A 144,179-nucleotide genomic window follows, 5' to 3' on the forward strand; every position below is an offset into this window, starting at 1 on the left:
TCATGTCACCCAACACCTGTATGTCATGTGACCACTGGCATTGAGGCAACACTGGTGTCGAACAGGTGAATAGTAGTTTACTGAGAAGTAACATCTCCTCATGTCTGTCAGTGTCTGTGAGGAGCAACTCTTACAATGTTCTCCCTTTCTCCTCTGTGTCGTGTGTGTTTTTTTTTTTTTAACAGTTAACTTTATGAACAAAATGACAACATCACTTGTAGACACGCAGCCATGTTATATATGACCTACAGATAACAAGCCATGTTATATATCATCTACAGACAGGCAGTCATTTTATATATCTCCTAGAAATAGTCAGTTATGTTATACATCATCTAGAGACAGGTGGCCATATTATACATCATCTAGAGTCAGGCAGATATGATATACATCACCTAGAGAGAGACAGGCAGCCATGTTATACATCAGCTAAAAACAGGGAGCCATGTTATATTTCACCTGGAGAGAGGCAGCCATGTTATACATAATCTAGCGACAGGCAGCCGTGTTATACATCATCTAGGAGACAGGCAGCCATGTTGTACATCGTCTAGAGAGACAGGCAGCCATGTTATACAAGTTAAGTTATACTTCACACGGTGAAGTAGTTGGTGGAATAATGGTTATCGCAACATTAGTTCTCTTCAGTTAGCTCATATTGCACGCTGATATGTATGTCATGTAACCCTGTTGATAACTGAATGCTAGGGGGTCATTTGACATATGGGGGTCACATGACTGACGTCACGTTTAGTCCTATTCAGTTAGCCCATGGATGCACTACAAAGTAATGATCAATGGTATATACCAATCTACTGTGCAGACAGCGGTCAACTGCAGTTATATAAGAAAGGTATGTAAGCAGAATTTTTAATAAATGTATATTCGAAAATTGTATATGGATTCCCTATTTTATAAAGATTAAAAACTGGAACACCTATTTAAAGAACTAACCACTGTACAAACCTGCAGTGTTCTCCACCTTTATTCTCACTTTGCTTTTAGATATTGCCTGCCAGTCTGTAAGAGGGGTGATAGTCCTGTTATAACACACTGTCTTGGCATGATAATCCTCTCACTATACAGTATTTTAATAATCCCTAGTCCGTAGCCTACTGGCTTTAGAAATTTATGATGCCATTACAGGTCTGTCCGTCAGGGGCTTTTAATAAGGAAAATAATATATAAAGGGGAAAAATAACACAAGAATGTGCATTTAGGGTACTGTCTCTTTAAAAACATTTTACAAATATTCACACTCTCTGCAACACAGCTCATTATTTTTCCCTCTATACTTTTATAAGTGTCGTAATCCGGAGGAACTCTGCACCCACATCAGTGCTGCACCCTTGTTCCTGAGGCCTGATCTCCAACGTATAGTGACTCAACCTCTGCTGGTCACCATTTCTGCTCCCTTCCGTCCCCATGTCAAATCCAGTAAAGGTCCGTACTCTCTTTAAGCAAAAGCATGACAAACCCCAGAAACGCTGTGAACCAAATTCTTGTTTCTATTTTAGGCCACAAGAAACTCCCCGTTTCTGAACATCAAGGTAAGAAAGGCCGACAAAATTGTATCTGGTCACAAACCTGACCGGAAAAGGGGCAGGGCTTGTGCACATTTGCACAAATATATGCAAATCTGGCTGTTTTCCTTTCCAGGTCAAGGGTGAGCCTTAAGCATCCTGTGATGTAGGTTTTAAAAAGGGTTGGCCACTTTCTAATAAAAATTTGAAAACACCCTGTGTCCATTTTCAAATGCTCCCGTCACTTACCCCTGCGTTTCATTTGCGGAGCTCCTGCTCCCCATGGAACGGATTAGTATACAGTGGGCTGCGCAATTATCCCATCCATAGCTTTCAAGATGGCAGCAGTGATTTGGCTATGTGACCATCTAGGCGTCTGTTTGCTCTTCTGCGCCAGCAGATAAAATTCTGACTGCCTGCAGTTGTCACTAGGGGGAGCTGACTGCACGCAGATGTATACAGGTTTTATTGACTTTAATATGAGCTGTGTAAATCTCTATACAGCAAGCTCTCCCTAATGGCATCTGCAGGCAGTAAGAATTTTATAGCAAAATATGTGATTCTGAGCTTTATAACAGAAAACCGGAGCGCTGGTGGTGGGCCTTCTTGCCTCCCAGGTCCCTGTGCTTATCACAGGATGCAAACATGGAATGTGTACATGCTTAGTGCAGGGCCTAAGGGCCAGGGGCAAGATACAGGAATTTTCTCTTTGTTATTCCTTAAATCCCATGTGTCAAGAACTAGCCAGTGTATCCGTTTTTTCTGCAGTATTCATTTATGCCTAATGCACATGACCATTGTGTGGCGGCCGGGTCCCGTCTGTGATCCGTGGAAAAATAGGACAAGTCCTATCTTTCCACGGATCAGAGAGAGTAGGGTCCGTTTTCAAGGACCCGATTCACCCGCTAAAGTGAATGGGTCCTTGAAAACTAACAGGTGCCACTCGAATGCCGTGAAAAACGGCCCGAGTGGCACTAGGTTTTGTGCAACTGGCATACAATGCAGCGTATGGTAAGGCCTCATGCCCACTTTAGGTATTTTCTTCAGGGTGCAATCCCATTTTTTTTTTAACTGAAAGCACCAGGACGCATTCCTTTCAATGGGGCCATGCACACTTCCGTTGTTCTAACGGAACCGTGTGGTAGTTCCGTCAAAAATAGGACCGGTTCTACCCCTGTCCGTTTTTGACAGAACAGTCTCTGCCTTTTCATTCATTTCGTCCGTGAAACAACGGACTGCACACGAAAGCCATCCGTGTGCGGTCCGTGTTTCACGGATCCGTCATTAGCGGCCGTACGACGGCCAATGGAAGTGTGAATGAGACCTTAGACAGACATCTCTGTGCAGTTGATTGATCAGACATTTTCAGGGACAATTCTCACTCATGGTTTGGGGCAATCTGCTAGTGTTTGTATGTGTTCTTACAGAATATGCTGTACACGGGGTAAGCATAGCTGGAGTCATTGGCGTCACACTCAGCTCCTTCTTCATTGGGGTAATATTGACGGCTGGACTGTGGTGTATCCATAGCAAGACAGGTGACTACCTTTTCTATACATACATATCCTTCCTGTCTGTGGAAATGTCATATAACTTCTATGTCTCTTCTCCACAGCCCACATCATTCAAGTGACACAAACCTCATGAGAACTTCAAGATTCCTTTGATAGTCATTGATAAGACAATAATGTCTCCGGTCTGACAATATCATGAAAATTGAATTTCTTTAATGAAACTGTATGCACCTGCCCTTATAGCTATAGAATAAAGCGTTATACATTAAAGTGTGTCTAGTGTTAATCTCCAACGTACGCACGGATTCAGGGATAGTCTGAAATCCACCTACTGGCTGCTCAGAGGTTCAGACCACCTCTCTGTCCACCCCCTTACTTTACACTGCAGCAGTGTTAATATTGGTTGCTCTGTCCAAGCACTGATTTCTTTTACAGCAAGGACAAAATGATTATAATCTTCAAACAGCTAAACTACCATTAAGAAAAAGGTAGAAAGTGTGCAAATGTACAGACAACGCCTCCATTATGACAAAGTGCCTCCTTTATAGTAGTTGTCTCACGCTGCCAATCCGTCCATATGCCCCATTAGGGCATATGGACATAACGGGGGTGTCCCCCTTTCAAGACCCCCCTTTATGAGCCAGCCCATCTATACGAGCGTCTTTTGCTCTGGTGGACTCGAACAATCCTTGTATTACAAGTATGGCCGTGCAGCTGAATAACCTCCATATTACACTACATTTCCCTTGCAGCGGCGGTACATAGGAAATACCTTGCTGGCCGCCACATCTTCTGGCAAAATCAGATCGCCACGCTGGTTGCATCGTGAAAGTGATGGTCTCTGATAAGACAACCCCTTTAACAGTGCCATCAAAGTGACCCTAGACACAGCACCAGAAATGACCCCAATAAGCAATGTCAGAAAGCGGCCCACCCCATGAACAATGTGCTACAAAAATCAGTGCCAGCTGACTGTCCCCCATAAACAATACTACAAACTGTGTCCCTCCTAAAAAGTGACCTTTCATGAACTGTGCCAACATGCTTCCCTTTAAAGGGTAACTAAACTTTCAGAAAACTTGTGTCATAGTGACACGTCAGAAGTTTTGATCGGTGGGGGTCCGAGCACTGAGACACCCACTGATAACTAAAACGAAGTGGCAGAAGCACTCGGGTGAGCGCTGAGCCGCTTGGTTTATGATTGGCTTTTCTCGGAAAGCCGGTGTAACGGTGTACGGACTCAATAGAAAGTCTACGAGTTCGTACACCGTTACATCGGCTTTCCCAGAAATGAGGATCAGAAACCAAAGCGGCTCAGCGCTCACCCGAGTGCTTCTACCGCTTTGTTTTAGCGATCAATGGGTGTCTCAGTGCTCGGACCCCCACCGATCAAAACTTCTGACATGTCAGAAGTTTTCTGAAAGTTTAGTTACCCTTGAAACAGCCATAGAATAAAATGCAGCAGCCACTAGGGGGAGCTCACTGCATAAATATTTATATAGATCCCATTGAAGTGAGTAGAAACTAATATATATATATATATATATATATATCGAATTCCTACTAGTGGCACCTGCCAGAAACCGTTTGCTACAGACTCACCTACTCTACTGGGAGTTTGGGAGATCTTCCTCATTTCAAGACCCTGCTCGACAACCCAAGATAATAGGCAAATATTGAGTTCAGAAAGGATTTCCACCTAAAACTGGAGATGAATAGTTAAAACTAGAGAACTTCAAGTCTCCATTCCACAGAGTGAAACCTCCTACAGTCCATACATCTTATCAAGCGATAACTGGATCTTCTTGTGTAGTCATTCATTATGTGCAATAAGGGTATAAGGTTGTGAGATTACACACTTCTCCTGGGTAGGTATAGAAGGACACAGAGAGTTTATAAGTATCAATATGAATGTATTTATTGAATAAAGTGAAGCTGTGGCCCCGGGAGCCACTACAATATCCCCATCGAGACTGGTTCCCCCAGTAACACGGTTCATATTAACCAGGGTAAAAGTGCAGAAGGGGTGCGGTGTGCGGCACCTTTATAACACGACAGGCAGAAGTAGACACAGCTGCAGAGTGGTCACTCCATCAGAGAACTCCGAACACCCATTCAATAATAAAAACCAAAACAAAGAACGTGCAAAGTGGATCTACTGTCAACAATCTGCAGGGCATCGCTCCAATCCTACAACACTTTGTCTGCAGAACATCACTTCTAACTAGCAAACCATTACATGCCTGAAGAGTATCACCCTGATACCACAATCACTTGTGCTGGGAAAGCATCACCCCTTTTTACAAAACTCTTCATACGCCTGAAGATCACTCCCGTTCCCCGATGCGGTGTACAGCAAGGAATCATGCTAAATTCCTATTAGCCCGCAGATCTTAAGATCATAACACCAACCCACTATTCCCATGTACCTTGAGTTCATTATGCCAAATCTAACTATCCCTCATATGGCTACAGAGCATCACTCCAATCCCACAATGCATTATGTTCCTTTAGAGTATCACTACAATTCCACTATTGCCACGTATACATAGGCACACCACGTCAAGTCTCACAATCCCTCATATGGTGGCAGTGCATCACTCCATTTTCACTATGCCTCATGTTCCTGCAGAGCATCACTCTAGTCCCACAATGCCTCATGTTCCTGCAGAGCATCACTCTAGTCCCACAATGCCTCATGTTCCTGCAGAGTGTCTATCTAATCCAACAATGCCTCACGTCCCTGGAGATCATCACATTAATCCTAAAAAAAAATATCGCTCTTGCAGCACATTACCACACTCATACAAGTCAGATGCCCGCACAATTCTAGATCACCGATCGTGAATCCCACATTGCTTTGCTTTCTCCAAACGGCCAACCTTTCGTGTCTCCCTGCTGCCCGCTTCTTATGTATTTGGCACTCAATAAAATGAGACAAACATTTAGTACTATTTACACACTATACACATATAAACAACAGGCGTGCAAGACGCTCCTTGCACGGAATATAGTGCACTGATCACAATAACGTCATGTAAAGGTCCGTCCGCTGGAGCGTCTGACACTGTACAAAGTTCCTTGCAGCCGGTGAACAAGACAGGAGACAGAATGCCCATCAAATATTCTATAAAAACAGTGTGAACGAAGCAAAGTGGTGAGCTGTGGTGTGGAAACTTATTGCACTTGAAGTCAACAATATAAATATGTACTGTATAGACTTTTATACATTTTCAATACTCTACAAGGATCAAGGCCTCAGGCAACAGTAGTCGTGTAATTCAGACATCAAGCTTCCGTCATGTAACCGCAAGTTCCAGTGACTTCTATGGCCTCCAGTCATGTGGAGTCCTACAACGCCCGGAACGTCACAAGTTGCCCAGGCTATTTTAAATCCCAAAAATGAACACATATGAACATCAAAATTCACATATAATGCACTTAAAATGTTTTTTTTTTTTACTTATCTTGTACTGATCCGGAGTTATATTCTGTATTATAGTCCAGAGCCGTATTCACAATTCTGCTGGTTGTCATTGGAAACAGTCAGCAAAATTGTTGTCAGACCATTACCCCCTCTCTCAACTGAGCTCTTATAATGCAGTGGGACAGATCGTTTTTCTTACATCAGTTTACTGTATAGTTCCAGATGTAAAGAAAAATTCCCAGAATAAAAACCACTAAAACAAGCACTGAACAAGCAAGGATTGCTGGAAAATGTGAACTCTGCAAAATTGTGAATGCAGCTCTGGGCTGGAATAAAGTTCAAAAATGAGTGCAAGCTAAATAAAGAAATGAATCTGTAGTTTGTCAACTTTTTATGTAGATTGTATCCGTATAAAAACGGTGAACGGTTATCTCATACTGGTCTCCTCCACAGCTCTATTCCCATTCTGCAGTCTCCTGGGCTGACATCTCCAAGTATTTCCTGCTGGCTCAGCCTTTGCGCTTATTATTGCACTGTAGGAAGTGTCGTTTTTATACTAAGCACTGTACAATAATCTGAAAAATGCAGCAGTGCACGGAATCCTAGAAGCTTGGCTTAGCCGTTAAAGGTTGCCTGTCAACGAGGTTGTTGACGGTTTCCAATAGCAACCAGCAAAAATGTGAATATAGCTGTGGAGTATATAATACAGGCTGTAACTCAGGATCAGCACAAAATAAGTAATGCAATGTATTTATAAAGTTATTCAACTTTAAATAAAGACAAAAAAAAGACCCCAAAAAATTTAAGTCCATTACTTTCCAAACATTTAAAAGGGACCTCTCTACATTTTATACAATACATCAGACATCTGTAACTACTGACATTAAACGTAAGGCTAATATAAATTGTGTCATCTTATAGGATGATAAAAAAACAAGCTCTAGATCATTCATGTGATCGCCTTGTTCACACTGAAGCATTTACAATAAACAAAATAGTAATATATAAGTATGTACACATTAACACAGGTTGTTGTTTAGTGTCGGAGTTTTAGTAATACTGTAGGTAGGAGGACATAGAACGGTTTGGTTAGACAGAAGCCGATGGAGAAAGGGCCGTAAGGCTTACTTGGCAGAGTTCAGCAAACTCTTATAGGCACCTGATTCATGTCAGCTGCCATTTTGTCTAAGTCTATATTTACTCAATATATAGAAGGGCTAAAATTCCACCAAAAACAATAAAAAAAAATGTAAGGGGTCATCAAGGTTAAGACGACCCTTGGTCAAATTCCCTTTTAATTAACCATGAACACATTGCCATGAAAACAAGTTTACAGCTTACAACCCAGAGGTCAGATGAGAGGTGGTTCCCATAAAAGACCCCCTTTGATTAACTATAGAGAGGGACACATTACTGTCCCCTTTAGTTGGAACTAAAGTAATTCTCCATTTTTTGAAAACTTCTATTTCCTAGCATTCCGGGGAAAACGAAACTATGTTATATGCCTAGTGCATGGCATGGCCTGAGGGGCGGAGCATGACACAAGAGTTCTCCCTGAGCAATGCACCGCCTCCTGAACTTGGCATAGCACAATGTATAATTTTAAGATTCAAGAATCCCCCAAACCCACTGTTTCTTTGGTGTAGGCACACCATTGATCTGAATGGCATTTACTTACTTGCCACAGTACGCCTAATCATAGAGGAACTTTACCGCTAAAATACCCATAAAGGAAATATTACTTAATGGGGACCTCTTGTTCAGAGGGTCTAAGAAATTTAGCAAAACTGGGGCTTCCAAAGTGACCAATCAGGATACGTTTGAAATGCATTTGACCTTTGGCAATTCCTCTTTGAACTGCTCCCATGAGGTCTTTATATAGAAAGAAGAACAGGCCATTAGGATGCAGTCTACAGAGAATTGGTTGGACTCTTGATGACCAATCTTCTATCCGTTCATGTCCTCCCTGCTAACACCACTTAATGGGGTTGTCCAAGATTAGAAAAAAAGTCAGATTGTCCGTGGGCTGTGCCTGGTACTGCAGTTCAGTACAATTTACTTGAATGTTAGTGACCTGCAATACCAGGCACAGGCCAAACTGGGGCTGTTTTGGACAACCCCGTGAAACCTGATCTTGGGAGCCATGGCTGAAGACGTAACCATGTTTCCTACAATATGTAGGCAGTGCACAGGATGAGCTGCAGGCATTGATCTCAATGTACACTGCTGGTCCTCAATTGTGGTCCCCTACATCAGCTTGAGGTGAGAAATCGCACAAGGGGACATTGGTAACACTTCAAGTTCCCGGTCTTATGGACCCAAGTTGTTAAGAACTTGTAAAGGACTCCGTGCCAGGCCGCTGTTGCTATGGCACCAAATACAAACCACTTGGGTTCCCCTAAAAAGGGATTCTGACGTACCATTCGAGGCCCAGTATGGTATGTAATACTAAATTCATTAGTCTAACGGAAGTGTTCCCATAATTTATATAGAGGTATATTCTACCTTCTTTGTATTACTGGTCTGGAAGAACTGTGCCTTGTAGTGGCAGCCATTCCGTGGACTTCAAACCGTGACAATGCAACTAACCACGCTGAAACGGATGCGGACAGAGGCACGAAGCCCACAGTGGATGCAGCCATTCTTGAGCTAAACCCATTCACATATGCATCAATTGATAACCTATTAAAGGGGTTCTGTTAAATGGGCACTCTTTGGGCTTATACATTGTACCTGGCTATGTGGACCACACTGGTTACACAGTCTAGGTCCATGGATGAGATATGCGTACCTATTATTCTACCCAGGACAAAATTAGTGCCCTCTTACAGTAGAGATGCGATCCCTTGGGAGAACCCTAGAACTAGTGATGTACCACCGGGTGCCATGACACATACAAGCAGAACACCTATACAGCCCACATAATGGCTGGCCACTGTCATTAGGGGATGCTTTTAAGACATGACATGTTTTCTTGTGACCTCTATGGTGAGTAGGTTTATAGGAACCTGCAAAATACTGTATAAAAGGTGTCAGGAATACTGATCCAGTCCTAGAAATGACATTTACAAAAGACATTAAATGTGTTTCGGACTATTTTTCCAAAGAGTATGGGGCTCTTATTGCCCGTTATTAATTTAGTGCAAGTAAGGGATTAAATGTGGGACTGTAAATTGCCCCATTTTCCCATGACTACATAGTGATGATGGGGTAAAGCCTGGAGATGTAGCTTCGTCCTTCAGATTGGTACTATAACCTACGATTGATCTCTACCGGAGTAGATTATGAGAACTGCTTCATTTTACCCCACGAGTCATACGAGAATCTTGTTCCATGCTCCCACCGATTGACCACAGGCCTGCATCATGAGGTTTATACTCGCCCCCATGTGATAACAGCAAAGATCCTTTTTTGGGTTAAGTAAAAGCAGTTCAAGCACCCATTACGTACCATAGGATTGTTAATTCTACAGGAGAAAACTGAAGCTGTTCAGCAGTTCAGTTACAAAAGGTACCAAGAAATATTCAGTGCTCGTCTGCTTCAGCCCCCCATCCCCCTGTGCTATTCCTCCTCTGCTGGATCAGGTGGGGTATCAGATGTTGCTCCATTGGTTTCCACTCCCTCTTCACTGTCAGAGCTGGCAGAACTTCTGAGAGACCGCAGGAAGCAGGCCTTGTGCGGGGAGTGAGGGTATAGGGCGTCCTGCAATGCTCCAAGGGGCCGGGAGAGAAGCTCCTCATCTGAAGATGGGAGGGAGTCTTCATCTTCTTGCCCTGAGCGGGAGGAGAGGTCCAGTCCATCAAAGGAGATGGGATCAGAGAAAGGTTTATGACCTCGAATAATGAGGATCTTGGGACATGAAAAAGAGAAAACAGGGTTATATTAGAAAACCAGACCCTTTGGCTTCCTTCACACACACTTTTATTTGCGGTGTTTTTTTTATGGCTTGTAAAAAGCACCATGAATTTTTCTGCAAGCACTCTTTTATTTGGGTGGCGTATTTTTTAGTCAGTGGAAAAATGGCTGAAAAAAATGCCATGCCTAGAGGTTGCTGCGTTTAAAAAAAAAAATGTGATGGACTCAAGAAATGTGGCATTTTTTCCTAAAAGCGAGTGTGAAGACAGCCTTACTAGGTGTTTTTACAAAGTTAGGCCCCATGTACACGGCTGTAAAAATCGCCCGTAATTATGGTCCGTAATTACGAGCCAATTCATTTCTATGGCCGACGGACACCTTCCCGTATGTCTACGGGAGGGTGTTCGTGCCGTAGAAACTTGCCCAAAAAAATACGTCATCTCCTATTTTTTCATTTTACGGACCGGACCGGATTACTTTATAATCGGAGCACGGCTCGTAAAAATGGCCGGCTGTCTGAGCCCGTAATTACGGGCACGGTCGTGTGCATGAAGCCTTAGGGGTTCATTGATAGAAGACAAAACATTGCGCCAATCTTCATTATAATTTAAAATGTTCCATCTATATATAATGATGACTAACTGTAAGTACGGTGCTTTTCTTATCATGTACGGATTTTAAGTTACATGATGTTTTCTTCTCTAGTCACATCCAAAGTTGCATAACATTTTCTGTTTGTTAAAACCTAACCGGGCCGGATTAAAGGGGTTGTCCACTACTGGACAACTGATGACCTATCCACCGGATAGATCATCAGTACATGATCTGTGGGGGTCCGACACCCAGACCCCACACCGTTAAGCCACTCTGGCTGCCTCCGAGCACTGGACATACATGCCGGAAGCAGTTGGCTCCGGCCACTGAATAGCGGTCCAGCTGCAGTACTGGAGCTCTGCTCCTATACAAGTGAATAGGAGCAGAGCTGCAGTTCGGCAGCACGGCCGCTATGCTATGTACGGAGTCAAAGGCTTCCAGCTCCGTACCTCGCATAATAGGCCATAACATCCGGTGCCCAGAAGCAGCCGGAGCGGCTCAACGGTGCGGGGTCCGGGTGTTGGACACGCAACGATGATACACTAATGACCTATCTAGTGGATAGGTCATCAGTTGTTCAGTAGTGGACAACCCCTTTAAGGTTTACATAGCTGATAAGGTTGGAAAAAAACCCACAATGGTCCATTAAAGTGGAATTTCCATCTTAGACATTTATGGCATATTCACAGGATATGCCATAAATGCCTGATAGATGCGGTTCCCAGCACCTATATTGAGAACGGGGGTCACTTAACCCCAGTTTCACCTGGTGCAAAGGCTGCTGGATGCAGATTTCAGGTGGGGACTAGTGGAGAGAGCCACACACATGTGCAACCCTCTATCTGATAGTGCCCGTCTGGAATATGCGGCCAGTGCCGGCTGCACCAGATCAAATGGTGGTCGAGTGACCCCCATTCCCAATATAGGTGCGGGTCCCAGAGCTGGGACCCATATCTATCAGACATTTATGTCATATCCTAAAGATATGCCATAAATGTTTTTGATGGGAATACCCCTTTAAGTCCAACCTATAATCCTACAGGCTTAATCCAAAGGAAGGCAAAAAACCCATATAAGGTGGATGGCAATAGCTTCATATTAGGGGGAAAAAAATCCTTCACAACTCCAAAAATGGTAACCTGAATAAACCCCTGGATCAACGACCCAGCTCCAGAAAATTTGGTGGGGTCCCACATCTTACTATTGGAACCCAGACCACCTGCCACATATAAGAGGTGGCCGCACATGCACGTCTCCATCTCTCTCTTCCAGGCTGGATAAGATTGCTGAACAGCCATTTGGGGATTTCTGGAAGGTAGGGGTCCCAAAGGTGAGAAGTATATACACTTGTGCAGCTGATACACTTTGATGCGCTGCTTTGTGTCACACTGCAGCGCATTGTTCATACATCAGACAAGTGTAAACACTACATCTCCAATGATGCAACACACAAGCTCTGTAGGAAGAGATATTACGTCAGAACTTCTTTCTTTATATAAAAGTATAATTTTATAGATATTTAATTACAACACTGTTTTAAATGTAATTTCAGTAAAATTATACTTTTTATGGAGAAAGAAGTGCTCAACAGGGTCTTCTTTCCCCGCTGATTCCGCCAAGCCCGTTCCCTTGGCTGTGGTTTCGCTAGATAGTAGGTAGGGACAGTGGGAATCTCGTTCATCCATTCATGCGCGTCACTAATTAGATGACGAGGCATTTGGCTACCTTAAGAGAGTCATAGTTACTCCCGCCGTTTACCCCTTAAGGAAACCACACCCCTTTTCCCAAAAGTGGCGAAGGAGACGTAAAAAGGTCAAAAAGTCCCTCCATAACGTTCATCTGTAGAACCATTCATAAAAACAAACAAGGATTTACCTCCTGCCTTAGTTCTTCGATTTGATCCTTCAGCTCCCGGATGTACTGAGAAGAATCGGAATCATTCAGTTTCCCTTTTATTACCCCCTCTTCTTTCTATAGGTGTAGGTGGGAGAAATAAAGCAAAACTCAATCCTAGGAACATGACAGATCATATAGAGGTTAGTGGAAAGGCAGAGATCTCAAGAGTTCATACGCGTATCTTACCTGTATCTCCAGTTCTGCTACCCGCTGACGCATTTCAGCAACAGCTGCCATACTGTCTGCTTCTCTCAGTCGCACTGCCATTACCTCTTCTTTATTCTGGTAACATGGAAGGGAATTTAGTATTGGCAGGACAGAAAAACTATAGTTGTAGCAGAGCTGAGTTACAATGTGGTTTTACACATAAGGTTGCTTATCTACAGTACCTTTAGTGCCAATACAGCTTTGAGCTGATCAGCTGTCGTGTCTGGCAGACTGGTTGCTAAGGATATACTGCCTAACAACTACAGCCTTTTACACTCCTCAACATTGAAATTTCAACACCAAGAAGGACGAGCCGTAAGGTTATGCACATCGAGGAAGGAGCAGGTGTCGCTAAGATCTGCAAATGATACAATTTTCAAGCACCTCGCTCCAATCTGTGGTATGTTGGAGGGGCATAAAAGACAGATTGAAAGCAAAGTTTTTTTTAGCCACACGAAACCTCAAAAATCGGATCAAGTGGTGCGGGATGATTGTGCGATGCCACCTGTTGGTCGACGTGCCCGTTATCTTCACTTGTCGCAAACTGAGAGGGACAGAATCCTTGAACTGAGAGACCTTGGTTTATCACTCCGGCAGATGGCTACGCGCCTAGGCCGAGATGTCAGCACTGTTCAACGTTGCGTGTCCCAGAGGTTGGGAGAACAACGACGAACGGGAATGACAGCAGAACGTGCGTGGAGGCAAATTTCTGCACGGACGGATCATCTGATTGGAAGAATGGCGCGTAGTGATCCATTCTGCACTGCAAGTGAAATTGTACATCCGATCTTAAGCCTAGGGAGGCAACCAGTGTCTACACAAACCATCAGAAGACGTTTGAACGACAAATGGGCTACAAGCCAGACGTCCAGCTACAGGTGTTCCATTGGCCACATGCCACCGCTCTCAAAGGCGATCATGGTGCACAGCAAGTCGAGTCCCGCTTTTGTTTCGGACGCAATGACAGCCGGAGATTGGTCTAGAGACCACGTGGGTAACGCCATGAAGAGGCCTTCACACGGTAACATCACACCGGATCAACACCCGGGATTATGGTGTGAGGTGGCATAATGTACGGTAGCCGGACCCCTCTAGTCTTCAGTTCAGGTACACTAACAGCTCAGCGTTACATTTATTTGGTTGCGGAACCAGTGTTATGGCCATTTCTACAAAGTGTCCCAGAAACCGTTTTTCAGCAGGACAACACCAGGCCGCATGTTACCTGTGCTACGGTGAGCAGCCTGCGTGGCCTAAACATGCTACCATGGCCTGCAGCGTCTCTGGACTTGTCTCCCATCGAGCACATCTGGGACGTCATTGGTCGGCAGTTGCAAAGGGAGCTGCCAGCAGCCAATCTTGATGACTTGCGTGCCCAAGTGCATTCAGCGTGGCATAACATTCCTGAGACAACCACTAATAACCTCATTGATAGCATGCCAAAGCGTGGGAGGGAGTGTATTTCTGCATGTGGCGCTCATACTATATACTGAATAAATCAAGATGTTTGGAATATTTTGTTTCCATTTTTATCATTTGCATATTATTAACATGTCTATCAAGTCTGTGATTTGCACAATTCCAAAACGTTTCCTTCTTGGCGTTGCAATCTCAATGTTGAGGAGTGTATAATGGATTAGCAGGCAGCAAGTCCTTAGGAACCAGTCTGTCTCACATAACTCCGAGCACCAGGCAGGAGAGAGATTTGTGCTGTTGCTGCCCAGACTGAATACAATTGTAGCAAACTCTCAGCTACGAGCAGAACGAAGTCAGACTAGATGTCTGCGTCTAAACGTAACATAATATTACCACTCCGGCACTGGCAGCACAAGGATGTTGAAATGGTGACAACCACAAAGTATAGTAAACCGTTGCATAACTTGTCATTACACAATGATTACGTTTTATTTACATAAGACCGGAAAAATATATTTATCTGCTTGCTGTTATTGAATGGAAACATTGCTGTCTACACGCAGAGGTCAAAAAGCCTGTCGTGATAATGTACTGCCACATAGGTCTATGGTTCATTATATATATATATATATACGCACATACACACACATATACACATACACACAAGGTCAAGACAGGTTTTGAGACACTGAATGTAAACAAGAACGTTTTCATACATGGACATCAAGCAGAGATATTGATAAGAGCAAGAAATTAAGAGAGTATATTAAGATCCCTTTAATGTGGCATCTGATAGTCCAAAATATACAGGAATACTTTTCACTGGCCTGCAAAACGTCAAGAAAAATCATTATTTACTTTTCTATGTCCATCTAAAAATCCAGAATCTGGCGTCCATTGAATATCTTAGATGCCGGACTAAAGGAATTTGACAGTAATAAGGGCAGTATATGAACACGGTGCTTATACACAAGTGTCGCTCATGAGAAGTCATTGTCACAGATTCTTGACACTCACCTTACATTCAGACACTGCATGTCTCCGCTTATCCTCACTCATCTGCGTCTGCAGGGCCTTGTTCTGTGTGGCTTCATTCTGAACTCTGCCTCTCAGCTCCTTGCACTCCTTCTCCAGACGAGAGAGCTGTTTCTCATGCAAGACTTCCTGGAAGGAACAGAAGAGCCTCAATGTACTGGATTCCCCCAGAATACACCAGCACATTTCGGTTGTACAGACTATTCAAAGTTACTTTTATATATACAGATGTGTCCGTCCACCCTTAACTTTTCAGTAATTGCATCAAGTTAGACTCTGTTCACATCTGTGTTTGAGGCTCCTTTAATGACGTGTCGCAGATTCCGTCGTCGTCGCTGGACACAATAGCATGCTGCGCGATTACCACGACATAAACCAGACAGAACCCATTAAGGTCAATGGGTTCCATTGGGTGGCGTTGGTTTTCGTCATGTGACAGAACCGGCGTCTCCGTTTGTTTGTAGTTCTGTGACGGAGCAGAACAGAAAACCAGAACACAGAGCCTTATATAATTTGGCACGATACCAATTTAATACAAATCGTATGCCACGCAGTAAAAAAAATATATATACGTTCCCGTATACGTTTTTTTTTTTAACATGGGAGTCCATGGGCGACAGAGAAATCTGTCACAGCCACCCAGTAAAAAAAATGTCCGTCGGAGTTATAGTTTTTTTTACATGTTTGTTTAACATGTCGCACCCCACACCTCGGAATATGTTTTATAGGGGATAGATAGGGGTTAGAGAGAAGTGAAGGCAAAATACATCCATAATAAAAAACAACTTAATTCTGCCACTAACGTGTGTAAATAATATTTGTATAATCATCACATTCTGGAGTTCGAACCGGACAATTCTGGGCATCAAGTAGAAGGGCATATCTTGTACTCCAAGAAGGAAGCTATGTGGTTGGGTTAAACTAGTGGATGTTAAAAGGGCTATAGTTATCACCTATCCACAGGATAGGCTATAAATGCCTGATCGGTGGGGCTATGACCGCTGGGACCTCCACCGATCCCTAGACCCCAAGCACCCTATGTGAATGGAGTGGTATGTGAATGCTCGGCCACCACTCCATTCACTTTCTAGCGGAGTGCCATCTCCAGCAGCCACATAGAAAGTAAATGGAGCGGTAGCCGAGCATATGCAGTACTGCTCCATCCACATAGGGCACTCCCGTTATAAGGATCGAAGAGGCCCCAGCGGTTGGACCCCCGCCGATCAGACATTTATCACTTATCCCGTGGATAAGTGATAAATGATGAGTATGGGAAAACCCCTTTAAGAGCTCTTGTTGCTATACTGTTTCTAGAAGCAGAGTTTGGTGGGCCTCATACTGTGCCTGGCATCCAGCTGAAAAGGACATTTGGGAGGAGAACTGTGAGCTACTGTATGTCATCCGTACTCAGACAATCAGCATGGCTGAGAACATTCCTTGCAATGCCGACTGACAGACAACCGTTTACAATGCTCCTCTTCAGTTGGATGCCAGGCGCTGGTTCTGGGAACTGTATATTGGCAGCCCTTCGCACTCGCTAGTTGAACCTTTTTTGAGCATCTTATAGATGCCTTTGCCTCTGTTGGCTTCAGTCACATGACAGAGGCACTTTAGCAATAATGCACGCACACATACATATGCAGTAAGCATGCCATGTGTGCAAACTGCCAGTGTGAGATCGCCCTAAGAGCAGAAAGGAGAACCAGCCTGATGAATGATAGGTGAAGCTTTTCTTTGCCGACCCTGGTTTATTCAATAACGTCTGACGCCTGACCTATCCAACTAGGGGTATAGAACACACCACTCGATATGCAACACAGAAGACAATCACAGATGGAAAGTACACCTGACTTTCCAGTATAAGAACCCTCTGTCGAAGTTCACGTGTTTCGCTTTGAGCCATGACTTCTCGTAACCGACACGACATGACCTCGTCCTGTAGGTCCCCAGTGGCACTCTTACGAGGAGAGTCTTTCCAAATACCTCCACCCCGGGAAGACAAGCACTGCATAATGAAAGATAGGATGAATCATTACTACACATAAAGAGACTGTATGAATAACAGGCAAGTGAATGGACAATGAAGACGTGGTCTTACCTGCCAGCGGTCACTCAGCTCCGTCACTTGTTTCTGTCCTTCACGCATTACCTGCAGAGCATGAGCTTCTCTCTTCCTCAGACACTGCAGTTCTTCCTGGAGAAGGGCAACGTTGCTTTCATCGGGGAGAGAACTGTTTCTCTAAGAAGGAGAACAGGAAACATGTCCATTGTGTGGTCACGGTCACTGTATCTGTAACTGGTCCAAATTCTTCTACCTACTCCAAACTGAGTGAATATTCCACCAAAAAAACTGAAATTCTTCCCATCACCGATTAAGAATGAAAATACAAACCCTAACCCATCATCTTTTTTATTTCATAAAAGGGTTTCCCACTAAAGACTTTTATATCATACCATTAGGGCCTCCTAGAAGTCGGACCTCCACTGATAATAAAACTAGTGGTGCCGGTGGAGAAGGGGAGGCCACTCGATTGTCTCTCTACCTCCCATTCACTCTAATGGGGAGTAACTGTGCATATGCGGCCACCTCTACTCCAGAAACACAGGGGCGGGTACATCGAATCTCAGGATTGTGGGGATCAGTTCTAGTAAAAACCCCTTTGAGTTCTTAAAAGCGTTGTACGGATCAACAAAAAAGGTGCCAAGCAGAGGAAATGGCTTCAAATAATAAAAGCATTACTTACCTGTAAAATCCACATTCGGTCTGTTTACTGTACTGCAGCGATGACGTCACTTGTGATGACATCACTGGCCTCAGTTGTGGCTGCAACTGTTACGTGTCAACATGACGTCATTGCTGAAGCAAAGTAAACAGAGACCGACGGGGAGCATTGGAGACTTAACGCTTCTTTTATTATTTTGTGGCATTTCCCCCTCTTGGCCGTTTCTACTTTATTTTTCTGTATCCCGGACAACCCCTGGAATTTTATACATTTCACTTTGTAGGCTGTGGAGTGGACTAGGAGCTTCACATCAAACAGAGCTCCAGTACCTAGTATGATAGATTAAGAAAATGACGTGAAGATAATAGGCACACATTAAGACCATCCTCAATTTCTATCTCCCTAGGGTGCAGCATGGCGACATCTCTGACCAGAGGCTGCAATCTTTGAATGGCCCAAGGCCTATTTACTCTGCAATGACAGATTTTCAATAGATTAATGGTCATCATGGGCATTTTCCCCTCACAGTTAGGCCTGATTCACACGAGCGCTGCGCATCTCGGACATGAAAGACAGCAGTTCTTCACGTCCGAGGTGCATCATTGCTCGGCGCTGCAGGACGCGATGTCAGCGCATCACCCATAGTTGAGAGTCTATGGAGGGATGCGTGATGTGTGAAAAGATAGGACATGTCCTAATCTCCCACAGACCCTTCACACGGAACGTTGAAACAACGGCTGCGTGAACGGCCACATTGAATAACAGAGGTCCATGGGATGACCGCTGTTTCAACGCCTGTCCCACGGACGTTTAACACGTTCGTGTGAATCAGGCCTTAACAAGAGCACGACCACCTGGATTTCTATGCTCTTTTTGGCAGAGCTGTATGCCAGTCACCATATCAGAATTGACATTCAGCTCACCATTGAGATCATGGCAACGTCCACACTCTTATCACATCTTCCTCTGTGCCTTATGTAAACGTTAAAGTGAGAGAAAATGTTAAATACTTGTTTTCAGGTTGGGGCAAATACCTTTCAATCGCTGTGGACCTCAACAAGCAGCTTGGCACTTCATTATATCCTATAAGTGGCCTCAACCACTTTTCTACACGCCTGTAGGTCTAAGATGTTTAAAAGGGTTTTCTTCGATTAAAAAAAAAAGCTTCTGATTTTTTCCCCAGAAACAGCGCCACTCTTGTTCATAGGCTGTGTCTGGTAGTGTAGTTGATTCCCATTGAAGTGAATAGCCCATGGACAAGAGCAGCACAGTTTCTGCAGAAATAAAAAAAGACCCTATTTTTAATCCTGAACAATCCCTTCAATTGACTTCATCTCTTTGTCTCCGGCCTTACCTGTTCTGACCGGTCCACCCGACAACGAACACTCACCTTTTCTAGCTCAACTACTTTTTCTTGCATTTCCTTCAAGGCTCCCAACGTCTCAGCTTCTCTAAGCCGTGAGTGTTCTAGTTCGCACTCCAGGTGACTGACTAGCTCGTCTGTAACATGTGGATCATTCTGCAAGGAAAGAAAAGAAGATTTACTAATCCTTTAACCCCTTGCCGTCACAGCCATGTTTCGGTTTTCATTTTCGCTTTTTCCCCCACTTTCCAAAAGCCATAGCATAGAACGTACTGGAAAACTGGGAAAAAATACATTGTGGGGTGGAATGGGAAAAAAACAGTGATTCCTCCATTGTTTTTGGGGTTTCATATTTACGCCATTTACTGTGCAATAAAAATGACGTTAACGTTAGTCTGCGGGTCAATGTAATTACGGCCATACCAAAATTTATATTGTTTTTATGTTTTACTACTTTTACAAGGAAAAACCTAAGTGTTAAAAAAATGTTTTGATTCGCCATAACTTTGTGTTGGTGTGGGGGGCTTGTTTACTGCAGGGCGAGCTGTAGTTTTTTTGGTACCATTTTGGAGTTCCCCATGCAGGTTAAATAATTTTACATTGTAATAGTTCTGACTTTTACGGATGCGGCCAAATTCTCTTTATTATTTACATTACTTAAGGGGGAAAATAGGAAAAGTTTTTTTTTTTCTTGTTTTTTTTTTTTTAACAGCCGCATTCAGATATTTGGTCAGTCATGTAATACAAGCACAGGCCGGGTGCACCAGACCAAAAGCCACTCCTACTCAGCGACTCCCCGCTTCCGGCTTGTAGAGGGGTTCTGATTCGAAAAATTAAAATTATGAGCAGCCATTTATATACTCCTTTATTTACACCTTTTTTAACCTTTACCTTTAACCCCTTAACGACCAGGCCTATTTTGGGCTTAACCTCTATATGCACCACGACATTATAGCACGTGATGATTGGTGTCAGGTGTCAGCGGTGTATTAGGGTATGTTCACATGGCCAAATTTCAGACGTATACGAGGCGTATGTTGCCTCGTTTTACGTCTGGAAATACGTCTCAAATACGTCGGCAAACATCTGCCCATTAATTTGAATGGGTTTGCCGACGTACTGTGCCGACGACCTGTCATTTACGCGTCGTCGTTTGACAGCTGTCAAACGACGACGCGTAAAAATACAGCCTCGTCAAAAGAAGTGCAGGACACTTCTTTGGACGTTTTTGGACCTGTTTTCTCATAGACTCCAATGAAAACAGCTCCAAAAACGGACGTAAAAAACGCCGCGAAAAATGCGAGTTGGTAAAAAAAACGTCTGAAAAGCAGGGTCTGTTTTCCCTTGAAAACAGCTCTGGATTTTCAGACGTTTTTGTTGACTACGTGTGAACATACCCTTACAGCAGACACCTGGGACTATTGGCCAGGAACAGTGATCTCGCTGTTCCGGGCAGTTTAACACATTAGATGCTGTGATCAATCAAGATCGTAGCATCTAAGACGTTAGAAAGAGGGGGCGCCCCCCTCTGACAGCTTATCGCCCCCACCCCCGCGACCAGTTCAGGGATGCCGATGGTTGTCATGGCAGCCCAGGGGCCTAATGAAGGCCCCTCAGGACTGCCTTTCTTCATCTCATGTTAAACACTGCCTCTGGAAGGGCTTAACAGGAGCCTGTAAAAATGACAATATACTGCAATACATTAGTCGCTGGTTCAAGTCCCATAGAGGGACTAATGAAATGTGTAAAAAAACAAAATAAAAAAAATAAAAAAAGTACAAAAATAAGTTTTAGGTAGTGTAAAAAAAAAAAAAAAAGCCATTTTCCCATTTTTCCTCTAAAGTAATGTAAATAAAATAAAAAAAAAATTGGTATTGCCGCATCTGTAAATGTCCGATCTATTGCAATATACCAATATTTAACCCGCATGGGAACGCCGTAAAAAACGAAAATGCCAGAATTGCTGTTTTTTGGTCACTTCATATTCCACAAAAAATGTAATAAAAAGTGATCAAAAAATCTCATGTAGCCCAAAATGGTACCAATATAAACTACATCTCGCCCCGCAAAAAATAAGCCATCATACCACTCAATCGACTGAAAAATAACAAAAAGTTATGGCTCTCAGAATGTGGCGACAAAACTCAAATTTTATTTGTAACAATTAGTTTCTTCCTTGTAAAAGTAGTAAAAAAAAAACAACTATAAATGGTATCGCTGTAATCGTATTGACCCACAGAATAAAAGTTAACATGCCACTTTTACCATATGGTGAAATCCGTAAAAACGAAACCCCTCAATAGATTGAAGAATCGCTTTTTTCTCCCTATACCACCCCAAAATGTTTCACCCACAGTTTCCCAATACATTATATGGTAAATAAATTGTTGCGTGAAAAACAAGCCCTCATATTTCTATATCGACTGAAAAATAAAAAAAAGTTATGGCTTTTGGAATGTGGGGAGGAAAAAATTAAAACGAAAATCCCAAAAAATGGCTGCACCCTGGGAGGGTTAATGACCAAGCATTCTTTTTTCTTTTTATCATCTTTGCATTCCAAGAGTTAGAACTTTTTTATTTTTCCGTCGACATATGGGCTCGCTTTTTGTGGGACGAGTTGTATTTTTTAATGGCACCATTTTTCGGTGCATATATTATATTGATTAACTCTAATTTACTTTTTTGGGGGAGGGAATTGAAAAAACAAACAGCTATTCCAGCATTGTTTTAAATCGTACGCCGTTCACTAGGCGGCATAAATACCATGTTACCTTTATTCGATGGGTAGGTACGATTATGACGATACCACATATGTTTAGGTTTTTTAAGTTTTACTACGTTTGAACAATAAGGAACCTTTTAAACAAAAATAATAAACTTTTGCATAACCGCATTCCAAGAGCCGTAACTTGAATGAGGGCTTGTTTTTTTTGCGGGACAAGGTGAAATTTTCATTGGTACTATTTTGGGGTACATGGGACTTAATGATTAACTTATTATATTTTGGGGGGGGGGTGGAGAAATTTTTTTCCGATTTCGCCGTAGTTTTTTGCGTTTTAGTACGGCGTTCACCATTTGGTTGAATTAATGTTATTCTTCGTGTTGTTACGATCGTGGCGATACCATATATGTGTATTTTTAAAGGTTTTTTACACTTAAATTAAATAAAACCACTTTTTATGGGAAAAAAAATGGTTTTATTTTATCTTTACGGTTTACCTTTTTTTTTTTTTATAAACTTTATTTAACTGTTTTTTATTTTATTTTTTATTTCACCATGCGACCTTCTGATCGCAGATATAATGCTCTGCTATACTTCATATACCAAAGCATTATTGCCTGTCAGTGTAAAACTGAGCATATAGCTGGGGCAGGCCTGGGGGTCTTTGTTAGGCCCCCGGCTGCCATGGCAACCCGTCGGCGGCCAGCGATCGTACTCATTGGTGACAGGGGAAGCTTCGTCCATCTTTCAAAACATTTAAATGGCACGGTCGCTATTGACCGCGGCATTTAAGGGGTAAAACGGCTGAGCTTTAAGGTTTCTTCAATCTTAGCCATTGCAGCGGGAGCCCAGCTATCAGTCACAGCGAGGCAGCCGTGGTGATCGTACAGGCACAACCTCAGTGCCCACATGATCACCATGCACTGGGAATACACCCTGTGCATACACAATGTATTCATAGGGCCCCAATGACTCGACAGATGCCAAGAGAGTATATGTTGGGGATATATGCATCAGCATACCAATTTTTAACTGTATTGAATAGCATTGATTACACTATTCAATACAGAGGCATTCCACAAAAAAAAAATATTCTTGGCGGTATACAGTATATATTTTTTAATGGGAGCCTATAGGCAATGTATGCCTATACAGTGGCATACATCGGAACTTTTCGGAGGAATATTTTGGGACTATTTGCAATGTGAACAGAGCCTTAGATGGGACATGTTAACCTGTGAGTGACCAGATGTTCCATCACATTGTAGAACCCGTCCTACCTGTTTATCTTGCAGCTGCCGTATAAGATTTTGGGCGCTCTGTAGATTCTCGGCTGCAGTATAGTATTGCTGTTTTACTACAGCCAGCTCTCTTTTTATGGCGTAATTTTCTTCAGCTTCTTGAGCCCGTGTCACTTGTCCCTAAATGTGAAGGACCAAGGAAAAAAAAAAATAATTTCTAAGATCTCGCTCGTGCCTTCCAGCTAACAAAGGTCAGAGTGGTCTCCCCTACTGAGCTGTCAAGTTCTCCTTGCTTGGGTGGTAGAGACTAGAAATTGGTACTGGCGGATAAGCAACACAGTTGTGAGTTTTATTCCATGATAGAGGTAATTAGGAGCCGACTCCATCCATGTATAGATTTAAATAAAGGAATGAAAATGCACTTTAAAGAGAACCTCCGCTCTCCTGACATGTTTGTTTTAGTAAACACTTTATTCATAATGAAACAACAATTTTGGAGCATCTCTTCTTAGAAGTCTGTGGTGTACGGTTCCTCTTGGAAATGTATGAATAAACTGACAACATTCCCCTTGTCAACATAGCGTGTCCCTACAAAGTCCAACACCGATCGGAAACAGTGCCAGAATGTGTAGGAACACACCCTATTGACAAGGGGAATGGTAACACCCAGTTGTCAATTAATTCATACATTTCCAGGAGGAATAACAGAGGAACAACACAATTTAGAGTTCTAAGAAAAGAGTGGAAAGGTCCACGAAAAATATAAGACTTGTGACTGTGGTCCTGAATTAGTTTCTCAAAAGGAGGATTGGGATGGCATACATTTGAGAGACCTCTGAACCAACCCAAAATGAAAAGTGAGTAAAATGGACATCTTCCTTTCTTAATTTTCCTAACATTCTCCTCATTTTGGACCTCCGACCCACCCCCCCCCCCCCACTACCTCCTCTCATTTTCAATGTGACAGGAAAAAGCAGACAAATAAGGCAAGAAGATAGGTAATCATACCTGGATGAGCCTGTCCGCTAACGCAGCACTTTCCTATGAAGTAGTCCGCAGAGACGAGGGGACAAGACGAGATAAAGAGACAGAGAGCGAGAGAAACAAAAAAGACAGAGCAGGAAGGGGGGAGAGAGAAAGAAAAAGGTAACCACCACCGCACTACAAGAGGCAGGACAGAATGACAGATTTGGTTGAAACCAATTTTTAAATTACATAACTCTATAGCAAGAAATGACCCAAAGAGAATGAAAAATGGCTGCCCTACAAGGTACCGTGGGTATATACGGTGTCCACTACTTCATGTATTACCCCTATAACGGACAGGGTTTACGGGTTTAGTTTTGTAGCAGGCGATCAGCCGGTCAGTTTGGTTACTCAATCCATTTTGGTTATACAGCAAGGCAGCCATCTTTAAAACTCCGGCATAGGAAAGCGGGGAATGGAATAAGATGGCCATACTATAGATGGGAAGGCAGGACATGATAAATCGAGTAGACAAGTTAAGCCTTACCTTTTCTAGAGTTTCGATTCGTTGCTTTAGAAGTCGGTTTTCTGTTCGTAATCGCTGTGAAATGTGAAATATAAAGTCAGAATAGTTGTGTACTTACATTACACACACATTGTCCCATATTTTCATTCGTATAAACTTGAAGTAAACTTATTGTATTTTCCTTTTATAAACGTAAAGGAATTATTCACTTTTTACTATCCTTTTTGTTGGAAAGGTGCCTCAAGACTCGTATACAGGATATCCCATTGCTGGGAGCCCCGGTAATCAATGTGTGGAAGAATTTGGCGGCAAGAGTTTAATTCCCCTGCAGCGCCACCACAGGGTAAATGAGGTATAACGCAGTGCCCATTGTAATCAATGGGCTGTTTGAATAATGCGTCCTCCAGAGCAAATAACGCAATTCGTATTCGCTTCATCTAATTGATAAAGATTCTGAACGGCAGACTCTCTCAAATAGGGTGTTTAAAAATGGAGTTTCTGAACCAGACAATCCATTTAGGGGTTGGGATGGGAGGATAAAATGGATGTCTCTAGGAAAATACAGAATATAGTAAAAAAAAAAAATATTATATGACACACACTAGGATCAAGGAAGAAGCAAATACCATGTTAATTGTATTTTTTATGTTGATCTTAATGGGAATGTATTGCCTATATTTTTTTTCTTATTCAAAACCAGATAGTGAAACATAATATATTTTTCTAATCTGTTTTTATTTTCGGATTGTAGATTTTTTTAAAATTCTATTTTCTGCACATGATTATGGAAGCAGCCATCTTGCCTGAGGCGTTAACAGCATAGCATTCAGAGATGGGCTTTACAGCAGCCACATGGACCATGGGAACCTGTGAATGGGAGGAGACCCATTGACTTCTATGGGAGAGTTTTCTAGGCATGCTCTGTAACCTGTACAGAGGTCATTGTGCAGGAAGGAGGAGGGGAAGGAGGAGGGGAGCAGTGTCCATCAACTATTGTCAATGGTGGATCCTGTGTTATGTATACATCGGTGTTACCCGTCATTGTAATCCTGCCTGTGATGATAATGAGAGGACTGCTGTGAAGTGATCTCTACAGAACAGGAAGGGTCAGTCTATTGTGAGGCTCAGTGGCCAGAGTGTAAACTGCAAGATTTTAGGATGATTATTAATATATTTAAAAAAAAATTATAATTATATATATAAAATCACCAAACATTCTTTAAAAAATATATCGAACATTTTCAGATGACACAATCCCTTTAAGATGGCCATTAGAAGATGTATCTCTAAACCCACCTATGGCATCGTTTTTGCTATTCTCTCAACTCTTTGGCCGCATTCATAGAATGATATCTAAATGATATGTAAAACAAAAGCAAGATGCCAAATTTCGGAACCTTTTGTTTCAGTACCGAAGTCATGTGAGATATCACTACATCTATGTCAACAGTTAAGGCCCTATTACACGAACAATGATTGCCGATCATTGCCCTTTGTAAACGGAAATGATCAGGCAATGAACGAGCAAATGCTCGTTCATTGGCTGATCTGCTTATTTACACAGCTAATAAAACAATCACTAATCGGCAGCACATGTCGCTGTGTCAACAGGGAGATGCGCTGCCGACATAATGGAAATGAATGGGGACGAACGATCGCAGTAACGATTGCTCATTCCCATACAAAACCGATCATTGCTCCTTGTGAAAGGAGCATACGAACGCCGATCAACGATCTGTGTAATAAGACCTTAACTCCACCTCTCCTTTTGGTAACCCTTACGAAGTGCGTTCCTCAGCGGGGGCAACAACAAGCCCAGGTAAAAGCTCCATCCAGGGTAGAAGTATGTAAAATCTGTGCTCAACCGCCAGGCATGATGGGAGTTCCTCACAATTTGTATTTTCTGGACCATTGATGCAAATATCAATTGTGGCTGCAAATAGTTTTCAAGTATTATGTCCAAACCTAGAGAAACTAAAAGGGACTGTCCAGGATTAGAAAAACATGGCGCCACAGCTGTGCATGAGTTGTGTCTGGTATGACAGCTCGACTGCAAAACCTCACACAATCTGTGGACAAGTGTGGCTCTGTTTTTGGAAGAAAGCAGCTGTGTTTTTCACAAATCCTGGATAAACCTTGTAGGTTTTATCACTGGTGGAATACGCTCCAGAATTCCTACTATCAGGCTGGTAAAATCCCCACCTCCTAGAACACAACTAATAATGTCTAGACAAAAAGGAGTCATAACCTCCATATTTTCTCATCTTGATCTAGAAGCTTCTCTTAACTTTCCACTTCTATTTAAATACAAGAGCATGAATCATTACCTCAAATGTCTGTCGAATCCCGATTGACTTTACTTTGATGATTATGTTAGAATTTAGAGACAAAATTATTTCATTTATTATTTCCTTCTACAGACACAAATCTTTGCTTCTCTAGTAAAACCTAAAAGGTTTGGCCTCCGAAAAGCATTCTCTAAGGGACTGACGAAGATAGAGGAGCACTCAGCTATTTCATCAGTCCCATAAGGAATGAATGGAGCGGTAGCGCGCACACCTGACCGCTGCTCTATCCAAACAGGGGACACGGACACTCGTTCTCATGATCCCAGAGGTTGGGCACACAGCAATCAAACCATTATGACCGATCCTGGTAGATCGGTGACAAATGTTTTTCAGGGGCTAAACCCTTTAAATGTCTGACAACCCCATCACTAAAAAGGTACCCGCTAGTGATTGCTGTGATGAGGGTTGGGGTCTAAAGGGTGGCTGCAGTGCATGTCACATAGTGAAGAATAGATTTATCATATCATTCTATTATGAATGATGACATAGAAAAGAGAATTATGATGACAGATGCTATTTGCTTGCTTTACTATGGTCAGATAGTTCTCATGCACCATTCATGGTGCTCACCTTGATTTCAATTTGCTCTTCCATCTCTTTGCTTTTAATAGCAGCATATTCTTTCTCCAATCTGAAAAGAAAACCAACAAAATGTCTCAGCTTGAAAGCAAAACAGTAAACCCTATTGGGAATAATGATGAGAGTCTTCATACCGTTTCATCCTCTTAGGGTTGTACTTGACTTGATACGCCTTAAGGATGAGCTTATCTGGGCAGCTGTCAAACTGATATGGGATCACCTTCTGAAAGTACTGAGAAATACCAATACAAAACATTTTACTAAACAAAGGTCTCTGAGAACAAGGTTGTCACCGTACTTGCACCAGAGCTGCTTACATAGAGCGGCTCTCGCTCTGGTGGACCTTCATCAAAACGGCTGGCACGTAACACTACACTTCCTCTGCAGCAGCCGTGGTGGTGCATACAAGTGAGTCGCCACTACCACAGAAGAGAACCACAAAACGCTTGAGAAAAAAACATCTATTTAAAAAAGATCTAAATATTTTGCCATCTTAGGTGATGCGGTTTTCACTTCTTGTTTCTTGAATCTAATAAGGTTGTATCACATCAAGACATGCAAGAGGACCGCCCACTGTGTATTTACGGCGCGGGTTTAAGCTTGCTGCCCGAGCAAATGGTCTCCGACTGCCAGGGACCCGGGAGAGATTTTCATCGCTACTGTCTTCTCTGTACTACCTCTTTTGGCCCTGGTGGTCATGTGACTGGTCCCATGATCGCTGGGGTGCTGGTAGTAGGAGGCTGAACAGACCCAGCACAGCCGTAACAATGACAATAGTCACTATAATAGGGCCGATTTCCCTTGTAACTGATGCACGTAACAGTGGAAAAATGTAGTGGAAATTTTTTTTTTATGATATAATAAAATTCCATAAATGGTATTTTTTAATCTTTAAGAGGACAGGCCAAAATAATAAAAGTTACATTTTTTTTATTTTTATAAAACGACGCATAAAATACCCTCCCCCCCAAAAAAAAAAAAATGCCCTACCCGCCAATCATTGTTGTAAGGCTAGCCCTGACCCAATTACCCTAAAATAGACATGTGCAATATCAAAATTTACAGTAGACAATGACGGTCGCAAACAAATGTCTATTTTAAAAGGAACACTATATTAATACCAGAAAAAAATAGCTACAAAGTAAAAAAGTGTTTTCAATTAGAAGCTTAAAAATGCTAAAAAAACAACACCAAACATTATGGGTATAAAAATGATAAGAAAAGAAACCTGCGTTGAGCACAAAAATGGCAAAAATAACATCGCTAGCCCGACAAATAAAAACGTCATAGCCATTTAACTAACACGAGCTAAACGGTGTGTGGCCCTAAATCGGTTAAGTGACGAAGACCAGCACGGGACGTTCCAAATCATATGAGAGGTCACAATGTGGAAGACCCAGAATCGCTAGGGTTAGATATGTTGTGATTCCCCATTATGCAGCCCCAAAAATTTAGTGAATTTTTTTTTTTTTTAAATGTTAGGTGTGAACCAACTCCATACTCTCCAAGTCCAATAGATGTCTTGATGTGGCCCTTGACTTTACCTAATGGGTCATGAGAATTGGGTGAGGGGAAAGGTGAACTTGCCCTAAATGACCACTTGGCAAGGGCAATACCAATAATATCCATGCACAGCTATAAAACCCTTACCTGAGACATGCCCTCCATGTCAAGTTGCATCAGTTCAGTCTGATTCACAGTCAGCAAAGCCATCCCTACTCGGAATATGACCTCCAGTCCCTGCAAGGTGACACCACAGCTTAGTGTTCAGATGAAACCTTAGAAATCACCGCCAAGACCGATATATTCGGAAGTACACCGGCAGAAGTCACAGCTGCCACCCACCTCATAAATGAAGATATCAAAGACACGAGTGGCTATAGACAATGGGAAGGTTGTAAGGAATAGGGTCAAAAACCAGGATGAGGCATACATTGACGTGTGAAAGCAGTGAGAGCGAAAGTGGAGATTTAACTCTGGGAGCTGATCCTGAAAACAGAGAAAAACAAGGAGGGTATTGAGAGTTTATGCTATTACACATGCCACACACCAGAGTCCCCATGACAACACTTCCTGCCTGTGCTTGGGCCTTGGTTAGCCTGGTCATAGGAGCATTGTATAGATCCAAATCATTTTCCACATCAATGTCCACACTAACTGGTTTTCATATCTTTTTATACACCAATCAGCCATAACATCAAAGCTGCTGACAGGTGAAGTGAATAACATTGATCATCTTGTTACAATGGCGCCTGACAGGGGTGGGATGTATTAGGCAGCGAGTGAACACTCAGTTCTTGAAGTTGATGTTTTGGAAGCAGGAAAAATGGGCAAGTGTAAGGATCTGAGGGACTCCGACAAGGGCCAAATTGTGATGTCTAGTCGCTGGGTCAGATCATCTTCAAAAACAGCAGGACTTGTGTGGTGTTCCCAGTATGTAGTGGTCAGTATCTACCAAAAGTGGGAATGAAGGCCATGGGCGCCTAACTCTTATTGATGCGCGCGTGGAGCGAAGGGAAGACACTCTGGTCAGATCCCACAGAAAAGCTCCTGTAGTACAAAATCGCTGAAAAAGTTACTGCTGGCTGTGATAGAAAGGTGTCAGAACACGCAGAGCATCGCAGCTTGCTGCTTTTAGAGCTGCAGACTGTTCTGGTAGGGTCTACAATGGACACGTGAACATCAGAACTGGACCATGGCGAGATGGAACAAGGTCGCCTGATCTGATGAATCATGGTTTTTTTAAAAAAAATAATGTGTACTGCCGTGTGCATCACTTACCTGGGGAAGAGATGGCACCAGGATGAACAATGGGAAGAAGGCAAGCCGGAAAAAGAAGAAGTATTGCCAGGAAACCTTGGGTCCCGGTATTCATGTGGATGTTACTTTGACACATATCACCTACCTAAACATTATTGCAGACCAAAAACACTCCTTCATGGCAACGGTATTCCCTTATGGCAGTGCCCTCTTTCAGAAGGATAATAATGCGCCCTGCCACACTGCAAAAATTGTTCAGGAATGGTTTGAGAAACATGACGAAGAGTTCAAGGTGTTGATTTGGCCTCCAAATTCTCCAGATCTCAATCTGATCGATCATCTGTGAGATGTGCATGAAAAAAAAAAAAAAAGTCTGATCCACGGAGGCCCCACCTCCCAATTTACAGGACTTAACCCCTTCATGCCGCAGCCATTTTTCAGATTTTCATTTTTCCTCCCCGCCTTCCAGTCTTGGGGGGGCCTTCATTAGGGCTGCCATGACAACCGTCGTCACCCTCTCGATCTCACTGTGGTGGGGGGGCAATGAGTGGTCAGAGGGGGCCGCCTCCCGCTTTTCAATGCCTCAGATGATGCTGTCGCGAACGATCTCAGCATTTGAGGGGTTTAACAGCCAGGAATAGCACGTTTTTGGTGGTATGAGGGGGACCTACATAATATTAGGCAAGTGGTTGTATGTTATGGCTGAACAGTGCTAGTGAACATTGACTTAGATGGTGATTTGGATCCACAATATATTGCAATGGCAAGACTGAAACAGGCAGGGAGTGTTGTCTTGGGTACATAGGAGAAATAGACCCATAACTTCAAGAACAGATAACCTAGAAAAATAGTAAACTATTGAAGCCATTAAAATGCAGTATGTGAATTGGTAAATCTTACATGGAGGTAGATGCAACAATATCTCAGAATCTCCATAAGACTGCACTTTCAGATTTCTCCCTTCTCAATTAATGTAAGTGAAGAGTACAGCCAAAGGAATACAACCATAGATGGTCCAGAATAGCCTGTAGCTCGCTCAAGCCTAATAACATTTACAGGTCTGACCAACGACATTATTATAAACCTATAGAAAATCAGATGATCAGAATATCTCCTAAACTATATGAAGATTAGAAAACACTGGGGAGCATGATGTACCTGTAACATATATTCCAGCTGGTATATACACAAGCCAAGCTCAGCCATACTGGGCTTAAAGAGCTCTCGTAACCGGTACTCCTGCATTAACCGAACAAACACACAGAAGGCTTCCTCCTCTGGCATCTAATGGGGCAAAGAGCAATGAACATATAAGAAAAGCACAGGGTTATCATATAATAAATCTGCGAGTCTTCCCTTCTTCAGTTAAACATGTCACCTTCCCATCCGTCCTCTTTGTCTTTGTCCAACTATCGCCCCATCTCACATTCTTGTGTGCTTCAAAACTCTTTAAAGAACGTCTACCATGAGCTGTCCTCCCACCTCTCTTGTCCACCATTTACAATCTGGCTTCTGACCCCACCACTCTACTGAAATGGTCCTGAACCAAAGTGACTAATGATCTTTTAACTATTAAAGCCTCACAACATACCTCTGTGCTCCTTCTTCTAGACCTGTTCTCTGCAGACACAATCCACCACTCCCTCCTGTTACAAACGCTCTCATTCCTTCACATCACAGACCTGTCCCTGTCCTGGATCTTCTCATACCTCCCCAACCGAACATTTAGTGTCTCCCACTCACACACCATCTCCTCATCTTACCCTCCTTCTGTTGGTGTCCCTCAGGGCTCTGTCCTGGGACCCTTGCTCTTCTCCATCTACAACTATTCCCTAAGACAGCTCATAAAATCCCATGGCTTTTAGTACCACTTCTAGATATACCTATACTATACTCAACATGGAGAAAACGTAATTCATTATCTTTCCACCATCTTACTCAACCCCGTTTACCAGAACGATTAATCACAGTTAATGGCTTCACACTTTCCCAAGTCTTACAGTGCGCTGCCTCGGGATAACCTTCGATTCCCCCCAGTCTTTCAACCCGCACATCAAAGCCCTTACTACCCCTACCACAAAAACATTTCTCGGACTTGATCCTTCCTCAACCTCGATGCAAACAAAAATGCTAGTCAATGCCCTCATCATCTCCCACTTGGACTACTGCAACATCCTTCTCTGTGGCCTTTCATCGAACACTTTTCCACCCCTCTAATTCACCCTCAACTCTGCTGCCCAGTCAATCTACCTCTCTGCTCATTCCACCTCTGCCAATCCCTTCACTGGCTACCCACTGCCCAGCAAATTCAGTTCAAAATATTAACAATGACATACAAGGCTGTCCCATCCATACATCTCTGCCCTAATATCTCGATACATCCCCACACGTAATCTCCGGTCCTCACAAAACCTCCTTCTTTACTCTCCTCTTGTCTGCTCCACACATCATCGTCTACAACATTTCTCCCCTGCATCCCCCATACTCTGGAACTCTTTACCCCAACATATCAAACTCTCTTCCACCATCCAAACCTTCAAAAGCAACTTGAAAACCCCCCTCTTTAGAAAAAGCATACAATCTGCAATAACCCTGGCCTCTACTCTACCGGATAAACAGCTTCTGCCCTCACCTACTGTCTCCTTCCCTTGTAGATTGAAAGCCCTCGCGGGCAGGGTCCTCTCTCCTACTGTGCCAGCCTGCTCCAGTCATTAAGCTCATGTTTAGTGTACTTGTTTTATATGTCTTATATGTACAGTGCCCTGGGAATAAAGGCACTTTAAAATAAATAATAATTATCAGTGTAACCAGTATATAAGACAGATGTATAGGAAGTAACTGTATGTTCAATGACTCACCTGCATGAGAAGAAGGCCCACTATGAAAGCACTGCCCTGACAGTAGCCCACTTCCCGGTCTATCAGTGAGTATGCCTGGGGGAGACAAAAATTGTATACGTTTTCTAATGATTACATGGGTAATGCTGTACACCGTGATATTAAAACAAGCCACATTTCTCTTCCAGGCAGTAGAGTAAGACTATATTCATTCTTAATCGGTCTTCTTCTCAGTCTTGTTATGCCGTCTAAGGGTATGTTCACACGGAGTGTTTTTAGTCATTTTTCGGGCCGTAAACGTCTCGAAAAACGCCTGAAAGATCGGAGGCAGAACGCCGACGGGACATTTTTTACGCGGCCGTTTTTCAAAACAGCCGCGTAAAAAAAAACAGCCGCGAAAAAGTGCATGCCACTTCTTCAGTCATTTTTGGAGCCGTTTTTCATAGACTCTATAGAAAAACAGCTCCGAAAACGCCTCAGAAAACAGCTCCGTATTTTGAGACTGTTTTTATTTTGTGTGTGCACATACTCTAACAATGTGCTGCATATATTCCAGAACATTGGTTAACATCTAACTCAAATGGAGTAATTTCATGCACCGAGTTGGCCTTAAAGTGAATTTCCCCTCTTCATCATTTTGTTTTTTTAATCTAAAGGGGCTCAAAATTCTGTTTTAATTGATTTCTTAATATATCTTTTTGACAGCCAGAGCTTCGTTTTTATCATACATACCTCTAAAACCCACAGTTACGTGATATTCTGACAGCCTGCAGCCACCACTAGGGGGAGCTTACTCCAATACAGTTATTCACTGATCTAATTAATCCTGTGCTCCCTCTAGTGGTGACAGAGGCAGGCAGAATTTTAGCAAGCCACTCTATGCAGGGGATTTGGAGCTCCATATTAGAAAAACAGAGCTCCGACTACTATAAAGGTGTGTTAAGAAAATAATTTGCAAAGAATGTTAGACCTAGAAACAATAGGATAATAAAAGGTGGACATTCACATATATGTCCACTTTCCAACACTATTATATTTTATACAGAATGAATCTACCCAAAAATTCTAAAGGCTTTAGTGCTAAATCTCCAAGTATTCCCTGATGGTTCGGTGTCTCCATAAAGCTCGTTCTGGCCATTTGCATTCTGGAAAGTGTAGTCGTTATACCAGCCAGCGTACGGTAATCTGATTAAGAAAAACTAGCTGATTTTAATTGAGGAATGACCTCATAAGTGTTTCTGCTTTTGTGCTCTCAGTTGGCCACTGGGGGCACATCTAAAGGAGAGTTAATTCCGTCTTTTCACTTGTTGTGATGCACTTGTGGGGTGACATGGCTCAGAGCCAAGGTGGTTTGGCCTGGCAACAGGGGTGCTTCTGGGCATCTGGCTTGCTCCCTTTGCAGGTGCGGTATTGTGGTGACGGGTGCTGCCATAGGGTGCTGCAACCAATAGAGTTAGGTCGCCGTGAAGTGGCAACAGAGCTTATACAATTTGTTTAAAATGTTAACTAAGAACCTCCTGTTCATTGATTAATATTGTGGATGTGCGGTCCTTGTTCCTCTTCTTCAACCAGTATAGAAAAACTAACTGTCCCTCTTTATTATAAAAGTTCAGCTAAGTGTTAGCGCGTCCGGCAACAACATTTTCTGACGGTTTCCACTAACACCCAACATAACTGTGAATGCAACTGTGGAGTTTAACACAGAATTTATATATATATATATATATATATATATATACACACACATATACACACACACACACACAGTTAGGTCCAGAATTATTTGGACAGTGACACAATCTTCATTATTTGGGCTCTGCTGCCACCGCATTGGATTTGAAATGAAACAACTGATATGCAATTGAAGTGAAGACTTTCAGGTTTAATTCAAGGGGTTGAACAAAAATATCCTGTGAAATGTTTAGGAATTGCCACCATTTTTCTACACAGCCTCCTCATTTCAGGGGCTCAAAAGTAATTGGACAAGTTAACATTACCATAAATAAAATAGTTTTTTTTAATACTTTGTAGAGAATCCTTTGCAGGCAATGACTGCCTGAAGTCTGGAACCCATGGTCATCACCAAACGCTGGGTTTCCTCCTTTGTGATGCTTTGCCCGGCCTTTACTGCAGCGTCTTCAGTTGTTGTTTGTTTGTGGGTCTTTCTGCCTTAGGTTTTGTCTTAACCCCTTGCGTACCTTCGCCGTAATAGTACGTCGCTGGCCGCATATGCCAGCGTACCTTCGCCGTACTATTACGTCGAAGGATCAAACTGTCACTCTGTGAAATCACAAAGTGATAGCGACATGGCGGCAGCTGTCAGTGATAGCTGACCGCCTCTGTTGCCGTGCTGGGGACAGATGTGCATGCCCCGATGTCGGCGATTGCTGTGATTGGTCAGTCTTTAGAGACTGACCAATGACAGCTATCTATGACGTAGGAAACCGGAGAAAGCTCCTGTCAGCGTCTCTGATCTCCTCATTTCTGTGAGAACTGTGAGGAGATCGGAGAGTGACAGAACTACAGTTAAAAAACAGTAGAAAAACAGCGTTTTTAGTGCCCATCTGCCCTTTATAGTGCCCATCTGCCCTTTATAGTTCCCATCTGCCCTTTATAGTGCCCATCATCCCTCAGAATATAACTAATAATATTCTTTAGTGCCCATTAGGGCCCAGCAGCCCTCTCCAGTGCCCACCAGCCATCTTTAGTACCCACCAGCCATTTTAGTGCCCACCAGCAATCTTTAGTGCCCACCAGCCCCCTTTGCTGCTCATTATAGTGCCCATCAGTCCTCCCTAGTAACAATCAAACCTATATAATACTTTTCTTTAGTGCCCATCAGTATATTAGCCCCCTTTAGTGCCCAGCAGCCCTCTTTACTGCCCTATCCTTTAGTTCTTCATAAAAAAAATATAAAAAAAAAAAAAAAAACAAAAAAAAAAAAATACAAAAAAAGTTTTAGTAATTTAGTAGTAATTTTGTGTGCTACTTTTGCACGTCACAGTTTCCTTGCCAATACTGTTCAGGAATTTCGTTTTGCACGTCAGGGTTAGTGCAGTGTTATTACACACCCGTAATGTCTCGTCTATTTAGCGTGGAGGAGGCATATGCCATTTTATGTTCAGATACAGATAGCGCCAGTGAGGGTGGATCTGAGTTTGTGTTATCCTCCTCCAGTGATGATGAGGAACCCCCTCAGAAACGTAGCAGGGCTAGTGATCCGAATGAGCCCAGCACAAGTGACCCCAGCACCAGTGACCCCATATGGCTACCGCCTACCTCTTACACACCTGAAATTCCTGCGTTTACCTCTGCCCCTGGCATAAAAATAAATCCAACTGACTTTCAGGAAATTGATTTTTTTAAATGTTTTTTTTCGGATACTTTAGTTGACCTAATGGTTGTGCAAACAAATTTATATGCACAACAATTCTTAGGCAAAAATCCGACATCCCATTATGCCAGAACCCAAGCTTGGCACCCAACCAATGCAAATGAAATTGCAACCTTCTGGGGGCTCTTGCTCCACATGGGCCTTGTAAAAAAGCCAACCATCAAATCGTATTGGTCCACAGATATTTTGTACGATACACCTGTATTCCGTGCTGTGATGCCGCGAAAACGTTTTGAGGCCCTTTTAAAGTTTTTGCACTTTGCTGACAATGAGCAGTGCCCCCCCCCCCGGATCATCCAAATTTTGATAGGCTGTTCAAAATTAGGCCCATCATCACATATTTTAATTTGGTTTTTGCAGAAGTTTATGTTCCTGAAAAAAACATAGCCATTGATGAATCTTTAGTCCATTTCAAAGGACGGCTTCATTTCCGACAATACTTGCCAAACAAAAGAGCCAGATATGGCATAAAAATATATATAAACTGTCCGAGAGCCAGTCTGGATACACACACTCCTTTCGTGTGTACGAGGGGAAAGACAAACAGATTAGTTCCCCAGAGTGCCCCCCAGTTCTTGGCACAAACGGTAAAATAGTGTGGGACCTGCTGCATCCTCTGATGGATAAGGGGTACCACCTATACCTCGACAACTTTTATACCAGCGTTCCGCTTTTTAAGTGCCTTGTTGAAAGGAAAACAATGGCCTGTGGCACTGCTCGCAGGAATCTAAAATACCTCCCAAAGCCTTTTCTTGCTGAGAAACTGTCAGTTGGCGAAACCAGGGCACGATATGATGAAAATGTGCTCCTGGTAAAATTCAGGGACAAAAAAGAGGTCCTCATGCTCTCCACCATGCATGGCAACACCACAAGCCCAGTTTCAGTGCGTGGAACAAGCACCACTGTTTCAAAGCCTGTATGCATACAGGCCTACAACAAGCATATGGGAGGGGTGGATTTGGGAGATCAACTAATGAAGCCATACTGTGCCATGCGAAAGACGAAAGTATGGTACAAAAAACTGTCCGTATATTTAATTGAAATGGCCCTCCTCAATTCTTTTATTTTGTACCGAAGTGCTGGCAATCGTTCTAGGTACCTCGAGTACCTTGAAAAAGTAATTAAAAAATTAATTTTTATAGACCAAGAGGAAGGAGCGAGTAGCAGGGCTTCAGGAAGTGAGGCAAATAGAATTGTCCCTGGCCAGCACTTCCCCAGTGAAGTCCCCCCAACCGAAAAAAAGAGCCATCCACAAAAACGATGTCGCGTGTGCGCGAAGAGGGGTATCCGAAAGGATACAATATATCAATGCAGCACTTGCCCCTCCAAACCAGGGCTTTGCATGAAAGAATGTTTCAGAATTTACCATTCTTCAGTGGACTACTAATTTTTTTCATGCCATTTTCAGGATGTCCATATAAACTTCATCTTAAATTTTATGTCACCTTCATTTAAAAATTGTCCACTTGTGCACCAATTGGATATATAAAACAAAACAAAAAATCATTATACCCCTAGATGAATACCACCATGGTGGCCCAAAATCACCCAAGCAAAAACTAGGCCTTGAAGAGCGTCATGGTACACCTTCACTTCCGGGCCTCACCGTGTGCCTCAATACAAAAAGGTCCTATATAGGGTATCAATGAACACAGGAAAAAAAAAATGAATGAATTGTGACTTCTTTTTTTTCTCATTGGTGCTTGATACATCCCCAAAATGTTTCATCAAACCCACGCGTTTGTAAAATAAATAAAAATTAAAATTCTACCAATTTTGTTTTAATTCCTAATCTGAAAAGTAAAATTTCTCACTATACCACTAGATGAATACCTTGAGCAGTGTCGTTTTCTTAATTGGGTCACATCTTGTGAGTTTCCTCTATATTGGTACCTCATGGGCTCTGAAAACACAATATGATGCCTGAAAAATATTCCAGCAGAATCTGTGATCAAAAACCAAATGGTGCTCCCTCCTTTCTGACCCTTGCCATGTGCACATATAGCAGTTTACAGCCACATATGGGGTATTGCTGTAATCAAGAGAAAATGGGTAACAAATTGAGCAGTGCTCTTTCTCCTATTGCCCCTTGTATAAATGAAATGTTTGGGGCTTAATCAACTTTTTATTGGAAAAAATGCAAATTTTCACTTTCACTGCCCAATGTTTATGACTTCTATGAAACATCTGTGGAGTCCAAATGCTCACTACACCCCTAAAACAAAATCCTCAATGGGTGTAGTTTCCAAAATGGGGTCACTTCTTGGGGGTTTCCACTGTACTAATACCTCAGGGGCTCTTCAAATGCAACATGGCGCCTGAAAACCATTCCAGCAAAATCTGCGCTCCAAAATCCAAATGGTGCTCCTTCCCTTCTGAGCAGAAGTTTATGACCACATATGGGGTATTTCCGTAATCAGGAGAAATTGCTTTACAAATGTTGGGGTGCTTTTTCTCCCTTTTTCCTTGTAAAAATGTGAAAATTCTATGTTTTTTCAGAAAAAAAGTATATTTTCATCTTCACAGACTAATTTCAATAAATGCAGCGAAAAACCTGTGGGGTCAAAATGCTAACTATACCGCTAGAAAAATTCCTTGAGGGGTATAGTTTCCAAAATGGGGTCACTTTTGGGGGGTTTCCACTGTTTAGGTCCCTCCAGGGCATTGCAAACATAACACGGCACCGAAAACCATTCCAGTAAAATCAGCACTCCAAAATCCAAATGGCGTTCCTTCCCTTCTGAGCCCTGCTGTGGGTCCAAACAACAGTTTATTACCACATATGGGGTATTGCCGTAATCGGGAGAAATTGCTTTACAAATGTTGGGGTGCTTTTTGTCCTTTATTCCTTGCAAAAATTCGAAATTTCTACGTTTTTCAGAAAAAAAAGTATATTTTCATCTTCACAGACTAATTCCAATAAATGCAGCGAAAAACCTGTGGGGTCAAAATGCTAACTATACCACTAGAAAAATTCCTTGAGGGGTATAGTTTCCAAAATGGGGTCACTTTTGGGGGGTTTCCACTGTTTAGGTCCCTCCAGGGCATTGCAAACATAACACGGCACCGAAAACCATTCCAGTAAAATCAGCACTCCAAAATCCAAATGGCATTCCTTCCCTTCTGAGCCCTGCTGTGGGTCCAAACAACAGTTTATTACCACATATGGGGTATTGCCGTAATCGGGAGACATTGCTTTACAAATGTTGGGGTGCTTTTTGTCCTTTATTCCTTGCAAAAATTCGAAATTTCTACGTTTTTCCAGAAAAAAAGTAGATTTTCATTTTCACAGACTAACTCCAATAAACATAGCAAAATACCTGTGGGGTCAAAATGCTAACTATACCCCTAGATAAATTCCCTGAGGGGTGTAGTTTAAAAAATAGGGTCACTTTTGGGTGTTTCCACTGTTTTGACACCACAAGACCTTTTCAAACCTGACATAGTGCCTAAAATATATTCTAAAAAAAGCAGGCCCCAAAATCCACTAGGTGCTCCTTTGCTTCTGAGGCCTGTGTTTCAGTCCATTATCACACTAGGGCCACATGTGGGATATTTCTAAAAACTGCAGAATCTGGGCAATAAATATTGAGTTGCGTTTCTCAGGTAAAACCTTCTGTGGTACAGAAAAAAATGTATTACAAATGAATTTTGTAAAAAAAAATGAAATTTTCAAATTTCAGCTCTACTTTCCTTCAATTCCTGTAAGACGCCTAAAGGGTTGAAACACTTTCTGAATGCTGTTTTGAATACTTTGAGGGGTGCAGTTTTCAAAATGGGGTGTTTTATGGGGGTTTCTAATATATAGGGCACTCAAAACCACTTCAGAACTGAACTGGCCCCTGTAAAAATAGCCTTTTGAAATTTTCTTGAAAATTTGAGAAATTGCTGCTAAAGTTCTAAGCCTTGTAACGTCGTAGAAAAATAAAAGGATGTTCAAAAAACGATGCAAACATAAAGTAGACATATGGGAAATGTGAAATAGTAACTATTTTGTGTGGTATTACTATCTGTTTTACAAGCAGATAGATTTAAAATGTGAAAAATCATAATTTCTTCATATTTTCTCTAAATTTTGGTGTTTTTCACAAATAAGCAATAAATTTATCGACAACATTTTTTCACTAACCTAAAGTACAATATGTCACGAGAAAACAATCTCAGAATCAATTGGATAGGTAAAAGCATTCCGGAGTTATTACCACATAAAGTGACACATGTCAGATTTGAAAAAATGGGTCTGGTCCTCAAGGCCAAAATGAGCTGGGTACTCAAGGGGTTAAGCAAGTGAAATGCAGCTCGATCGGGTTGACATCTGGTGATTGACTTGGCCATTGCAGAATATTCCACTTCTTTGCCTTATAAACTCCTGGGTTGCTTTCGCAGTATGTTTTCGCAGTATGTTTTGGGTCATTGTCCATCTGTACTGAGAAGCGACATCCAATAAACCTTGCTGCGTTTGGTTGAATCTGTGTAGAAAGTAAATCCCTGAACACTTCAGAATTCATCCGGCTGCTTTTGTCTTCAGTCACATCATCAATAAACACCAGTGACCCAGTGCCAGGCAGCCATGCATTCCCATGCCATCACACTGCCACCACACACCATCACACTGCCTCCACCATGTTTTACAGAGGATGTTTTGTGCTTTGGATCATAAGCCGTTCCAAGCCTTCTCCATACTTCCTTCCTCCCATCATTCTGGTAAAGGTTGATCTTAGTTTCATGCTGTTCCAGAACTGGGCGGCTTCTTATATGTTGTTTGGCAAAGTCTAATCTGGACGTTCTATTTTTGAGGCTGATTAATGGTTTGCACCTTGTGGTGAAACTCTGTATTTGCTTTCATGAAGTCTTCTCTTTATAGTAGACTTAGATACTGATACACCTACTTCCAGGAGAGTGTTCCTCACTTGGGTAGATGTTGTGAAGAAGTTTTTCTTCACCATGGAAAGGATTCTGCGATCATCAACCACTGTTGTCTTTCGTGGACGTCCAGGCTTTTTGGAGTCCACAAGATCACCAGTGCGTTTTTTTTTTTTCAAGAATGTATCAAACTGTTGATTTGGCCACTCCTAACATTGGTGCTATCTCTCTGATGGATTTCTTCATTTTTTTCAACCTAATGATGGTCTGTTTCACTTGCATTGAGAGCTGCTTTGACCTCATGTTGTGGGTTCACAGCAACAGCTTCCAAATGCAAATGCCACAACTGGAATCAACTCCAGACCTTTTACCTGCTTAATTGATAATGGATTAACAAGGGAATAGCCCATTAAATAGATTTTGAGATAATTGTCCAATTACCTTTGGTCCCTTGAAAAAGAGGCAGCTACATATTAAAGAGTTGTAATTCCTAAACCCTTCCTCAAATTAGGATGTGAATACCCTCAAATTAAAGTAGAGAGTCTGCACTTTAAGTCCATATTGATTATAGAACGGTATATTAATATGTTTTGGTAAACCGCTAAAATGCCAAAACTTGTGTCACTGTCCAAATAATTCTGGACCTAACTGATATATATATATATATATATATATGCTTCTTCTATGTTGCCTTTCTTTGTACCTTCATTACATTAAACAGCCCCTCCTGCCCCAGGCTGTCCTGACCCCTGAAGAAGTCGTGTTCGGGGTAGGTTCGAGCAATGTCCCTCCGGATCAGCTTCTCGCATGGAGAGGACATCTTTAGAAGATCGGCATATTGTTTTTTCACTGGCATGTCTGTTGCGTTGCACAGCATCTGCCATACGATGGCTCGAAAGTGATGAGGGATCCCCTTCCGTATAAGCTCCTGTGAGACAAACAAGTATGAAAGTGACAAATGAGAAGTGTCTTTAAAAAACGGAATTACTAGAGCAGTAGATAAGATAAGCAAATGTTATTAGCAACATTTGCTAGAATCTCTGCAACATGGCAAATCTGAAATAATGATCACGTGACAGCAATATTACAATGTCCTGTAATGTAATATATATCAAGAGCAGAAAATCATGGAACCTATTCCCTCTAGAGAATTGTAACTTATCCCAGCTTGGCCAAACATAAGCTGTTCTTGACCATCTGTGCCTCTCACTGACCTTCAAAAGCTTCTCCTTCCTCCGGGTCCATTCCTCCCAGTGAGTAACAATGCGTCCCCAAAGCTCCCAACTGTCCTGGTCCAGAGGCGGTGGCCCCGGGGAGGTAACGCTGGTCCTGCAGGATCCGGAAACACTGCGTAGGGATTTGGAGTCTGCTTCTAGAAGCCTGAGACACAAAGGGAAGACCACACGTATCAGACAATGTCAACGTAAAATTAAGATAAAACACCAAAGAGAGAGAATACCTGTGTCATGCACCCCCCCCCCCCCTCACGCCATACACAGTGTATCTGAAAGCGGCTTTGCCACGATAAAAAAATCTGCCAATCGTTATTAAAGGGAGTCTGTCACCAGAACTTCGTTTTGAACTAGCGGTATGCTAATATAGTTCATACTAACCTGATTTTAAATGTGTTTTCCTTATTCCCCAGGGTGCCTGCTTTGCATAAAAAACACGTTTATTAAGTTTATGCAAATTAGCATTTCGGTGCAACGAGGGCGTGTCCGTTTCACCAAAATGCTAGCGCGTCATTGCCCTGTTCGACCCCCTTCCCTCCCTGCATGCTGTGATTACATGGGCCAGGCAGAGTCCTCGGCGAGTTCACACCTGGCTCCGTAGTGGAGTGAACGTGCGCGCGCTCCTACATCTTAGTCGGCGCATGCGCAGTATAAACAATATGTCAGTCGTTGTAATCGGCACTACTGCGCATTCGCCGACTGAGATGTAGGAACGCGCGCGCATTCACTACACTACGGAGCCAGGCATGAACTGTGTAAGGGAGGGAGGGGGGTTGAACAGGGCAATGATGCGCTAGCATTTTGGTGCAACGGACACGCCCTCGTTGCACTGAAATGCTAATTTGCATAAACTTAATAAGAGTGTTTTTAATGCAAAGCAGCCACCCTGAGGAAAAAGGAAAAAACACATTTAAGTCAGATTAGCATTAACTATAAAAATGGATGTTCTGGAGACGGACTCCCTTTAAATGGTAACTAAACTTTAAAAAAACTTCTGACATGACAGAAGCTTTGATCGGTGGGGTTCCAAGAACTAAGACCCCCATCGATCGCTAAAACGAAACAGCTGAAGCACTCGAGCGAGCACTGTGCCGATTCGTTTCTGATCGAATTTCCTCGGTGTACGGACATATTGAATTTCTATTGAGCCGTACACCGCTCCGAGGATAGCCGAGAAAAGCCAATCAGAAATTAAGCGGCCCAGCGCTCGAGTGCTTCTGCCGCTTCGTTTTAGAGATCGGTGGGGGTCTCGGTGCTCGGACCTCTACTGATCAAAATTTCTCACATGTCACTATGACAGGTCAAAAGTTTTTTAAAAGTTTAGTTGCCCTTTAATCATTTACATGCATTCAATTTTACTTGCTGCCTTCCCTACACCTCAAAGGCTTGTCTCATGAAGTCAACCCCTTTTTAGGTAGAAACTGGACTGGCGATCAGCTGATCCGGCTTATCAGCTCGCAATCAGCTGTTAACAGGGGCAGCCGTGCCTTGCCAGACATTTACCTTGTGGTGGTAATGTAGTATTACATGCTGGTCATTCAAACGGAATATTGACTAAGACCCCCCTTTTATAAACATGTCTATCCGGTACCGTAATCCCTGCACTGCAATACTTCCCATTACCCTCTATGGGCAGACCTGAGCAAGGGGCATTACAATTTTTTGTATAGCAACCAGTTTTGTCCCTCTGAACTATAACTGAATATACCCTGCCTTGTTTTGTGAAACGATTATACGTACTATACATACCGCAGATGGAATTCTATTCCCTATTCTGCCTCACACATCGTAATGAATGTTATATTTAATTGGTATGAATTAAACCAGAAGAGAAGCCAGTCTGCACTATTCACCCAGCCCCATGTGTCTGAAAGAGGACATTGTGCGGAGAATGAAAGGCGCCTGGCTTCTTATCTGTACAGCATTGTCCTGCTGTGAGAATTGCAGCTGACTTTCCCAGACACCCGCAGCAATGGAAGGTTTCAGCACAGGGTCTCGGCACATTTTAATGAGCTCGAAAGAAATGATCAAACGTAACAGCTACGGACAAGCTCATCTGAGTGTGCCAGTCTCATGCCACATGGACCATATCTATAACAATGTATCATACTGCGGAATCTTCATCCATCATATTTCTTATACACTTTGCTGTTGGCCAATAGCTATTCTTCTCGACCCCCGCCCGCATACACATGCAATGGGTAGAAGGGAATAAGCCACCGCCAGACACCTTATGCAGCGGCTTATCTCCCATGAGAACTAAGGATCGGGCATGTCGGATACTTATTTTTCCCAGCATCTGCCGTCCATACCCACACATATAGACTGTGCAGTAGTTTGGCATCATTCAGGATTATACAGTACATGGACTATTGTCCAGAAAACTAGGCATCAAGTCTCTCTTCCTTTTAATCAACATCCAATGACGCTCATCTAGTTGTATCTAGAATTCTGAGGTCTTCAGTAACCCATAAGTGAGAAACATCAAGTAAATGATCAAGTCCTGGTCAGATATTGACTCCGGGTAACCAGGGCAGGACAAATCCAAGGAGGCAGAAACTTTTCCTACCAATGTCTGCGAGAATCCTGAAGTGGTCTGCCTGGCCCGTCAAAACCTAGAGTATTTTATCCATCCCTGCTGGTGACAATGGACAGTGTTTCTCCATAATGATTTCTCTTCTGTTCGGGTCTTCCGCTTCCTCAATGCTGCAATGGTCTCCAGTTAATAGACTAATAAACGGCTTGAAAGGGTTGTCTCAAAGACAAACAAACATTCTCCATATTGCCCAATAGGGATAGAGATATCTTATTGGGACCCCCTTTATGAGCCAGAGAAAAGACCTACTAACAAACAGCAGCTCCTCTCTGGAGGACCCTTCCCGTCCACGTATGTCATGTTCAGCCATTCATTTGAATGTCCGCTATGTAATACTACATTTCACCAGCAGTGGCCGCTGGCCAGACAAACCTTCCCCCAGAAATACCAGTAGCGGGACCTAGAGCTATGCTTAGAGTAGAGGTTGGCATAATGAGTCAACCCCTTTAACAACTTGACATAAGAGGAGGGCTCAAGGACTTTTCAGGGTGCCACCTTGGTGTGAACACGCTTTCTCATTAGCCACAGCAGAATCTTGCGCTGAGAATCGGATTCCTGTGCAATAAAAACCAATGCCCAGTAACAGCAAAACATTCGACTAGGCATAAAAATAGGTCAATATCTTCATTATTGATATCTTAAAGATTCATCTGTAAATCATTCAGTTGTTTTTTTTAAGCAAATGAATAAATTTCCTCCAATAATGAACCTTTTCAGCATCTCCGACCAGTAAGAAACTCAACAAAATCGTACAGTTAGGGTATGTTCACACAGATTCTGCGGCTTCCGCCGCAAAATTCCGGCTCCCATTCATTTCAATGGGAGTCGGACGCTTTTTTTTCCTGCGAGTTGATTTTTTCAGCTAGTGGGAAAAAGAAGCGTCCTGAGATCGTCGGGCGGATTCCGCCCAAACCTCCCATTGAAGTCAATGGGAGGAGAAATCTTCCTGCCGACAACAGTGATATCAAGTCATTGTGTGTAACGGTGTTTGTACTTAATAAATAGGATTTTTGCCACGGTTTTGCCGCATTCGTCAGGGATGATTTCTGTACAAAATCAGTTTTTAGGAAATGCTGGTAGAAGTGCTAGTATCTGGGTTTGTACGTGTATATTTAATGCTGTGTGTAGTATATGTACCCAGTTCTACGTGTCGCCCTGTATACCTGTTCTGCTCCTCCAGTTTGCTGAGCAGCTCCAGTTCATCTGGACTGAGGTTCTCAGAGTCTGAGGGGGAGATGCTGACCGCCGCTGACAGGGACGAATCATCGGGACTAAGAGCCGGGCTGGCCATGTCTGTAAGATGGAGGGGGGCCAGAGTGCTCATCTGAAACAATAAACGGCAGTGCTTTATACAACTTAATATGAAAATGACAAGATTTACGTTTGGTAGCAGTAACAACAGTTTGGAGGCAGGACAGGAAAAAGGATACATTGTAACAAACCCATCAGCTGTGTGAACAGGACGACGCCAGGACCGGTTTACAGCTTCTTAAGAATGTTTTCATTCACTAACATACAAGTGGAGATGGTGATGGACTGAAATTCCATGTACGTATGTTAGAAAGCGGTTTTTTTCCTCATAAACGGTTATTAAGTGGTTGTATATCAGAAAAACAGGTCTGCTTTCTTCCAGAAACAGCGCCACTCTTTTCTATGGGACGTGTCTGGTATTGCAGGTGAGGTCCAATCAGGTCAACGCTGCAATACCAGACATAGCCCTACACAAAAGAGTGGCGCTTTTTCTGGAAGAATGCAGCCATGATTTTCTCATCGTATATCATCCTATTAAATATGTGCTCCAGCCATTGGGACATACACAATCCCGAGAGTGAGAGTGTCCTAGTTCTAGGTGAATAGGTGACCTCACATACGTGGTAAAACCATTTTCAGATAGACGTCAGAAGGTAGGAATGGCAAAATCCTTTAAAGTGGCAAAAACAAATTTACTTCTAGAAAAAGATACCGATAACCTTCACCTCACAATAGTAGCCATTTTGTGAGCTATTACAGTTCTCTCCAGTCATTACATTCACTGCTGATGTCATCTACAAAATGGCTGCCTCCAGTGACAAACCCATGCAATTGGTCAAAAAGGAGGCGCCTCAAAGCGAAGTTTCACATTTGGTGAACACAAGGGAAACTGAGGAGAGAAATCAAATTCTCATAGTTGCTCTCCAGACATGTCAGCAGAATAAAGGTGAGTTCTGCCAACTGAGGGGTCGTTGTAATGAGACAGAATACTGTGACTTAGTAGTAAGGGAACAGTGGAGCAGTTACCCATAGCAACCAACCAGGTTGCTGCTTTCATTTTCAAAAGGTCCTCTGAAAAATAAGAGTTGAAATCGGATTGGTTGCCATGGGCAACTGCACACATTTCTCCTACACCAGTTTTGATGTCCCCCTAATACTTTAAAAGGGTTATCCCAGAATAGTAAATGATGGCATATCGCTAGTATACGGCACCACTTCATCATTGGTGGGGGTCCGATTGTCAGGACCCCCACCAATCCTCAGAATGAAGGAGCCAAAGAGTTTTTCCCAGCATTGCGACGCTCCAGGTCACCCTGTGCGCAGGAAAATGCAACACAGTACATCAGTGCGAGTGCTGCAACTTCCTAAATACATTAATTAATTTTACTTTTTGAGATACAGCTGCTTTATATCCTGTATACAGAGGAGCTGTATCGTTCAATAAGACCTGAAACCGTCAGATCAGCGGGACTGACAGGTTTAGTGTCAGCGGGTGCTGCGTGTCCTTGACACGCAGCATCCACATGTAATTGATCACATCCAAGAACTTAGATGTGATCGTTAACAGCTCAATCCTGCGTGTCAGAGACACGCAGCACCCGCTGACACTAAACCTGTCAGTCCCGCTGATCTGACGGTTTCAGGTCTTATTGAACGATACAGCTCCTCTGTATACAGGATATAAAGCAGCTATATCTCAAAAAGTAAAGATGATTTGCAATAAAATTTATTTAGGAAGTTGCACCAATCACACGAATAGACATTTTTATAAATAATATTTTTTTTTTTTTAAAAGGTGTCCATAGCTTTTAAAATGCTCGTACTACATGAAACAAAACAATCCGTTTATTAACAAAGGCAAGTTAGGAAATAGTGAAAAGAGTATTTAAGAAATACCTCATAATGCAATACTAGTCACATAGGCTGCACAGGTGGAGTTCCCCTTTAAACAGCAATTTAGGAGTGGTGCAGGACTCTGGAGCCCTGACCCATTTCCTCCTGTATTTTAAAGTGGGAGGTTGGCAAGTATATAGTAAGAAGGAGCCGTGCGTGCCCAAGGGAAGTGGCAGCTATTCTATCACTGGGTTTTATGTTTTAAAAGAAAAATTTATCTTACTAGCTTTTACTGGAGAGGAATTTACTTCGGATGATGGATTATGCACAATATAAAACACTATGCAACGACAGATAGATAGATAGATAGATAGATAGATAGATAGATAGATAGATAGATAGATAGATAGATAGATAGATACTGTAGTGATACGTCAGTTATCATAAGATTGGTCATTAAAGAGGCTCTGTCACCAGATTTTCAAACCCCTATCTGCTATTGCAGCAGATCGGCGCTGCAATGTAGATAACAGTAACGTGGTTTTTTTTGTTTTTTTTTAAAAACGAGCATTATTGCCCAAGTTATGACCATTTTTATATTTATGCAAATGAGGCTTTCTAAAGTACAACTGGGCGTGTTTAAAGTTATGTACAACTGGGCGTGTATTATGTGCGTACATCGGGGCGTTTTTACTTCTTTTACTAGCTGGGCGTTGTGACTAGAAGTGTATGATGCTGACGAATCAGCATCATGCACTTCTCTTCGTTAACACCCAGCTTCTGGCAGTGCACAGACACACAGTGTGTTCTCGCGAGATCACGCTGTGACGTCACTTCCTGCCCCAGGTCCTGCATCGTGTCTGACGAGCGAGGACACATCGGCACCAGAGGCTACAGATGATTCTGCAGCAGCATCAGCGTTTGCAGGTAAGTCGATGTAGCCTCTGTCGCCTGGTGCCGATGTGTCCTCGCTCGTCCGACACGATGCAGGACCTGGGGCAGGAAGTGAGTGACGTCACAGCGTGATCTCTGGAGAACACGGCTGTGTCTGCACTGCCAGAAGCTGGGCGTTCTGAAGAGAAGTGGATGATACTTCTCGTCAGAACGCCCAGCTAGTAAAAGAAGTAAAAACGCCCCGATGTACGCACATAATACACGCCCACTTGGACATAACTTTAAACACGCCCAGTTGTACTTTTGCAAGCCTCATTTGCATAAATATAAAAATGGTCATAACTTGGCCAAAAATGCTCGTTTTAAAAAAAAAAAAATAACTTTACTGTAATCTACATTGCAGCGCCGATCTGCTGCAATACGAGATAGGGGTTGCAAAATCTGGTGACAGAGCCTCTTTAAGTCACCCATCAAGCACTAATCAGGAATAGTCTCACTCCTTGGAATATCGGGGATATCCACAAAAACGGCACAAAAGCTAGCGCAAGGCCAGGATCACACACTCCGTTTTGATGCAGTTTTTGGCTCCGTTTTTTTTAGCTAAAGCCAGAAGTGGATGCAATAGAAAGGAAAGGTATGAAGAAAAGATTGATGCATCTCATTTGTTTCATGTCCACTTCTGTGTTTGCCTCAAAAAACCTAGACAAAAACTGCATCAAAACGGTGTGTGTGATCCTGGCCCAAGGCCTCAAGCAAATAGCCACAGTTTTGTACGAGCCGTAATAGGGCTACCGCAGAAGTGCATGAGGCTTCTCTACATCCGCATGCCTCCGACTTCATACTATTCTATATAAATTCTGTATGAATCAGACAGAAAAGAAATTGTGGCCTGTTCCAATGTATGTATGGGGAGAATATCTCCATAAATACGCCACCCAAAGGAGTCTATACAGCTCCGTCCTATATCTGCATCAGCCGTAAAGGAAACGAGACGCTTGACAAAATTGCTATATATATACATATATACACACACACACAAAAAATGTTTTTAGATGACTTGGATAATACAAAAATGGTTGCAAAAATGTACATAGGAACGCTTTTAGGAGAAAATACCTTCTTATGTAGCATCGGACGGGACATGGTGGATTTGTATGGAATTGGACAGAAAGAAACGTTATCCTCTGAAATTGGTGTATGCAAATGGGGGTATAGTAAGGTCTCATCCACTTCTATAGGAGCCCTGTTAAGGCTCCATGCAACCCAGAAGTGCTATTTACACGATTCCCTAACATAATCAGGAAAACACATCTGAAGCGCCACTTTCCACAAAAAATAGCATATAGAATAGGGTTTAGTGGGTAAAAGGGTCATTTAAAGTGGTTGTCCCCCAATAATAACTATATACTAAATCATTAAGGTCAGGTGGCTGGATGTCCAGAAGCTGGGAGCCTCATTGATCTTGGGAATGGTGTAGGGTCATGTTCCTGATCAGACCTCCATATTCTTTGGCCTATTCATTGCTTACAGACAACTGGTGTATTGTGTTGGTCATGATCAGGCTCTTCACTCCACTTTCAGGCTGACTCAACTCTTTCTTGTGATATCACATTTCTCCTCCTAATTCTCCAGATACATCACGAACACACGTCTACCTTTTACCCAGCTGGGACCTCAAGGGATCGGTATATGCAGGAACAATAGAGTTACAGTCCCTACCAGGTCACCGCACATGTTCAGTGAAACGTATGGGAACAGCCTCTCTGGCCATGAAAACATTGACCTGAGCGGAACTGGAGCCTACTTGTTCCTTAGATCGGTGGTGGACCCAGCTGGTAGGATGGAGGAGAAGGATGGTTGGAGAGCAATGGAAAAAGGATTAGATCAAACAAGGTGGACGAATACAGGAAAGGATAGAGATGGACCTCAGAGGATGGTATAGACGGTATATTAGAGTTACAAAGTTACATAGTTAGTACGGTCCATCAAGTTCAACCAAGGGATGGGAAAAGGGAAGGGAAACATTTCTACACATAGGAGTTCATACTTTTTTGTTCTAGGAAATTATCTAAGCCTTTTTTGCAGCCATCTACTGTCCCTGCTGTGACAGCTCCTGCGGTGACTATTCCATAGATTCACAGTTCTCACAGTAAAGAAGACTTGTCGCCTCTGCAGGTTGAACCTTTTTTTCTCCAGACGGAGGGAGTGCCCCCTTGTTTTTTGAGGGGGTTTTACAAGGAACAGGATTTCACCATATTTTTTGTATGTGCCATTAATATATTTATATAAATTAATCATGTCTCCCCTTAGTCGTCTTTTTTCAAGGCTAAATAGTTTTAATCTTTCCTCATAACTTAGATTCTCCATGCCCCTAATTAGCTTCGTTGCTCTTCTTTGTATTTTTTCCAACTCCAGGGCATCCTTTCTATGGACTGGAGCCCAGAACTGAACTGCATATTCTAGATGAGGCCTCACTAATGCTTTGTAAAGTGGTAATATTACATCCCTGTCCCGTGAGTCCATGCCTCTTTTAATACACGACAATATCCTGCTGGCCTTTGAAGCAGCTGATTGACATTGAATGCTGTTATTGAGTTTATGATTTACAAGTACACCCAGATCCTTCTCAACAAGTGACTCCCCCAGTGTAGCTCCCCCTAGGACATATGATGCATGCAGGTTGTTGGTACCCAGATGCATAACTTTACATTTATCTACATTAAACTTCATCTGCCAAGTGGACGCCCAAACACTTAGTGTGTTTAAATCCGCTTGAATTGAGTTATTGAGTGGCAGGACATAGACATGGATGAGTAGGGTACTAGGATTTCGATAGACAGTTTAGTGGTCCCTAGTCAGGAGTCCCATCTATTAGTTAGCCCTGAGAACTGCATATAGAATGACCCTGGAGGGACAGAAGATGACCCTCAAAAATAATGGAAAACACTGATTTCAGATGGAGCCCATTAATGTGTTGAGTTTATAAGCTGCGGTCAAATTGACTATTTGCCAGAATGACCCATTGGGTGTTGTCCAAATAGGACAAATCCTTTAGAAGTGTTTTCCGATGACAAACATCTATGGCATACCAACATAACATGGATATGTCCTGAATGTCTGATCGGTGGATAGCCAAGTAAGATTAGGGGTGCCTGGTCTCCATTCCCAGTGAAGAAGCGCTCATACCATTTCTGTATCTCCCATTGACTTTACCGGAGAAGGATCACCTCTCTGCTGGGAAGAGAAAGCCCAATGTTGGGAATAAAGGGGATTCCAAACAAGTAGACTTTTTTATTACCCTGCAATCGATACGCCATAAATGTTTGCCATGAGAAAACCCCGTCACACGGACCTATGTAATTCAATGGGGCTGCTCTTTCAACGGACCGTGTGAATGGTCCGGTAAAAAAATAGGACATGTCCTATTTTTTGGCGCTTCACGCAGTCCCCCATTTGCTCAAGTCTATGGGGGTTGCGTGATAACGTATCCCGCAGGGGTGCAGCACGTATGCACCACGGACGCGAAAAACGACAGGGTTTCATACGCTCGTGTGAATCTAGCCTTAGCTGCAGAATTGCTGTAAAAACAGCAACAAAATACAGTTTGCGATTTTGGCAACGCATTTCATGCTCCCCATACAAGTCTATGGGGAAAAAACACACGTTCATCCATTGCCGAATATCTTCAGTGTATCTGGCCTAGGGGGGACATACCCTAGAAGATTTTTCTGCTTTGGACAACCCCTCTCACATTGTAAGTCTTCCCTTTAAGACATAAATAGGACTAGGGTACATTTACTAATACACTAAATTCTCTCGGACTACAACATCTTGAAGGTATTTGGAAAAAGTGGGTTCACCATATTTTCTACGCAATTACCCCAGACAATTTTTTTTTTTAAATGAACCGATCTTTCCATAAAAGATATAAGATCCCACGACGGGTATGTCCAACACCCTCACAGGGATTAGTCGTATGTGACTCATCAGATGGCGAAAGACACAATGACAATCAACAAGTAAAAAAAGAAAACTAAAAATGTAATAAAGAAATGTGTCTAATGAGTCAGAGGAGTTCAGCTCATCACAACCAAAGTGCAATCATTATGGTCACAGGATACGAAAAAGCGTCCTGTAGTCAGGAATGGAGATTTTTGAGGACAGAATGGGGCGAGGGGTATTGGATGAAGCAGACAGATGAGGACCACGGTCTGGATTTGGATACAGGGAGGGATGATGAAGGAATGACAGGGAGAGGTGGGCTGAGGACAAGGGATGGGACTACAGAGGGGTGGGCTCTGGATCAGGTAGGACGATGATGGGAAGATACAGACAATTGGGAGATGATGGGGAGAGGAGGGGTGCATAGTGACGTCAGAGTGGCGATCTAGGGAGAGACATCATGACCTCGTTAATTGGCCGACTAATGCATGACGTCACGAGGCATAGTCTGATTCTGACACAGCTCTGCATGCAGCACCCCAAATCCACTGATGATGTCATCAACACCAGCGACACCTCCTCTACAGGGGCACGGTGACGTCCAGAAAACCTCCGAAGCGTTTTCATACAATTCCTCATTATTATACACAGACGTCAGCCAAGGCGGCATGTACCGTACAACGAGCTCACATCACATCACATCTCCTCACCTCAGGCCCCAGGCCCCCGGCGCTGTCACGCAGCTCCTCCCTCCCCGGGGCTCTACAGCACCGAACGGCGGAGAAATCAGACACACGGCATCGTCCCGCCTTCTTTCCTACGCCAACACAGACCCAGTCAATGGGGTTGCGACCTTCACACGACTGACATGTGTCATAGCCAATCAGTGGTTGAACCGGTGACAGCGGGGCGGAACTAGCAACAACATCTAAGGAAAGAGAGCATAACCAATCCATAAAGCAGATTGTGGAAGACTAACCAATCAGAGAGCGAGAAAATGACAGCTGGGTAGGACCTGATAAGTGTGTTATTAGTGGCTTGCCTTACTGACGAAGGCGGGGCTAGTACGGATGACTCTTGCCAGTAGTATAATGGATTTTTCTTGATCGACAGAAGAGTTGGCCAATAGAGATGCGAGCTTCAGCTATTTCCCTTTTGCTATAATAAACGGCGTGTCAGTCAGAGTGTATTACATGGAGGTTGTTGGTCTGTTTTCATTTAATAAAAAATTATAATTATTTTATTTTATAAAATAAAAATAAGGGCGTAAATATCATAGAAGGAGCCCACAGCAGATGCCTTATAATAACAGTCTGGCTCTATAGTCTGGAGCACCCTCCATAGCAACAGTCTTGCTGTGTAGTGTGGAGCGCCCCTTATATCTGCAGTCTGGTGCGCTCCTTATAACTGCAATCAGGCTGTGTATTCTAGAGCGTCCCTATAACTGAAGTCTGGTGCGCCCCCCAATAACAGTAGTCTGGCTGAGTAGTATGTGGGGGTCCCCTATAACAGCAGTCTGGCTGAGTAGTATGTGGGGGTCCCCTATAACAGCAGTCTGGCTGAGTAGTATGTGGGGGTCCCCTATAACAGCAGTCTGGCTGAGTAGTATGTGGGGGTCCCCTATAACAGCAGTCTGGCTGAGTAGTATGTGGGGGTCCCCTATAACAGCAGTCTGGCTGAGTAGTATGTGGGGGTCCCCTATAACAGCAGTCTGGCTGAGTAGTATGTGGGGGTCCCCTATAACAGTAGTCTGGCTGAGTAGTATGTAGCGTCCCCTATAACAGTAGTCTGGCTGAGTAGTATGTAGCGTCCCCTATAACAGCAGTCTGGCTGAGTAGTATGTGGGGGTCCCCTATAACAGTAGTCTGGCTGAGTAGTATGTGGGGGTCCCCTATAACAGTAGTCTGGCTGAGTAGTATGTAGCGTCCCCTATAACAGCAGTCTGGCTGAGTAGTATGTGGGGGTCCCCTATAACAGTAGTCTGGCTGAGTAGTATGTAGCATCCCCTATAACAGTAGTCTGGCTGAGTAGTATGTAGCGTCCCCTATAACAGTAGTCTGGCTGAGTAGTATGTAGCGTCCCCTATAACAGCAGTCTGGCTGTGTAGTTTGGACCTCCCCCTATAACAGCAGTCTGGCTGTGTAGTTTGGACCTCCCCCTATAACAGCAGTCTGGCTGTGTAGTTTGGAGCCCCCCTATAACAGCAGTCTGGCTGTGTAGCTTGGAGCCCCCCTATAACAGCAGTCTGGCTGTGTAGTTTGGACCTCCCCCTATAACAGCAGTCTGGATGTGTATTCTGGAGCCCCCCTATAACAGCAGTCTGACTGTGTAGTCTGGAGCACCCCGTATAACAGCAGTCTGGATGTGTAGTCTGTAGCCCCCCTATAACAGCAGTCTGACTGTGTAGTCTGGAGCACCCCGTATAACAGCAGTCTGGATGTGTAGTCTGTAGCCCCCCTATAACAGCAGTCTGACTGTGTAGTCTGGAGCGCCCCGTATAACAGCAGTCTGGATGTGTAGTCTTGAGCGCCCCTTATAACAGCAGTCTGGATGTGTAGTCTGGAGCCCCCCTATAACAGCAGTCTGGCTGTGTAGTCTGGAGTTCGCTATAATAGCAGTCTGAAGAGCATATGGACCTAAAGAATCCTCTTTTAGATATTTGGAAATTAGCATGGACACATATCCGGTGTTCTAGTTATATTCTACCTCCCCCTTCTGCAATAATGCTTTACATTAGACATCAGTGTGGAGTAAATAGTTATACACAACTGTTATAATATCACAGCACTGTCAGCTCATCACCAGGCTGTTTGGTTAACCATTTCCTCTAATAAAACTGTAGCTATATTTACGGTGAATTTGAATGTCTGAGATCAAGAGGAACAGAAAGAAGACTACTATAGTAGTCAGTGGCGTAACTGCCGCCGTAGCAGCCGTAGCGGCCGCTACGGGGCCCGCGGCATGAGGGGGCCCGTGTCGCCCGCCGGCACGGGCCCCCACCATGCCCGGAGGCTCCGCTAGCAGCCGATATGGCTGATACAGCGGGACGCCACTGAACACTATGGCAGAGCAGGGAGGTATCTCCCCGCTCTGCCATTAAACAAAAGACATGTATCCCCTATCCACAGGATAGGGGATACATGTGTGATCGCTGGCAGCGATAGGGAGAACGGGGGACTGAAAGTCCCCTGAAGTTCTCCATCAGAAACCTCGGACTTCCGGGGTCTGTGTCGGCAGCTCCGTAGAAATGAATGGAGCGCCGGTCGCGCTTGTGCGCATGCGTGACCCGCGCTCCTTTCATTTTTATTGAGCTGCGCAGACGCCGGAAGTCAGAGGTTAGTCATGGAGAACTTCAGGGGACTTTCGGTCCCCCGTTCTCCCTATCGCTGCCAGCGATCACTCATGTATCCCCTATCCTGTGGAGATCCTGTGGATAGGAGATGCATGTTATTTGTAGCACACACTGTAGGTCACATTTTTTTGGGGGGTTGGGGACACTGTATGGCGTTCCCTACAGGGGGGGGCTGTATGGCGTTCCCTACAGGGGGGGGCTTTATGGCGTTCCCTACAGGGGGGGCTGTATGGCGTTCCCTACTGGGGGGGGCTGTATGGCGTTCCCTACAGGGGGAGGGCTGTATGGCGTTCCTTACGGGGGGGGGGGGGGCTGTATGGCGTACCCTACAGGGGGGGCTGTGTGGCGTACCCTACAGGGGGGGAGCTGTATGGCGTTATCTACAGGGGGGACTGTATGGCGTTATCTGTACATAACGCCATAAAGTCCCCCTCTGTAGATAACGCCATACAGCCCCCCCTGTAGATAACGCCATACAGCCCCCCCTGTAGATAACGCCATATAGCCCCCCCCTGTAGATAACGCCATACAGTCCCCCCTGTAGGTAACGCCATACAGCCCCCCCTGTAGGGAAAGCCATACAGCCCCCCCCCCTGTAGGGAAAGCCATACAGCCCCCCCTGTATGGAACGCCATACAGCCCCCCCCTGTAGGGAACGCCATAAAGCCCCCCCCCTGCAGGGAACACCATACAGCCCCCCCTGCAGGGAACACCATACAGCCCCCCCTGTAGATAGCGCCATACAGTCCCCCCTGTAGATAACGCCATACAGCCCCCCTGTACATAACGCCATACAGACCCCCTCTGTAGATAACGCCATACAGCCCCCCTGTAGATAACGCCATACAGCCCCCCTTGTAGATTGCGCCATACAGCTACCCCTGTAGATAACGCCATACAGCCCCCCCTGTAGATAACGCCATACAGCCCCCCTTGTAGATAGCGCCATACAGCCCCCACTGTAGATAGCGCCATACAGTCCCCCTTGTAGATAACGCCATACAGCCCCCTCTGTAGATAACGCCATACAGCCCCCTCTGTAGATAACGCCATACAGCCCCCCTGTAGATAACGCCATACAGACCCCCCTGTAGATAACGCCATACAGTCCCCCTCTGTAGATAACGCCATACAGCCCCCCTGTAGATAACGCCATACAGCCCCCCCTGTAGATAACACCATACAGCCCCCCTTGTAGATAGCGCCATACAGCCCCCCTGTAGATAACGCCATACAGCCCCCCTTGTAGATAGCGCCATACAGCCCCCCTGTAGATAACGCCATACAGCCCCCCCTGTAGATAACGCCATACAGCCCCCCTTGTAGATAGCGCCATACAGCCCCCCCTGTAGATAACGCCATACAGCCCCCCTGTAGATATCTACAAAGGGGGCTGTATGGCGTTATCTACAGGGGGGGCGTATGGCGTTATCTACAGAGGGGGCTGTATGGCGCTATCTACAGGAGGGGCTGTATGGCGTTATCTACAGGGGGCTGTATGGCGTTATCTACAGAGGGGGCTGTATGGCGTTATCTACAGGGGGGGCTGTATGGCGTTATCTACAGGGGGGGCTGTATGGCGTTATCTACAGGGGGGCTGTATGGCGCCATCTACAAGGGGGGCTGTATGGCACCATCTACAGGGGGGGCTGTATGGCGTTATCTACAGGGGGGGCTGTATGGCGCTATCTACGGGGGGGCTGTATGGCGTTATCTACAGGGGGTGGCTGTAAAAAAGGCACTATCTACAAGGGGGGGGGGTTGTGTGACACCCAGGGGAGGGGGCCCCAGTCAAAAGTTTGCTATGGGGCCCAGTCTTTCCTAGTTACGCCCCTGATAGTATTACTACACGTTGACTCGTCTCACCTCTGATATGGACATCCCCAGCAACTGAAGAAGTAGAAAGTTCCCTGTAAACTGTAAAGTCCAACTAGGACAGAGTTAGTATGTGTTCACATGTAGTGGATTTGCTGCAGAAATTTCTGCGACTGAAAAAAAAAAAGCTGTTCCATAGTGCTGTGGTTTGTAAAAAATCACATTCTATGGCGTATTTCCTAGCAAATTGGATTTTTTTTTCACAGCTTATCCCACAATGCCATGCTCTGCAGTCAAGATCGAAACCAACTCTATCTTGCGGGACCAATGGAACTGTTCATCCTGATATTTCGTCTTCATGAAGACTGACACACAGCAGAGCAGTAGGAGAGGTATTTGTTCAGTATTTATATTTTTTAACTGGTTGCGACCTATGTCTTGAGCGGCAGGACGTAGCATACTCGTCATGATGATCGCACGGGTACAGCAAGTGTGTAATGCACAGCCGCAGCTCCGCCCTAATGGTGGAGATCAGAGAAACCTCTGATCTCTGCCGATAACACCTTGAGTGATGCGATTAACAACGTTGATCGAGGCATTCAAAGTGAAACAGTCAAGGGGGGACCCCCCAGCCCAGGGTCGATTAAAGGACCCCCAGGGCCATCTGACCATGTTTCCTGTTGTTAGGGCATACTTAGGTATACTATCAGTACACAGGCTGATGTACTGGCCTATAGAAATCCCCTTGTGGGATTTAAAAAAAAAAAAAAAAAAGTTAAATAAATAAAAAAGAGTCATGTCAAATTAAAAAAATAATCAGTAAAAAAATACACACAATTGCACATTTTTTTTACAATAAAACAACTTTATTAAATATGAGGGCTTATTCAGACGAACGGGATATACGTCGCACTGACCTATATTAGTCTATGGGGCCGTGCAGACAGTTGCGTGATTTTTACACAGCATAAGTCCGCTGCGAAAAACTCACGACATGTCCGTTCTTTGTGCGTATTTCGCGCATCACGCACCCATTGAAGTCAATGGGTGCGTGAAAATCACGCGCGCCACACGGAAGCACTTCCGTGGGACGCGCGTGATTCGCGCAACAGCTGTAAAACTATGAATGTAAACAGAAAAGCACCACGTGCTTTTCTGTTTACAAACATCCAAACGGAGTGTCATAATCACGCAGCCGCGCATCATATGGGGCTGACACACGGAGCTGTTAAGTTCCTTTTGCGCACGCAAAACACTGCGTTTTTTTGCGTGCGCAAAACGCACACGCTCGTGTGAATCCGGCCTAAGTCCTTATCTCTGCCAGCGATCACACATGTATCCCCTATCCTGTGGGTGTATGGCGTTATCTACGAGGGGGGGGCTGTATGGCATTATCTACAGGGGGCTGTATGGGGTTATCTGCAGGGGGGGTTTGGAGCTGTATGCCGATATCTACAGGGGGGGCTGTATGGCGTTATCTACAGAGGGGGCTGTATGGCGTTATCTACAGGGGGGCTGTATGGGGTTATCTACAGGGAGAGGGCTGTATGGTGTTATCTACAGGGGGGGCTGTATGGTGTTATCTACAGGGGGGCTGTATGGCATTATCTACAGGGGGCTGTATGGGGTTATCTGCAGGGGGGTTTGGAGCTGTATGCCGTTATCTACAGGGGGGCTGTATGGCGTTATCTACAGAGGGGGCTGTATGGCGTTATCTACAGGGGGGGCTGTATGGGGTTATCTACAGGGAGAGGGCTGTATGGTGTTATCTACAGGGGGGGCTGTATGGCGTTATCTACAGGGGGGCTGTATGGCATTATCTACAGGGGGATGTATGGGGTTATCTGCAGGGCAGGTTTGGAGCTGTATGCCGTTATCTACAGGGGGGCTGTATGGCGTTATCTACAGAGGGGGCTGTATGGCGTTATCTACAGGGGGGGCTGTATGGGGTTATCTACAGAGGGGGGGCTGTATGGCGTTATCTACAGGGGGGGCTGTATGGGGTTATCTGCAGGGGGGCTGTATGGTGTTATCTACAGGGGGGCTGTATGGTGTTATCTACAGGGGGGCTGTATGGCGTTATCTAAAGGGGGGCTGTATGGAGTTATCTACAGGGGGGCTGTATGACGTTATCTACAGGGCGGTCTGTATGGCTTTATCTACAGGGAGGCTGCATGGCGTTATCTACAGGGGGAGGGCTTTATGGCGTTCTCTACAGGGGGCTGTAAGGCGTTATCTACAGGGGGCTGTGTATGGCGCTATCTACAGGGGGCTGTATGGTGCTATCTATAGTGGGTGCTGTGTGTCAGAATCTATTGGGAGGCACTATCTACAAGGGGGGTTGTGTGATACCCAGTGGGGGGCCCAGTCGAAAGTTTGCTATGGGGCCCAGTCTTTCCTAGTTACGCCCCTGTTCACAGTAGTCCATCTCATGGGTGTGAGGAAAGGTGTTGGTAGTTTTACTGTTTTCTTGTTCGGAAGTATATGGTTTTTTTTTAAATATTATTTACAATGACTTTATATAGATGAGCTGTTGGTATTAGCGCTTCTGGATTTTCATGGCTTTAGTAAAGATGTTGCTACCAGCCCAATATCATGTCCTTGGCTCAGTTCTCATAGTTTAGGAAAGGTGTTGTCATTTCTTCTCTTCTTTTTGGGATAAGTGCGCTCTTCAAGTTTCTTAAAAGACTCTTTTATGGTGGGTCACTTTGATCTTATAGAAAATACAATGACCGAGATTAGTGACATAAGCACATGACCATCTTGTAAAACAATACATGTATAATGGTTGTTTATTCTATTGTTACTGTCGCTGTTATTCCCCAATGGATTATATGGTCGTGGTCACCCAAGTAAGGATAATGTTGTGGTGAACAGTCTGTGAGTACACTCGGTGCCAGATCTGTGATTATGGATGTATTGTTTGTGGCATTGAGGAGGAAGATGTGTATTCCCAGCAACCTGTGGGGGTCTTAGTAACCGGAGAAAATGTAAATTTCAGTTTCCCACTTATATAAGAATTTCTACCTCAGGGATAGGAAGCTGTTAGGAGCTTCTGCGCAGCAAATGTTCTCCAGTCCCCGCACTTGGGGGTATCTTTCACCCAAAATCGAGGACAGATTCTGTCTGTGTCCTGATATTCCTATTCCTTCCAACTTCCTCATTCACATGCACGCCCGGCTCGGCCAAGTGGTGTGCCTGTGTTTTCAACAGGGAGAAGTGAGTAAGTCGCTGCCAGACCCCTCTGGCAGCGGCTTATCCATTTGCAAACAAAAGGATCGGCCATGTTGAAATTTAACATGCCCGTCTCTTCTCCATCCCGACATCTGCCCTCGGAGAGAGACAGGACACTACCATACACATTAGATGGTAGGTCGTTCCTGCTGAAATCGGCTGCCTCGGCCGACATTTATCTAATGTGTATGTCCAGTTTTAGTTATAACTGGATATGTCTTTTTAAAAAAGACAAGTCGTCTGTAAGTGAGGAAGGTGCATACTAAATTAGAGGGTAATATTTGTATACTAATATCATGAAGTACCTAGTCCACAGTATATATCATTGCAGCCCGTTCATAGATGTCACCATTAGCTTATAGCCTCCTGCCAGCCCCATCCATTCCTTTTACCGCGCTATCAGCCAGGGCCGGACTGGGACTGAAATTTAGCAATTGCACTTGAAAGCACACAGGCCCACTGACGAAGCAAGGTGCGAAACGCGCGTTGGGGTGTTCTGTCAGTGTTGTGGCAGTAAAGTATGGCTCATGGTGGGTGAAGTATCATATGGTATTTTTTGGTGTGTTGATATATAATACTATTGATGCTATTGCGGTTTGACCATGGTCCTAGGATGTGTCATTTTGGCATACATGTAGTGAAGCATATATAAATTTGATCTATATCTATTGATCTTTATTTATTGATATCTGTATGCATAGTACCACCATTGTTGCCCTGCCTTATGACTAAACACTGTCATTTCATGTACTGTTTGTACATTTTGTTTTTATGGGTGTAATTTTTAAATAGTCTTGATCAACTGTGTTGTTTGTCTCTAATAAAAGATTTTTGTATTTTTCTATCAACTGATTGATGTGGTCTTATTGTAGCATTCAAGGGAAGTTTTTTGGTGTCCACCGCCTGATTTGCCACTTCTATCTTATATATCATTGTTGTTAAGATGAGTTTCCACTCAGTCACTTTACTATGATGTCAGGTATAAATAGTTATTTAGCCCTGACATCCTGTCTATGATGTCTATGCCAGTTGTAGTCATGGCAACAGTGGCGTAACTACCGCTGTAGCAGCCGTAGCGGCTGCTACGGGGCCCGCGGCATGAGGGGGCCCGTGTCGCCCGCCGGCATGAGCCCCCACCATGGCCGGAGGCTCCGCTAGCAGAGCAGGGAGGTATCTCCCCGCTCTGCCATTAAACAAAAGACATGTATCCCCTATGCACAGGATAGGGGATACATTTGTGATCGCTGGCAGCGATAGGGAGAACGGGGGAACGAAAGTCCCATGAAGTTCTCCATCACAAACCTCGGACTTCCGGGGTCTGTGTCAGCAGCTCCGTAGAAATGAATGGAGCGCCGGTCGCGCTTGTGCGCATGCGTGACCCGCGCTCCTTTCATTTTTATTGAGCTGCGCAGACGCCGGAAGTCAGAGGTTAGTCATGGAGAACTTCAGGGGACTTTCGGTCCCCCGTTCTCCCTATCGCTGCCAGCGATCACACATGTATCCCCTATTCTGTGGATAGGGGATACATGTCTTTTGTAGGACACACTGTAGGTCTGATTTTTTTGGGGGGGATGGGGCTGCATGGCGTTACCTACAGGGGGGGCTGTATAGCGTTACCTACAGGGGGGGCTGTATAGCATTACCTACAGGGGGCTGTATAGCGTTACCTACAGGGGGCGCTGTATGGCGTTACCTACAGGGGGCTGTATAGCGTTACCTACAGGGGGGCTGTATAGCGTTACCTACAGGGGGGCTGCATAGCGTTACCTACAGGGGGTGCTGTATAGCGTTACCTACAGGGGGCTGTATGGCGTTACCTACAGGGGGGCTGTATGGCGTTACCTACAGGGGGGCTGTATAGCGTTACCTACAGGGGGGCTGTATGGCGTTACCTACAGGGGGGCTGTATGGCGTTACCTACAGGGGGGGCTGTATGGCGTTACCTACAGGGGGGCTGTATGGCGTTACCTACAGAGGGGGCTGTATGGCGTTACCTACAGGGGGGCTGTATGGAGTTATCTACAGGGGGGCTGTATGGCGTTACCTACAGGGGGGGCTGTATGGCGTTACCTACAGACGGGGCTGTATGGTGTTACCTACAGGGGGGCTGTATGGAGTTATCTACAGAGGGGGCTGTATGGCGTTATCTACAGGGGGGGGCTGTAAAAAAGGCACTATCTACAAGTGGGGGTTGTGTGACACCCAGGGGAGGGGGGGGCCCAGTCAAAAGTTTGCTATGGGGCCCAGTCTTTCCTAGTTACGCCCCTTCATGGCAACTAATATTGCCATAACTCTCAGACTAAGGCCTCGTGCACACTTCCGACACAGTTTTCACGGCCGTTTGTGACGGATCCGTGTGCCCGTTTTAGCGGCCGTGTGCACTCCCATGTGCACTTCGTGTTTCCGTTTCCGAGCGCCGAGCATGGTAATGTCCAGGGTGCTGCAAGAGTTAACTGGCTGCACTGATCGGCGGTAACTCTTTCAGCACCCTGGACAGTACCATGCTCGGCGCTCAGAAAATACAACTTTAATGTAATAAAAATTTTTAAAAAAATAAGTTCATACTTACATTCCTGCTGTCCGGCCTCCAGCGATGACGTTTCATTTTCATCCATGTTGCCGCTGCAGCCAATCACAGGCAGTAGTGGCGGTCACGCACGTCAGGATGACGTCAGAAGGCAGGCCTCCATGAATGATGCTTCATCCCACGTGACTGCCTCTGCAGCCAATCACAGGCTGCAGCGGCCTCTGCAGCCAATCACAGGCTGCCGCGTCAGAAAGGATGGTCGGACTTGGAGGAAGAAGAGGGACTCGTCACCAAGACAACGACCGGTTACGTATGAACTGATTTTTATTTTATTTTTAATCAGCAGCCTCTTTTCTCAATCAGTAATTAATAGAGACACTTGTGGCTGCCGATTAGTGTAATATTTCTGTAATGTATTTCTGCCCGCCCAGCCGTTGCTAGGCAACGGCTCCGTCACACACGGACGGCACACGGATGCCTTCCGTGTGCCTTCAGTTTTTTTGACGGCCCCATTGACTTGCATGGACCTTATGGTCACGGAATCTCGGACCAAAGTAGGACATGCTCTACTTTGGATCGGAACGGAGCAACGGGACCGTCAAAAAAACTGAAGTGTGCATGGCCCCATTGAAATGAATTGGTCAGTGTGCTAGCCGTCAGAAAAACGGCTAGCACCCTGAAGAAAAAAACTGAAGTCATGCCCACTTCAGTCTTTTCCTTCAGAGTGCTATCCGTTTTTGTCACTGATAGCACCCTGAACCAATTCATTTCAATGGCCCCATGCACACTTCAGTTATTTAAACGGATCAGTTGTTCCGTTCCGTCAAAAGTAGAGCATGTCCTACTTTGGTCAGTGATTCAGTGACCGTGTGTCCCATAGAAGTCAATGGGTCAGTCAAAAAAACTAATGGCACACGGAAGGCTTCCGTGTGCAGTCCGTTTTTGACGGATCCATTGCCATAGCAACGGCTGGGTGAGCCAAAGTTCCCAGACTCACAGACTACCCACATCCGTGCATGCGGCCGTAACAACTACTAATAGTTGATTACTACTATTGCTAGTTCTACTACTATTACACTATCTGTATTTCTAGTAGTGACATCTATAGGTTGGTGCCTAGGGTGAAGTAACAAAAGGGGGCAGTCCACAGATATATTTTTTCCCCAGTATTTTTTATTAGGTACCCTTCCAAAGAACATTTTCATTATTAGGCCACCTGCTGGGTAGGATGTATGTGTCTCCTTAAACTAAAATAAATATGAACATACGGATGTAGCCATCTTTAAATTGACTCTGATAACTTGCTGCAGCGTGATATCACACAACAAAAGCCATTAAAATGTCATTGAAAAAGTCAAGATAAAGGATCTCGCCACTGTTTATTTAATGCGTTAATAGTCAAGGTAAAGACGGCTACATCTGTAATATAAAGGTTTAGTGACTGCCTCCATTTTTTAATCTTGCACGTCTCCCATTCTGCCCTGGGTGATTTTAATTAGTTTAGTGCTGGTTCCTACCATCCCCAGATATATGTAGGCTTAGTCCCAGTCCTTGGTGTATGTGCAGCATAGGTTCCCACCTCATAAAGGTCGCCTTGTCATGGCAGGTGGGCTCACACAATTTGATCAGAATGTGTGCTAAGAACCTCCCCATTGTAAGTAGATTTAGCAGTAATACATATTTACGTATATTTAGTGGCTTAGGTGGCATTAGTGTTCGCAGTGTGCTGTCGCCATTTTCTTGTGTGCTGTAAACATAATATAAAGCTACAAAATTCTGCAAGTCATTAGTCCCTCAGCCATTCAGCTGCAATAAGTTTGTCCTTCAAAATGCTGACACCCTCAGAAGCCGAAATCTTCTAAGCCAATGGGGTCAATGTATAAGTGTATGGGTAAATTTTGGGCAGTATGTCCAATGAAAAGTACGGTACAGCTGCTTAACTGCTGAATGGGAGTATATCCAGTCTCATTGCCATGGGCCGCACAGCCCTACTACTACTACAAACACCGCCACCACCCCCTCATGGCAAAGCAATAGTGAAACCTGTTAAGGCTTAGGGGTATGGGCTCATATACAATTCCATCAAATAACAAATTGATAAAATGGAGGAACACGTTGTAAATAGGCTGGGAATTTAGAGCGCCATCCAGTGATGGTTACCTTATAGCATCTAATAGATCTAATGTCAATGGATCTGTTCTGGTGATATAATATGGCGTAGAAAAATGAGTTATTGACACCAAACACTACTTTAAGTCTTAGACCGCAGACATTGTGACCGGGGAGAAAGTGAATCATTTTAAGTGGGTTGTTTTCATATTTTACTACTACATCAAACTTCGATTTTGTCAGTCAGTGATAAAAATGGTTTTCAAAGAGAAAAAACAGCCCAGTAAGGCGAAGAAAATAACAGAAGTGGAAGAAGGTTATGCCGGTTTTACTGAGTACTGCCACTGGGACCAAACATCCCCAGGGACTTTTTCTTACTTATTGGGTGTGATCGGCCATGCTCTGTTAGTCTTTGTCAGGAAGAGAAAACTAAATGAGTAAAACCAGATTTCTTATATTATAAACGCTTCTCGAGAAGAACATATCTACCATGTACGTGAATGACGTGGACCTTAGCTGATCAGAGAGTCCATCTGTCGACAGGACTTTTTCAGTCTGTCGAACTTCATCAGCACAGAACTGGGTGTGGTACGCTACAGGAGAAACAGTGAGAGTGGCATGTAGAGTCCTGGAAGAAGATAACTTCAGATATGGACTAAAGATATCAACTGGTTGGTGAACTATAAACCAGTAAATGTGCGTTTGGAGACAAATTGGTTACAAGATGCATCACTTTTATAGGAGCTCAGAGAAGAGAGTTAAGACAGGTGAGTAGAGATAATGGATTATTTGGAGAGACATGAATGTGCATAGAGTAAGGCTGGGTTCACACGACCATGTTACGTCCGTAATGTATGGAACGTATTTCGGCCGGAAGACCCGGACCGAACTCAGTGCAGGGAGCCGGGCTCCTAGCATCATAGTGATGTACGATGCTAGGAGTCCCTGCCTCGCTGCAGGACAACTGTCCCGTACTGTAATCATGTTTTCAGTACGGGACAGTAGTTCCACGGAGAGGCAGGGACTCCTAGCATCGTACATAAGTATGATGCTAGGAGCCCGGCTCCCTGCACTGTGTTCGGTCCACTACTTGCGGCCGAAATACGTCCATCAATTACGGACGTAATTAGTGTGTGTGCACATACCCTTAATGTGGTCACTCTGCTAGCAGCTGATCACTGTGGGTCCTGTGTCTTGGAACTGGTGGTATTAGAGCTGTCCACTTCTACCAAGTTATATCCTAATGTTTTTTTTAAATTTTAGATATGTCTATATAAGATCCACAGATTAGGGGCGTACATACATGTGAGGGGGCTTGATAACAAATATGATAAATATAATTGCCTTGTGTAAACAGGGTGACGATCAGCCGATGAACGAGCTCGTTCATCAGATGATTGCATCGTTTTAAATGCATAAACGTTCATCGTTGTCGGCAGCACATCTCCCTGTGTAAATAGCGAGATGTGCTGCCGACACAATAGAACTGTATGGCGACAAGTGATCGGAGTAACGAGCCCTCGTCCCTATACTAGCTGCCTGTCTCGTTGAACGACGCTACCTTAAGGCTACGTTCACACAGAGTTTTTTGCAGGCGGAATTTCTGCCTCAAAATTCCGTTTGGAAGTTTGAGGCAGATTTTCCTCTCCCTGCACGGCGTTTTTTGCAGCGTTTTTCACCCGCGGCCATTGAGCACCGCATAAAACGCCGCGAAATACGCTTTCTCTGCCTCCCATTGAAGTCAATGGGAGGTCAGAGGCATAAACGCCCGAAGATAGAGCATGTCCCCTCTTTCTCCCGCGAGGCGGTTTTACCGCTCTCTGGAAAAAGACGCCGACGCCTCCCATTGAAATCAATGGGAGGAATTTTCGGGCCGTTTTTGACAAGTTTGGCGGCGCGGTTTCCGCGTAAAAAAACTAGTAAAAAAACTAGTAAAAAAACTCAGTGTGAACATAGCCTAAGGGTTTGTTCACACACAGTTTTTTGCAAGCAGAAAATTGAGCAGATGGAATTTTGAGGCAGATTTTGATCTGCCTGCACGCCGTTTGTCGCGTTGTTCGTGGCATTTTTCGCTCACACCTATTGAGCGCCACGGGCAAAAACGCCGCAAAATACGCTTTCTCTGCCTGCCATTGATGTCAATGGGAGGTCAGAGACGTAAACACGCGAAGATAGGGCATGTCGCTTCTTTTTCCCACAAGCGTTTTTTCCCGCTGGAGGGAAAAAAACGCCTCCCACTCCTATTGAAATCAATGGGAGGCATTTTCGGGCATTTTTTGGCGCGTTTTCTGACACGGTTTCCGCGTCAAAAAGCTCCATGTGAACTGGGCCTAAAACAGGTTTTTTTGCCACAGTGTATTTAACAAAACAAAGGGCAATATGTAGAAGGATATGGCTAATGCCTGAGAACAATAGTTTGGCCGCTCACCTTACTTGGTTGTGTGAAACCGCAACAACCTCAATTGATGTTATATATATAAATGTGGATATATATATATCCACATTTTAGCGTCCCAATTACGGCTGCAATACCCCCTGGACTTCCCGCGGTTCTACTGAGACAAACAGATCTCCACAAGGTTCTACGCCGAGCTAAGTTCGGTTCAATAGAACCGAGGAAGGTTCCGGAATTGCAAACGTAATGCCAATACTAAGTGTGGCGACATGTGGTCGTCTGAAACTGGCCTAAATACTTTGTTACAATTGATTTCCAAGAGTTGCAATAATGTTAATGTTAACGGGCATCTTCTTGTTCTCAGTATGTGGGATAACTGATGATGATGACGTTGATGACTATGAGAATGTCGTTGACAACATGAAGGTGCCAGATGTACCGGAACGAGTGAAGAAGGGGAACAAAACAACAGGCAAGAGGGACGAACTGCAGCTAAAATGTAAAATGATCCTCAATATACAACTCATACTAAGACAAGACTAAACTCCTAGAAATAATGGGCCTAATTTACCAAAACAGAATAACTGGCCTTGTTGCCCATATCAACCAATCAGAGCTCCGCTTCTATATCTTGACCTGCTTTGGAAAAATGAAAGCTGAACTGTGATTGGTTGCTATGGGCAACAAGGTCAGTTTTCCCGGTAACCTGGTTTAATAAATTGCATCAAGTATCAAGTATCATGTATCAGTTCTCATTTGTCAATTGCCAATGAAAATGGCAGCATCTACCAGAGAGTTTTATATAGTTGTATCACATTTTATACATGTAAATATACAGTGAAGGAAATAAGTATTTGATCCCTTGCTGATTTTGTAAGTTTGCCCACTGTCAAAGACATGAACAGTCTAGAATTTTTAGGCTAGGTTAATTTTACCAGTGAGAGATAGATTATATTTTTAAAAAAACAGAAAATCACATTGTCAAAATTATATATATTTATTTGCAGTGTGCACAGAGAAATAAGTATTTGATCCCCTACCAACCATTAAGAGTTCAGCCTCCTCCAGACCAGTTACATGCTCCAAATCAACTTGGTGCCTGCATTAAAGACAGCTGTCTTACATGGTCACCTGTACAAAAGACTCCTGTCCACAGACTCAATTAATCAGTCTGACTCTAACCTCTACAACATGGGCAAGACCAAAGAGCTTTCTAAGGATGTCAGGGACAAGATCATAGACCTGCACAAGGCTGGAATGGGCTACAAAACCATAAGTTAGGCACTGGGTGAGAAGGAGACAACTGTTGGTGCAATAGTAAGAAAATGGAAGACATACAAAATGACTGTCAATCGACATCGATCTGGGGCTCCATGCAAAATCTCACCTCGTGGGGTATCCTTGATCCTGAGGAAAGTGAGAGCTCAGCCGAAAACTACACGGGGGGAACTTGTTAATGATCTCAAGGCAGCTGGGACCGCAGTCACCAAGAAAACCATTGGTAACACATTACGCCGTAATGGATTAAAATCCTGCAGTGTCCGCAAGGTCCCCCTGCTCAAGAAGGCACATGTACAGGCCCGTCTGAAGTTTGCAAATGAACATCTGGATGATTCTGAGAGTGATTGGGAGAAGGTGCTGTGGTCAGATGAGACTAAAATTGAGCTCTTTGGCATTAACTCAACTCACCGTGTTTGGAGGAAGAGAAATGCTGCCTATGACCCAAAGAACACCGTCCCCACTGTCAAGCATGGAGGTGGAAACATTATGTTTTGGGGGTGTTTCTCTGCAAAGGGCACAGGACTACTTCACCGCATCAATGGGAGAATGGATGGAGCCATGTACCGTCAAATCCTGAGTGACAACCTCCTTCCCTCCACCAGGACATTAAAAATGGCTCATGGCTGGGTCTTCCAGCACGACAATGACCCAAAACATACAGCCAAGGCAACAAAGGAGTGGCTCAAAAAGAAGCAAATTAAGGTCATGGAGTGGCCTAGCCAGTCTCCAGACCTTAATCCCATCGAAAACTTATGGAGGGAGCTGAAGATCCGAGTTGCCAAGCGACAGGCTCGAAATCTTAATGATTTACAGATGATCTGCAAAGAGGAGTGGGACAAAATTCCATCTAACATGTGTGCAAACCTCATCATCAACTACAAAAAAACATCTGACTGCTGTGCTTGCCAACAAGGGTTTTGCCACCAAGTATTAAGTCTTGTTTGCCAAAGGGATCAAATACTTATTTCTCTGTGCACAATGCAAATAAATATATATAATTTTGACTATGTGATTTTCATTTTTTTTTTTACATAATCTATCTCTCACTGGTAAAATTAACCTAGCCTAAAAATTCTAGACTGTTCATGACTTTGACAGTGGGCAAACTTACAAAATCAGCAAGGGATCAAATACTTATTTCCTTCACTGTATATATTTATTTGCATGGGATTTCCCCTTTGAAGTAAATGGGGAAAAATGTCAACACAAGGGCAGCAACAGGGAAGGTTGAAGATTAATAAATAATGAAAAAAAAGCTATCTTTGTGCTGCATAGCGTGATTGGGACTTCGTGTTAGACAATCCCTGTCCATATGCACTATTTGGTCATATGGACGCCATAGAGAGGTTCTCTGCTCGGGACCCCCCCTATGAGTGAGAGCCGAAAGTCGCTAATAAGTAGTAGCTCTCACTCGCTCTAGTAGACTCAAACCGTCCATGTATTATATGGTCGCCTACTCATGAATGGCCGGTATGTAATGCTACATTTCCCCTGCAGGACAAATTCCCGCATAAAAAACAAAAACCTGCTGTTTTTCGGGGTGGGATAGACCCATGACAAACAGCTGATCGCCACAACGGCTTCAATCTAAAGAGTAGTTATCTTCATAAGAAAACCCATTTTGCCCTACAAGAGGTGGGAAGATGAGGGACGAGGACTAAAAGCTTTGAATGGAGATGTGGTGACATGAAACTTCACCCGGAGGGGGCCTATTTTGATTTTAGCCATAAAAGGTATATAAGTTAACCCCTGATCATTGTCACAAATATATCTTTCAGATATGAATAAACCGGCAAACTCTGCTGATAGAGCAGGAAACACAAATCATGGTAAGAACTTATATGTATCTTTACTCTAGAACACCCCAGGCAAAAGTGATACCCTGTATTATGCCTAGGGCAGGGCCTCAGGCAGGGTCGATTTAAGGCGTGGCAAACTGCGGTATTGCCCAGGGCCTCTGTTTCCTAAGGGGCCCCAAAGGACTGGACATCCCGAAGCAACCTCAGACTTTATATATTACTTTGTATGGTATTTGAGTTCTGAATGGCTGTATGTTGGGGGCATTGTATGGAAATATTATTTTGCATTATTTGGCAGTATAAACATTCCAGTAAAAAGTGTTTATGTATCTGTGTTTTACATAGATATATATTTTGAAATTACGAGAAATCTCTAAAATTGCGGGTGGGGGGTTACTTTACTTATTTCCCAGGCCCCCGTTTTCTATAAAACCCGCCCTACCTGAGGGAGCAGTATAAGAGTCAGTTCACACAGCCGATTTTGCTTGGCGGGTCCCGCTACAAAATCTGCTGCGGAATTATTCCTTCCGACGGCAGGAAGATTCCTCCTCCCAATAGCTTCAATGGGAGGTCCCGTCGGAATCCGCCCGAAGATCAGGCAGGACGCTTCTTTTTCCCGTTAGCTGAAAAAACAAATCAGATACCGGGAAACAGAAGCATCCGGCTCCCATTTAAATTAATATGAGGCTGAATTTTGTGGCGGATTCCGCCGCAAAAAATCCACCGTGTGTACATACCCTATGACTTCCATATTTATGTTCCCTGTGTTCCCTCAGAACCTTCGTTAGGAATAATACAGTGTATACGTTTAATTTAGTATTTCTTTAACCTAAAGACGACATGCACATCACTGTATGATCTATGATCTTTATTATCAGGACCAAGAACAGTTCCGACATTTCAGCCACCACCTATAGGTAAGGTAACGCCGCTATAGAAGTGGAGTAACCTACAGAAAACAGTTGACGTTCGCTGAGATATTTAACATCTTATATTCCCTGTATGTATCTTTCTTGTCTATGAATATAGATTGTGGCTTATTCTATTCATTCATGAATAGCGTTGGACATTCTGCAATCTTCTTCCTTTAGGTCTTGACTTTTCATCACCAGCGGTTAATGTAGCATTCAGTGACCAGACAGGTGAGGAGACACAGAGACCTGGTTGTAACCTACTAAATGGGGAAGTATTATATAAAAAAAAAGAATCCTAATTTAAATACTGCGGTTATTAAATATGTTGGTGTAAAGAATATATTTGTACTCTCAGAGTAATACCAGAATATCTATATTAAAACATATCATTAAAGGCTACTTACACCTTTGAAATATATATATTTTTTTTAAATACAAATGTGTATCAGTGTGATTGGTGCTTTCAAACTTTCAAAATACTTTTTATTGAAAATTATTTTTGAGATACAGCTGCTTTGTACCCTGTATATAGAGCAGCTGTATCGTGCCCTGAATCCTGTATCCGTCAGGTCAGCGGGACTGATGGGTTCAGTGATAGCGGCTGCCAGTGGTGTAGCTATAGGGGTCGCAGCGGTCGCAGTTGCGACCGGGCCCCTAAGCCTGGGGGCCCACGGGCCCCCGTTGCCATACAGCATGTTTTCTAACTAAATCTTCTGTGCCGTGAAGCCGGCACTTCCTGGTTACGGTCACATGGTACACTTAGTGTACCATGTGACCGTGTTGTCACGTGACACGGCTTCCAGACAGAGCAGAAGAGTCGGTGCGGAGGACTCCAGGTAAGCTGCAGTGTAATGTAATGTATTGTGTTGTAACGCTATGTATTGTAATGTAATGTAATGTGTTGTGATGCCTTGTAATGTATTTTGTTGTTTGCGGTGGAGAGGGGGGCGGCGTTAAATCACAGCCCCCCCCCCTCCTCCACCGCAAACTGCACAATACAACACAATACAGTATAGTGCACATGAGTGTATGAGAGCGGGGCTGCGGCTGTGTAATACAGTCACTGCCCCGCTTCTGAGTCCTTACATGTGCGCGCCGTCAGGATGATGTGATGCGGCCGGCGCTGCACTAATGAACGTCGGCACTGAAGACAGAACATGGTGGGCGCGCTACAAAACACCCCCATGTTCTGTCCTCAATGCCTGAACCGCCGCTCATTAGTGCAGCGCCGGCCGCATCTCCTCATGCTGACCGCGCGCGCACTTATATCAGGAGTGGGGCAATGGCTGTATTACACAGCCGCAGCCCTGCTCTATAACGGCGGAGATCAGAAAAACCGCTCATCTCCACCGTTATTCCCCTGAATGCTGCGATCAAAGCTGACTGCAGCATTCAGGGGAAAATGAGAAGGGGGGATGCCCCTGGATCGCATCACAGGGAATTCCTGTGACGCGATTAAGGGACATACCATATATGGGCAGACAGCCCAGGGTCTATTGAAGGACCCCAAGGCTGTCCTACCATATTTCCTGTTGTTAGGGCATACTGAGGTATGTCCTAACAACTGCCTGTGTACTATCAGTACACAGGCTAATGTACTGGCATATAGCTATAAGCCAGTACATTGAAGTTTAAAAATAAAGTAAAAACAAAGTAATGTTAAATAAAATAAATACACATACACCTTTTTTATAATAAACATTAAAGTAAGTCTCAATACATAAAACATACACATAATCGGTATTGGCGCGCCCGTAATAACCTGCACAACTATTTTTTGCATCATTTATGATGTGTACTCTGTAAAAAAATAAAATAAAAATTGCTTTCTATCACTTAGGCCCCATTCACACGACCGTGCCCGCAATCACGGTCACAAAGTATGGGAGAATGGCCCGCAAAATGCAAAAGGACGGACATGTTCCACAATTTTCGGAACATTTCTACGGCACGGACACCCATCCGTAGCGCTACGGAAATGTGTCCGCGCTCAATGAAAGTGAATGGAGGTTATTTACGGTCGTGTGCATGGGGCCTAATTGTGAGGCACAAGGTGCGATGATGAATTTAACCTCCATGTGCCTCACATTAATAGTAATTAACCCCATCATGTACCTTACATATTAACCCATTATGACTGAGAAACATGATGGGGTTAATTACTATTAATGTGAGGCACATTCAAAATTCATCATCACACCTCGTGCCTCACATCATAAAATGGAAGAACTTTTTCTTTTTTTTATTACTGTTGGCAAAGTAAACGAAGTATCGGTATCGAAGTCCAAATTTTAGTATCGTGACATCCCTACACTGTGGGTCGCGTCCCCCTGGGGGTTCGTGAGTCACTCACCGAGGTCCTGGTTCCAATCAATGCTGGAGCAAGGAGCTGACATCTCCTTGATCCAGCATTCCCTGTGCCGTGAGCGGCTCGACGCAGGCAGGCGGGATGTAGCGACATCATCGCGCCTGCCTGCGCTGAGTCACTCATAGTACACACCGGAGGAGGCGAAGGATCCTCCACTCGACGTGGGAACGGGGATATGTAAGTAATTATGCACATATGGGGGCATTATACTGTATGGGGGGCTGATATGGGGAGCATTATACGGTATGGGGCTATTATGGGGGGGCAGTATACGTTATGGGGCATTATACTGTGTGGGGGCAGCTATGGGAGCATTAACTGTGTGGGGGCATTATACTATGGGGGCTGTTGGGCAAGGCGTCTGGGCATAGGAGCGCGCAGGGGTCTGATGATGATGGTGGTGCTGGGGAGGGGTAGGGGGGCCCAAGCTGAATTCTTGCACCCGGGCCCATGAGCCTTTAGCTACGCCCCTGGCGGCTGCTGCTTGTCTCTGACACACAGGATCGAGCTGTTATCGATCACATTGATCGATAGGTTGATAACTTAGATGTGATAGATTAGGGTCAGTTCACACGTTGAGTAAATACTGCGGTTTTTCCTAAACAGAATTTGTTGCGGAAAATCCGCAGCAAATACAGTAGCAGCAGCATGGATGAGATAGAACAAATCTCATCCACGCGCTGCGTAAGTACTGGGTGGAAAAAACGCTCATAAATTGACCTGCGGTGCAGAGTTTTATTCCGCAGCATGTCAATTGTATTTGTGTAAATGCTGCTTTCTTGTTTTGGGATTTCCCCATTGAATTCAATGGGGAAATAAAACCTGCAACAAATAGCAGTTGTTGCGTTTTCTTGCAGGCGGGTTCGCAGCGATGCCGCCACAAAAAACGCAACACAGGAAAAAATAAATCTTATACTTACCCAGAAGTTTGTGTTCTTCCCTCCTGGGATGACGTTTCATCCCATGTGAGCGCTGCAGCCAAACACAGGCTGTAGTGGCGGTCACATGGGATAAAAGTCATCCCAGGAGGCCGGCCTGGATGACGTCAGAGGGCCGGCCTCCTGGGATGACGTTTCATCCCATGTGATTGCCGCTGCAGCGAATCACAGCTAGCAGGCCGGCTAAGTGCTGCAATTTCTTGCAAAGGACATCCTTGGTGAAAAACTGCACCACAGTTTGGTGCGGTTTTTCGCCCGGAATTTCCTGCGGTTCACAGGGCGGGTATGCTGCGTGCTTTTTTCTGCCCCGTGGGACCTCAGCCTTACAGGTGGATCCTGCTAGTCAGTCGGTTCAGGTCTCAGCTCTAGATACAGATGCTCTATATACAGGATACAAAGCAGCTGTATCTCAAAAATGTAAAATAATTTTTAATAAAATATATTTGAAAGTTTTACCAATCACACTGACTTTTATAAAAAAAAAATTATTTAAAGGGTGTAGCTAGCCTTTAAAAAATATGAAAAAAAAAAAAGATAAATATATAATTCCTATGCTGAGATGAAAGGTACAGGTGTTCTATGAAAATAACTTATGTGTCCCCATGATAATACTTCCTGTGCTCTAGTAGTTCAGTGCTGTTATAGGGGACATTGGATCTTATAACAACCAATCAGATCTCTTTATTTTCTTACTTGATTACTATGTTTAGTTGGTAGAAAAGCAATAATACTGAACTGGTAGGAAAATCAGACAACAGGTCCTTGTCCTACATATTGTAAGGGATTGAAGAGTTGTTAATGTTTGTGGACAAAAGTACAGGGGTTGTTGGATCTAAAAATGCTTTTCCTTATTAGACCATGCTCATAGATTTTATTGGGCCTCCCATTATGCTATAGTATCTCTCCCCAAGCTAAATTTCCAAAGAGATCATATAGTTTATATATAGATGTCCAAAATGTTTTTCTTGTTATTTACTTCATATATCTTTCTAGTGGTTGGACCTTTGTTTGTCTGTTATATAGATGTGTCCTCCGTTACCTTTGCTTTAATTTGGTTAAGGACGCCCATTTCTCATGAAAAAATTCAATACAATGTTGCGACATGCTAGTAAAACCCTTGAGAGACTACAACACCCATCACAACCACAGAGTGGCCACATTACAGAGTATCAAGAAATCATGTTATTATTCAAACTGGTTATCTCACACCATACATCTAAGGATATGTTGAGCTAAGAGGAAAGGTAAGGAAGGACACTTCTGTACAACTTTAAAATCCCTTGCATAAACATAGAATTAAAGGAGCTTACGGCACACTGTTTATAGTCTGAACTTAAGTAAAGTATGCAGTAAGCTCATGAGCTCCCCTCAGTGGTGGATGAAGGCAGACAGAAATTCATCATTTAACTCTATGGACCTCTAGCCAGTTGGGTCTGGAGTATAATTGAGTATAATTGTATATTTCACTGTTATTATATAAATCTTTGTTTTTCACATCACTGTCATTCTTTGTTCCCCACTAGGGTCCCGTGCTGTTGAGTCTCGGGTTGAAGGTATTTTTCTTCTTAGGGTGATACAACACATGACGAGTTTTTGAGGAGTTTTTTACTCCGCTTATAGTGGTAGTGTGTTGTTATGATTTTCCGGTCCCTCTACTTCTTCCCCAGGGACTTTCTCTTTCCTTTGCTTCTTTCTTCTCCCCTCCCTGTCTTCCTTGTCCCCCTCCAACATGTCTAATACTACTATTGTTTCCCTGAACGCACAGGGTCTGAACATACATGAGAAAAGATCCTTCATTCTCGGTCTCCTATGGAAGAAAAAAGCACAGGTGGCCTTCCTTCAGGAGACCCACTTTCGGGCTGACTTTATACCGAAACTCACAGATGCCCATTATCCGGATGGTTACCAAAGCGTGTCCCCGGACTCTAAGACGAAGGGCGTCTCCATCCTAATTTCACGCTCTGTCCCTGTAAAGGATCTGCCAGGCACTACTTCTGTGTATACGCCCATAGGTAATCAGTCTGCACCTGAGTCTATGTCTCTGAGACTGACTCCATCTTCCACCACTCAGGATGGCAGGCTTAGGAGTGGGAGAGCCTATCGCAGCCTGGCCAGACGGAGCTAGCTCCCGCCCTCTGTCTATTTATACCTGCCTTTCCTGTTCCTCCTTTGCTTGTGATTCTTCTCGTGTGGTTTCCTGGCCCAGCTACAGCTTCTAACTATTTGATCCTGCTCCATACTGACCCTGGCTTACTGACTACTCTCCTGCTCTGCGTTTGGTACCTCGTTCCCTCCTGGTTTGACTCGGCTCGTTCACCACTCTTGTTGCTCACGGTGTTGCCGTGGGCAACTGCCCCATTTCCCTTTGCCTTGTGTACCCTTGTCTGTTTGTCTCGTGCACTTACTGAGCGTAGGGACCGCCGCCCAGTTGTACCCCGTCGCCTAGGGCGGGTCGTTGCAAGTAGGCAGGGACAGAGTGGCGGGTAGATTAGGGCTCACTTGTCCGTTTCCCTACCCCCATCATTACAGTCCCATTGGAGCATGTGGAGACTCGCACTGATGGAGCGGGAAGATATCTCTTCGTGAAAGGTAAGCTGGCCAACACACTGACCACACTGGCCTCATTTTACCTCCCTAAGTCTGACCAGGTTGCCTTTTTAGAAAGGGTCCTGACGGAGTTAGATGTCTTTCTGGAAGGTACTCTAATATTGGCTGGTGACATGAACGTGCGCCTAGGACCCATCTTAGACTCGCTCCTCACAAGGACACTCTGCCTTATCTAGGTCATCGTCGTTTACGTCGGTTATTACATGAACATCAACTGATTGACGTGTGGCGTCTTCTGTTTCCCTCGACAAAGGATTACACGTTCTTCTCGGCCCCACATAACTCATATTCCAGAATAGGCTATTTCTTTCTCCGCCACACACACTTATCATCCCTCTCATCGGCTACTATAGATGATATTACTTTTTCTGACCACACTCTCATTACACTTAATCTCTCCTTCCCTACGGCCCACCCTCATTCCTGGCAATGGTGCTTTAATGAATCGCTTTTACAGGACACGGCGGTATTAACAGATATACGCAGGAATCTACAGGACTACTTTTCCATTAATGTCTCCCCAGACACCGACCCACTTTGCATATGGGAGGCACATAAGTGCGTTGTTCGCGGCTCCTTCATTAAAATTGTCCCTTGTTGGATCTCTTATCCCGAATACATACGCTAGAGCAGTCCCACAAGGCCTCCTTGGACGGGGATATCGGTTACAGAACTGGGGCAGCTGAGGGTACAGGTACGATCGCTTTGCCTTTCTAAGGCTCGGGCCTCACTAGCTAAATGCAGATGGCACTTTTATGAATTCAGCAATAAACCAGGTTGCACGGGAGCTGAATAGATACTTGATACTGCGCAATTTCAAAATTAATTACCAAAAGTCAGAGGCTCTCAATATCTTTCTGTAGCAGTCTCTTGTGGAGGATTTGACTGAGTCATCCTCCTTTAAATGGGCTAGGAACTTTTTCAAATATTTGGGTGTCATACTTACCAGTGATCTGTCTCGCCTTTATGCAGTGAACTACCCTCCACTTCTTCAATGCATTAAGAGTGATCTAGAATCCTGGACGATGGGCACCTTTACCTGGTTTGGTCGGTGCTCGATCTTTAAAATGAACATACTCCCTAGGATTTTGTATCTCTTCCAAGCCCTGCCTGTCCACATTCCCCATCCCTTCTTCCAAACTTTGTTATCAATACTACACAGATTCATCTGGGTGGGGAAACCAGCTCGTATTGCTCGTTCTATGCTTTTCCGTTCTAAATGTGAGGGTGGTGTTGGCCTTCCAGATTTTACCTCATACAATCAGGCCTCACATTTGGCACGAATCCTGGACTGGTGTAGGCACTCTGAGGTTAAACAATGGGTATCTATGGAGCAGACCTGACAGACCCTCACTCCTTTACATTTTGGCAGGTTACTCAACTGCGACATTTCCGCACATCATTACCAAACCCATCGGAATACTCCTGAGACAGCACCCCTTTTGAGCTTCTTTGCACTGGCACAATACGTCATGCACTATCTTGACTTTATGCCCTCCTGAATTCCCCGTCCAATCTCTCTACGCCTTCCTATTTGGTAAGTTGGGAGAGAGACTTAGACCTAACTTTTACTGCTGAACACAAGGACTGTTTGTTTACGATTACACATAAATTTTCCATGGCTAGTAGATTCCAGGAAGCTGGATTTAAGATCTTGTCGCGCTGGTATAGAGTGCCTTCCAGATTGCACACATTGATACCTGCGGTCTCTCCGCTGTGTTGGAGATGTGGAGTCCATGTGGGCACGATTTTACACAAATTTTGGGAATGCCCGAAGTTGGCTGACTTTTGGTCAGCAGTGTGGCGTATCTCCTCGAAATTCATGGACTTTCCCCTCCCATGTTCACCAGCCTTCTTCCTGCTCCATCTGTGTGATGTTCCATTATCTACATACAGGCGTTCTGTGGTTCGCCATCCGGTAAATGCAGCTAGAGTCTGCATTCCTGCGTTGTGGAGACAATCCCATCCTCCTTTGATTGCTATGTGGTTTGGTAAAATACAGGAGATCATGAGAATGGAGGATCTTACTGCATCTATGAGAGGAACCCATGCTAAATTCATCACAATCTGGGACCATTGGATTAGATTTCAGTCCTCACCGGAATTTAGCACCATTGTTGCCTCTTAAGTCAACTTATTCTGGTCTTGATCTCTATGTCTATGATCTCCCCTTCCTTGCCTTCCTATATCCCTTTCTGTCTTTCTCTACTTCCTTCTCATATTGTTCTTCTTGTATTACGCAAATGCTGTTGATAGTTTGTAACTGGCAAGTTTTCTTGTACTTTTCCTCAGTTGATCAACGCAATTTTTACAATTTTTACAATGCTACTTTTTGTTGGTCTGCTTGCCGATGTCTGTGCCTTCTCATGTTTGCACTGTATTATCGTATGCTTACTGTTCAAAATGAAAATAAAAGAATTTATAAAAAAAACAACTCTATGGAGCTCTGTATCAGGAAAACAAAGATATATTAACCCGTTAGTGACCGTCCCATAGTGTTTCTACGTTGGTCACTAACGGGCCTTATTCCGATGCCATAGACTTTTCACGTCGCTGCATCGGAATAAGTAAACAGAGCATGGAGCCGTTAAATCTCCCTGCTCTCAGCTGCCAGAGGTAGCTGAGGGCTGGGGGCGTCCCTGCTCGACCGGGTGAGATCGATATTAGTATCGATCTCACCCGTTTAACCCTTCAGATGCGGTGCTAAATAGCGTGCACCGCATCTGAGTGGTTTTGGAGAGAGGGAGGAAGCTCCCTCTCATCCCACTGACATCCGGCGATAAGATCGCCGAGTGTCTGTGTCTCCAATGGCAGTCGGGGGCCTGATAAAGGCCCCCAGGTCTGCCTGTCGTGAATGCCTGCTAGATCATGCCTCTGGCATGACCTAGCAGATGCCTGTCCGTTTTACACGGACAGGCATAATACACTGCAATACAGAAGTATTGCAGTGTATTATAAATGCGATCGGATAATCCCATAGTGAAGTCCCCTAGTGGGACTAGTAAAAAGTTTAAAGAAAAGTTTAATAAAAAGTGAAAAAAAAAATGAAAAACCCAACTTTTCCCCCTTACAAACTGCTTTATTATTAACAAACAAAATAAAATCAAAAAGTTAAACATATTTGGTATCACCGCGTCCGTAACAACCCCGACTATGAATTTATTATATCATTTAACCCGCATGATGAACGTCGTAAAAAATAAAATTAAAAAACATGCAAAAATTGCTGTTTTCTTTGAATCCAGCCTTAAAAAAAATGTGATAAAAAGTGATCAAAAAGTCGCATTTACTTCAAAATGGTACCAATAAAAACTACAAGTCGTCCTGCAATAAAAAGCCCTCATACAATTGCATCGGCGAAAAAATAAAAACGTTACGGCTCTTCAAATATGGAGACGCCAAACAAATAATTTTGGAAAAAAAAGTGTTTTCACTGTGTAAAAGTAGTAAAACATACAAAAACTATACAAATTTGGTATTGTTGCAATCGCAACAACCCACTGAATAAAGGTATTGTGTTATTTATACCACACGGTAAACGGTGTAAATTTAGGATGCAAAAAATTGCTGTTAATTGCTGTTAATCCAGTGTCCTGATAATGAATACACATGAAATCCAGCCTGGACGTCATGTGTATTCAGAATCCTGACACTTCTGAATCTTTTCTGTGAGATTTACAGCAAGGGAAACGAAATCTCGTTTACCTCCGTAATCTCGCGAGATTTCGTTTCCGTTGCTGGAATCTCACAGAAAAGATTCAGAAGTGTCAGGATTCTGAGTACACATGACGTCCAGGCTGGATTTCATGTGTATTCATTATCAGGACACTGGATTAACGTTAATCAAGCAGAATCGCTGTGTATGTGACTGCAGATCATGTTCTAGTAAGAACGCGATTCTGCAGTGTAAATGAATGGAGAGGAGTGCATGATGCCGATTGGTCAGCGTCATACACTCCTCTGTACAACGCCCACTTGGTCGAAAGTAAAAATACGCCCACTTGGGCATTAAGAAACTCATTAGAATAAACCAAAATCGCTCCTAACGTTGTGAAAATAGATAGTTTTTTTTAAATAAAAAGCATTACTGTCACCTACATTACAGCGCCGATCTCCTTATGTAGGAGACAGGGCACTTATAATGTGGTGACAGAGCCTCTTAACTTGAAAACATGTAGAAGCATATAGACCATGAATAACTTCAATTAGAATTGAAAAATAATATATTTTATTAAACAGTAATATAAGAGAGACAAGGTGAAACATACAATGAGTTAAAAAAAAGTTGTTATCAACGACATACATAAAACGCTTCTATGTATCCAATGAAAGCTGGCAGTTATTTTCAAAGACTTATATTATGTATCAAAAGAGCATGATTACATTGGTGTGCCACTAGGGAATATGTCCATACTCAAACCATTACAGTAAGGCTGGGTTCACACGACCATGTTACGTCCGTAATGTACGGAACGTATTTCGGCCGGAAGACCCGGACCGAACACACTGCAGGGGGCCGGGCTCCTAGCATCATAGTGATGTACGATGCTAGGAGTCCCTGCCTCGCTGCAGGACAACTGTCCCGTATTGTAATCATGATTACGTAATCATGAGTACGTAACATGGTCGTGTGAACCCAGCCTAATAGTAAAAGAATGGAATACAATCACATTTATGCAGAATGATATTGTATAAGTTAGCATGAATATTATGCGTAAATATCAATAGCTAACTCAAATAATCTCCCTGTAAATAATAATATAAAAGGTTAAGATAGTGATTCACACACAGACCAAAGAAAGGCAGCTTTACTTACATGACACGATGAACACAAAAATAAGTAGAGTGACTAGCGTGTATGACTGCCTCAAGTGACATGTCAGAAGTTTTGATTAGTGGGGGTCCGGGCACTGAGACCCCACTAATCGCTAAAACGAAGTGGCAGAAGTGCTGGTGTGAGTGCTGAGCCGCTTAGTTTCTGTTTGGCCCTTTCCGAAAAATCAATGTATCGGAGTACGGGCTCTATAGAAAGTCTATGAGCCGTACTCCGATACATCGGCATTCCAGAAAAAGCCAAACAGAAACGAAGCGGCTGAGCGCTCACACGAGCACTTCTGCCGCTTCGTTTTAGCGATTGATGGGGGTCTCAGTGCTCGGAACCCCACCAATCAAAATATCCGACAGGTCACTATGACATGTCAGAAGTTGGTTGAACGTTTAGTTACCCTTTAAGAAGTTGATCAGCACATAATGTTGGAACTAAAAACAACACAAATGTGGAGACTCACTTTAACTCCTTAATGACCGCCTACCGCATTTTGACGGCAGGCGGTGCATGTCCTTAGTCTACAGCGACGTCTTTTGGCATCGCTGTAGAAGAGGCTGATGAGCGCTCCTGTGAGCGCTCATCCTCTAAGCAGGAGCTGTAACTAACTGCTCCTGATCTTAGAGCAGCCTGCTGAATACAGCTGGGGTCGGAAAACATTCGGACCCCAGCTGTTTAACTCATTGATCGCCGCGGTCCGTGACTGTGGCAAGATCAAAGGGAACTCCCCGCTTTGATCTCGTCATCGGAAAACCGGTGACGTGATCAAACTCTGGGGAATCCCTCTGCAGTCAGCCCTGGGGACCCACAAAGGACCCCACGGCTGTCTGTTCAGTAAGCCTGCTTTTCGGGCACACTATGTGCTGCCCTAACAGCAGCCTGTTTCATAGTGACACAGTATGATGTATTAACATACAGGAGTATACTAATATATTACAAGTAAAAAATAAAGTTATGAATAAAAATATCCCATAATGGGATTTAAAAAAAAAAGTCTAAAAAATAAATAAATCAAAAAAGTCCCCAAAAAAAAAGTCATTCTTTTGCATAAAATATATTTTATTGCCCCTACACTAAATAAAAACAAAAAACCTACACATATTAGGTATCTAAACGACCGTAATAACCTGAAGAATTAATCGAATTGGTTATTTAACATGAAACATGAATGGGATAAAAAATAAACAAGAAAAACGATGCAGAGAATCCCTTTTTCTTATATTCACGCCGTAAAAATAATTTTTTTTCTACCTCCAAACTATGAAAAAAAATAATACAATTTCTCCCGCATAAAACAAGGCCTTGTATCGCCACTTCAATGAAAAAATTAAAAAGGCTGCTGAAATGCAGAGAGGTAAAAACTGAAAAATGTAGCCGGTCATTAAGACCTTTTTAGGCCCGGTCATTAAGGGGTTAAGGCTTTAACAGGTATATATTTTATTATTTCTTAGTCTGTTTTATCTACTTTACAAATATTTGCCATATGTACAGTTCTTTGTCTGTGGTATACTTCGATGATGAGCTACCATGTTATCCACAAGGTCTGTGGTCCACAGAATCTCCATCACAGTGCTGTATTTTTGCCTTTTACGGTAGAAGAACAAAATAATTTTATTTTGAAACATTGATTCTAAAAATCTCAGATTTCATGAGAGTAAACCAAGGAGATATCACGATATAATGAAAATACTATAACGGTTTCCTGGTGACCTGTCGCTTTATTACTGTAGTTGACATCTTGTTGTCTTTTAGTGAAGCAAATCTCTGAGAAGAAGTGCAAGTGGGATTGGAAGAAGATGGTTCTGATTTTCGTCCTGGTTCTCATGTTTCTCTTCTGGATTCTTCTGACCAGCATCATGTTTATTTATTGTGAGTATTATTTCCAGTACAGAAGATCTATACGTCTTCTCTGCTGCACCAGATTCTGCCTGAGGGCTTCATTCCAAAGCTACAATGGAGAGAAGTGAAGAACCCCTGGTAGTCAGTGGTCCAGGAGTCCTAGATTGTTTGCCCTGTTCTCATGTTAGCTTCCCCTGTGCCTGTACAACCGGCATGGCTGGGATAAAATGGATGCTGGTGAATTTCCTTCGCTGACTAACAAAAAAAGTGGCTCCTCAATGTCAACAAAAATATATTTGCACATCTGAATCTTGCAAACCCTTTATTTTGTTAGGCAAAGATTGACACCCATGTCAGTATGGTACTCACAGGGACGGCTAAATTATAAGGACCCTCCTAACCAACAACATATATCTCAGCTTTCTGGACTGCTGTGAACGTGACTTGAAGCGGAGTGGGAGATAGTTGTTCATAACTAGAGATGAGTGAACCGGGACAACCGAACCCGGTTTCGGTCCGAACATCAGGAAAAGTTCGGTTCGCAGCGAATCCGAACTTCACCGGGTTCGGCCGAACCAGTTTTGACCGAACCCGGTCAAAAATATTATACAAATCGGCAGCCACTTGTCTCTATCAATCACTGATAGAGAAAAGAGGCTGCTGATTAAAAATAAAATAAAAAGCATTTCATACGTACCCGGTCGTTGTCTTGGTGACGAGTCCCTCTTCTTCCTCCAGTCCGACCTTCTTTTCTGACGCGGCAGCCTGTGATTGGCTGCAGAGGCCTCTGCAGCCTGTGATTCGCTGCAGAGGCCTCTGCAGCCTGTGATTGGCTGCAGCGGTCACATGGGCTGTAACGTCACTCTGGATGTCGAGAGGGACGCGTCACCAAGGCAACGGCCAGGAGACCGGACTAGAGGAAGCATAAAGTTCTCGGTAAGTATGAACGTCTTTTTTTTTACAGGTTGATGTATATTGTGATCGGTAGTCACTGTCCAGGGTGCTGAAACAGTTACTGCTGATCAGTTAACTCTTTCAGCACCCTGGACAGTGACTATTTACTGACGCCGCCTAGCAACGCTGCCGTAATGACGGGTGCACACATGTAGTCACCCGTCATTACGGGGCCTCATGCACACGACCGTAAAAACACCCGTTATTACGGGTCGTAATTACGACCCGAAATAGCGGGCCCATAGACTTCTGTTAGCCATGGGTACCTTCCCGTTTTCTCACGGGAAGGTGCCCGTGCCGTTAAAAAGATAGAACATGTTCTATTTTTTTATTTTACGGGCCGTGCTCCTATACTTTATAATGGGAGCACGGCTCGGAAAAACGACCGTGGCCGGCCGTGCTCATCTCCTGAAATACTCTGTGCTGCCTTAAACTCTGTGGACAGGTCAGGATCCTGTTTCTTTTAAATGCTGCTGGGGAACCCGCTCGATCCACTATATAAGGCTGCGCTACAGTGCAGCATTTAAAAGAAACAGGATCCTGACCTGTCCACAGAGTTTAAGGCAGCACAGAGTATTTCAGGACATGAGCGTGCAGATTCAGTGCTGCTGTGAACTCTGCTCTTACCATTACGTAGCTCTCAGTCTGTTACCTCTCCTCCACTCCTGTCCTCAATAACACCTTCACATGATTGGCAAGTCACCACGTAATGGTAAGAGCAGAGTTCACAGCAGCACAGAGTATTTCAGGAGTTGAGCGTGCGGATCTTGTGCGGGGTGGTGACTTGCCAATCATGTGAAGGTGTTATTGAGGACAGGAGTGGAGGAGAGGTAACAGACTGAGCTACGTAATGGTAAGAGCAGAGTTCACAGCACACAGAGTATTTCAGGAGAGGAGCGTGCAGATTCTGTGCTGCTGTGAACTCTGCTCTTACCATTACGTAGCTCTCAGTCTGTTACCTCTCCTCCACTCCTGTCCTCAATAACACCTTCACATGATTCGCAAGTCACCACGTAATGGTAAGAGCAGAGTTCACAGCAGCACAGAGTATTTCAGGAGATGAGCGTGCGGATCTTGTGCGGGGTGGTGACTTGCCAATCATGTGAAGGTGTTATTGAGGACAGGAGTGGAGGAGAGGTAACAGACTGAGCTACGTAATGGTAAGAGCAGAGTTCACAGCACACAGAGTATTTCAGGAGAGGAGCGTGCAGATTCTGTGCTGCTGTGAACTCTACTCTTACCATTACGTAGCTCTCAGTCTGTTACCTCTCCTCCACTCCTGTCCTCAATAACACCTTCACATGATTGGCAAGTCACCACCCCGAACAAGATCCGCACGCTCATCTCCTGAAATACTCTGTGCTGCTGTGAACTCTGCTCTTACCATTACGTGGTGACTTGCCAATCATGTGAAGGTGTTATTGAGGACAGGAATGGAGGAGAGGTAACAGACTGAGAGCCACGTAATGGTAAGAGCAGAGTTCACAGCAGCACTGAATCTGCACGCTCCTCTCCTGAAATACTCTGTGCTGCCTTAAACTCTGTGGACAGGTCAGGATCCTGTTTCTTTTAAAAGCTGCACTGTAGCGCAGCCTTATATAGTGGATCGAGCGGGTTCCCCAGCAGCATTTAAAAGAAACAGGATCCTGACCTGTCCACAGAGTTTAAGGCAGCACAGAGTATTTCAGTTGAGGAGCGTGTGATTGGCTGCAGAGGCTGCTGCAGCCTGTGATTGGCTGCAGAGGCGGTCATGTGGGATGAAGCGTCATCCCTGGAGGCCGGCCTTCTGACATCATCCTGACGTGCGTGACCGCCACTACAGCCTGTGATTGGCTGCAGCGGCGACATGGATGAAACGTCATCGCTGGAGGCCGGACAGGAGGAATGTAAGTATGAACGTATTTTTTTTTTTATTACATTAAAATTTTATTTTCCGTGCGCCGAGCATGTACTGTCAAGGTTGCTGAAAAAGTTAGTGCAGCCCATTAACTCTTTCAGCACCCTGGACAGTACCATGCTCGGCGCACGGAAATTACAGGTTCGGTCCGAACTAGTTCGGTCCGAATCGAACTTTTTCGTGAAATTCGGCGAACTAGCCGAACCGAACTTTTCATAAGTTCGCTCATCTCTATTCATAACTAACAAAGCCAAGTTTCAGGTTTCTTGGAATTGTGTACATCCTTGTGATCTTCTGCAGGTAGACCCTGACTAAATCCACCCAGCAATAGTTAAAAAAACCTCAGATCCCTGCCGTTTATCCTCTTCAGGGACGGTGCTCCATTTGTTATCCTTCTGTAAACTATTAATATAGTAGTATGGATTTTACTGAAGGGATAAATTACTTTGAACATGGCACTTTCATAAAGTCTACTTTGTCACAAGTTGTTTTGTGACATTTCCGATCTGCAAGCTCTTCCTCAGTCATGTGTAGGTGCTAATATTGTGAAGTGGAAGCATATAGGAGGGACAACGTCTCACCCCGCGCAAACTCACAGAGATGGGCAGCCGAGTGCTGTAGCTCTTGGTGTGTAAAAATACTCTGTTATTTCACTCACTACAAGGATTTAAACTGCCTCTGGAAGTGAGATCAGCACAAAAACTGGGCACCCGGAGCGTTATGAAATGGGTTTCCATGGTCGCGATGCTGCACACGCCTAAGATCATCATGCACAATGCCAAGCGGGTACTCTGAGTGATTGATAACTGATAAGTGATTGTGCACCAGTGCACAAAGCAAAGTACGTGAAGATATGGTGTGAGGAGTTTAGTGTAGAGGAACTCCAGTGCTTGCACAGTCCTGACATCAACCCTATTGAACACATTTGGTATGTATTGGAACATCCATTCGGAAAAAGGGGGCCCAACTCCATATTATCAGCCATAAGCTTGGAAGGTGATGTCCATCAAGCTCATTTGTATCATGGTCAGGTGTCTACATACTTTTTGTCATGTAGTGTATATGGACTATAAATATGGGACCAAAAGCCAAATATAGTTTGTTCGAATAAAAGTTGCAAAAGGAAAAAAAAAACAGAAATATTTCAATTCTTTCTAACCATAACAAACCATACAATACATGTAATGTATTATTTATAACAGTAAAAAAAAAACATAAAATTGTTATGCATTCTGCCCATAATAAATGAATAAATATTGATTTATAGATTTTAAAATGCTGCAAAAAAAAAAAACAAGACAACTAATTTTGCAAGAAGCAAGGCATCATACATCTATGTCAATGTAAATATATAGAAATTATGACTAGGAACATGTGGAAACAAAAAATTCTTCTTGTCCCTAAAGGGGTTGTCTGGGATTCGAAAAATAGGGTCCAGAAAAAGCTCCACTCTTCTTTATGAGCTGATGTAACTGAAATTGTAACTCATCATTCATTGGATGGGGTTGTGCTCCAATACCAGGCATGATCCATGGATATAAATCCATTTCTTCTAATCTCAATTTAAGCTACCACGCAACACTGAGTTTTGGATGGATGAAGACAAGCAGTAATCTCTATAGAAACCCTGGTAATGTAATGTATGTATAGTGGTAACTGTATCTGATAACAAATCCTAATTCCATTTCAGATTCTAACATCTCCAATCAACTGACAGACCTGAAGAAGAATGGTGACTACCGTGTCAACTAACTCCAAATGATTTCTATGTGTTACCAAGACTGTAACCATGGCATGCTTCTCTGAGTATTCAATAACACGGTTTCTTATTCGTGTACAGCTTCTCAGATCCAAGACTTGACCAAGAAAGAAAGAGATACTTGGAAGGAAGACTTGATGAAAGTCAACCAAACATTGGGTAAGTAGACGCAGCTATAGTAGAACGTTCAGCTCAAGCTTAGAAGTGCTATAAAGAAGATTTAAACTTAAAACGTAAAAATCGTCTTGTATTAGTAAATCAGAAATTAGAGCAGCATCAACAGTCATTGGGGGAGTTCATGAAGCCCTCTAAGGAAGTTTATTGGCGTAGAGAAGATGCAATTTGAACAAAAACTATTATTCCGCTAGTCTAAATACATTTTACCCCATTATGTTCCTGGTTATTACAGAGATATTGGCATTTGTATATTCAGTTGCGCTGGCCATTTAGCAAAAGTCACATTAAAAAGTGCAGCCATATTGATTGTCACCCTTGAATTATCTTCTCAGAAACTGAGGGTAACTTGTCACTTTGGTATAAAATGAACATACTAACAGAATTACATGTTATGACCGGTTCTGTAAAGATTGGATGTGTTGGAATAACTCTGCATATGACGTACCACTCCCTTTCTAGTGGGAGCTCATACGTTGTCTGTTATATACATTTTTTTTCTTTATGATGACCTGTATATGTTCTTCATAACATTTATTTTATTTATTTATTTATTTTCTTTCTTTTATCATCCACTTTATTTTGAATCCCATTTTCTCAAAATGTTAAAACTCATAGGAATTTTAACTATTTAAACTTTAGCTAAATGTTCGACAAACTTCTGACATTTCATAGTGACATGTCAGAAGTTTGTATTGGTGGGGGTCCGAGCGCGGAGACCCCCACCAATCTCTAGAACGAAGCAGCTGAAGCGTTCGTGTGAGCGCTCAGCTGCTTCGTTTCTGTTCGACTTTTTCCGGAAATCCAATGTATCGTAGTACGGGCTCATAGACTTTCTATTGAGTCCGTACACCGATACATTTATTTCCGGAAAAAGCCAAACAGACATGAAGCAACTGAGCGCTCACACGAGTGCTTCAGCTGTTTCTTTCTAGCGATTGGTGGGGGTCTCTGTGCTCGGACCCCCACCAATCCAAACTTCTGACATGTCACTATGACATGTCAGAAGTTTGTTGAACGTTTAGCTACACTTTAATTATTATTTGAGACTTTAACTATTTAATTCAACCTGCGAGTAGAACTGTTCACATATATTTTCTGATGTCTCAACTGTATAATAAAGACATATTGAAACAGAATTACATGTTTTCTATCAGTTGAGAAACAAATTCAAAAGGGCCAACTAAGGCCGGGTTCATATCTACGTTTGGGGTTCCGTTGCTCTGCTCCGTCATAGGAGCAGAACAATGAAAATAACGAAAGCTCAGTTTCTGCTGCATAACAGAAACCATCGGTGCCCAATGGAACCCATTGACTTTAATGTGTTCCATCAGGTCTCCGACATGGTTTCTGTCATTTTGCCAGACATAATAGCGCTGCATGCTGAGCTATTTTGTCTAGCAAACACAACGGAATCTGTGACGGTGATGTGAACAGCCCCTTATATGGTTTTAACTGTTTCCAAGATAATTGTCACTATCTCTGTAAGGAAAATAAATATTAATTACCAAACTTTGTCTATCAAGTTCAATCTAAACTTTGGCTAAATAGTGAAATTAATAATAGTTAATAACGTAACGCTAATTAGTTTCTGAATATCTTTAAACATTTTAATTCCTAAATCATTATAGCAGTCAGAGCTTTGTTTTTTTGATACTGAGCTCCAAATATCCTGCATAGAGATAGTTCAAATATAAAATTCTGACTGCCTGCAGTCACCACTAGAGGGAGCTTAGGAGCTGACTGTATACCGTTAATATATTTTACTTATTTATAAAGCAGTATGCAGTCATTACCTATGCTTCCTCTAGTGGTGGTTGTAGGAAGTCAGAATTATATCATTGAAATCAATGTCTTTGCAGGGGTTTTCAAACTGTGTATCAAAAAAATGGTGCTCTAACCACTTTAAGGCTATATTAACAAATAAGCAGCACAGAAAGTTAAGTAGCATAAATGCAGAAAGTATAATTGAGTCATACGGTTGTTAATTACAGGAGATACAGTAAGTGGAAACGCCAGTGCCTCCTCCCAGTCCTTCACAGACAAACCTGGAATAAGGGATTTACATCTAGTCTCAGAGGCCAACAGTGTAGATTCCAGTTTGTTGTCCCAAAAGATATGTATATAATGCTGATATAATGCCCCTAGGGCCCTGTGTTACAAATATTCCAATCAAGGCATAGTCAGACATTGGGCATGATATACCCGGAAACTGGTTTCGGAGAGCGTATCTTAATTGCAAATACCTTTAAAATGATGAGCGTGGTATGTGGTATAATTCCTGTCCTGTCAGTCTCAACACCATGTGAAGACCAGAACATAGTATCCGTAAGTACAGAGATATGAGAAAACATAGGGTTTCCCCAAGGAGGTATCGTGGGATGGAGGCCGTGGTAGTGAGATATTGCTTTAGCTGCCCTCCATACCTGAACAGCCAACTTGTGAAGTAGCAGTAAACGGCGAGAAAACAGGCCTGACTTCTTTAGGACCGGCCACAATGTACTCATCTCCAAATAGTGCGCTAAATAATATTCAACAGCAATTGTAGTAAGAGGTTCAGTACAGACATGAAGGAAGCGGAGTTGGCAAGCCAAGAATTATAGATAAAAGTCTGGAAGGGTCATGTCCCCTTGGGTTTTTGGCCGCTGTAAAATATTCACACTCAATTTATGTCTGGATTTTCCCCATATAAAAGAAGTCAGCAGGGACTGTAATTTGGAGAAAAAGGACCTAGGAATGGGACCTGAGGCATGTTCAAGGAGGCATAAGCCTTTTGGAAGGAGTATCATTTTAATTAAGTTAATGCGTCCAGGAACGGACAGAGGTAAAGCACCCCAAATCTTACATTTGGATTCAGTACTGTAGCAGAGGGTAAATGTTTTTCACATGAGATTTATTAGCGCATTTAGTAATATAAATCCCTAGATATTTAAAGTCCTCAACCACTGGTAGGTTATAGTGCTCAGCTGGCCAATCAGAGTCCCATAAGGGCATCAAAGCAGATTTGTCCCAGTTTATGTGGAGGCCCGAAAATGGAGCAAATGTATCCAAGAGATGAATAGCTCTACACAAGGACGCCTCCGGGTCTGCCATAAATAGAATAAGATCGTCTGCGTATAAGCCAACACGATCCTCCTTTTCCCCATAAGAAAGCCCACGGAAAATAGTATCTTGTCATAATCGGAGTGCCAGAGGTTCAATCGCCAATGCAAACAGCAGTGGTGATAAGGGACACCCCTTCCTAAATTGAAAAATGAATTGCACTGACCATTAATTAAGAGGTTAGCCCTTAGTTTCTTATACAGAATGGATATCTACTTAATAAACTGAGGGCCCAAACCGAATTTCTTAAAGAGGCTCTGTCACCACCTTATAAGTGCCCTATATTGTACATGATGTGATCGGCGCTGTAATGTAGATTACAGCAGTGTTTTTTTATTTAGAAAAACTATCATTTTTGACGGAGTTATGACCTATATTAGCTTTATGCTAATTAGTTTCTCAATGGACATCTGGGCGTGTTTTACTATATGGCCAAGTGGGCGTTGTGGAGATAAGTGTATGACGCTGACCAATCAGTGACCAATCAGCGTCATACACTTCTCTCCATTCATTTACTCAGCACATAGCAATATAGCTATATCGCTATGTGCAGCCACATACACAAACATTAACATTACTGCAGTGTCCTGCAATGAATATACATTACCTGCAGCCAGGACATGATGTGTATTCAGAATCCTGACCACTTCTCTGAACTTCTCTGTGATTTAGAGCACAGCAGGCGTAGTCTCGCGAGATTACGCTGTAAACCTTAATTTACAGCGAGATCTCGCTGTGCTGTGCTGTAAATCACAGAGAAGTTCAGAGAAGTGGTCAGGATTCTGAATACACATCACGTCCTGGCTGCAGGTAATGTATATTCATTGTCAGGACACTGCAGTAATGTTAGTGTTTGTGTATGTGGCTGCACATAGCGATATAGCTATATTGCTATGTGCTGAGTAAATGAATGGAGAGAAGTGTATGACGCTGATTGGTCACTGATTGGTCAGCGTCATACACTTATCTCCACAACGCCCACTTGGCCATATAGTAAAACACGCCCAGATGTCCATTGAGAAACTAATTAGCATAAAGCTAATATAGGTCATAACTCCGTCAAAAATGATAGTTTTTCTAAATAAAAAAACACTGCTGTAATCTACATTACAGCGCCGATCACATCATGTACAATATAGGGCACTTATAAGGTGGTGACAGAGCCTCTTTAAATACTGCAACTAAGTAAAGCCACTCTACTGAGTCTTTAGCTGCGTCCAAGGAGGCCAAGGCCCAAGCAGCACAGAAAGTTGTATCTAAAAACAGCATGGTGATAAAAAGAATTGAGATTCAGCTGTTATAATTGTCTACTTCACTTAAATCGTCTACTTCACACGGCTACCTAGTACCTAATTTGCATACATTGTGCGACTTGAATCGCCCGCTGATATGGTTTATATAGAGCATCTAATAAATGCCGTTCTAAAAAAGGGATTTGTTGTATACAGCATCAATGGATCTGTAGACAATACTGATATAGAGACTCTACACTTCATACCATGCAGCATATCCATAAATAGCAATATCCTCTGAATATTCATATATATATATATATATATATATATATATATATATATATATATATATATATATATATATATATATATATATATATATATATATATATACTATACATACCCATCTACTATGGTCAGAGTTTGTTTCCTGATTTTCTTTGTATCTTTCAGTGAATGGAATAGCGGTCCTAAAGTCAGATATACAATCCATTAAAAGAAACTTGGGTAAGACTTCTAAAAAAGGCGTCATGTGATTCCTCAGTCACCTATATACAGAAGTTTCATTACACCATAGGACTGCCTGCCGGGCATCATCAAAGGAATATAGAAATGATGAAACCCAGTTAAAGACACAGTCTAATAAACAACAAACCCAATGACGCACAGTTGATGCTCTTTTGCCTCCATCTAGCAGAGACTGTCACGGAGGCTGATCACAGCTAAGACTCACCTTTCTAGAATTTGCTGTTTGGACATCTTAAGTTTCTTCTTTTTGCAGAACATCTCCCCCTTTTGTCGGCAGATCTTCTCCCTTCTCTAGCAACAGACAGACAAATAATATAACAGAGCCGGCCCCAGTGCCTACACAACAGAGTCAGCCACAGTGCCTACACAACAGAGCCTGCCACAGTGCCTACACAACAGAGCCTGCCACAGTGCCTACACAACAGAGCCAGCCACAGTTCCTACATAACAGAGCCGGTCACAGCGCCTACACAACAGAGTCAGCCACAGTTCCTACATAACAGAGCCGGTCACAGCGCCTACACAACAGAGCTTGCCACAGTGCCTACATAACAGAGCCAGCCACAGTGCCTACACAACAGAGCCAGCCACAGTTCCTACATAACAGAGTCGGCCACAGTGCCTATATAACAGAGTCGGCCTCAGTGCCTATATAACAGAGGGGGCCACAGTGCCTACATAACAGAGCGGACCACAGTGCCTACACAACAGAGCGAGCCACAGTGCCTACATATCAGAGCCAGCCACAGTTCCTACATAACAGAGCCAGCCACAGTTCCTACATAACAAAGCCAGCCACAGTTCCTACATAACTGAACCAGCCACAGTGCCTACATAACAGAGCTGGCCACAGTGCCTACATAACAGAGCTGGCCACAGTGCCTACATCACAGTCAGCCACAGTAACTACATAACAGAGCCAGCCACAGTTCCTACATAACAGAACCGGCCACAGTGCCTACATAACAGAGTCAGCCACAGTGCCTACATAACAGAGCCAGCCCCAGTGCCTACATAGCAGAGCTAGCCTCAGTGCCTACATAACAAAGCCAGCCACAGTGCCCCCATTAGGCTCATAGATATAGTGCCTACATAACAGAGCCAGCCACAGTGCCCCATGAGAGAAAGAGAGCCTCAGTGCCCCCCATTAAGTTGTAGCCACAGTGCCTACAGAACAATCATACCCACAGTTCCCCGAATAATAATGACACAAAATCTCAGCGGAAATCAGCCAAGTAGTCTCGAAAGGACCCAACAGAATGTGCTGATAAAACCAGCCACAGTACCCCAATAAAAGCTAGTGGGTGCAATTGAACAGAGTGATGATCAGGATTTAGAAGTCCTGGCACAGGTGCCCGAGGTGACCAAGCCTAGAACCGCTACTGCCTTCACATCCATATAGAATGCTTTTATAGTGCAGAGAACTTATCAGATGCCTGTATAACCCTCTCCTACTCCTCTGTGCAGTATTTTACTTTTCTATTCTCATTATAATAACTAGTTATTATATTTACTGTATAACCCTCTCCTACTCCTCTGTGCAGTATTTTACTTTTCTATTCTCATTATGATTACTAGTTATTATATTTACTGTATAACCCTCTCCTACTCCTCTGTGCAGTATTTTACTTTTCTATTCTCATTATAATAACTAGTCATTATATTTACTGTATAACCCTCTCCTACTCCTCTGTGCAGTATTTTACTTTTCTATTCGCATTATGATAACTAGTTATTATAGCTTATATATAATCGTCAAGGTTGTGGTGTCAGAGGCACAGTTGAGAGGACACGTGACATCAAGTGAGGGGCGTTCCAGCCATTCAGGAAGAGGTGCGGACGGTGGGAGAGAGCCTCAAAGTTGAAACAAGAACACCTGGTGAGCCGCAGAGGGGGCCCGGGGCCCGTAATGAATTGTATTGTGTTGTCTGTGTTTGCGGTGGGGAGCGGACAGCACAATACAATACATTACAAACTGTGGGATACGACTCCCTGGGGGGTCGTGTGAAGACCTCCGGGGGGGTCGCGAGCCAGTCACCGAGGTTCCTGTTCCAACTGAATCGACGTCGTCAGGACGCAGATACAGTTGAATTCAATGCTGGAGCAAGGAACTGACGGCCCCTTGCTCCAGGATTCACTGTGCCGTGAGCAGCTCGGCGCAGGCAGGCGCGATGTAGTGACATCATCACGCCTGCCTGTACGCAGTCACTTACAGCACAGTGCAGAGGAGGAGAAGGATCCTCCACCCGTCAGGGGAAAGAGGATAGGTAAGTAATTACGTTATTATTTTCTATAAGGCTCATATGGGGGGCATTACATTGGGTATGGGAGGGGGGCTGTCTGATATGATGGCAGCTATAGGGTTGAATTATAGTGTGGGGGCAGCTATGGGGGGCATTATACTGTGGGGGCAGCTATGGGGGCATTATAGTGTGGGGGCTGCTATGGGGGGCATTATAGTGTGGGGGCAGCTAAGCGGAGCATTATACTGTGTGGGGGCAGCTATGGGGGGCATTATACTGTGTGGGGGCAGCTATGGGGGGCATTATATTGTGTGGGGGCAGCTATGGGGGGCATTATACTGTGTGGGGGCAGCTATGGGGGCATTACGCTGTATGGAAGCAGCTATGGGGTGCATTATACTGTGTGGGGGTAGCTATGGGGGGCAATTTACTGTGAGGACAGCTTTGGGGAGCATTATACTGTGTGGGGGCAGCTATGGGGGCATTCTACTGTATGGGGGCAGCTATGGGGGGCATTATACTGTGGGGGCAGATATGGAGATCATTTATATATATTTACAGACCACTGCATTCCTTTTGTTAGCAAACGCATGTAACGGGTTTTCTATACTAGTTTACTGTATAACCCTCTCCTACTCTTCTGTGCAGTATTTTACTTTTCTATTCTCATTATGATAACTAGTTATTATATTTACTGTATAACCCTCTCCTACTCCTCTGTGCGGTATTTTACTTTTCTATTCTCATTATGATAACTAGTTATTATATTTACTGTATAACCCTCTCCTACTCCTCTGTGCGGTATTTTACTTTTCTATTCTCATTATGATAACTAGTTATTATATTTACTGTATAACCCTCTCCTACTCCTCTGTGCGGTATTTTACTTTTCTAATCTCATTATGATTACTAGTTATTATATTTACTGTATAACCCTCTCCTACTCCTCTGTGCGGTATTTTACTTTTCTAATCTCATTATGATTACTAGTTATTATATTTACTGTATAACCCTCTCCTACTCCTCTGTACAGTATGTTACTTTTCTGTTCTCATGATTACTAGTTATTATATTTACTGTATAACCCTCTCCTACTCCTCTGTGCGGTATTTTACTTTTCTAATCTCATTATGATTACTAGTTATTATATTTACTGTATAACCCTCTCCTACTCCTCTGTACAGTATGTTACTTTTCTGTTCTCATGATTACTAGTTATTATATTTACTGTATAACCCTCTCCTACTCCTCTGTGCGGTATTTTACTTTTCTAATCTCATTATGATTACTAGTTATTATATTTACTGTATAACCCTCTCCTACTCCTCTGTACAGTATGTTACTTTTCTATTCTCATTATGATAACTAGTTATTATATTTACTGTATAACCCTCTCCTACTCCTCTGTGCAGTATTTTACTTTTCTATTCTCATTATGATTACTAGTTATTATATTTACTGTATCTCATTTCTTCACATATAACACAGGTCTCTGTACGTCCTGTCCGGCTAAGTGGACCCTGCGCGCTTCCAGTTGCTATTTTTTATCTACATCTCATCAGACTTGGGAGAATTCAAAGAAAGAATGCAGCAAAATGGATTCCTCCCTCCTCATCCTGAAGAGCCAGAAGGAACTGGTAATTCATCATTTATAATTAATTTATAGATAACAGTAAATTAAAGAGATGTCTCGTTTCAAAAATCCATTTTTAACCCTTTGACGCTACAGCCAGTTTTTGTTTTTTTTTCTCCCCGCCTTCCAAGAGCAATAACTTTTTAAAATTTTCCATTGAAACAAACGTATGAGGGCTTGTTTTTGTTTTGCGACGAGTTGTATTTTTTAATGGCGCCGTTTAATGTACGGTATAATGTATTAAGACATTTCTTTTAAAATTTTGTGGGTTGGAATAAAAAGACCTTCAATTCCACCATAGTGTTTTGAGTTTCCTTTTTACCACGTCAGTACGATTACAGTGATACCAAATTTATAGCTTTTTTTTATGTTTTACTACTTTTATAAAATATAGAAAAAAAAATTGTGTGTCCGGGTTTCCCGTTTTCCTCCCATACTCAAAAAAGTATACCGATAGGTCAATTGGTTTCCTATGAAATTGGCCCGTGTCCATGACTAGTAAATTAGATTCTGAGCCCCATTGGAGACAGGGACTGATGAGAGTGATGACAATCTCTGTACAGAGCTGCGGAATAAGTTGGAGCTATATAACATAAACAGCAGGCTATTTTTGGTTGTTTTTTCAAAGGGTTCTCTAAATTTGATACATTTTTCGATCACAGTCGGATAATCCAGAATATTTTAGCACATATCAAGACGCATTTAGAAGGAGTCATAGTACACTGCTTGTGCAATGGGGGAATATGGACCCATAAAGTCCATAATGGCCCGACTGCCATTCTTATCTCTGAAGCACCTTTTTATCACACCCCACCACCACTTTTTCTGACACCTACGATATTTTTAAACTTGTCAAAAAAGGGAGGGACAAAAGTTTTCTGCCATTTTTCTGCACACGTTGCTGTAGTTCAGTAACTCTGCTGTATTCCACAATGTTCACAATTGTGTGATTATACTAGGGTAAATGCAGAAATGTATCTTTGGGGCCAGAACCAATTTATTGATTTTGTCAATTTTAAAGGGGCGGTCCCATTAGGACAACCCATGTCCATATGCATATGTAGGTCATAGTGCGGAGTCCCTTGCTCTGTAAGCGGCCGACAAGTTAAACTATATTTCCCTTGCAGTGGTCACTCCAGGAGAAATGTGTGGCTCCCATACCCACGCGACCCTTTTTGAAAAGGGGTTATCTTCACGATACAACCCCTTTATGTACTGTCTGTTATCACTATAGCATTTAAATTATTTAGATACTAGACCTCCTACAGCAATCATTTTATAGGGTCATGGATTAAAGACTATGTAAACGTTTGAAAGGGATTTTTAAAAAAAATAAAAATGTGTATCAGTGTGTTTGGTGCAACTTCTTAAATAGTTTTAATTAAAAATAGTTTTTACTTTTTGAGATACAGCTGCATTGTATCCTGTATACAGAACAGCTGTATCTTGCGCCGAGACCTGAATCCGTCAGCCCCACGGACCTGACGGGTTCAGTGTCAGTGGGTGTTGCGTGTGTCTGACACGCAGAATCCACCTTTAATCTATCACATATAAGGTATGAACTTAGATGCGATCGGTAACAGCTCGATCCTGTGTGTCAGAGACCCGCACTACCCGCTAACACTGAAACCATCAGTCCCGCTGATCTGACGGGTACAGGATTCAGCGTAAGATATAGCTGTTCTGTATACAGGATACAAAGCAGCTGTATCTCAAAAAGTACAAATATTTTTTAATAAAAACTAATTTGAAAGTTGCACCAAACAGACTGACTGACATTTTTATAAAAAAAAACAAAAAACAAACACTTTCGAAGGTTTACTTTAAAGCTTGAGCACAGAGAAATCATGGCTGTCCATGACAAATTCCCTTATAAATCACATACTAATTTTGGCAGTATAGTACCGCATTGCTTCTGTACTATTTTTATTGTTCTTTTCAATTTAGCCAAATAAAAAAAATGTCTGAATAAAAAAACAAAAAACAGTCCAGGGAATGGTCCCTGTAATATAACTAACATTGGAGTCAACGTCATTTAGGCTCGGTGCACATGACGTTTAAGCCTTCTATTGGTAGTATACACCGGAAAGACTTCTTGACATATACCTTTAAAGGGGGCTGTGAAATATGTCACTGTAAAGGCATGTAGTACAGTGGCATACTAATAGGCATACTAATAGGCATACTAATAGGCATACTAATAGGCATACTAATAGGCATACTAATAGGCTCCCATTGTTAGAAAATGTATTCCACATAATATACGTTTTTTAACTGTATTCTTCTACATTATACTAACAAGCAAAAAATAAAAATAAAGGTTTGCTGTTGCAAAAAGAACACTTGTTAGGCATACGACGAATGTGCCTCTTTAGATACATTCAGCGTATATGCCGGAAGCTTTCCCGGCACATAAGCTGAAAGCAATTCACAAACAGCATTTGAAAAGAGTCTTACTTTGACATACAGATGTGAGCACTGCACATCAACAGGTAAGCGTGGGCTGGATTCTGTGGCACATGTGTGGCAAGCAATGTATGTGGGCATCTCTGGCACTGTTTAGGATTATCACTAGCAAATTAGGGGGTATCTCTGGCACTACAAGGGGGCATCTCTAGCATGAAATAAAAGCATCTCTTTGGCAGGCATTCTGGGGGGGGGGGGGGGGTGCATCTGTGGCAGGCACTCGGTATTTCTGAAATTTTCAAATACTGAGGGGACAAAAATTCCCACAGGGGATGGCACTGATATTGTTTCTTATTGGTTATCCCTACAATTTGTGTTGGTGACAGTAAAAAGCCTGTGCATTTTGGTCCATAATGCAGTGTGCAAAACAGAACCGTATTGTACACCCATGGCTGGCGTCAGCACCCGGCGAATCCGGGCAAGTGCCGGGGCCCACTACTCTTGGGGGGGCCCACTCGGCCACCGGGTGCTGTCGCTGCCGTCGTCACCGCATCACTGTCCATATATGTACAGTGATGTCAGGGGGAGAGAAGGAGTCCCAGGGACTCGCCTCTGCCCCTGGGCTCCGTCTCTGGGGAAGCCCCTGACATTACTGTCCCGTATATGGACAGTGATGTCAGAGGGAGAGAAGGAGTCCCAGGCAGAGCACTACAAGCGGCCCTGGTCTGGGACTCCATCTCTGGGAAGCCCCTGACATCACTGTCCATATATGGACAGTGATGTTGGGAGCAGAGAAGGAGTCCCAGGGAGAGCGCTAGCGGCTCTGCTCCGGGACGTCATCTCTGGGGAAGCCCCTGACATCAATGTCCACATATGGATAGTCATGTCAGAGGGAGAGAAGGAGTCCCAGGCAGAGCGCTACAAGTGTCTCTGCTCTAGTACTCAGTCTCTGGGAGCGCTAGCACCTCTGCTCCGGGGCTTAGTCTCTGGGGAAGCCCCTGACATTACATTCCATATATGGACAGTGATGTCAGAGGGAAAGAAGGAGTCCCAGGCAGAGCGCTACAAGCGGCCCTGCTCCGGGACTCAGTCTCTGGGGAAGCCCCTGACATCACTGTGCATATATGGACAGTGATGTCAGGAGGAGAGAAGGAGTCCCAGGCAGATCACTAGAAGCGGCTCTGCTCCGAGACTCTGTCTTTGGGGAAGCCCCTGACAACACTGTCCATATATGGACAGTGTTGTCAGGAGCAGTGTCCCAGGCAGAGTGCTAGTAGCGCTCTGCCCGGGACTTTGGCTCTGGGGTTGCCCCTGACATCACTAGCCGTATATGGACAGTGATGTCAGGGCCTTCCCCAGAGCTGGAGTACCGGAGCAGAGCCTTTACTAGTGCTCTGCCTGGGACTTCAGCTCTGCTCCAGACATCACTATCCATATATGGACAGTGATGTCAGGAGCAGAGCAGGAGTCCCAGGCAGAGTGCTAGTAGCTCTGGGGTTGCCCCTGACAACACTGTCCATATATGGACAGTGACGTCAGAAGTTTCTCCTGAAGCGGAATCCCCAGCCAGAGCATCGGCAATGCTCTGGCTGGGAATTCCACTCCTGGGGGAACCCCAAAGGCGCTACCTACATGGAGGGAGGCTGTGCGGTACAACCAGGAAGGGGGGCTGTGTGGCACTACCAGAGAGGGGGGCTGTGTGGCACTACCAGAGAGGGGGGCTGTGTGGCACTACCCGGGAGGAGGGGGCTCTGTGACACTACCTGGGAGGGGGGCTGTGTGGCACTACATGGGAGGTGGGGGCTGTGTGGCGCTACCTGGGAGGTGAGGGCTGTGTGGCACTACCTGAGAGGGGGGGCTGTGGGGCACTACATAGGAGAGGGGGCTGTGGGGCACTACCTGGGAGGGGGGGCTGTGTGGCACTACCTGGGAGGGGGGCTGTGTGGCACTACCTAGGAGGGGGGCTGTGTGGCACTACCTAGGAGGGGGCTGTGTGGCACTATCTACAGAGGGCACTAAATTTATGGGGATAGAAACTGGGGGCCTAACATCTATATGGGGGCACAAAGTAAAGTTTTCTGCCATTTTACTACTGCCGTGAGTTCCTCCGCAAAGGGGCCTACTAAGTCTGTGTCGCCCGAGGGCCCACATAAACCTGGAGCCTGCCCTGTGCACACTATATGTTTTATGGATCGAGTTTTCCTCTAGAAGCACTGAATTTAGTGCTGGCATAAGATGGAGTATGCTGCAATTTCTTTTTATTCTAGACATGCGTAGTAGCTCCATTAAGATGCAGTGACACCGTATTCAGGATCTGTGTGATAATGATCCCAAGTATGTCTGTATGCATAACACCTTAGGCCTGATTCAGACTAATGTAAATCTCGTCCATGTGATGGCGGTTTTATTTAACGGCCGTCATACGGCTGCATGTATTTCTATGCGGCTGTTCACACAACCGTTGTTTTAACGAACCGTGTGAAGGGCCCGTGAAAAGAATAGGACATGTGCTATTTTCGTCCGTTTTAGCGGATCCCTCAATAGACTCAAGTCTATAAGGGATCCGTGAAAACAAGTCCCGCACGGGTGCGTCTCGGATATGAAACGCCACGCAAAAATACGTGCAGGCAGTTCAAACTCAACATCAAAATTCCAGAAGGAATTCTGCAGCAGATTTTGTCTGCCTGCAAAAAAACTCTGTGTGAACAGGGCCTTAGGCTGTATACACACGTTTTGCTGTGGTTTTCGCTGCAATTTTGAGAAATGTTGGCATAAAAAAGCAACAAATCCGGCATGTGTGAATGTAACTTTAAGGTTTTAACAATTTATAATTATTATTCCTAGTCATCAAAGTTTATTTCTGAGGATTATCAACAGAGAATGAGAAATGATTTTCCTCTTTTTAAGACCTTTTCTTCTCCCCCCAGGATGCACTTCGCCCGTTAATTGGAAATAAGAGATTCTGGATCGGGCTCAAGAGGTCCGATAGAAATATTTGGGTTTGGGTGGATGGAACAATCCCAGTGTACACGTGAGTGATGAATGCACATATTTCACATACAGGCATATTCCGAAAACTTTCAAAGTTTATGTGATCTATGGCCCAGACGAAATAACAGCAGTAGATCTGCACCATTGCTCTACTAATGAATTCATGTGCCCGTCGTTCAATAGTTGCACACATAGACTGGGGTACAGGAGGGTTTCCTAGTACCCTATGAGCCATTCAGGAGAAACCATTAACATACCTGCCAACCATCCCGGATTCAGTGGGGCAGTTCCGGATTTCAGGCAATGTTCTTCTGTCCCGGGCTGCCGGAGGTATGTCCCGCTGTCAACTGTATATGCGTCCTCAGGACGCAGATACAGTCGAAACCAATACTAAAGCAGGGAACCATCAGCTCTCTGCTTCAGAATTAGTTCAGAGCGTAGGAGCAGAGCGAGCGCCTCCACTCGCTGAGGACTCTCCGGGCACAGTGCTACTTTAAGTGCTGTGCTCGGGGAAGCCCTTGATGTTACAGTACATATATGGACAGTGACATCAGTGGCTACTGTCTGAGCGGAATCCCCGTTGCCGATGATCTGGCCGGGAGTTCCACTCCTAGAGGAAACCCCTAATGTCACTGTCCATATATGGACATTGACGTCAGAGGCTCCTCCTGGAGCGGAATCCCCGGCCGGAGTCGGCAACGGGGATTCCGCTTAAGGAGTAGCCACTGACGTCACTGACCATATATGGACAGTGACATCAGGGCTTCCCTCTAGGAGGGGAATCCCCGGCCTGTGCTCTAGCTTGGTATTCCGCTTCTAGAGGGAGTCCCAATGTCGCTATCTACAGGAATGGGGGGTAGCGCTATCTACAGGGGTGGCACTATTTTCAAGGGGGTGTGGCACTATCAACATGGACACGGTGGCACTATATAGGGGCACTATTTGCCTGGACACTATCAACATGGGCACTGTGGCACTTTCTACAAGTGCACCGGCACTTTATATGTGGGCACTGGCACTAGGGGCAGCTATGGGGGCATTATACTGTATGGGGGCATCTGTGTGAGCATTATACTGTATCGGGGCATTATACTGTATGGGGCAGCTATGGGGGATTATGCTGCATGGGGGCAGCTATGGGGCATTATGCTGATTAAGCTGGGGGAATTTGTTTGAGCATTATACTGCATTGGCGCATCTCTGTGGGCATTATACTGTATGAGGGCATCTATGTTGGCTTTATACTGTATGGGTGCATCTATAGGGCAGTATACTGTATGTTGGCAGCTATGGGGGCATTATACTGTATGGTGGCAGCTATGGGGGCATTATACTGTGTGTGGGCAGCTATTTGGCATTATACTGTGTGGGAGGCACTATGGGAGCATGATATTGTGTGGGCTGAACTGGGTGTGTATGGTCAGGGATTGGGTGGGATTAGAGGCGTGGCTTAAAAGAGAAAAAATTTGCTGCGAGGCACTACGCGTGCCGCATTGGTTGTCCCTCTATGTGATACTTCAAAGTTGGGAGGATTGCATTAATAGGGTTGTCCGGGATTTACCTTTTTATTTTTATACTAAACATCATGTAAACATTGTAGCGGCACTCCTAGTAGTAGATTGCATAGGGAGGCTTTAACCGCTGCAGGTATGTAACATATGTGGGTCCCATAGGGAAGAAGGGCAGTCATTTCTTTAAAAAAACATGTTAGGCCTCATTCCCACGACAGGGTTTCCCGGCCGGGTGCCGGCCGTTCATAAATCGGCCGGCACCCGGCTGCATTAGGAATAATAGACCCCTAATGGGGCTATTCACACGACCGATTTTTTGACGGCCTGGAAAACCGGCCGTCAAAATATAGGACATGCTCTATCTTCGGCCGGGTACCCGGCCGCCCAGCTCCCATAGAAGTCTATGGGGCCGGGTAATACACGGCCATCACCGGGATGTGTCCCGAGTGATGGCCGGGTTTTCCGGCGCTTGCGCTCTATCTCCTCCTCCTCACAGCGCAGAGTGCATGTGAGGAGGAGGAGGAGTTGATGCCATTCTGACGAATGGCTGTGCGCTGTACACTGTGTGGCAGGGCCGGGGTGTACAGCAGGTGGAAGGGAGCGCTGCGCTGGCTCCCTTCCCCTGCTTGTTTTAAAAGCGCCCTGGCCCGGCGACACCTTCGATGGCGCCGCTAGTAGCAGCAGCAGCTGCTGCTGCGGCTGCTACTACTGCAGCGACGGCACTATAGCAGAGCAGGGAGGTATCTCCCCGCTCTACTATGTGCTAGCCGCACTTTAGCTCCTTGAAGGAGCGGAATCCCCGTGTTTTCGGGGATTCCGCTCCTGGACAGAGCGCTTGATGTCTCTGTCCATATCTGGGCAGTGACATCAGGGGAAACTCCTGAAGCGGAATCCCCGAACACATGGGGATTCCCCTTCAGGAGTTGCCGCTGATGTCACTGTCCAGATCTGCCCGGCCCGGCACGGATGCAAAACTTTATGCAAACTGGCCGGGCAGAATGGCCGATTTTACCGGCCGGCACTCTGGCTCGGGCGCGACCCGGTCGTGTGAATCCCGCCTTATTGCAAAGTTTTAAATAATTAGAGGGCCATCTATTAAAAAGAGAAATCCCAGACAACCCATTTAAAGCAGTTTTCCACCTTCTGACAACTGATGACCTATCCACCGGATAGGTCATCAGTTTATCATCAGTGCGGGTCCGACACCCAGACCCCGCACCGATCAGTTGCTCTGGTGGCCTGCGGGCAACGGATGTTATGGCACATAATGCTATGTACGGAAGGAGTTGGCTCCGTACATAGTATAGCGGCCATGCTGCAGAACTGCAGGTTTGCTCCTATTCACTTGAATAGGAGCAGAGCTGCAGTACTGCAGCTCGCCCGCTATTCCATGGCCAGAGCCAACTGCTTCCGGCATGTACATTTGGTACACAGAGGCACCGGACCGGCTAATTTATGCGGGGTCCGGTGGATAGGTAATCAGTTGTCAAAAGGTGGAAAACCCCTTTAAGTTAATTGATAACATACTTTCTTTAACCACAAGGGGGAGCTCACTGCATATGGATTTATTATGGAGTTCAATTAGATCTTTATAAATTCCCAAACTCCTTTCAACTCGGAACGCTGTTTAGAAAATTGTACCTTTTTAGATAAACTATAATACAATTATAGATTCACTTTTCTGCCCTATACCACCACCATTAACCACTTCACCATCCCAAACCAACAGGAATATTAAAGGACGAGTGTCACAATTTTTTTTTGGGGGATATCAGTTTGATTAAAAAATGGCTGAAAATCAGGAGCTGGTTTCCCTTTGTTTAGTAAGCGTGTGAACATACACTTAGCCTTTTGGTGTGTCCTATAACTTCTTCCAGCTGCAGAATCACACCCAATATGACTGCCGGACACTGCTTAGCAATTTGAAGACACCTTTACCTGGCTTGTGAGAGGGGGGGGTGAGGTTCCCTCCCACATTTACAGCAGCTGTGAGTCAGGTTGCTTTGCCGTATTCACCTTGCTGTAATTCTGGGAAGTGCTCCCCCTGGTGGCCAACATTGGAAAACATGTAAAATTATTATTTAATTTTTAATTCTTTCCACCATACGGGAAAAAAAAAATACAGCAAAAAACGTAAAAAATATAATAGAAATAAGTAACGACACTTAAAAAAAAAGCTTTAATTTGCGACACATTCCCTTTAAGTGTTTACCCCAAAACCACCATAGACCTCTGGGAACATTAGATAAACAGCCCAGACTATCATGGATAATGGATATTACTTAGACTGTGGTTATGCCATAAATATCTGATAGGTGGGGAGCCCATTACACACTCCTGTTCCGCCACCCAAGGCCACATCCAGCTACAGACTGATAGGTGGGTGAGGGTTTCTAGGGCTCTTTGCCCTTTCTCTGGCTCACAGAGGGGAGTTCTGAGCGAAGAAACAGAAGTGTGGGAACAAAGCAGAATTAATAAGCCGATTTTCAAGCCCACCTGCAAAGATATCAGAAAGTTTTTTACTTCTGTATGTTAAAGGGGTTATTTCAGGAAAGCGTTGTGCCACTTCATTTCCTGAGGGTTCTGCTTGACTTTCATTTGCTGACCATTAGGCCTCCAGAGAAAGCCAGCAGGAGACATCCCATCAATTATAGCAGGAATCACAGCGATCGGAGCCCTTGCTGATCAGGCATTGGTGGCCTATCCTAGCAGTAAACCATCAATGTGCTGTGACAACCCCTTTAAACCCATACAAGCCTATTTGTTTAATCCAGAAAACCCTTTTGAGCCATAGTTAGTCTTCTACTAGGTTGGCACCAGTGCCTCGTGAATGATTTGGTAAGCTTTTCTTCAAGCCCAAACTGTTATGTTAATGTTTTGGACAATATAGTATGGTATAGTATATTAAACTCATCCCGTCTTTTCTTTACAGCAACTGGAATAGTGGTGAACCCAATAATATTGGTCATCGTGAGCACTGCACTGAGATGATTACAGGAGGATGGAATGACTTGGACTGCAGCAAAACAATAGACTACATCTGCAGAAAACCAACCGCCTGCTGAGTTTGTGACTGATCAATGTACATTTAGGGCTCGTCCACACGTAACGGAATTGCTGTGTATTTTCCATCTGAAATTGCGGATGGAAAATATGCAGCAGAATACAGTAGCAGCAAAGTGAGTGAGATGAAACAATTCTCATCCACACGCTGCGTAAATATTCAGAGCAAAAATTCACCTGCGGTGCGTATTTTCCGGACTGCAGCTTGTCAATTCCTGCTGCGGAAAGTGGACTAAATTGCTGCGTTTTTCAGAGGAGATGTCTCCATCTCCCAGCATTGTGAAAAACGCAGCAAAATACGCACCATTTTCTGCAGTTAAAAATGCAAAACGTTTTTGCCGCAGTGGAAAGTCTGCTACTTTCAACGTAATTGCTACAGAAATTTTTCTGCAGCAATTCCGTTACGTGTGGACAAACCCTTAGGGTGTATTCACACAGTGCGGTTTTGCCATGTTTTTGCCGCTCAACTGAAAACCGCACTGCAATACCACCAGCGATTTTACCGCAATTTCCTGCGGTTTCCGTGCTAATTGCAAGCGTTTTTGGCCAAATTGTAAATATACTCTTAAGGCCCTATTACTCATTTCCTCAATGATTTGGCAAACGTTACCCTGTGTAAACCGGGCAACAATCAGCCGATGAATGAACAAACGCTCCTTTATCGGCTGATCGTATCTTTAATGCAGCCAAAAAGATTGTCACTAGTTGGCAGTAGATCTCCGTGTGTAAACAGGAAAATGTACTGCCGACTTGATGCAAATGCACGAAAAGGAACGATCATATTAACGATTGTTCGTCCTTATATATTAACAATGGCTGCACCTTGTGAATGGAGCTAACCAGCGCTGATCGGTGCGCTATATTTTCGATCGGCACTTGTTTTTATGGCCAGTAATGGGCCGTGTAAAAGCCCTTTCCTTCTTAAACTGGCATCAGACGCATAAAGAATTTGGCTGATACAGCATTTGTGCCAATAATCAGACCAAAATGGGAGCCTCATAGTAGTGCCGAGTTTTGCCATACTGGACAGAACTGGGAGGTATTTGTTTCCCTCTCCATGCCCTTTTCATGACTCTTGGACCATTTCCCCATGGTAAATCCTTGGTCTCCAAGGCAGTGAAAATTTACATGCTCCACTCTCAGGATGCTCTTGGATATCCAGTTTTTGAGGACTTCGTAGGAATCAGGGGACTGGGCAATTGCCCAGTTTGCCATCCCTAAAACCAGCCATGCCTCTGTCCCAGTGAAACTCCACATAATAATGCAGTTCTGGATTATGGGGCATCGGAATAAAGGATTCGCCTTGTACTTTATGTTCTGTTACCGAAGGGCAGGGTTATTGCATCCCAGTATGTACTTTGTATTTGCTCTTTCTATACATACTTTCTGATGAAAGCTGCATTTGAGTCAGATATCAATAGGTTTAGACCTCATTTGCTATAAATCTTAAATGAGATTCCTCCCTCTGGAAAGTGAATTACTGATATTATAAGGGATTATTTAATAGTATTTTTTGTTGTCTCTTTTGACATGTCTATCATATATCATAAATATAAGATTGATGATATGGTAACTGGTACCGCACCAATCCAGAGAAGAAATGTGTCCCAGACTAGTATTCAGAGCAGAGAAAAAAATGTGTGACCAGTATCCAGCAGTGTAGTCTCAAGGGATGCAGAGGTAGTAGTCGTACCCAGTTCCTGGTCACCCAAAAAACCCTCTGCCACATAACAAGACACCAGTATTATAAACATACTCACCAGCTGTCCAGACCTTCACAACTGCAAAGTCTGGTCTAGGGTTTGTATTTATTTTGGGGGTATGAGTCTGGTCTGGGGTCTGTATTACATTAGACGGTGTGACCTAGGGTCTTTTTTAGTTGAGGGTTTCTGGTCTGGGGTCTGTATTACTATAGAGGGTTTGGTCTAGGGTCTGTATTACTTTAGGGGGTCTGGGGTCTGTATTTATTTACAGAGTCTGGTATTATATTAGAAGCGATTATAATTGGATAGCATACAGTTACTGACGGCAGAGGCTGGGTTATCTGCACTGATTTTCTGTTTAGGCTATTTTTCAATTAATTACCCAGCCCTATGTTATGGTGTCTGGTCTGGGGTCTGTATTTGTCTACAGGATGTGATGCCCGCAATCGCTGACCGCCGGCATTCCCCACTCACCGGCAGCCACTACAGCAGGACTCTGAAACCTGCCGGAGTCTCCTTCCTCAGACACACCGGCGCACACTGCTCTCTCCTCTGGCCGAAGTCCATAGGGTGTGCACGCTCTCGTTCCTTCCCTTAACGGGCCAGTGCACACATTAGGAACATCACCCCTGGCCAATCCCAGCACACCCAGGACTTTAAAAAGAACTCTGCCCACTTCCTCATTGCCTGAGCGCTATTGTGTCTAACCCTGTGTTGGTCTGCAAAGGTTCCCTAGCGTTATCCTGTATCCATGTTCGGTGTCTAGTCCAGTGTCCGTGTCTAGTCCAGTGTCCGTGACGACTTCAGTGTCTGGTCTGCGTGTCAAGTCCAGTGTCCGTGACGACTTCAGTATCTGTGTCTGATGTCCGTGTCTACTCCACTGTCCGTGGCTACTTCAGTATCCATGTCCGGGTCAAGTCCAGTGTCTAAAATGACTTCAGCATCTGTGTCCGGTGTCTGTGCCAAGTCCACAGTCTGTGACAACTTCAGTGTCCTTATCCGGTGTCCGTGCCAAGTCCAGTGTCCGTGATGACTACAGTTCCTGTGTCCTGTATCCGAGACAAGTCCAATTATCCAGCACCTGCCAGCTTCCGATAGTCCGGCACAAGCCAGCGTCCGAATATCCAGCACAAGCCAGCTATCCAGGAACTCTCGCCCTAGTGACTGTCATTGGCATTTTGTTTGACCAGCTGCTACTCATTTACGGCGAAGTGGCCCAATGGGTCCACATTCCCCACAGCCATGACACAGGTTCTGATCTGAGGTCTGTATTAGTTTAGGGGTTAGGTATGGGGTCTATTCATTTTGGGGTTTGATAAAGGGGGTCATATACGCAATTTGTAATTAAAATTCTGCAGGTTGTGGAAGTGTCCTATAAATGGATGAGGCATAAGGTTAAAAATTCATACAATGCTTTCCAAAATCTCCTTGATGTCTCTTCTCAAAAGTTGGCTCTGCTATAGATTTTTCATTGGGGCCCAGGAGCTACAAATTACGCCTCTGCTCATCAGTCTGCACATCTGTCCATTGAAATGATTGGAAGTAATGACAGACTGTGACATTTTGTTATGCTGTTATAATACTTCCACAAGAATTGTATCACCTTGAAGAACACAATTGTGTTGAATATGTTCCCCACTAGCTGTAGTAAGTGGTCTCCTTTGTGCCAAATTCCTTATATATAATTTCTGAGAACAAGAAAATTACATCTAAGGCTCTGTTCACACTAGAGTCATAGCTTCTGTTTATAACGGAAGCCATGACGATGTGACAGATCTGTTGTCCAGCAGATCCAAATGGTCACGATGGACCCATATGACTTTAAGGGTAAGTTCACACACACACTAATTACGGACGTAATTCGGGTGTTTTTTCCCCGAATTACGTCCGAAAAATGCGCCTCAATAGCGCTGACAAACATCTGCCCATTGAAAGCAATGGGCTGACGTTTGTCTGTTCACACGAGGCGTATATTTACGCGCCGCTGTCAAATGACAGCGCGTAAATAGACGCCCGCGTCAAAGAAGTGACCTGTCACTTCTTTGGGCGTAATTGGAGCCGTTATTCATTGACTCCAATGAAAAGCAGCGCCAATTACGTCCGTAATGGACGCAGCGTTCAAGCGCCTGCACATGCCGTTACGGCTGAAATTATGGGGATGTTTGCTCCTGAAAACAGCCCCGTAATTTCGTCCGTTACGGACGCTGTCGTGTGAACATACCCTAATAGTGTACCTGCAGGTTTACGTAATTTTTTACAACAAGAATAGTGATACCATTTTATATGGGCTCTCAACTCAGATTTTGTGCAAAAATCCAGATAGTCAGTCATGGCACTGTGGAGGTAATACTACAGAGTCCCAATTCACTGGTCCTTTAGTTTAGGGGACAGTTGGATGTTCCAACTGCCAGACCCCCAATGCCCAGTAAGTTATGGACAGTCCTAGCAAATAGACCATAACTTATATTTGTTTAAAGGGGACATCTAGTTTGGCCTTTATCAGAACATGTTAGGGCTCCTAGTAAAGCAGGCAAGTCTCCCACAAAGACTATTGGCCGCTGCCACTAGGGGCAGCTTACTTCATGTATTATAATGCTGCCACTGTGACTTGTGATTCCTTGTTCTTGGTAAGGGCATGTTCAGATGTGGCAGAATTTTTCCGCTGCAAATGTTGCTGCAGATTCGTTGCGAATTTGCAGCAACATTTTCATATTTGACAGGTAATTCAGATGTTGCGGACATCATAGCAGACTTGCCACAGATTTCAGCCTTTGCATTGCCTGAAATCCGCAGTGAAAATACTCTGCTTCTCTGAAACATAATGTGTATGCTGCGGTGTGAAAATTCTGCAACGCAGCACTGTTATTTTCTGCCTCGTCTCACCTAAGTTACCTAAAAATGTATAGAAACCAATTAAAAAAACGGCTGCTGCAGATTTCCACTGCGGGCTGTCCTCAGCGGAATTCAACAGCTATTCTGCCATGTCTGAATGTGCTCTAATGGTGATGTCCCTGAGGTTGAAATCCAAACTATCATACTTTTATGACCGTTCTAGTTGTCAGACTGTAAAAAATGGTTGTCATCGCACTACCCCTTTAAAGAGGTTTTCCCAGACTAAGAGATTGTGCGACTGCTACCTCTGCTCCTCCTGCAATGTCCCTGAGTTCAGAATTTATTTCCATTGATTAACGATTTCCAATCACTGAAAAAAACAAAAACAAAAAAACATTGTGGCATCTGCCCTCACTACATACCAAACAAGCACTTCCTGTAGTGACACAGAGTACAATAGCTGATGAGAGGATTTACTGGAAATGAAGCAGATTACCAATACACATGATTCAGCACGTGCATGTCAGAAAATCTTTCCAGTCCAAACAACATTGTAGAATCCTTAAAATAATGCCACTACCACAATTGCAATGTTATTAAAAAGGGGAATTATGAATGTCCATCCAAAACTATTATCATTTTCTCAATATATGAATATTGTCATAGAGTCTGTGGGATTTTCCTGTCACAGGATAGCAGGGGACAGTGTGAACCCTTCTTGTCACCAAGGGATTTGACTTGGGGTTACTTCGTGAAACCCCTGGTCTTCATCCCTGCACATGGACTTCGCTTCAGGGAGACCCCAGGTCGCTACCCTCAAAGTAGACTCTCTTGGTGACAGCCATCGTAATAGGTGTAGCGTGTTCAGGTATGGCATAATGTCAGGGCAGGCTACAGAGGTTCGTCACGGGTAACATAGAAGAAGGTCAGGGCAGGTGCCTTGACTTGTCACGTTTTATCGTAGCAAAAGGACAGGGCAAGCGGCAGGTATGGATGGTCAAAATACAAGCAGAGGTCAAACACGGAAATCCAAACACTAATACACAGGAGAACTTCTTGGAACACTAGAAACTCAAGCGGAACCAAATTGGTCTGGCAAAGAAGAAAGGAGTAGGAGGGCCTTAAATAGCCAGGGAAAGCTGGGTAAGAATTTTGGCACGTGCTGGCCCTTTAAGAAACCAAGAGCCAGTATGCGCACAGGACATGACGCCACCAAGAGACGGTGAGTAAACAGCAGCGGGTAAATATTTGTAATATATGTTATTAGGAGGGCGTGGTATCTTCCGTACCTTCCAGTAGTCAGTTAGTCTCTCCCTCTCTTCTCTCACTTTCTCTCTACTCTCCTTTCTCTATTCTCTCCTTTCTCTCTCCTTTCGCTCTCCTCTCTCTCTCGTCTCTCTCTCCTCTATCTCTCTCTTCAAAAGTCATGCAGGTTGGAGGAAAAATACCCCAAAAACACATGACCATGGGATTACAGAGCTCGCCCCCTTTCGAACCCTTTTGCTTAACCTCCCCTTCAATACTGTCCACCCTCTTTTCTGCTTCATGGCCCTTCCCCTCTTGCATGCCACTCTCCCATCCCTAGTGAGACACACGAGACAGTGGGTTGGAAAATTTCGGCCACAGCAGCCATTTTATTAACAAATTTACATGAACATAAAACATAACATTACTAGGAAAGGGAAGTCCTTGGAGCTCCAAAACTTTGGCGCCTAACTGCCCTCTGTATAGCTACTTACCCCCAGCCATCTCCCTACAGGCTCAGAGGCACCTTTCTACTCCGCAGTAGGCTTGCCAAGTATGTCAAACCACTCCCCGGGACACCACCCAGCAGGAGGCCAAAATACGCCCATATCCATGAGCAATTATGTACTTGTTAGGGACCATACCTCTGATGAATCCCCCACTTCAAATTAACACCAACTCCAAGGACCCCCCAATCCGCCAACAATGCCACCGTGACTCCACTCCTACCAGTCACCACCAGTCGATCCCTGTAAAAGAAAAAACACCAGCAGCAACAAAGAATCCACATTGCAAAAACCAACATAACACCTAACCTTAAGGGAGGGAGGGCGGGACAAGGGCTAACCTGTTTTCTTGGGGCGTGAATGGCGCGAACCTGGCCCTCACCCTTCCTATATGCCTTTTGTTAACCTCGCCCCTTCCTAACCACCCCCCCTCCCCTTCTCCTTCCTCCCCCTCCTCCATTTGAACTTTTCACCTCTTTCCTTCTCCCCTGCAACCCTGGTCATGTCTGCCTCCCCCAATCATTTTATGATGTGTCCGGCCGTTTCTTGACCATGGGATTACAGAGCTCGCCCCCTTTCGAACCCTTTTGCTTAACCTCCCCTTCAATACTGTCCACCCCCTTTTCTGCTTCATGGCCCTTCCCCTCTTCCATGCCACTCTCCCATCCCTAGTGAGACACACGAGACAGTGGGTTGGAAAATTTCGGCCACAGCAGCCATTTTATTAACAAATTTACATGAACATAAAACATAACTTAATAAATAACATCACTAGGAAAGGGAAGTCCTTGGAGCTCCAAAACTTTGGCGCCTAACTGCCCTCTGTATAGCTACTTACCCCCAGCCGTTTCCCTACAGGCTCAGAGGCACCTTTCTACTCCGCAGTAGGCTTGCCAAGTATGTCAAACCACTCCCCGGGACACCACCCAGCAGGAGGCCAAAATACACCCATATCCATGAGCAATTATGTACTTGTTAGGGACCATACCTCTGATGAATCCCCCACTTCAAATTAACACCAACTCCAAGGACCCCCCAATCCGCCAACAATGCCACCGTGACTCCACTCCTACCAGTCACCACCAGTCGTTCCCTGTAAAAGAAAAAACACCAGCAGCAACAAAGAATCCACATTGCAAAAACCAACATAACACCTAACCTTAAGGGAGGGAGGGCGGGACAAGGGCTAACCTGTTTTCTTGGGGCGTGAATGGCGCAAACCTGGCCCTCACCCTTCCTATATGCCTTTTGTTAACCTCGCCCCTTCCTAACCACCCCCCCCTCCCCTTCTCCTTCCTCCCCCTCCTCCATTTGAACTTTTCACCTCTTTCCTTCTCCCCTGCAACCCTGGTCATGTCTGCCTCCCCCAATCATTTTATGATGTGTCCGGCCGTTTCTTGACCATGGGATTACAGAGCTCGCCCCCTTTCGAACCCTTTTGCTTAACCTCCCCTTCAATACTGTCCACCCCCTTTTCTGCTTCATGGCCCTTCCCCTCTTCCATGCCACTCTCCCATCCCTAGTGAGACACACGAGACAGTGGGTTGGAAAATTTCGGCCACAGCAGCCATTTTATTAACAAATTTACATGAACATAAAACAGAACTTTATAAATAACATTACTAGGAAAGGGAAGTCCTTGGAGCTCCAAAACTTTGGCGCCTAACTGCCCTCTGTATAGCTACTTACCCCCAGCCGTCTCCCTACAGGCTCAGAGGCACCTTTCTACTCCGCAGTAGGCTTGCCAAGTATGTCAAACCACTCCCCGGGACACCACCCAGCAGGAGGCCAAAATACGCCCATATCCATGAGCAATTATGTACTTGTTAGGGACCATACCTCTGATGAATCCCCCACTTCAAATTACCACCAACTCCAAGGACCCCCCAATCCGCCACACGAGCATACTTAAACCACCTTTAAGTATTGCAGCCCCCACCATCCAACATTGCGCATTCAATCCCTTCCTGAATCCGCAAAACCCAAAGGTCAATGCCCACCGCATTCAGATGCACTCCGTCACCTAGCCAATATTTCCCTTGGCCATCCTCAAAATCGTAGTGCCGAACAAAAAACCCCCCGTTTTTTACCACAAAGCTGGAAACCGCCCGATTAACTTTTACCCGGGCATTGTTTATACGCTCTACCGAACGCGCATTTCGCCATACACTCCGCGGCACAATTTCCGACCAAATCACCTTCACCTTCGGAAAACAGGACCACAGCCGGAGAAGGTCATACTTGACATCCCGAATTAGTTCTCTAAACGGATGAGTACCTAAATCGTTACCCCCCACATGAAGGACCAACAAATCAGGAACCCGATCCAACTGAGCATACTGATGAAAATCTGGCAAAACTCTGCTCCACACCATGCCGCGCGTGCTCAGCCACCGTATCACCACTGATGACCTTTGGATCCCCAGTTGCCGCCCATCTGGCCACACATCAGGACTTAAAGCCGCCCAGTGCACATACGAGTGTCCAAGTATCCACACCAGTGCAGGTGAGCCATCTGTAATAGAAGAATAACAAAGATGACACAAACCGGAAATAGCATGAAGAGACGAGGAATGCAAATCACATAAATTGGAGACGCACGTAGGACTTATACCTCACAGAATCCCAACGACCTATGCGCTTCACCACCTCAGGCCCCAGACCCCATGACGCAGCTTCCGTAACTGCCCCAATACGAAAAGAGTGTGGTGAATAAATAGCCTTATCCAAACCCAACACCTCCAAACATCTACGGAAAACAACTGTAAACTGGCATCGTGACAAGAAGGCACCATCCTTATGACATAACAGCGGCCCCCCACTACTCCCTTGTAGTGCGGCGTACCGCGCGTAGCATCTCACCGGGCACATCCCTGCCCCCGCCACCGCCCCCCAGCACCACCCGTTTACCCTTACCCCCTTGATCCGTTTTCGACCGCCTCACCCAAAATTCCACTCTCTCCCCGCCTCCTATTACATCTTCCGATTGCAAATCCCCCGCTCTCTTCTTGCTGGGGGCAACTAGCTCACCCACCCGTAAAGCTCCAAAAAACGCCCACGAAAAGGCCAACTGAAACAATGCTACTTCATAGCCCGAGAAACACACCCTCCCCAATACTTCATCTAACTGCTCTAAAAGCGCGAAAGAAACCGGGCGACGGCTGTCCGGCCGCCCCGCCCCCTTTTTCCGAAACCCCTTTAAAGCTTGGACAATCAAGAAATCCTTCATCAAGTCCGCCAACCCCCTTAGTTTAAAACCAAAGGCCAAAGCTGAAATAAAACGATTCACTTTAGACACCGACCAGCCTTCCACCGATACCCGACCCAAGAGGCCCAACAAAGCTACCACCTGTTCCTCCATAGACCCGACTTCGGGCAAACCTGCTAACCACGACACCCAGTCCTTCCACGCCGCGTCGTACGCCAACCATGTACCAGGCGCTAGAGAGGACTTGATCAAACCTCCTGCTGCTCGCAAACCAAGTCCCAAAGCTGTTCCGGGAACGCGACCCCTTCCAGATCCGCCTCCGGTGCCAACAGTAGGCGAGAGAGAGAATCCGCAATGTCATTTTGCACCCCCGGAACATGAACCGCAACAATCCAAGCATTGAGTGACAAACATCGCAACACCAGCCGCCGCAACAACCTAACCACCGGGGGGAAGATGCCGTTACATTATTGATCGCCACCACCACCCCCATATTATCACAGTGGAACCGCACCTTGCTATTTCGAAAACGCTCCCCCCAAATTTCCACCACCACCACAATCGGGAAGAGTTCCAGAAGTACAAGATTACGAACCAGTCCCAAAGATACCCATTCACACGGCCACTGCCCCACGCAACATTGTCCTTTACAATATATACCGAACCCCACACTACCTGAAGCATCTGTAAACAATTCCCATTGAACATTATCCACCACCGGCGAGATAAGTAATGACTTCCCATTATACAAGTGTAAAAACTCTCTCCACACTGCCAAATCATCCCGATGCTCCCGTGTCAACCGCACAAAATGGTGGGGGGCTCTAACCCCCGCCGTCGTTGACGCCAACCTTAATGCAAAAAACTCTGCCCATGGGCATTATCCGGCAAGCGAAATTAAGTTTCCCTAATAACGACTGCAACTCCCGCAGCTGAATCTTACGAAGCCGACCCGTCCTGCTCACCTCCAATAGCAGCGCATCCAGCTTATCACTAGGAAGTCGGCATTCCATTGCCACCGGATCCAGGGTAATGCCGAGAAAGACTATACAAGTGCTGGGACCAACAGTCTTCTCTGGGGATAACGGAACCCCAAAACGATGAGCGACCCACTGGATTGCCCCCAGCAAATTAGCGCACACCCCCGAACCCGATGGGCCCACACACAGGAAGTCATCTAAATAATGGATGACCGACTCTAACCCTGCCACTTCACGGATTACCCACTCCAGGAACGAACTGAACGCCTCGAAGTAAGCGCAAGACACAGAGCAACCCATCGGGAGACACCGATCCATATAGTAAGCCCCCTCCCAGTAACACTCTAACAGCCGCTGGCTGTCCGGGAGAAGCCGGAAGGCCGCTTCAATGTCGGTCTTAGCCATAAGGGCCCCCGCCCGTACCGTCGCACCCACTCAACCGCTGCATCAAACGACGTATATACCACAGAGCACAGCTCAGGGGCAATGCTATCATTAACGGACAACCCCCGCAGATGTGACAAGTGATGGATAAGCCGGAATTTATTCGGCTCTTTCTTTGGAACAACCCCTAGTGGCGATACAACCATGTTCTGTACGGGACGAGACGGGAACGGCCCCGCTATGCGCCCTAACCCCACCTCTTAATGCAACTGTCTGACACCACCTCCGGATAATCCATTGCCGACTTCAAATTCCGTAAAGAAAGGGGGACCGCGTGAGCCGGGGAAGGGATCACAAAACCAAACTGAAAACCACGCAACAACAACTCCCCTTTCTCCCTATCCGGGAACCTATTTAGGTACGGCTCCATCTCTTCCCACCTCACCGGAGTCAGCCCCATGGCGCCCACCACTCCCCCCTTTGCCTTTACCTTTTTTGAAACACTTGGCGGACCCGTGCGAAGTCCCGCCGCAAGAGGAGCAAGAATGCTTGAACTTACATCCCGCCCCGAACTTGCATTGGCCGTCATTAAACTGCCAGCACAAGCCCGACCTCCCTCCTGTCCCTTCCCCCGATTGTCCTGAGGGGCCGGCAACGCCAGCCCCCCCCCACTTGAAAGGACTGCCCGAACTTAGCCGGGGCCATTACCTTTAACCAGAGCCCAATGTCTTTATTGTCCCACCTAATGTTGGGACGAACCGCTTTCCTCTGACGAAACTGTTCGTCATATCGCAACCAAGTCTGACCACCATATGACCGATGCGCCTCACCTATAGCATCCATGTATCCGAAAAGGGCGGAACAATTTTCCGGCGCCTTTTCCCCTATAACACTTGCCATAATGGCAAACGCCTGTAACCAATTCACAAACGTCTGAGGGATTAAACGGTATCGACGCTTCTCCTCCTCCTCCTTTTTACTTTCCCACCTTTTACCCTTATCTAAGTTAAATTTTTCCAAGTGAAGAAGCGAAAAAATTTTGACGTATTCATCTTTCCAAATTTTTTCCTTTACTTCAGTCTTTAAATGTGACCCCAACAACCCCTCAAAACAAACGTACACTTCGCCTTTTGCTTTATCATCTAACCTCACCCTATCCACATCCTTATCCTTGTCAGTCTGAACCGCAACCGTCACCCCCCCGACCTCCACCATGGGAACCACCCTCAGGGGGTGCTGTTTCTCCGCCCCCCCCTGCTGCAGGGACCCACACTGCGACCGGGGATGTAGCGGGCAACCTGCCCCCCTCACAACGCGCTAGCAACGCCTTTACACAGCCAAGCAATTCCTGAACATCTCCCCCCCTAACAGTAGACATCAACCCACTATTTACAACATCTCTAACTGCCTCCCCCTGGGAACCCCCACCAACCACTGGGGATCTAAATATAGCTGGAAACGTATGTAATGGTGAGAGTGACTCACCAGACTGCGTGGGCGCTGAGTTCCCACCAGCCGGGGCGACGGGACCCCCACGACGACCATCCTCCATCGGCACACCTCCGTCTTCACCCGCCTCCGGACATCTGGGGCCTGAAGCCGCGCCGCAGGCTCTACAGCCGTATCCACCGTCCTGGACCTCGGAATCACCACACGACGTCAGGGGCCGTCCCGGCCTCCGCTCTCCCTCCACTGCTTCCCCCTCCCTCCGCCTCTGCAGCACCACCAATTGTGGCCTGCGTGACCGTCCAGGGACATCATCCAGCTGACAGGCGGGCCGCCCGACTGGTGCATCGCCAGATCGGTATGCCGCATATCCACGCGGTGTTGACCTGGAGACGGGAGGCTGTCCCTCTGGTCCTAGCGGTGGAAGCAGAATCCCGGGCCGAAGGGTCCCTCGAGGGGCTCCCAAGCCTGCGCCGAGCCCTAGGTAAAGCGTCCGGGCTAAGGCGCTCTGGAGGCCGTACCCGCCGTGACCGCCGGAGGGGGGATGTCAACTCCTCTGGCGCTGCCTGCGTCCCGGCCTCACTCGTTCCCGCTGCCTCCTCTAGCCCTGCCGACAGCTCCTGTTCCGAGGCCGCCGGACCTGTCCTCCCGAGCTCCTCCTCAAGCCAGGCCCTATCCCGCTCCGCCACAGCCTGCCGCACCTGCTCCATCAGGGCCTGCATCGCGCCTCAGGTCAGTCCTGTGTGACAAGGGCTAACCTGTTTTCTTGGGGCGTGAATGGCGCGAACCTGGCCCTCACCCTTCCTATATGCCTTTTGTTAACCTCGCCCCTTCCTAACCACCCCCCCTCCCCTTCTCCTTCCTCCCCCTCCTCCATTTGAACTTTTCACCTCTTTCCTTCTCCCCTGCAACCCTGGTCATGTCTGCCTCCCCCAATCATTTTATGATGTGTCCGGCCATTTCTGGTTAGACACATCATTTCTGGCTTCATTGCATACTAATATACATCTAAAGTAGTAATTAATAAAATAAGTGTGTAATAAAAGACACGTAAAAAAATCCTGGTACATTATATGTGTGCCATATTCACAGCAAAGTGCATGTGCAGACATGGAGGGCACATAAATAAAAAGTGCTTCAAAATGAATAAAATTTTATATCGGTGACAAAATCATGAAAACTTTCCATTAATATGCTTGGTGTTCACTTGTCAAGGCTGTATAACACCTTTTTGGTATAGACAATGTCACATGCGCTTTATAAATTTGACGCACCGTTGTGACATATTAGACCACACCCAGGGTCAGCCTTACGTTGAATGGTGTCCTGTGTGGTACCTTCCATTGGAGCCCCCCCACATATGGTGTACTGTCATACAATGTACAAATTACTATACCATATAGTTCCATATTATAAGCAAAAACAAAAAGAAGAGCGAGAAAAGCGGATGGTTAATATGAGAGAAAGGTAAGTACCCGATGAGGAAACTGTAGCATGGGACATGGGAGGTCCTGAGTGGATAAATGGACAGATGTAGACATTGAGAGAAAAACCTGCTGAAAAGGCTCTTCAAATACCTAATAATTGTGCACAGTTTATATAGTATGACCATGAAAAGGAATTACGTTGTGGGCTCAATGGTCTCATTAAGACCGTCAGAATGTAGAATCGAAAGTTCATAGATCCAAATTCATACTCTGTGTCTAGGTCTAGAATATGGTTTCTCAATCCTTTTTTATTCGGGCCTCACCATTGTCAGAGTCCATGCCGAAATCTTTTAAAATTGCAACTTATATTAACTCTTGTCTCCAGAACCCAGTAGAATACATAAAAAAAAAAACAAAGGGAGTAACTTATGCCGCTAAACCGGAGATTGGTGCAGCCAGAAAAAAGTCTGTGTAGCATATGATCACTTCTATCTAACTACCTCCTCACCTCTGCCTCACCAACAAGTAAGGGGCGTCTCACCAGTGAGATCCGTCTCACAGTTTGAGAAGCAACAGTCTAGAAAATCGGCTAGGGCAGGAAGCCAGAATTGTTTTATGGCAATTACTTTGACTTGTGAGCCATCCGCATCATATACCATTTAGAAAAGTCTGGATACCCTGTGTTTAGGAAAGAAATGATTATGAACATATTGGACTAGAGTTTGTTGATCCGGGTTCTGAAAGTTTGGACAGTACAACCAATATGTTGGAGGTTACTTGGACGTGTAATTAGATAGATGACAAATTCTGAAGAGAAGTTCAAAAAGGACTAGACTAGTTTTTCTGCTTATGTATAAAATAATATTGCCATAGAACCCTAGACTATACCTCCAGTAAGGGTGCGGAACTCCCAAAAGCTGGAAAAACCACCAAAAAGAGTAGGAATAACCACTGAACACTGTTTATCCACAAAAATACAAAATTACGTTTATTAGGTGCTATACAGCTATATATATTAATTACTATAAAATATACAGAGAAAACATACTCATGTGGCCAGATGATAAAAAGAAGAAAAATACTCAACAGGTGTCCCTAAATGCAACATCAGTAGACATAGGTCCAAGAGGTGGCACTGACGAATAACAAAAATATTAACAGCACTGTGACAAAATGCCACTACACCAAAATTGCACATAAGTGATACAAAATATCTCTTCTACCTTCTATTGCAAACCTGGGCACTGCAGTAAAATTTTTGCCATTTAATAGGATACTCTAAGTGGAGTTGTTCCCTTTCCTTTTTTTCTCCATGACAACCTCTCTCAACTACGTCTTGACTCTACAGAGTTTGCTACACCAACATCTTTGGCTCCTCACTTGCAGAAGAGCCTCACAAGCTCCGAATACTGCCAAACAAAACGTGCCCCTAAAAACAATAGTTTCACACACTGTGCTCCATGAATATAATAATGCCACACACTGTGCCCCTAAAAGCAATAATTCCACAGATTCTTCCCTCTAAATATAATCCGCAAGCTGTGCTCCCTGAAAATAATAGCACTACACACTGCCACCTGAAAATAGCGCTTCTCACTATACTCCCTAAAAATTTTCCCACACACTGTGCCCCCTAAAATGAATACAAATATAAACCATTCCCCCTGAAATCCATAAAAATGTACACTGTGCTTCCTGGAATAAATAATGATGAACACTGTGCCACCAAAATAAATAATATACACCGAAATGAATAATAATAATAATAATGTCCACTCCTTTAACCCCTTAGTGACCAGCCTATTTTAGGCCCTAATTACCTTTTTTTGTTTTTCTATAGTCGCAAAGAGCTATACTTTTTTATTTTTCCATTGACATAGCTGAATGAGGACTTGTTTTTTTGCGGGATTAGTTGTACTTTTTAATGGCACCATTTTGGGGTACATATAATTTTTTTATTAACTTTCATTAACTTTTTTTGCGGGGAATAGAAAAACCCCCTGAAATTCTGGTAACAAATAAGCTAAGCAGCAGCACTCAATGTCAGGCAGCAGCTGCAAAAACAAATAGGATTTTAGGGTGTATAAAAAGAGAGATAAAAAACAAATTCAAATGTAATATTACTCTATAAATCCCTTGTAAGGCCACATCTAGAATATGGAATTCAGTTTTGGGCTCCACATTGTAAAAAGGACATAGGAGAATTGGAGAGGGTTCAAAGGCGGGCAACGAGATAATATTTTTTTTTTTGTGTATGTTAAACTTTATTACTACCGCCTTAGTAATAGCCGCTGGCTGACACTGTCCATTACTAAGGCGGGGCTTAGTGTTAGCCGTTGCGGAAGCTAACACTAACCACCCATTATTAGCCCGGTACCCACTGCCACCAGGGGTACCGGGAAGAGCTGGGTACGATCCAGCACCCGACCATCTGTAGTGATGGTCAGGTACTGGGGCGGCCGCGGGAAGGTATTATTAGGCTAGGAAAGGCCAAAAACAGTGGGCCTTCCCATCGTGGTAATGCTGGGCTGCTGCTGCTATGCTGTATCTGGCTGGTTATGAAAAATGGGGGAAACCCACATTGTTTTTTTCCAATTATTTATTTATTTTTAAAATTACAAGGCCTCCCCCCATTTTTATAACCAGCCAGATACAACAAAGCAGCAGCAGGCTAGCATTACCAGGGTGGGAAGGACCACTGTTTTTGGACGTTCCCAACCTAATAATACCAGCCTGGGGTCATCCCAGTACCCGACCATCACTACAGATGGTCGGGCACTGGATCGTACCCAGCGCTTCAAAAAGACCCATGGTGGCGGTGGGAACCAGGGTAATAATGGGGGGTTAGTGTTAACCTCTGCACTGATTAACACTAAGCCCCTCCTCAGTAATGGACACTGTCAATCAGTCAGCGGCCATTACTAAGGCGGTAGTATTAACCCCTTCCCGACATTTGACGTATCCATACGCCAAAGTCGGGTAGGGGAAGTATGGAACGGGCTCACTGAGTGAACCCGCTCCATACGATGCCGGTGTCGGCTGTTTGTTACAGCCAATACTTCACAGTAACGAGCGGCATTGCGCTTGAGTGTGATTCCGTTCGTTTAACTCGTTCAATGCTGCGGTCAATAGCGACCGCAGCATTTCAATCGTTAGAAAGAGGGGGCGACCCCCTCTAACAGCTCATCGCGCCCCCCGCAACGCAATCGCAGGGGGCGATGGTTGCCATGGCTGCCTGGGGGCCTAATGAAGGCCCCCAGGTCCGCCATCTTTGTGCACCTATTAAGCCCTGCCTCCGGCAGAGCTTAATATATGCCTGTCAGAATCACGATATACTGCAATACATTAGTATCGCTGATTGAAGTCCCCTATCCACTTAATCGATGGAAAAATAAAAAAGTTATGGCTCTTGGAATTTGGCGACACAAAATACATTTTCTTTTTTACACTTAGGTTTTTACTTATAAAAGTAGTACAGGTAGTACAATATAGAAAAAACTATATATATTTGGTATCGCCATAATCATATTGACCCACAGAATAAAGTTAACATGTCGTTTTAATTGCACAGTGAATTCCGTAAAAACGGCGCGCAAAAAACCATGGAGGAATCGCTGTTTTTTTCATTTTCTACCACACAAATATTTTTTTCCCATTTCCTAGTACATTATATGGCACAATAAATGGTGCTACGAAAAACTACAACTCTTCCCGCAAAAATCAAGCCCTTATAGGACTATATAGACGGAAAAATAAAGAAGTTATGGCTTTTGGAAGGTGGGGAGGAAAAAATGAAAATCTGAAAAAGGGCAGCGGCGGGAAGGGGTTAAAGTTTAACAGAGAGATCCGGGTAAATTAAGGACTATAGGTTTAGAAAATATAGTTTGTAATTGGATTGAGAATTGGCTCAAGGACCGTATCCAGAGAGTTGTGGTCAATGATTCCTACTCTGAATGGTCCCCGGTTATAAGTGGTGTACCCCAGGGTTCAGTGCAGGGACCACTATTATTCAACTTATTTATTAATGATATAGAGGATGGGATTAATAGCACGATTTCTATTTTTGCAGATGACACCAAGCTATGTAGTAATGTTCAGTCTATAGAAGATGTTCGTGAATTGCAAGCGGATTTAACCCCTTTCCGCTATTGGGCGTGACTGTACGTCCAGATACAAAGTGCTTTCCCGCACAAGTGCGTACAGTCACGCCCTGTAGATGAAGCCGGCACAGGGGCTGTGCGCGCTTGTGATGTCTATTCAGAATCCTGACACTTCGGTAACGTTTGTGTGAGATTTACAGCATAGCAAGCGTAATCTCGTTTTAAATGACTGTTTACAGCGTCATCTCGCAAGATTATACTTGCTGTGCTGTAAATCTTACACAAACGTTACCGAAGTGTCAGAATTCTGAATAGACATCACAAGCGCGCACAGCCCCTGTGCCGGCTTCATCTACAGGGCGTGACTGTACGCCCTTGTGCGGGAAAGCACTTTGTATCTGGACGTACAGTCACGCCCAATAGCGGGAAGGGGTTAAATCACTGTCAGGAAGCTTCAGTAACGTTAGTGTGTGTGTATGTGGCTGCACATAATGATCTAGCTAGATCACTATGTGCTGTGTAAATGAATGGAGAGAAGTGTATGACACTGATTGGTCAGCGTCATACACTTCTCTCCACAACGCCCACTTGATCAAAAAGTAAAACACGCCCAGTTGTCCATTGAGAAACTCATTAGTATAAAGCTAATATAGGTCATAACGCCGTCAAAAATTATAGTTTTTTAAATAAAAAACACTGCTGTAATCTACATTACAGCGCCGATCACATCATGTACAATATAGGGCACTTATAATGTGGTGACAGAGCCTCTTTAAATGCTGTAGACACCATATTTATGAATTTATATTTCCAGATAGAGATGACCGAAATATATTCGAACCAGAAGAAATATAGTCTATGAGGGACTCAAAAAACATGCATAAGTGGGTTAAAGAGGCTCTGTCACCAGATTTTGCAACCCCTATCTGCTATTGCAGCAGATCGGCGCTGCAATGTAGATAAGAGTAAAGTTTTTTGTTTTTTTAAAAACGAGCATTTTTGGCCAAGTTATGACCATTTTTATATTTATGCAAATTAGGCTTTCTAAAGTACAACTGGGCGTGTTTAAAGTTAAAGTACAACTGGGCGTGTATTGTGTGTGTACATCTGGGCGTTTTTACTTCTTTTACTAGCTGGGCGTTGTGCATAGAAGTGTATGATGCTGACGAATCAGCATCATCCACTTCTCTTCACAACGCCCAGCTTCTGGCAGTGCACAGACACACAGCGTGTTCTCGAGAGATCACGCTGTGACGTCACTTCCCCAGGTCCTGCATCGTGTCGGACGAGCGAGGACACATCGGCACCAGAGGCTACATTTGATTCTGCAGCAGCATCGGCGTTTGCAGGTAAGTCAATGTAGCTACTTACCTGCAAACGCTGATGCTGCTGCAGAATCAACTGTAGCCTCTGGTGCCGATGTGTCCTCGCTCGTCCGACAGGATGCAGGACCTGGGGCAGGAAGTGAGTGACGTCACAGCGTGATATCTCGAGAACACACTGGTGTGTCTGTGCACTGCCAGAAGCTGGGCGTTGTGAAGAGAAGTGGATGATGCTGATTCGTCAGCATCATACACTTCTATTCACAACGCCCAGCTAGTAAAAGAAGTAAGAACGGCCAGATGTAACACACACAATACACGCCCAGTTGTACTTTTACTGTAAACACGCCCAGTTGTATATAAGAAAGCCTCATTTACATAAATATAAAAATGGTCATAACTTGGCCAAAAATGCTAGTTTTCAAAAAAAAACAAAACGTTACTCTTATCTACATTGCAGCGCCGATCTGCTGCAATAGGAGATAGGGGTTGCAAAATCTGGTGACAGAGCCTCTTTAATGACTTGGCACTATTGACATAAGGGTATGGAAAAACATAAGATAGAAAAAAGGAAATGATTTCTCAAAAATAAAGTTAGTTCCGCATAATTTCTTTCACTTTGGAAAAATGTCACAGTATGTTTCTACAGAAAGTAGATTTACCAAGGACATGAAGATTTATGTTTGTCATCTGTGGGACTAACACTCCTTTCACGTCACATTTGGGAAAAATTCAATTTGTCATACGTCTATTTTGATCATAAGGAGGATTTGATCTTTGTACAAGGGAGAGTGGGATATTCTGATCAAAAAGACGTAAGGAGAGCGGATCTCCTGAATGTGATGGGTGTGAGGCCTAGTTGTAACCCTCTCTATTTAACTTTTTGCCCAATCGCGTACTTAGATGCTGGTCTCCGGCTAATGTCAGTCAGTGCTCAGGTGACATCAAAAGTGGTAACGCAGAGTTGCACAATAAGGAATCGTATATATATATATATATATATATATATATAATAATATAGAGTATTAACAAGGGTTCGCTCACCACGTTTCCACAGTGTTTTATTTCATTTTTATCCAGACCACATTGTCCATTAGAATGGTGCTCGTAAATACGGGAGAAGAAATTATCTGAGTCGGCAGCAGATATATGAGGCAAAATTGAAAGGTAAGGAATGTTGTATGCAGCACTCCGGGTCTACCATCTACGGAGGGCGATTAAGTCCAGCTAGAGGCAGGACCTAATACGCTGCCTGTCAGTGTGAAACTGACAGGTGTAATAACCTGCAATACATAAGTATTGCACAGTATTATAACAACGATCTAGATGACCTAATGAATCCATATATTTTTCACTATCAAGATTGCTGGATACAACATTCTTTACCTTTGAATAAACAATTGTAGCTGAATCGGACTTGCGAATGGATGTGGAAACTTTTTAGAGCTGGAAGCAGACAGGAGAAGACATATGAGGCTTTTTTGACCAATGGAGATTAAAAGTTAATTGTTATATGAGCTAATCAGATTCCATAGGTCCCAGAAGAGCTACAGATCCAGAAGAGGCTGGACGCAGCCTGCAAGGCTTAGGAGGGAAGCCTCCATGACGGACCTAGTAGGGAAAGGTTAACTATGAGGGAGAGGTAGGGGGTGGAGGATGAGAGGAGGGAGGAGTTAGGGGGCCGTTACCAGGCTTCCCGCTGCTTTCGGCATTGAGCCGGAAGCAGCGGGATGAGTAACACATACCAGTATAAGCTCCTCCGTTGTCCCGCTCTGTGCCATGTCGGAGGCCGACATACTTGCGCGGCTGCGTGCTGCAGCTGTTCACCACGGTCCCGGATGGTTGGAGCAGACCGTGGCGGCACTCACCAGGATCCCGGACGCTGAATCGTCGCCACGTCAGGCACGGCACCCGAGGTCTGTTGCTGAAGGGGACAGGCTCCCCTCCCCCGGCCCCCTTCCTAGCAGTAATATGGCGGCGGGGGGGGGGAGTCGGCAACACCCGCTCCTGCTCAGAGGAGGCAGAGAGCGTCGCCAGGGGCGACGGTGACTCAGGCCGGGTCTACCCGTCGCTCCCGGCGGTCCCGCCCTCCAGAACGCCTCAGCCCTGAGGTGATCCCGCGGACACGGCGTCGCAGAGGGAGCCCTACAAAGGACGCTGCAGGCCAGGCAGCTGGGGGGGCCGCCTCTTCCCAGGCCCTGCGTCCTGGCAGGAATCCCCAGCCGCGACGGGGTCCGGCGGTAATCAGGGAGTCGCAGGCCGGGCTCCCTGTCACCCCTCCCCCATCGGATGCAAGATTTGTAGGACAATCTACGGCCGCCCCGCCTGGTGATGCTCCGGCCAGGGGGCAGGCTTCATCGGGATCGTCTAGACGGACGCCTAGAGCTGCAGCGACGACGAGGCAACAGGTCCGGTCGGAAGTCTGGGTCCCAGCGGTCGGGCGGCAGGTTGCCGGCCCATCTGTCAGCACGTCGTCGTCCCCGTGTAGGAGATGTCGGTGGGATGGCCAGTCGTCTGCGAGAGAGGAGCTGAAGGAAGGTGAACTGGACATTTATCGACGAGGTCAGGATGGTCCGGCTGACGGGAACACAGCGCCTGTGCAGCCCGGTGAGTGCATAACTCCGTCTTTGTCATATTCTGCGATTTTTATGTCGGGTGTCGGCGGGGGGGCTGCTAGCGTAGCGTCGGCGGCCGGTAGCGGCGCGGTCGGGGGTGACGGCGCGGGTTTAGCGGACTTAGTGGGTTGCTTGCGGGAGCTGGTCGGGCGTCTAGATAAGGCGGCGGCTCCAGTAGTTACGGAGGTGTCCCCGGCGGTAGTTTGGGAAGGCCCCCGGGAAGTGGGATCGTTACAGGCGCGGCCCGGGATGGCGGCGAAAGAGGTGGTCGCGGTGTCAGTACAGACCGAGGCCCAGAAGGAAGGCGATAGGGTGCGTATTGATGATCGTGCTCGTGGGGAGGTGTATGTTTGCTTCGAAGGTCCGTTGGGGGCGCATTTAAAGCAGGAGGTGCGTGAGCGGATATGGAAGGATGAATATGTCGAGATTTTTTCTCTCCTGCCGCTTGCTAAATTCAATTTGGATAAGAGCAAGCGGGACGAGAGTAAGAAGGATGAGGAGGAACGTCGGCGGTATAGGCTTATCCCGCAGATGTTTGTCAATTGGTCGCAGGCGTTTGCCATATTAGCCAGTGTGATAGGGGAAAAGGCGCCGGAAAATTGTTCGGCGTTGTTTTGCTATTTTGATGCCATTGGGGAGGCTCATAGGGCGTACGGGGGGCAGGCGTGGCTAAGATACGACGAGCAATTCCATCAGCGGAAAGCGGTTCGGCCGGCGATTCGGTGGGATCAGAAGGATATTGCTCTCTGGTTAAGGGTTACGGCTCCGGTTCGGCAGTCCTTTCCCGGGAGCGTCGGCCAGGGAGGCCAGTCCAGTCAGGTTGGGCAAGGTGTCGGGGCAAAGCTGGGGTTCTGCTGGCAATTCAACGATGGCCAGTGTAAGTTTGCGGCCACGTGCAAGTTCAAGCACGTGTGTTCAGAGTGTAATGGTGCATCCCACGGGGCTGCAAAATGTATGCGAAAGAAGAGGTCAGGGAACCAGTCCTCCTCGGTTAGTCAAGGGGTTGTCACCGGTGAGGGTGGAAAGGATGGTCCCTTATCTAAATGAGTATCCGGATAGGGCGGCGGCCAAGTTACTTTACGAAGGGTTTTGTGTTGGTTTTATTATTCCTCCGCCTCCTTATGAGGTCCCGGTTACGATGAGGAACCTTAAGTCGGCCTATTTGCATGCTCAGGTCGTGTCGGAAAAATTGTTTAAAGAGGTTTCGTTGGGTCGCATGGCGGGGCCTTTTGTTGATCCGCCAACAAAAGATTTAGTGGTGTCCCCGTTGGGTATTGTTCCAAAGCGCGAGCCTCGGAAATTTCGTTTGATTCAGCATTTATCGTTTCCCAGGGGTTCGTCGGTGAATGACGGGATTGATCACGAGTTGTGCTCCGTAGTGTATACCTCATTCGATAAGGCGGTGGGGTTAGTTCGGGCCGCGGGTCCCTACGCGATGTTAGCAAAAACCGACATCGAGGCGGCTTTCAGGTTGTTGCCAGTTCATCCAAAGAGCCAACGGCTGTTGGGTTGTTTTTGGAATGGGGCTTTTTACGTGGAAAGGTGCCTTCCGATGAGATGTTCCCTTTCTTGCGCATACTTTGAGGCGTTTAGTAGCTTCGTTGAGTGGGTGACGAAGGGAGTAGCTGGGGTCGACTCTTTGATACATTATTTGGATGATTTCTTGTGCGTCGGCCCGGGGGGTTCGCCGGTTTGCGGTAATTTGCTTCATGCACTGCAGAAGGTGGCGGGGGATTTTGGGATCCCTTTGGCGCCAGAAAAGACTGAGGGCCCGGTATCGACTATTTGCTTTTTGGGTATTGAAATTGACTCGGTGGCAATGGAGTGTCGTCTTCCTGCGGATAAGTTGGGGGCTTTGATTCAGGAGGTATGCCGGGCTTGTAGGTTAAAGAAAATTACGCTGCGTGAGCTTCAGTCGTTGCTGGGGAAGTTGAATTTCGCTTGCCGGATTATGCCAATGGGGAGGGTATTTGGTAGATGTTTGGCGGCGGCAACGGCGGGGGTGCGTGCGCCACATCATTTTGTGCGGCTCAAGGAGGAGCATCGAGCTGATCTGCAGGTATGGGATGACTTCTTGGGCCAGTATAACGGTCGCTCGCTATGGATGGCTCCGGCACAGGATACGAGTGATTTAAATATTTTTACGGATGCGGCTGGGGCGGGCGGTTTTGGAGCGTACGGGGGAGGTCCGTGGTGCGCAGGTCAATGGCCGGCTAGCTGGGTGTCCAGTGGACTCACGCGGAATCTGGCCCTGCTCGAGCTGTTCCCCATCGTGGTTGCGGCGACCATTTGGGGGGACAGGCTCAGGGATAAGAAGGTTCGTTTTTACTGCGACAACATGGGGGTGGTGCTGGCCATTAATAACATCATGGCATCATCTCCGCCGGTAGTTCAGTTGTTGCGACATTTAGTGTTGGTGTGCTTGTCATTGAACGCGTGGGTGGTGGCGGTTCATGTGCCGGGGGTACGGAATTGTATCGCTGATGCTCTTTCTCGCTCGCAGTGGGACCGGTTTCGGCAATTGGCACCGGGAGCGGACCGTCTCGGTTTGGCTTGTCCGGAACATCTCTGGGATCTGGTCTCGGTCCCGTAGAACGATTGGTGGAAAGGTCTTTGGCGCGCACAACGTGGAGTGCTTATTCTGCTTGTTGGAGGCAGTGGGAGGAGTGGGTAAGAGAGTTGGGTGACATCAACACGGATAGAGACAGGTTGGTGGCACTTTTGTACTGGTTAGGGGATGCCTGGGAGGCGGGGTTTTCATTGGCAAAGGTTAATCGTTTCATGTCTGCGGTAGCGTTTGGTTTTAAGTTGCGGGGCTTTCGGGATATATCTAAGGAATTTTTAGTGGGACAGGCTTTGAAGGGTCTGCGCCGGGGTGGGCTCGAGGCGGATTGTAGAAGGCCTGTGTCGTTTTCTCTGCTTAGCTCTTTGGGCGGATCATTAGCATCGGTCTGTTGTTCTTCGGCCGAGATGGAGTTGTTTCGGTTCGCATTTTCTTTGGCGTTCTTTGGGGCATTTAGAATTGGCGAGCTGGTGTCGCCTAGTACCAAGCGGGCAGGGGGGTTGAGACTGGGGGAGGTGAGCCTATATGCAGATCGGCTCGAGGTATGGTTGCGCCGGTCAAAAACTGACCAATTGGGAAAGGGAAAGCTGATAGTTTTGTTCGCCCTGCCGGGTTCGGCTATGTGCCCGGTCGCTTGCATGCGGGGTTTTGAGCCACGAGGGGGGGTCTCCAGAGTTGCCATTGCTATGTCACGAGGATGGGTCATTTTTGTCCAGATTTCAATTTGGAGCTGTATTTAAAAAATGTTTGGCGGCGGTCGGTGTCGCGGCGGGCCCGTATTCATCTCATTCCTTCAGGATTGGCGCAGCAACAGAAGCAGGGCGCTGGGGGTTGGATGATGAAGGGGTGCGGCGCATCGGTCGTTGGGAGTCCAACAGATTTAGGTCTTATGTCCGCCCCCATCTGTTATGAGTCATGTTGTTAGCGGTTGAAAAATGTTTGTGTGTTGGTATCTAACTTTCTTTTCCGTTTCAGATCCGCCTCCGTGTCTGGTGTGGTTGTTGGGCCACTCTTACGTGCATTGGGGGGCTTTGAGGGCGGACGTCCGCCTGGACGGTCGCCAGTTGCGCATTCCGCGGCAGGATACGCTTTTGCATTGGCTGGGATTTAGAGGTATGTCATCGAGCAGGGTGTTAGCGGAATTCCAGACATATTCCCGGCTGTATAGGGTTCCAGAGGTCTTGGTATTGCACGTGGGTGGGAATCACTTGGGGGTCCGCCCCTTTCGTGAGTTGGTGCGGGATATTAAACATGATATGTTGTGTTTGTGGGTTTCTTATCCCAGGTTGGTGATAGTGTGGTCGGACATTGTCCCAAGGAAACATTCGTGACTGGCTAGGTCAGTGGAAAGAGTCAATAAGGCTCGCATTAAAGTTAATCGGGCGGTGTCCCGTTTTGTAGCCAAAAATGGGGGCATTTGCGTGCGGCACAGGGATTTGGAGTCAGGAGTGGGGAACTACTGGAGGAGTGATGGGGTTCATTTGACCGAGGTTGGGATCGATCTGTGGAGCCTGGCAATAGCAGAGGGAATTGAAAGGGCGGTGGTGGTGTGGCGGAACTCACAGGCTTAAGGTGGTCAAGGCCTGTTTCGCTGTGGCGGGGGGAGTCCTTGAGGTCAGTCAGTACAAGATGGTGGGGGGGTCGCATCGGGGGTATGCGTCCCCCAAAAAAGGTACATGGTTGAAGACTTCATCGGGTGTTATCCCTTTGAAGTGGTCTTCTGGTGGTTGGAGCCATCTGCAGATGTGAGCGGTGCCTCCGAGCTGGTTTACGGCTGGAGGTAATTGGTTTGTGGTGGTTGCAGATGGCTAACTCGGGGTGTTTAAAAAGGAATATCTAAAATGGCTTCAAGGACTTCCCCTGCTCGAATTAATGTTAACGTTAAATTGTTATTTATGATTCTGACCCATGTTGGGTCATGTGAATTATTAGAAGGAATTCTCTGGTTGGATTCCTAATTAGTTATCCGAATGTTCCGGATTTAAATGGTATTTTATAAAACTGTGAAGTTAATAAACGGCTGCTGTGGCCATTTCACATCCAACCTCGGTGTCACGTGTCTTTTCTAAAAGGTGGGGGTGGAGGGATAGGAAGGGATAAGTGAAGGTTCACTAACACACGACTCTACTTAGGCAGGTCATAAGAAGTTCTCATGTTGGCCTCTGTTATAACTCAAGACTTCACATGATAAATTTCGCATTATCCACGAGGGCCAGGGTGCAGAGGAAGCAATTGGGCCTAGAACCTCTGGAGGCTCAAAGGAGAAGTAAGTAAGAAGACACTAATGATATAAATGCCCAGATTTGGCATTGGGGCCCAGGAGCTACATGTTACGCCTCTGATTATCCATCAGTTTTTCTAACTAAGTCCATAGTTCAGACTATTGCATCCACTTTTTACACATTTAGTAAAATCTATTCTATACTCAATAATAAAACAACATATTTCTACTACCTCTCAATCCTCTGTTGTGGCAGATCTTTTGGCAATACTAATCCATTTTGTGTAGATATGTGGTTGGAATTCTTTAAAAAAAAAAAAAAAACAATAGCCAAAAGACCATCAAGTCTAGAGATATATAAACTGTATGTGTTGCTCCAAAGGATGAAAATACTAAGAAGTGAACCTCACATCTAAATAGAAAATTCTAATAGTAAATAGCAGTTGTTACAAAATATCTATAGTTCATTATTACTAAACCCCTTCCCGACCACACCACGTAGATGAACTGGCTGCGTCTGGTCCTTGTGCCTGCAGCCCGTTAATCTACGTGTGCTCCTAACGGAGCACATAGGCATTCCCCTATGCTCAGGATCTCTTAGTACTGGCTGCTACTAGCAGCCTTAGTTCGGAGAGAACACATCATGTAGGATCACAGCCATGATCCGACCGATTAACCCCTTAACTGCGGCGGTCAATGGAGACCGACACATTTAAGGAGTTACAACAACATCGGCACCCTGCGGAACGAGGGGTGCTGATGGTTGCTATGGCAACTGGATGCCTAACAAAGGCCTCCGGGTCTACCATCTAAGGAAAGCGATTAGGTCCTGCTAAAGGTAGGACCTAAAACGCTGCCTGTCAGTGTGAAACTGACAGATCTAATGCCCTGCAATAAATACGTATTGCACAGTATTATAACAACGATCCAATAGTTGGATCTTCAAGTCCATAATGGGACTAAAAAAAAAGTAAATAACAAGTAAAAAAAATAACATTTACAAAAATAAAAAAGTAAAAGTTCCAACTAATAAAATTAAACTGCCCTTTTTCCCTTGCAAAGTCCTTTATTATTAGAAAAAATAAATAAACTATGCATAATTGGTATCGGCGCGTCGGTAATACCCTGAACGATAAAAATATAATTATATTTATCCTGCACGGTGAACTCTATAAAAAAACAATTAATTATGAAAAAACTATAATCACCAGAATCACAATTTTTAGTCACGTCAGCTCCTAAAACATTGAATAAATAGGGATCAAAAAGTCGCACGTCCCCAAAAATGGTACCAATAAAAACGACAATTCGTTCCACAAAAAAACAAGCCCTCACATAGCTTTCATGATTCATGAAAAATAAAAAAGTTATGGCTCTTAGAATATGGTGACACAAAAAGGAAAAAAAAAATTAAAACCGTGATTTTATCGTGCAAACACCATAAACATAAAAAAATAAAAATACATATGGTATCGCCGTAATCGCATGAACTCGCAGAATAGATTAAATATGTCATTTATAGCCCACGGTGAACGCCGTAAAAAAAAAAAAAAGAGTGAAAAACAATAGAAGTTTTCATGGCCTAATTCCATAAAATTCAGCAGAAAACCTGTTGGATCAAAATGCTCGCTATACTCCTAGATAAAATCTTTTAGGGCTGTAGTTTCCCAAATGGGGTCAGTTTTGGGGGGTTTCCACTGCTTTGGTCCCTCAGGGGCTTTGCAAATCTGACATGACACACGAAAACCAATCCAGCAAAACTTGGGCTCCAAAAGCCAAATGTTGCTCCTTCCCTTCCCTGCCGTGTGTTCAAACAGCCGTTTATTACCACATTTGGAGTATTGCCGTAATCGGGAGAAATTGCTATTCAAATGTTGGGGTGTTTTTTTTATCTTTATGCCTTATAAAAATTTATAATTTCTACGTTTTATAGGAAAAAATTTAGATTTTCATTTTCACGGTCTTAGACCTCATGCACACGAACGGATTTTTGTCCTCCCGTAAATACTGGCGTAAATACGGGTCCTTGGTCACACGTATTCGACCCGTATTGCACCAGTATTTATGGACCCGTGCCCATAAATACGGGTCCGGTGTCACCAGTATTCCACCCGTATTTACGGGCACGTTTTCGCTGCAAAATTACACTGCAGTAATAGGCATCCCCTTCTCTCTATCAGTGCAGGATAGAGAGAAGGGGCAGCCCTTTCCGTAGTAAAAGTAAAAGAAATTCATACTTACCCGGCCGTTGTCTTGGTGACGCGTCCCTCTTTCGACATCCAGCCCGACCTCCCTGGATGACGCGGCAGTCCATGAGTCACATGGGCTGAAACGTCATCCCAGGAGGCCGGACTGGAGGAAGAAGCAGGGAGTTCTGGGTAAGTATGAACGTCTTTTTTTTTATTTTTTACAGGTTGCTCTATATTGTGATCGGAAGTCACTGTCCAGGGTGCTGAAACAGTTACTGCCGATCGTTTAACTCTTTCAGCACTCTGGACAGTGACTATTTACTGACGTCGCCTAGCAACGCTCCCGTAATTACGGGTGCACACACGTAGTCACCCGTAATTACGGGAGCCCCATTGACTTCTATGGGCCTGCCTGTGCCGTAATTACGGCCTGAAATAGGACATGTTCTATATTTTTCAACGGCACGGGCACCTTCCCGTAAGCATACGGGGAGGTGCCCGTGGCCAATAGAAGTCCATGGGCCCGTAAAAACGTGCCGTAATTACGGCCCGTAATTGCGGGCATTTTTACGTTCATGTGCATGGGGCCTAACTCCACTAAGTTCAGCAAAAAACCTGTGGGGTCAAAATGCCCTCTATAAATTCCTTGAGGGGTGTAATAAAAAGGAGGCCCCAAAATTCTCCAGGTGCTTCTTTGCTTCTGAGGCAGGTGTTTCAGTCCATTACCACAATAGGGCCACAAGTGAGATATTTCTAAAAACTGCAGAATCTGGGAAATAAATATTGAGTTGCGTTTCTCTGGTAAAAACTTCTGTGTTACAGAAAAAAATGGATTAATATGGATTTTCTAAAGAAAAAAATGAAATGTATAAATTTCACCTCCACTTTGCTTTAATTCTTGTGAAACACCTAAAGGGTTAAGAAACGTTCTAAATGCTGTTTTGAATAACTAAAGTGGTGCAGTTTTTAAAATTGGGTGACTTATCGGGGATTTCTAATATATAGGGCCCTCAAAGCCACTTCAGAACTGAACTGGTCCACAAAAAAATAGGTTTTGGAAATGTTCTTGAAAATGTGAGAACTTGCTGCTTAAAGAGACTCTGTCACCAGATTATGAATTCCCTATCTCCTACATAATCTGATCGGCGCTGAAATGTAGATAACAGCAGTGGTTTTTATTTAGAAAAACAATCATTTTTGACCAAGTGATAAACAATTTTAGATTTATGCTAATTCGTTTCTTAATAGACAACTGGGGGTGTTTTTACTTTTTACCAACTAGGCGTTGTGAAGAGAAGTGTATGACGCTGACCAATCAGTGACCAATCAGCCTCATAAACTTCTCATTGTTCCAGTCCATTGTTACAGCGTGATTGTGCAGTGAAAGAAGCTGGGCTGGAACAATGAGAACTGTATGACGCTGATTGATCAGTGTCATACACTTCTCTTTACAACGCCCAGTTGGTAAAAAAGTAAAACACGCCCAGTTGTCTATTAAGAAACTAATTAGAATAAATTTAAAATTGTTTATAACGTGGTCAAAAATTATTGTTTTTCAAAATAAAAACCACTGTGTTATCTACATTACATCACCGATCATATTATGTAAGAGATAGGGCATTTATAATCTGGTGACAGAGCCTCTTTTAATTCTAAGCCTTGTAACGTCCTGGAAAAAATAAAAGGATGTTCAAAAAATGATGCAAACATAAAGTAGACATATGGGAAATGTTAATTATTTGTGATATTACTATCAGTTTTACAAGCAGATACATTTCAATTTTTGCACATTTTCTCTAAATTTTGGTGTTTTTCACAAATAAATACTGAATTTATCGAACAAATTTTTCTACTAACATAAAGTACAATATGTCACGAGAAAACATTCTCAGAATTGCTTGGATAGGTAAAAGAATTCCAGAGTTATTACCATATAAAGTGAGACATGTCAGATTTAAAAAAATTGGCTGTGTCCACAAGGCCAAAACAGGCTCAGTCTAGATGTTAAGGATCTGCCAGGCACAGCTTCTGTATCTACGCCCATAGGTAATCAGTCTGCACCTGCTTCTATGTCTGTGAGACTGACTCCATCTTCCTTTTTTTTTTTTTTTTTTAAATTTGTATTGAGGAAAGGACAAGTAGGACAAGAGTAATGGTTCCTTTGAAGAAATGTGAAAAATAAAAAAAACTTTATTAGAGATTTTTTAAAAATAAATAATTTTTAATATTAAAAAATATATATTCCAATGTTGGTCTATTATGTTGTGGTGTGGATGACCCCTGTCAAACACCAAGGGTAAAATAAGCCTAAGAGTTAATTATCTATCGTATATTCCTGTAATACACTATTATAATCAGACTTGCTTGTAGTATATTACTTTATAACAAGCTTAATTGTTGCTCTATTTTGAGCTAGGTCTATTATATCAGAGTTAAGTAACCATAGGGCAGTGATTTTTCAGTATGCTGTATTCACATATTCTCAATGTATCAATGCTTTGTATTTGTATACTTTGAGTGTATCAATGTTGTGCTGTATTCACATGCACTGATTGTATCAATGTTGGCTGTGAGTAAGTGTCTTGTCGTTCTCACCATGTGAAGGATGACAGGCAAAACCGCAATAGATATATTGCTGGGAAATTTAAATTCACCGTTGGTTACACTTATTGTGATGTGCCAGTTGATCAGCCTGGCAATCTAGATCGAGATGATATAGGTCAATCACCAGCGCTATATTTTTCTGCCAGTGGTGAAGTGCACTATATGAGGTACACTTATAGTTGGATGCTAATAGTAGGTTAGACACCAGTCAAGTGTCATGTGCATCGCTAACCATCGCTAGCACCTGCTTCTAGGATAAACAGTTTTAGTATAGTGCCCTACGTTAATATGCCTTGAATTTACTATGTCAGCGGCTAGAGCGTAAGCACCGCTGGATTCGGAGAGCGCAGGGCAGAATTTTCTAAAGTATTAGAACTGAGCAATCTCTGTGTGCCGTTATGATGTTACAGTGGACGCTAGCAGTGATTTCATCTGTCAGCGTTCGGCGAGATTGCCGGGTGAGCTGTCTCATGTACCGCTGTGAGAGCTATGTGGACGCCGCTGTCAGTGAATTAACTCGGCAGCGTTCGCCAGAAATCCTCGATCTCCCACTGGGACAGGCAAGAGAAAATAGCTGGGCTCAAAGTTAGATTGACTATTGGATTGTATTACAGATTAAGATAGATGCTAGACCTTATACATTGGTATCGTACATTCGTATGGCTAGACACCCGACGCGCGTTTCGCCGGCATTCCGGCTTCCTCTTGGGGTGTGACCCGCCGGTTTTGGCGCCCTTAAATACGGTAAGTGCTGATTGACAGCTAAAAGGGCCAATAGTATTTTGAATTGTGACAGTGTGTAATTGACAGGTGGATTGATTCCAAATGTCTGTCAGAAATGCTCAGTGTTGTGTATTTTCAAAAAGACCATTTATCAAAAATCTTTTGTCAGAAATGATTATTATGCCTATTATATTATTATTTAAACTAATCAATATCTATTTTTTATTTTTATGTTTTTCGTATAGATTACATATACTATAGAGTTCTTATTTCACGAATTTGCAAAAATAGTCTCTTGTATATATTTCTCAAATGCACGAAAATACATAAACAAATGCACATATATTCTTTGTATTTTTCTTTGACAAGATATAGGGCAGAAAGGTGTTTGTAAATTATCCATGAACCTGTAATGGAATATCCAAGGGGGTGTTTTGACAAAATTCTTAATATTGAAGGACAGTTTATTAATAAAGAGAATGCTCTAGGTGGTAAATTCGAGTCTCTTTAAATGTACAGGGCAATTTCTTAAAATATTTTATGAAAATTTATTTCATTTGATAGGATATCCAAAGAGATCAAATAATTTTTGGTCTAATTTGTAGACTTCAGTTATATAAGGTATATCAGATTTCTTTCATGATGCAAAATATAAAGATATCTATAAAAAACAGCCAAAGTTGAAATTTTCATTTAGACCATGTGGATTGACAGAGTTCATTTGAAAAATCCACTGACTTTCTCTTTTCAAAAGGGCTTCATCAAGATTGCCCCCTCTGATGCCCAATTTCAGTTGACAGATTGCCCAACCTTTTAGGTTTGTCCAATCCAAATTGTGATATTCTTTATAGTGTTTTGCAATTGGGGTTGGGGTGAATGGCTTGTTCTGTGTCTGACTGTCTTCCTTATTTTTTTCATAGTTTAGGATGGAGCTGATATGTTCTCTAATTCTAACTCTCAGTTCTCTTTTAGTTTTGCCCACATATCTGAGACCACATGGGCACTCCAAACAATAAATCACGCCTACTGATGTACATTTGATATGTTCCCTGATAATGTAGCTTTTACCCGAACCATCCAAAAAGGACTTAGTACTCTTGAGAATTCTGCATGCTTTGCATAGCTTGCATGGGTAAAATCCTGGTGTGGCAGTTTTTTGTTTATTGTTTGTGCGGGAGAAATGACTTGAGACAAGCAAATTGGAGATGCTTTTACCTTTACGGTAACCTGAGGGAATTTTGTCTCCTAAGATTTTTCTTAAATCTATGAAAAAAATAAGGAAGACAGTCAGACACAGAACAAGCCATTCACCCCAACCCCAATTGCAAAACACTATAAAGAATATCACAATTTGGATTGGACAAACCTAAAAGGTTGGGCAATCTGTCAACTGAAATTGGGCATCAGAGGGGGCAATCTTGATGAAGCCCTTTTGAAAAGAGAAAGTCAGTGGATTTTTCAAATGAACTCTGTCAATCCACATGGTCTAAATGAAAATTTCAACTTTGGCTGTTTTTTATAGATATCTTTATATTTTGCATCATGAAATAAATCTGATATACCTTATATAACTGAAGTCTACAAATTAGACCAAAAATTATTTGATCTCTTTGGATATCCTATCAAATGAAATAAATTTTCATAAAATATTTTAAGAAATTGCCCTGTACATTTAAAGAGACTCGAATTTACCACCTAGAGCATTCTCTTTATTAATAAACTGTCCTTCAATATTAAGAATTTTGTCAAAACACCCCCTTGGATATTCCATTACAGGTTCATGGATAATTTACAAACACCTTTCTGCCCTATATCTTGTCAAAGAAAAATACAAAGAATATATGTGCATTTGTTTATGTATTTTCGTGCATTTGAGAAATATATACAAGAGACTATTTTTGCAAATTCGTGAAATAAGAACTCTATAGTATATGTAATCTATACGAAAAACATAAAAATAAAAAATAGATATTGATTAGTTTAAATAATAATATAATAGGCATAATAATCATTTCTGACAAAAGATTTTTGATAAATGGTCTTTTTGAAAATACACAACACTGAGCATTTCTGACAGACATTTGGAATCAATCCACCTGTCAATTACACACTGTCACAATTCAAAATACTATTGGCCCTTTTAGCTGTCAATCAGCACTTACCGTATTTAAGGGCGCCAAAACCGGCGGGTCACACCCCAAGAGGAAGCCGGAATGCCGGCGAAACGCGCGTCGGGTGTCTAGCCATACGAATGTACGATACCAATGTATAAGGTCTAGCATCTATCTTAATCTGTAATACAATCCAATAGTCAATCTAACTTTGAGCCCAGCTATTTTCTCTTGCCTGTCCCAGTGGGAGATCGAGGATTTCTGGCGAACGCTGCCGAGTTAATTCACTGACAGCGGCGTCCACATAGCTCTCACAGCGGTACATGAGACAGCTCACCCGGCAATCTCGCCGAACGCTGACAGATGAAATCACTGCTAGCGTCCACTGTAACATCATAACGGCACACAGAGATTGCTCAGTTCTAATACTTTAGAAAATTCTGCCCTGCGCTCTCCGAATCCAGCGGTGCTTACGCTCTAGCCGCTGACATAGTAAATTCAAGGCATATTAACGTAGGGCACTATACTAAAACTGTTTATCCTAGAAGCAGGTGCTAGCGATGGTTAGCGATGCACATGACACTTGACTGGTGTCTAACCTACTATTAGCATCCAACTATAAGTGTACCTCATATAGTGCACTTCACCACTGGCAGAAAAATATAGCGCTGGTGATTGACCTATATCATCTCGATCTAGATTGCCAGGCTGATCAACTGGCACATCACAATAAGTGTAACCAACGGTGAATTTAAATTTCCCAGCAATATATCTATTGCGGTTTTGCCTGTCATCCTTCACATGGTGAGAACGACAAGACACTTACTCACAGCCAACATTGATACAATCAGTGCATGTGAATACAGCACAACATTGATACACTCAAAGTATACAAATACAAAGCATTGATACATTGAGAATATGTGAATACAGCATACTGAAAAATCACTGCCCTATGGTTACTTAA

The 144,179-nt window shown here is 44.4% G+C and overlaps 2 protein-coding genes across 4 annotated transcripts; one reads left to right on the plus strand and one right to left on the minus strand.

Annotated features, from left to right (window-relative positions):
- Nucleotides 1-4,929: 4,929 nt before the first annotated feature.
- On the minus strand, nt 4,930-54,418 carry EVI5L (ecotropic viral integration site 5 like). Of its 3 annotated transcripts, none has more exons than XM_075858762.1 (20): nt 54,245-54,418; nt 46,778-46,938; nt 43,001-43,166; nt 42,490-42,714; nt 33,551-33,625; nt 31,851-31,976; nt 29,778-29,921; nt 29,583-29,672; nt 28,067-28,164; nt 27,924-27,984; nt 25,027-25,080; nt 24,522-24,554; nt 23,553-23,693; nt 19,578-19,706; nt 17,563-17,703; nt 17,311-17,469; nt 15,447-15,593; nt 12,996-13,091; nt 12,789-12,884; nt 4,930-10,313 (listed from the first exon to the last, which is right to left on the minus strand). In XM_075858762.1, the coding sequence occupies exons 2-20, from the start codon at nt 46,936-46,938 to the stop codon at nt 10,026-10,028; spliced, it is 2,430 nt and encodes an 809-aa protein (XP_075714877.1). In that variant the 5' UTR covers nt 54,245-54,418; the 3' UTR covers nt 4,930-10,025. The 3 variants fall into 3 exon arrangements, with proteins under 3 accessions (XP_075714877.1, XP_075714879.1, XP_075714878.1); XM_075858764.1 differs by lacking the exon at nt 54,245-54,418 and adding an exon at nt 47,591-47,811; XM_075858763.1 differs by lacking the exon at nt 24,522-24,554.
- A 12,877-nt stretch (nt 54,419-67,295) lies between these two features.
- On the plus strand, nt 67,296-110,490 carry LOC142750511 (C-type lectin domain family 4 member G-like). The gene is made up of 13 exons (XM_075859514.1): nt 67,296-67,338; nt 69,331-69,465; nt 72,026-72,076; nt 72,925-72,963; nt 73,138-73,188; nt 77,790-77,819; nt 85,451-85,567; nt 90,079-90,120; nt 90,229-90,306; nt 95,112-95,165; nt 98,918-99,066; nt 104,396-104,499; nt 108,903-110,490. Exons 1-13 carry the CDS (start codon nt 67,296-67,298, stop codon nt 109,033-109,035), a joined length of 1,026 nt encoding a protein of 341 aa, XP_075715629.1. The 3' UTR covers nt 109,036-110,490.
- The last annotated feature ends 33,689 nt before the right edge of the window (nt 110,491-144,179 follow it).

This window comes from Rhinoderma darwinii, chromosome 3 (assembly GCF_050947455.1).
Source record: "Rhinoderma darwinii isolate aRhiDar2 chromosome 3, aRhiDar2.hap1, whole genome shotgun sequence".
NCBI classification, from domain to species: Eukaryota; Metazoa; Chordata; class Amphibia; order Anura; family Rhinodermatidae; genus Rhinoderma; species Rhinoderma darwinii.

Coding starts and splice junctions, on each gene's coding strand:
- EVI5L (XM_075858764.1), bottom strand. CDS start 47,659: ATGACATCAGCAGTGAATGTAATGACTGGAGAGAACTGTAATAGCTCA. Junction 33,626..42,489: donor GGCTGTTTAATGTAATGAAG/GTACAAAGAAAG, acceptor TGTCTCCCCCAG/GCATACTCACTGATAGACCG. Junction 13,092..15,446: donor ATGCAGTGTCTGAATGTAAG/GTGAGTGTCAAG, acceptor CCATGTTACCAG/AATAAAGAAGAGGTAATGGC.
- LOC142750511 (XM_075859514.1), top strand. CDS start 67,296: ATGCATCACTTTTATAGGAGCTCAGAGAAGAGAGTTAAGACAG. Junction 85,568..90,078: donor CAGCATCATGTTTATTTATT/GTGAGTATTATT, acceptor ATTCCATTTCAG/ATTCTAACATCTCCAATCAA. Junction 90,307..95,111: donor GAAAGTCAACCAAACATTGG/GTAAGTAGACGC, acceptor TGTATCTTTCAG/TGAATGGAATAGCGGTCCTA.